Source organism: Haliotis rufescens, unplaced genomic scaffold (genome assembly GCF_023055435.1).
Source record: "Haliotis rufescens isolate VD_foot unplaced genomic scaffold, xgHalRufe1.0.p SCAF_9, whole genome shotgun sequence".
Taxonomy (NCBI): Eukaryota; Metazoa; Mollusca; class Gastropoda; order Lepetellida; family Haliotidae; genus Haliotis; species Haliotis rufescens.
Genome location: NW_025964383.1, coordinates 14736113 through 14880291, shown reverse-complemented (window position 1 = coordinate 14880291; position 144179 = coordinate 14736113). Strand labels below are relative to the sequence as shown.

The 144179-nt window shown below is 41.5% G+C and overlaps 3 protein-coding genes across 7 annotated transcripts; 1 reads left to right on the top strand and 2 right to left on the bottom strand.

The window, feature by feature from the left end:
- Positions 1–6440: 6440 nt before the first annotated feature.
- On the top strand, positions 6441–37442 carry LOC124150231 (oxalate:formate antiporter-like). 2 transcript variants are annotated; one of them, XM_046522185.2, is made up of 11 exons: positions 6441–6736; positions 8272–8461; positions 24322–24448; positions 25104–25243; positions 25948–26062; positions 26922–26998; positions 29575–29704; positions 31260–31382; positions 32714–32923; positions 35889–35988; positions 36595–37442. In XM_046522185.2, exons 1-11 carry the CDS (start codon positions 6649–6651, stop codon positions 36639–36641), a joined length of 1347 nt encoding a protein of 448 aa, XP_046378141.2. In that variant the 5' UTR covers positions 6441–6648; the 3' UTR covers positions 36642–37442. The 2 variants fall into 2 exon arrangements, with proteins under 2 accessions (XP_046378141.2, XP_046378142.2); XM_046522186.2 differs by lacking the exon at positions 31260–31382.
- Positions 37443–78858: 41416 nt separating this feature from the next.
- On the bottom strand, positions 78859–93266 carry LOC124150215. 2 transcript variants are annotated; one of them, XM_048391553.1, is made up of 7 exons: positions 93148–93266; positions 89153–89207; positions 87497–87671; positions 83332–83456; positions 83051–83147; positions 79746–79979; positions 78859–78963 (listed from the first exon to the last, which is right to left on the bottom strand). In XM_048391553.1, exons 2-7 carry the CDS (start codon positions 89190–89192, stop codon positions 78957–78959), a joined length of 678 nt encoding a protein of 225 aa, XP_048247510.1. In that variant the 5' UTR covers positions 89193–89207; positions 93148–93266; the 3' UTR covers positions 78859–78956. The 2 variants fall into 2 exon arrangements, with proteins under 2 accessions (XP_048247510.1, XP_048247511.1); XM_048391554.1 differs by having other exon boundaries at positions 79746–79880; positions 93148–93260.
- A 9331-nt stretch (positions 93267–102597) lies between these two features.
- LOC124150234 (polypeptide N-acetylgalactosaminyltransferase 13-like) lies at positions 102598–135561 on the bottom strand. 3 transcript variants are annotated; one of them, XM_046522190.2, is made up of 12 exons: positions 135520–135561; positions 120249–120770; positions 118476–118620; positions 117787–117953; positions 115823–115987; positions 114125–114335; positions 113176–113293; positions 111894–112082; positions 110315–110437; positions 109429–109521; positions 106088–106207; positions 102598–105353 (listed from the first exon to the last, which is right to left on the bottom strand). In XM_046522190.2, the coding sequence occupies exons 2-12, from the start codon at positions 120697–120699 to the stop codon at positions 105216–105218; spliced, it is 1920 nt and encodes a 639-aa protein (XP_046378146.2). In that variant the 5' UTR covers positions 120700–120770; positions 135520–135561; the 3' UTR covers positions 102598–105215. The 3 variants fall into 3 exon arrangements, with proteins under 3 accessions (XP_046378146.2, XP_046378145.2, XP_046378144.2); XM_046522189.2 differs by lacking the exon at positions 135520–135561 and adding an exon at positions 128680–128810; XM_046522188.2 differs by lacking the exon at positions 135520–135561 and adding an exon at positions 121470–121668.
- Between the last annotated feature and the right edge of the window lie 8618 nt (positions 135562–144179).

Genomic DNA, 144179 nt, shown 5'->3' with positions numbered 1-144179 from the left:
ATCAAATGGTGAATGAACTCGTACATTCTCCTCTTCGTCTCGATGATGACATTCTACTTATTCATTGAGTAGCTATATCAAGAGATCGAGGACTGTTTCATTCTTTCACGATAGGGTGACATTCCGTTTGATGACGCTCATTCTAGTATACATCTGAAGATATCAACCCCGACTACATTCCACATAGCTGGCATTCCTAAAGAATTCAAAAATTGTCTTATTTTCTTGACTTTATACTTGCTGTTTCCCTGTTTCTGCAATGCTTGTTTGAATTTTATTGGACCATAGAATGCACCCGGATTACGAGGGTTAAAATAATAATTTTCTAATGCCTTTTCCGTAGAGGAATGTGTTGTGTCTGTAGCCATGATTCAACTGCGAGAACATGTTAAGATAAACTAACGATATCTAAGAACGATAAGCAATGAGGACAAAACAATCAGAGCGTGATAAACAGCGTATTTTATTCTCATGTAAACACAGCGTATATTATTCATGTAAACACTCGTTCACAGAGAATCAGAAACACTTGACTGTTCAACTATAAAACAAAGCATATTTCAACGTATGACATACTCTTATATCGACACCATCCTCATGTAGCGTATCGATGTGTTATTTTATTGGTGTCGTTATCCGCTCCTTAGGACCTTCGGCTTTCGCCGTTACCGTTCAAGCAATTTCTGCTATCATTACATGAAAGTAATTTTATTCGAGTACATATCGCTACAACTGTTATATTTTATGGCATGCAGGTGTAGTAAACTTCGAGTACTTTCTTCTTTTCATCGTCTTTAAGCCCATTGTTGATAGCCTAAATATGTAATTGTTATTTTAAATTGTTCGTGGAGATCATACAGGCAGTGTTCGTTTATTCGTTGTCCGTTCATTCATGGATCTGATTTGTGCACGGATGAAAGGTTTCAGACGTAACATCATTTTCCATTCGCCCTGAGTAAGCGTTATACCTTTTATTGTTGGTTTCTCATTCAGAAACTGTCTGACGTCAAGCACGGTGCGATTTTCGCTACGACAAACGACAGCTTGTGTTGAATAGGATAAGACAAACTGAGTGTTCGAGCACTGTGAAGAAGCGTTGATAGACTGTAGACTGAGGGTTGGTTCAATAGGTGGGTCGTCAAAAAATAGTTCACTGTCTATTTGCTGTGAAGTTTCATTTTTCTAATTCGAAATAGTAACCGCATTAACGACAGTCAAAATGGTGATTGCTAACATCAGTAAACCAACCAGAGTTCCGACTACAGCGTCCTCCCTGTGAAAGGGTCTGATACATATGCCTCTTCTACGTTCGTCAGCGACTTGATGATTAACCTCAGATCTCATCAATAAATCTCAGGAAAAAAACCAGGATGTAAACGTGAATCTCAACGGAAGACGGCGAATATTGCTTCCACTCTAAGTCAAGAACCAAACTGGACTGATCGTTCACTTTTAAACATAGTTTATTTCAATGTTCGACAGTCGCTGTAGTATGTTTACTTTACAACGAAACGATAAAGTCGATTCTACCTCGGCGATTGAATACCGTACTTAACGACCCATCAGCTGTATAGCGTGTGCGTTCGAGTGAACAATCTGCTTTTTAATTAAACGGGAAATATAAAATAATCCAAAGATGTGAAAGAAAACTATTGCTTCTACCACCAAGCGCGAATCAGTGACTCGTGACTAAATAACGAGAGAGGCTTGTGGGCGTTTAAATATGGTATAATAGATATTGTCGATGCTGGAAAATTGCTGATGCGTCGTAAAACAATATTCATTCATTCATTCTGGTTAATTCATGTGAAAATATCAACCCCGACTACATTCCACATAGCTGGGATTCCTAAAGAATTCTTCAACCATGACATTTTAACAAAGGCCGACTTCTTGACATTCTTAACATGCATGCATAATGACTCCGTTCTCATTGTGACGTCATGCATGTCTATTAGCATAACAATAGGCTCATGAATATTCATAGGGCGCCTTCCGCGGAAGGCGCTGAACCTCCACATTATATACTACTCACGGTTTCTGCTGCGTTCGGGTAGGTTCATGGTGTGGAACCATCTCCTGTGAAGAATGAACCGAGCTCGTCCACGATTTTATAGATACAAATTAGTATTAAAATACAATATACTAGTATTTGAGCGTATAAAATACAAGAACAGAAGTTTTCATAGACGAAACGTGAATGAGACCAAATGCAATACTCCAACTCAGGATAAATCAAAGTTTCAATTTAAGTAACAACACGAAGTCCTTGAGACGAGGTCCATGTTGGAGCTATAAACTACAAGTAGGCAGAAAAATTGGTATATAACTTTATAAGGTAGAGTTAATGGAAAACCAATTTACATATATTATAACTTTGTCATTCCTGGAAGCAGTTCAAATGAAAGTATGTCATCTGAATGAGTAAGTGAGCTGCGGTTAACATTGCTTTGTGAAGTATTTCATAATGATTTTACAGTGTGGAACTTAAAGTGGGAGACCAGATCACAGATGATGCAGGTCATTGACCTTTACCACCCGTGTGAACATATCGAACAATCGTATGGTGCTGACCAGTCAAGGATCATTAGTGAACGCGTTTCAGACAAACCATTGATCAAAAGACATTTCTCAAAAGTATATCTTCACCTGCAGTATTTATCTGCTGCATCGTATGAATTAGTCAATATTTCCACGGTATATTATCTCCTTTCCTTGACGTTTCTTCAGCCATTTCTTGACTTCGTCATCATCATCAATTAATTGAAACGTCATCTTGAATGTTTGAAACAGCTGATTCCGCTGGGGCCAAAAGACCATGACTGTGTCTAGGGTTTTTTCTTTGCCAAGGATATCGACATCAACTCTAGATCTTGTCATCGTATTCGGTAATTCGACTGTGAGCTGGGATGTCGTTCAACATAATAAGCTGCAACAGTTCCTCTTCTGTACGCTCTTTAGACATGACAAAATAGACTAGAATAGATTTAAGCCAATGAATCTACCAACATAATTTAGTTGCTAGTCGGACGAGCTAGTTGTTAGACATAGTTGTAAAATATCTTTTGAGTCAGGTATTTATGTGTCCTCAGATATTGTTAATACACGCAGACAACCCTTTGATTTTTAAAGGGAAGCGTGAGCACAGTGTAGAAAGCACAGTGTAGACAGCACAGTGGCTACTCTTTAGTCCTGTGCTTGCAGAGTAATTTAAATCTGAAACCTGTTACATCGAAATCCTGTGTAAGAAATATATCTCCTCCCAAAAGCGCTGTAATTATCCAACAAAATATACAGCGTACCACTAAATGTTTTCATTTTGACGTATACATGCAGATTAAATTCATATTTAGTTTATGAAATACTAGTACCTATCTTATATAGGTTTACATACTCTGAGCTCAGACCAGAGGATATTCTGTACACATGTAAGAAAGTTATACCAGTTGAATGCTGTATTTCAAAATTAACCGAAACTGTTTGCAATTTCTTTCACAAACGGAAACAGCACCTTCAACCTAATTTTAAACAGCCCACATATTTGCATTTCACAATACAGCCTGCACAGTACCGTGCCTTCGACTAGCCCAATGAGGAACCGAAGTAAAACCTCCTACCTAATGAAATTATGTTTGTTCTTGGAAAATACATACATAAGACTGAACAAAATTAAAGCTGAAGATTTGATGTCTCACTGTTTCATAAGAAAGGGACATGCAATCCCAGTTTGATGATGATCACCTATCACTTCAAACCTGACATTTCATCGTCTCTAGTAAACATGATGTTCAGTAATATATCAACAATTGCATCTTTGACTCATTGGATTAAGAATAATATGACCTGATTTTGTCATCATCAATAGAATTGCATTGATGGAGTTGATGGCTAATTATGTTTCAACATCATCCCCTCCTCGGCCCTCACACGTGTGCCCAATGATGTAACCTTTCTCATGGTGGTGCAACAAATAGTCCAAAACAGAAATGGCGTCATCACCATTTACATACTGCTAGCCAGATTGTTCTTTCTTCAAGTTTGAGAAAAGGTTGAAACCTGACGGTGCAAATCTGGTGAATACAGATGATGTTCAATTTGTTCAAAGTCACGGACATGCATTGCAGCCATGTGACAACAGGCTTGTGCACAGGTCCATTGTCGTAGGTCCCGTTTGAAAAAGCGATCGTAGCTCTACGACTGTCATACGCCTTTTTTACACTCAGCTTAGCGCTGCGATCGCTTTGTGGAATTGGCCCTTGTGAAATAGAACACCTTTAGTTAGTTATAGTCAACCAGTAAAAGTCCTTTGTAACTGGAGGAAACCGGCTGATGGAAAAGACTTCTCATCCTTCTTTGGAGAAGACATAAGATATGTTTCCATACTAGTCCTGAAAACCTTTGTCATGCCAAGTTCACTACTCACAATGGTCTCAACTCTCTCATGAGAAATGCATATTGTATTAACTCTGTAACGTATGGTAGTTGACGATCAACCATATGCACATCAAGTATGTTATCAACATTTCCTAAGTGGTAACAGTTGAAGGTCTTCTTGAGCTCCCCTCCCTACCCTTCTTGAGGAGGCGGAAGGCGATCATCTCGTGAAGTTGGCACCATGTGTGCATGGATGGCTGTTGGAGCCCTTTTAGTTGGAAATACTAGATCTCAGTGCATCAGCTAATTATATGCATTTCCATCATCAGAGAATCCCTAGTCACATTGATGCCTACATAAATATGCTGCCTGTTTGTGAATTTGGTTGAAATGCATCCTGTAAGCATGGAATGTATTTTACTTAATACATGCAAAATGCTACGGATGTACTATACATCCTTCGAAGTTAGGCTCAGAGCTTGTACTTGTTTGCGCATGTCTTGTTTACATTTGGAATGGATAAGTGTTAAATGCTACTTATTGTATAATTACTTACTTAACTGGGAAAATTCCTCAGATGCTTGAGCACTGCCAATGTGTACATAAGTTATTAATAATGAGTTACCTGGATTAACGCCTTGTAGGGTTGAAAGTTGAGGAGATGGGTGGTCCAGTCGTCTAAGGCGCCGCGATTATGTTTCTAGGTTTGTCAGCACCATACCCGTGCTCGTGGGTTTCACCGATGTGGTAAAAGTCTGAGACCTGCATCACTTCGGGCTTTTCTCCCACATTAAGCTGACACGCCGTGATGCAACTAGAATACTGTTAAAAGCGGCGTTAATTCCAACTCACTCACTCACTTACTAATACTAAGGATGATAGACCCGTGAAGATCCGGGGTAGAATAGGTCTTCAGCAACCCATTCCTGGCGTAAAAAGCGACACTGCTTGTCGTAAGCGGCGACTAACGGAATCGGGTGGTCAGGCTCGCTGACTTGGTTGATGCATGTCATCGTATCCCAATTGCGTGGATCGATGTCCATGATATCAATCACTGGATTGTCTGGTTCATGCGAACTCGATTATTTACAGACCGCCGTCATATAGCTAGAATATTGCTGAGTGCGGCGTTAAACAACAAACCAACCAACCAACCGTGTTCGAGCCGTGTATGTCCCCAGCAACCTATGCCAGTCAAGAAAATCCAAATTTTAAATTTGTTATCAGACTCTGTTACTTGGTTGATAGGGTGTCATCGTACGCAGACGAAGTTGCTCACAATTTCAATCACTGGATTGTCTGTTCCAGACTTAATTATTTCCAGGCCACCATCAGATAGTTAGAATATTGCTGAGTGCGACGTTAAACGAGAAAAGAAAAGAAAAATCCAACACAAACGACTGCACGTATCTCATATGCTTTAGACGGACAAGGCCTTCATTATCTTAAATCATCAGTACCACGCTTAATGCGTCATACTATATGCTGATAATGTCAGCACCATAACCTGCATCACTTCGGGCTTTCCTCCCACATTAAGCTGACACGCCGCTATATAACTGGAAGACTGTTAAAAGCGGCGTTAAACCACTGACTCACGCACCCAAAACGTGTGATACACAACGTACCATTATCTGTCTAAGCTAATGTTTCTCAACAACAATTTGATATAACGATAGATGTGCGTTTTGCAATAGAATTATTTTCGAAACCCCTTTCTGCGTTATTGTGTAACTTGGTGATCAAGGGATCTCATCTTCTCAGAAGTCTCTCTTCAACAGAGGCGTTTGGAATAGTGAGTAACTGTTACTTTGGTAAATATATTACTCATACACTGCTGAAAAGGCAAACGGCCCCAGTATTGATTGGGGATTAAAGCGAACACGAGTCTTACATATCAGCACATTAGTCCAACTAAACCGTGCGGGATACATATTGTGAACCGACATATCTACTTGTAATCTTTGTACCATCCCAACGCAGATTCATCATCAGATGCACATACAAGAGTTTTATTTAGGTTATCACCGTTATCAAAATGATTATATATTGTATCATCCCTTTTCACCATGTCATAACTAGATGTCATTCACGAAAAGGCGATCAAGGATATTGTTTGATGTCCATAGAGATTCAATTTCTTTCAACAAATGTGCTTACTTTACTCAATACCCTGTTACAACAAAAATCAAGGGAACTTGCTTGATCACCTTGTGTGACGTGCGTTAGACATCTAGCGGAAAGAGTACTTTATCTGATACACATCTGGGCAAGATGGCGTGCTGGATCGGCTGGCCTGCCACGAGAGTGATCATTGGTGGAGTACTTATTCACTTAACTTTGGGGACATTATACACATTTGGTAAGTCAGTGTTATCTTGTCGTTGATACATTTGCCTTTATATACTTTCAAACATAAAACTGATGCTAGTATAAGCTCGATTCCAGTGATGATGTTGGCAACTAAAGGCTTCCGAATAAATAGGGATGGAACCAATATTAATTATACCATGGTAAACAGTGGTGGCACAAAAACTTTACGAAGACCACTCCCCATGTTAACACAATCTATATTTAAGTATATGACATCATATGCTATATTAAGCAACAGGGGAAAGTCCATAGCATTATATTCTATAGATACAGAATCTTAGGAAGCTATGTAGTGACACTGACGTCATCGTACTGTGAAGTGATTGGTTGACAAAGACAACACGAGAATACAATGTCTGTATATATGTATTTTTTATTCCCATACATTCAGATAGACACACGTCGGAGACCTATTCTATGTCTCCCTTTACAACATAAATGGTTCATTTTATATCATGTGTATCAGATGAATTTATCCATGAAATAAATTTCGTAGGCCAAAGCAACTACTTTAAACAATATTGCTCTTGGAGCTTTTCCCTTTGGTCTTCAGGGGGGCACGGGTGGCCCAGTCGTCCAAGGCCCCGCGATTCGCTGTGCAGAGGTGCGTCCCTTAGGCACGCCACAAAACCTATGATTGTGGGTTCGAATCCCGGTTCGCCCCAATTATGTTACTAGGTTTGTCAGCATCATACCCGTGCTCGTGGGTTTCACCGAAGTGGTAAACGTCTGAGACCTGCATCACTTGGGGCTTTCCTCCCACATCAAGCTGACACGCCGTGATATAACTGGAATACTGTTAAAAGCGGCGTTAAACCAACTTACTCACTCTCTGGTCTTCAAGCTTGTCCCCACTTTCCACATGTTTTGTTCTTTCACATCCACGTTTTGCAGTTTGGAATGGTAAATTGATCCCTGAATATTTTCACCTTTGAAATCTTTAATGCTCTAGAGAGGCAGATCTCCCCGTGGTCTTTCGCGGGAAAAGGTGACAATCTTCCCTGACCACCTGTCATTATATTCTCGGGAAAATACATTGCTAAAATGAGTCAATCTGACTTTTTCTCCCTCTTTGAAACGGAAAGGTTTTCGAGCTGTCTTTACTTATTTCACATTCTTCTTCGGCCAATACACACGCAACCATGTTGTCGTTTCTTTGTCTTTGGGTACTTTGGATGAAGGCAATTCTGTGGTAGGTTTCATAACTATCAGCATATGTAGGTTGTTGTTTCACATACGAATAAGTCTGTTTATAGGTGAAATATCGACTTCTCGTTTCTGCACTTATGCCTTTGTTTCATTGTTGGTCAGGAGATGCTATATCTGGTCAAAAGAGATTGGGCTATTTGAGCTGACCTCTATCAGGAGGAATTGGGATCATTGCCACGTACTGATATTATAACTTGGCCTGGTTCAATGTTGGCAGAGGCCTTCAATTGTTTCGAATATGTTACACAAAACTGATATTTTCAGAATGGATTTACTCCATTGGACTAACCTTTTTGCATATTTGTTCTTCCACAGGCAATATGAACCCATACATCACGTCTTACCTACGGTACAAGCTTCCAGCCTCTGATACCGACTACTCAGACACAGCATGGGTGAACTCGGCTTCCTTCATTGGCATAGGGCTCCCGATCGTACTGGCGGGCGAGATCTATGACAGATTTGGCCCTCGCAAGACTGTGTCTTTTGGTTGTTTGCTAATGAGGTATACTTAGATTTAGCCGAGTAGCATCTCCTTCCATGAACCTATTCACATTGACAGCTTTAAGTTACACGTGCTTCCATTAATAATTTGATGTCTGTGAGTCCATTACCCATGCCAGGATAAGGGTCTTGGTCTATAGTTTACTGTTAATTGAGGGGCGGCCGGGCAGCCTTTTGGTTAAAGCGTTCGCTCGTCACGCCGAAGACCCGGGTTCGATCCCCGACATGGGTACAATGTGTGAAGCCCATTTCTGGTGTCCCCCGCGATATTGGTGGAATATTGCTAAAAGCGGCGTAAACAGAAACTCACTCACTCGCTACTGTTCACTTTGCGTGCGTCCATGACCCGTCCAAGGATTAAGGCCTTGATCTGTATTCCATTGTGCGCTGTGCGTGCGTCTATTAACCGTGCCAGGATTAAGGCCTTGATCTGTATTCTACTGTGCGCTGTGCGTGCGTCTATAAACCGTGTCAGGATTAAGGCCTTGATCTGTATCCTACTGTACGCTGTGCGTGGGTCCATTACCCTTGCAAGGATTAAGGCCTTGATCTGTATTTATTGTGCGTTGTGCGTGTGTCTATTAACCGTGCCAGGACTAAGGCCTTGATCTGTATTCTTCTGTGTGCGCGTCCATTAACCGTGCAAAAATTAAGGCCTTGATCTGTATTCTACTGTGCGCTGTGCGTGCGTCTATTAGCCTTGCCAGGGTTAAAGCCTTGATCTGTATCCTACTGTTCGCTGTGCGTGGGTCCATTACCCTTGCAAGGATTAAGGCCTTGATCTGTATTCTACTGTGCACTGTGCGTGCGTCTATTAATCGTACCAGGATTAAGGCCTTGATCTGTATTCTACTATGCGCTGTGCGTGCGTCTATTAACCGTGCCAGGATTAAGGCCTTGATCTGTATTCTACTGTGTGCGTGTCCATTACCCGTCCAAGGATTAAGGCCTTGATCTGTTTTCTACTGTGCGCTGTGCGTGCGTCTATTAGCCTTGCCAGGATTAAGGCCTTGATCTGTATCCTACTGTTCGCTGTGCGTGGGTCCATTACCCTTGCAAGGATTAAGGCCTTGATCTGTATTCTACTGTGCACTGTGCGTGCGTCTGTTAACCGTGCCAGGATTAAGGCCTTGATCTGTATTCTACTGTACGCTGTGCGTGCGTCTATTAACCGTGCCAGGACAAAGGCCTTGATCTGTATTCTACTGTGTGCGCATCCATTAACCGTGCCAGGATTACGGCCTTGATCTGTATTCTACTGTGCGCTGTGCGTGCGCCTATTAACCGTGCCAGGACTTAGGCCTTGATCTGTATTCTACTGTGCGTGCGTCTATTAACCGTGCCAGGATAAAGGCCTTGATCTGTATTCTACTGTGCGTTTGGCGTGCGTCTATTAACCGTGCCAGGATAAAGGCCTTGATCTGTATTCTACTGTGCGTGCGTCTATTAACAGTGCAAGGACTAAGGCCTCGATCTGTATTCTACTGTTCGCTGTGCGCGCGTCTATTAACCGTGCCAGGATTAAGGTCTTGATCTTTATTCTACTGTGCGCTGTGCGTGCGTCTATTAACCGTGCCAGGATTAAGGCCTTGATCTGTATTTTACTGAACGCTGGGCGTGCGTCTATTAACCGTGCCAGGATTAAGGCCTTGATCTGTATTCTACTGTACGCTGGGCGTGCGTCTATTAACCGTGCCAGGATTAAGGCCTTGATCTGTATTCTACTGTGCACTGTGCGCGCGTCTATTAACCGTGCCAGGATTAAGGTCTTGATCTGTATTCTACTGTGCGCTGTGCGTGCGTCTATTAGCCTTGCCAGGATTAGGCCTTGATTTGTATTCTACTGTGCGCTGTGCGTGCGTCTATTAACCGTGCCAGGATTAAAGCTTCGATCTGTATTCTACTGTTCGCTGTGCGTGCGTCTATTAACCGTGCCAGGATTAAAGCTTCGATCTGTATTCTACTGTTCGCTGTGCGTGGGTCCATTACCCTTTCAAGGACTAAGGCCTTGATCTGTATTCTACTGTGCGCTGTGCGTGCGTCTATTAACCGTGCCAGGATTTAAGCTTCGATCTGTATTCTACTGTTCGCTGTGCGCGCGTCTATGAACCGTGCCAGGATTAAGGCCTCGATCTGTATTCTACTGTTCGCTGTGCGTGGGTCCATTACCCTTGCAAGGACTAAGGCCTTGATCTGTATTCTACTGTGCGCTCTGCGTGCGTCTATTAACCGTGCCAGGATTAAAGCTTCGATCTGTATTCTACTGTTCGCTGTGCGTGCGTCTATTAACCGTGCCAGGATTAAAGCTTTGATCTGTATTCTACTGTTCGCTGTGCGTGGGTCCATTACCCTTGCAAGGACTAAGGCCTTGATCTGTATTCTACTGTGCGCTGTGCGTGCGTCTATTAACCGTGCCAGGATTTAAGCTTCGATCTGTATTCTACTGTTCGCTGTGCGTGCGTCTATGAACCGTGCCAGGATTAAGGCCTCGATCTGTATTCTACTGTGCGCTGTGCGTGGATCCATTACTCTTGCCAAGATTAAGGCCTTGGTCTGTATTCTACTGTACGCTGTGAGTGCGTCTATTAACCGTGCCAGGATTAAGGCCTTGATCTGTATTCTACTGTGCACTGTGCGCGCGTCTATGAACCGTGCCAGGATTAAGGCCTCGATCTGTATTCTACTGTTCGCTGTGCGTGGGTCCATTACCCTTGCAAGGACTAAGGCCTTGATCTGTATTCTACTGTGCGCTCTGCGTGCGTCTATTAACCGTGCCAGGATTAAAGCTTCGATCTGTATTCTACTGTTCGCTGTGCGTGCGTCTATGAACCGTGCCAGGATTAAGGCCTCGATCTGTATTCTACTGTGCGCTGTGCGTGGATCCATTACTCTTGCCAAGATTAAGGCCTTGGTCTGTATTCTACTGTACGCTGTGAGTGCGTCTATTAACCGTGCCAGGATTAAGGCCTTGATCTGTATTCTACTGTGCACTGTGCGCGCGTCTATTAACCGTGCCAGGATTAAGGCCTTGATCTGTATTCTACTGTACGCTGTGCGTGCGTCTATTAACCGTGCCAGGATTAAGGCCTTGATCTGTATTCTACTGTGCGTTTGGCGTGCGTCTATTAACCGTGCCAGGATAAAGGCCTTGATCTGTATTCTACTGTGCGTGCGTCTATTAACAGTGCCAGGACTAAGGCCTCGATCTGTATTCTACTGTTCGCTGTGCGCGCGTCTATTAACCGTGCCAGGATTAAGGTCTTGATCTTTATTCTACTGTGCGCTGTGCGTGTGTCTATTAACCGTGCCAGGATTAAGGCCTTGATCTGTATTCTACTATGCGCTGTGCGTGCGTCTATTAACCGTGCCAGGATTAAGGCCTTGATCTGTATTCTACTGTGTGCGTGTCCATTACCCGTCCAAGGATTAAGGCCTTGATCTGTTTTCTACTGTGCGCTGTGCGTGCGTCTATTAGCCTTGCCAGGATTAAGGCCTTGATCTGTATCCTACTGTTCGCTGTGCGTGGGTCCATTACCCTTGCAAGGATTAAGGCCTTGATCTGTATTCTACTGTGCACTGTGCGTGCGTCTGTTAACCGTGCCAGGATTAAGGCCTTGATCTGTATTCTACTGTACGCTGTGCGTGCGTCTATTAACCGTGCCAGGACAAAGGCCTTGATCTGTATTCTACTGTGTGCGTGTCCATTAACCGTGCCAGGATTAAGGCCTTGATCTGTATTCTACTGTGCGCTGTGCGTGCGCCTATTAACCGTGCCAGGACTAAGGCCTTGATCTGTATTCTACTGTGCATGCGTCTATTAACCGTGCCAGGATTAAGGCCTTGATCTGTATTCTACTGTGCGTTTGGCGTGCGTCTATTAACCGTGCCAGGATTAAGGCCTTGATCTGTATTCTACTGTATGCTGGGCGCGCGTCTATTAACCGTGCCAGGATTAAGGCCTTGATCTGTATTCTACTGTGCGCTGTGCGCGCGTCTATTAACCGTGCCAGGATTTAAGCTTCGATCTGTATTCTACTGTTCGCTGTGCGCGCGTCTATGAACCGTGCCAGGATTAAGGCCTTGATCTGTATTCTACTGTTCGCTGTGCGTGGGTCCATTACCCTTGCAAGGACTAAGGCCTTGATCTGTATTCTACTGTGCGCTCTGCGTGCGTCTATTAACCGTGCCAGGATTAAAGCTTCGATCTGTATTCTACTGTTCGCTGTGCGTGCGTCTATGAACCGTGCCAGGATTAAGGCCTCGATCTGTATTCTACTGTGCGCTGTGCGTGGATCCATTACTCTTGCCAAGATTAAGGCCTTGGTCTGTATTCTACTGTACGCTGTGAGTGCGTCTATTAACCGTGCCAGGATTAAGGCCTTGATCTGTATTCTACTGTGCACTGTGCGCGCGTCTATTAACCGTGCCAGGATTAAGGCCTTGATCTGTATTCTACTGTACGCTGTGCGTGCGTCTATTAACCGTGCCAGGATTAAGGCCTTGATCTGTATTCTACTGTGCGTTTGGCGTGCGTCTATTAACCGTGCCAGGATAAAGGCCTTGATCTGTATTCTACTGTGCGTGCGTCTATTAACAGTGCCAGGACTAAGGCCTCGATCTGTATTCTACTGTTCGCTGTGCGCGCGTCTATTAACCGTGCCAGGATTAAGGTCTTGATCTTTATTCTACTGTGCGCTGTGCGTGTGTCTATTAACCATGCCAGGATTAAGGCCTTGATCTGTATTCTACTGTACGCTGGGCGCGCGTCTATTAACCGTGCCAGGATTAAGGCCTTGATCTGTATTCTACTATGCGCTGTGCGTGCGTCTATTAACCGTGCCAGGATTAAGGCCTTGATCTGTATTCTACTGTGTGCGTGTCCATTACCCGTCCAAGGATTAAGGCCTTGATCTGTTTTCTACTGTGCGCTGTGCGTGCGTCTATTAGCCTTGCCATGATTAAGGCCTTGATCTGTATCTTACTGTTCGCTGTGCGTGGGTCCATTACCCTTGCAAGGATTAAGGCCTTGATCTGTATTTATTGTGCGTTGTGCGTGTGTCTATTAACCGTGCCAGGACTAAGGCCTTGATCTGTATTCTTTTGTGTGCGCGTCCATTAACCGTGCAAAAATTAAGGCCTTGATCTGTATTCTACTGTGCGCTGTGCGTGCGTCTATTTGCCTTGCCAGGGTTAAAGCCTTGATCTGTATCCTACTGTTCGCTGTGCGTGGGTCCATTACCCTTGCAAGGATTAAGGCCTTGATCTGTATTCTACTGTGCACTGTGCGTGCGTCTATTAATCGTACCAGGATTAAGGCCTTGATCTGTATTCTACTATGCGCTGTGCGTGCGTCTATTAACCGTGCCAGGATTAAGGCCTTGATCTGTATTCTACTGTGTGCGTGTCCATTACCCGTCCAAGGATTAAGGCCTTGATCTGTTTTCTACTGTGCGCTGTGCGTGTGTCTATTAGCCTTGCCAGGATTAAGGCCTTGATCTGTACCCTACTGTTCGCTGTGCGTGGGTCCATTACCCTTGCAAGGGTTAAGGCCTTGATCTGTATTCTACTGTGCACTGTGCGTGCGTCTGTTAACCGTGCCAGGATTAAGGCCTTGATCTGTATTCTACTGTACGCTGTGCGTGCGTCTATTAACCGTGCCAGGACAAAGGCCTTGATCTGTATTCTACTGTGTGCGCATCCATTAACCGTGCCAGGATTACGGCCTTGATCTGTATTCTACTGTGCGCTGTGCGTGCGCCTATTAACCGTGCCAGGACTAAGGCCTTGATCTGTATTCTACTGTGCGTGCGTCTATTAACCGTGCCAGGATTAAGGCCTTGATCTGTATTCTACTGTGCGTTTGGCGTGCGTCTATTAACCGTGCCAGGATAAAGGCCTTGATCTGTATTCTACTGTGCGTGCGTCTATTAACAGTGCAAGGACTAAGGCCTCGATCTGTATTCTACTGTTCGCTGTGCGCGCGTCTATTAACCGTGCCAGGATTAAGGTCTTGATCTTTATTCTACTGTGCGCTGTGCGTGCGTCTATTAACCGTGCCAGGATTAAGGCCTTGATCTGTATTTTACTGTACGCTGGGCGTGCGTCTATTAACCGTGCCAGGATTAAGGCCTTGATCTGTATTCTACTGTACGCTGGGCGTGCGTCTATTAACCGTGCCAGGATTAAGGCCTTGATCTGTATTCTACTGTGCACTGTGCGCGCGTCTATTAACCGTGCCAGGATTAAGGTCTTGATCTGTATTCTACTGTGCGCTGTGCGTGCGTCTATTAGCCTTGCCAGGATTAGGCCTTAATTTGTATTCTACTGTGCGCTGTGCGTGCATCTATTAACCGTGCCAGGATTAAAGCTTCGATCTGTATTCTACTGTTCGCTGTGCGTGCGTCTATTAACCGTGCCAGGATTAAAGCTTCGATCTGTATTCTACTGTTCGCTGTGCGTGGGTCCATTACCCTTGCAAGGACTAAGGCCTTGATCTGTATTCTACTGTGCGCTGTGCGTGCGTCTATTAACCGTGCCAGGATTTAAGCTTCGATCTGTATTCTACTGTTCGCTGTGCGCGCGTCTATGAACCGTGCCAGGATTAAGGCCTCGATCTGTATTCTACTGTTCGCTGTGCGTGGGTCCATTACCCTTGCAAGGACTAAGGCCTTGATCTGTATTCTACTGTGCGCTCTGCGTGCGTCTATTAACCGTGCCATGATTAAAGCTTCGATCTGTATTCTACTGTTCGCTGTGCGTGCGTCTATGAACCGTGCCAGGATTAAGGCCTCGATCTGTATTCTACTGTGCGCTGTGCGTGGATCCATTACTCTTGCCAAGATTAAGGCCTTGATCTGTATTCTACTGTACGCTGTGCGTGCGTCTATGAACCGTGCCAGGATTAAGGCCTTGATCTGTATTCTACTGTGCGTTTGGCGTGCGTCTATTAACCGTGCCAGGATAAAGGCCTTGATCTGTATTCTACTGTGCGTGCGTCTATTAACAGTGCCAGGACTAAGGCCTCGATCTGTATTCTACTGTTCGCTGTGCGCGCGTCTATTAACCGTGCCAGGATTAAGGTCTTGATCTTTATTCTACTGTGCGCTGTGCGTGTGTCTATTAACCGTGCCAGGATTAAGGCCTTGATCTGTATTCTACTGTACGCTGGGCGCGTGTCTATTAACCGTGCCAGGATTAAGGCCTTGATCTGTATTCTACTATGCGCTGTGCGTGCGTCTATTAACCGTGCCAGGATTAAGGCCTTGATCTGTATTCTACTGTGTGCGTGTCCATTACCCGTCCAAGGATTAAGGCCTTGATCTGTTTTCTACTGTGCGCTGTGCGTGCGTCTATTAGCCTTGCCAGGATTAAGGCCTTGATCTGTATCCTACTGTTCGCTGTGCGTGGGTCCATTACCCTTGCAAGGATTAAGGCCTTGATCTGTATTCTACTGTGCACTGTGCGTGCGTCTGTTAACCGTGCCAGGATTAAGGCCTTGATCTGTATTCTACTGTACGCTGTGCGTGCGTCTATTAACCGTGCCAGGAGAAAGGCCTTGATCTGTATTCTACTGTGTGCGCATCCATTAACCGTGCCAGGATTAAGGCCTTGATCTGTATTCTACTGTGCGCTGTGCGTGCGCCTATTAACCGTGCCAGGACTAAGGCCTTGATCTGTATTCTACTGTGCGTGCGTCTATTAACCGTGCCAGGATTAAGGCCTTGATCTGTATTCTACTGTGCGTTTGGCGTGCGTCTATTAACCGTGCCAGGATTAAGGCCTTGATCTGTATTCTACTGTACGCTGGGCGCGCGTCTATTAACCGTGCCAGGATTAAGGCCTTGATCTGTATTCTACTGTGCGCTGTGCGCGCGTCTATTAACCGTGCCAGGATTAAGGCCTTGATCTGTATTCTACTGTACGCTGGGCGTGCGTCTATTAACTGTGCCAGGACAAAGGCCTTGATCTGTATTCTACTGTGTGCGCGTCCATTAACCATGCCAGGATTAAGGCCTCGATCTGTATTCTACTGTGCGCTGTGCGTGCGCCTATTAACCGTGCCAGGATTAAGGTCTTGATCTGTATTCTACTGTGCGCTGTGCGTGCGTATATTAGCCTTGCCAGGATTAGGCCTTGATCTATATTCTACTGTGCGCTGTGCGTGCGTCTATTAACCGTGCCAGGATTAAAGCTTCGATCTGTATTCTACTGTGCGCTGTGCGTGGATCCATTACTCTTGCCAAGATTAGGGCCTTGGTCTGTATTCTACTGTACGCTGTGAGTGCGTCCATTAACCGTGCCAGGATTAAGGCCTCGATCTGTATTCTTCTGTACGCTGTGAGTGCATCTATTAACCGTGCCAGGATTAAGGCCTTGGTCTGTATTCTACTGTACGCTGGGCGTGCGTCTATTAACCGTGCCAGGATTAAGGCCTTGATTTCTATTCTACTGTGCGGGCATATTTTAACCGTGCCAGGATTAAGGCCTTGTTCTGTATTCTACTGTCCGCTGTGCTTGCGTCCATTACCCTTGCCATGATTAAGGCCTCGAGGGTAATGTACGCTGTGCGTGCGTCTATTAACTGTGCCAGGATTAAGGCCTTGATCTGTATTCTACTGTGCGCTGTGCGCGCGTCTATTAACCGTGCCAGGATTAAGGCCTTGATCTGTATTCTACTGTGCGCTGTGCGTGCGTCTATTAACCGTGCCAGGATAAAGGCCTTGATCTGTATTCTACTGTGCGTGCGTCTATTAACCGTGCCAGGATTAAGGCCTCGATCTGTATTCAAATGTTCGCTGTGCGCGCGTCTATTAACCGTGCCAGGATTAAGGTCTTGATCTGTATTCTACTGTGCGCTGTGTGTGCGTCTATTAGCCTTGTCAGGATTAAACCTTCGATCTGTATTCTACTGTTCGCTGTGCGTGGGTCCATTACCCTTGCAAGGACTAAGGCCCTGATCTGTATTCTACTGTGCGCTGTGCGTGCGTCTATTAACCGTGCCAGGATTAAAGCTTCGATCTGTATTCTACTGTTCGCTGTGCGTGCGTCTATGAACCGTGCCAGGATTAAGGCCTTGATCTGTATTCTACTGTGCGCTGTGCGTGGATCCATTACTCTTGCCAAGATTGAGGCCTTGGTCTGTATTCTACTGTACGCTGTGAGTGCGTCCATTAACCGTGCCAGGATTAAGGCCTCGATCTGTATTCTACTGTACACTGTGTGTGCGTCTATTAACTGTGCCAGGATTAAGGCCTTGATCTGTATTCTACTGTACGCTGTGTGTGCGTCTATTAACCGTGCCAGGATTAAGGCCTTGGTCTGTATTCTACTGTACGCTGGGCGTGCGTCTATTAACCGTGCCAGGATTAAGGCCTTGATCTGTATTCTACTGTGCGCTGTTCGCGCGTCTATTAACCGTGCCAGGTAAAGGCCTTGATCTGTATTCTACTGTGCGTGCGACTATTAACCGTGCCAGGATTAAGGCCTCGATCTGTATTCTACTGTGCGCTGTGCGTGGATCCATTACTCATGCCAAGATTAAGGCCTTGGTCTGTATTCTACTGTACGCTGTGAGTGCGTCCATTAACCGTGCCAGGATTAAGGCCTTGATCTGTATTTTACTGTACGCTGGGCGTGCGTTTATTAACCGTGCCAGGATTAAGGCCTTGATCTGTATTCTACTGTGCGCTGTGCGCGCGTCTATTAACCGTGCCAGGATAAAGGCCTTGATCTGTATTCTACTGTGCGCTGTGCGTGCGTCTATTAACCGTGCCAGGATTAACCCCTCGATCTGTATTCTACTGTGCGCTGTGCGCGCGTCTATTAACCGTGCCAGGATTAAGGCCACGATCTGTATTCTACTGTGTGCTGTGCGTGCGTCTATTAACCGTGCCAGGATTAAGGCCTTGATCTGTATCCTGCTGTGCGCTGTGCACGCGTCTATTAGCCGTGCCAGGATAAAGGCCTTGATCTGTATTCTACTGTGCGTGCGTCTATTAACCGTGCCAGGATTAAGGCCTCGATCTGTATTCTACTGTTCGCTGTGCGCGCGTCTATTAACCGTGCCAGGATTAAGGCCTCGATCTGTATTCTACTGTGCGCTGTGCGTGCGCCTATTAACCATGCCAGGACTAAGGCCTTGATCTGTATTCTACCGTGCGTGCGTCTATTAACCGTGCCAGGATTAAGGCCTTGATCTGTATTCTACTGTGCGTTTGGCGTGCATCTATTAACCGTGCCAGGATAAAGGCCTTGATCTGTATTCTACTGTGCGTGCGTCTATTAACAGTGCCAGGATTAAGGCCTTGATTTGTATTCTACTGTGCGTTTGGCGTGCGTCTATTAACCGTGCCAGGATAAAGGCCTTGATCTGTATTCTACTGTGCGTGCGTCTATTAACAGTGCCAGGATTAAGGCCTCGATCTGTATTCTACTGTTCGCTGTGCGCGCGTCTATTAACCGTGCCAGGATTAAGGTCTTGATCTTTATTCTACTGTGCGCTGTGCGTGCGTCTATTAACCGTGCCAGGTTTAAGGCCTTGATCTGTATTTTACTGTATGCTGGGCGTGCGTCTATTAACCGTGCCAGGATTAAGGCCTTGATCTGTATTCTACTGTACGCTGGGCGTGCGTCTATTAACCGTGCCAGGATTAAGGCCTTGATCTGTATTCTACTGTGCACTGTGCGCGCGTCTATTAACCGTGCCAGGATTAAGGTCTTGATCTGTATTCTACTGTGCGCTGTGCGTGCGTCTATTAGCCTTGCCAGGATTAGGCCTTGATTTGTATTCTACTGTGCGCTGTGCGTGCGTCTATTAACCGTGCCAGGATTAAAGCTTCGATCTGTATTCTACTGTTCGCTGTGCGTGCGTCTATTAACCGTGCCAGGATTAAAGCTTCGATCTGTATTCTACTGTTCGCTGTGCGTGGGTCCATTACCCTTGCAAGGACTAAGGCCTTGATATGTATTCTACTGTGCGCTGTGCGTGCGTCTATTAACCGTGCCAGGATTTAAGCTTCGATCTGTATTCTACTGTTCGCTGTGCGCGCGTCTATTAACCGTGCCAGGATTAAGGCCTCGATCTGTATTCTACTGTGCGCTGTGCGTGGATCCATTACTCTTGCCAAGATTAAGGCCTTGGTCTGTATTCTACTGTACGCTGTGAGTGCGTCTATTAACCGTGCCAGGATTAAGGCCTTGATCTGTATTCTACTGTGCACTGTGCGCGCGTCTATTAACCGTGCCAGGATTAAGGCCTTGATCTGTATTCTACTGTACGCTGTGCGTGCGTCTATGAACCGTGCCAGGATTAAGGCCTTGATCTGTATTCTACTGTGCGTTTGGCGTGCGTCTATTAACCGTGCCAGGATAAAGGCCTTGATCTGTATTCTACTGTGCGTGCGTCTATTAACAGTGCCAGGACTAAGGCCTCGATCTGTATTCTACTGTTCGCTGTGCGAGCGTCTATTAACCGTGCCAGGATTAAGGTCTTGATCTTTATTCTACTGTGCGCTGTGCGTGTGTCTATTAACCGTGCCAGGATTAAGGCCTTGATCTGTATTCTACTGTACGCTGGGCGTGCGTCTATTAACCGTGCCAGGATTAAGGCCTTGATCTGTATTCTACTGTACGCTGGGCGTGCGTCTATTAACCGTGCCAGGATTAAGGTCTTGATCTGTATTCTACTGTGCTCTGTGCGAGCGTCTATTAACCGTGCCAGGATTAAGGCCTTGATCTGTATTCTACTGTACGCTGGGCGTGCGTCTATTAACTGTGCCAGGACAAAGGCCTTGATCTGTATTCTACTGTGTGCGCGTCCATTAACCATGCCAGGATTAAGGCCTCGATCTGTATTCTACTGTGCGCTGTGCGTGCGCCTATTAACCGTGCCAGGATTAAGGTCTTGATCTGTATTCTACTGTGCGCTGTGCGTGCGTATATTAGCCTTGCCAGGATTAGGCCTTGATCTGTATTCTACTGTGCGCTGTGCGTGCGTCTATTAACCGTGCCAGGATTAAAGCTTCGATCTGTATTCTACTGTGCGCTGTGCGTGGATCCATTACTCTTGCCAAGATTGAGGCCTTGGTCTGTATTCTACTGTACGCTGTGAGTGCGTCCATTAACCGTGCCAGGATTAAGGCCTCGATCTGTATTCTACTGTACGCTGTGAGTGCGTCTATTAACCGTGCCAGGATTAAGGCCTTGGTCTGTATTCTACTGAACGCTGGGCGTGCGTCTATTAACCGTGCCAGGATTAAGGCCTTGATTTCTATTCTACTGTGCGGGCATATTTTAACCGTGCCAGGATTAAGGCCTTGTTCTGTATTCTACTGTCCGCTGTGCTTGCGTCCATTACCCTTGCCATGATTAAGGCCTCGAGGGTAATGTACGCTGTGCGTGCGTCTATTAACTGTGCCAGGATTAAGGCCTTGATCTGTATTCTACTGTGCGCTGTGCACGCGTCTATTAACCGTGCCAGGATTAAGGCCTTGATCTGTATTCTACTGTGCGCTGTGCGTGCGTCTATTAACCGTGCCAGGATAAAGGCCTTGATCTGTATTCTACTGTGCGTGCGTCTATTAACCGTGCCAGGATTAAGGCCTCGATCTGTATTCTACTGTTCGCTGTGTGCGCGTCTATTAACCGTGCCAGGATTAAGGTCTTGATCTGTATTCTACTGTGCGCTGTGTGTGCGTCTATTAGCCTTGTCAGGATTAAAGCTTCGATCTGTATTCTACTGTTCGCTGTGCGTGGGTCCATTACCCTTGCAAGGACTAAGGCCTTGATCTGTATTCTACTGTGCGCTGTGCGTGGGTCTATTAACCGTGCCAGGATTAAAGCTTTGATCTGTATTCTACTGTTCGCTGTGCGTGCGTCTATGAACCGTGCCAGGATTAAGGCCTCGATCTGTATTCTACTGTGCGCTGTGCGTGGATCCATTACTCTTGCCAAGATTGAGGCCTTGGTCTGTATTCTACTGTACGCTGTGAGTGCGTCCATTAACCGTGCCTGGATTAAGGCCTCGATCTGTATTCTACTGTACACTGTGTGTGCGTCTATTAACCGTGCCAGGATTAAGGCCTCGATCTGTATTCTACTGTACGCTGTGTGTGCGTCTATTAACCGTGCAAGGATTAAGGCCTTGGTCTGTATTCTACTGTACGCTGGGCGTGCGTCTATTAACCGTGCCAGGATTAAGGCCTTGATCTGTATTCTACTGTGCGCTGTTCGCGCGTCTATTAACCGTGCCAGGATAAAGGTCTTGATCTGTATTCTACTGTGCGTGCGTCTATTAACCGTGCCAGGATTAAGGCCTCGATCTGTATTCTACTGTGCGCTGTGAGTGGATCCATTACTCTTGCCAAGATTAAGGCCTTGGTCTGTATTCTACTGTACGCTGTGAGTGCGTCCATTAACCGTGCCAGGATTAAGGCCTTGATCTGTATTCTACTGTACGCTGGGCGTGCGTCTATTAACCGTGCCAGGATTAAGGCCTTGATCTGTATTCTACTGTGCGCTGTGCGCGCGTCTATTAACCGTGCCAGGATAAAGGCCTCGATCTGTATTCTACTGTGCGCTGTGCGTGGATCCATTACTCTTGCCAAGATTAAGGCCTTGGTCTGTATTCTACTGTACGCTGTGAGTGCGTCTATTAACCGTGCCAGGATTAAGGCCTCGATCTGTATTCTACTGTGCGCTGTGCGCGCGTCTATTAACCGTGCCAGGATTAAGGCCACGATCTGTATTCTACTGTGCGCTGTGCGCGCGTCTATTAACCGTGCCAGGATAAAGGCCTTGATCTGTATTCTACTGTGCGTGCGTCTATTAACCGTGCCAGGATTAAGGCCTCGATCTGTATTCTACTGTTCGCTGTGCGCGCGTCTATTAACCGTGCCAGGATTAAGGCCTCGATCTGTATTCTACTGTGCGCTGTGCGTGGATCAATTACTCATGCCAAGATTAAGGCCTTGGTCTGTATTCTACTGTACGCTGTGAGTGCGTCCATTAACCGTGCCAGGATTAAGGCCTTGGTCTGTACTCTACTGTACGCTGTGAGTGCGTCTATTAACCGTGCCAGGATTAAGGCCTTGATCTGTATTCTACTGTGCGGGCATATTTTAACCGTGCCAAAATTAAGGCCTTGTTCTGTATTCTACTGTGCGCTGTGCGCGCGTCTATTAACCGTGCCAGGATAAAGGCCTTGATCTGTATTCTACTGTGCGTGCGTCTATTAACCGTGCCAGGATTAAGGCCTTGATCTGTATTCTACTGTGCGCTGTGCGTGCGTCTATGAACCGTGCCAGGATTAAGGCCTCGATCTGTATTCTACTGTGCGCTGTGCGTGGATCCATTACTCTTGCCAAGATGCAGGCCTTGATCTGTATTCTACTGTACGCTGTGAGTGCGTCCATTAACCGTGCCAGGATTAAGGCCTTGGTCTGTACTCTACTGTACGCTGTGTGTGCGTCTATTAACCGTGCCAGGATTAAGGCCTTGATCTGTATTCTACTGTGCGGGCATATTTCAACCGTGCCAAAATTAAGGCCTTGTTCTGTATTCTACTGTCCGCTGTGCTTGCGTCCATTACCCTTGCCATGATTAAGGCCTCGATCTGTATTCTACTGTGCACTGTGCGTGGATCCATTACTCTTGCCAAGATTAAGGCCGTGATATGTATTCCACTGTGCGCGCGTACATTACCCTTGCCAGGATTAAGGCCTTGATCTGTATTCTACTGTGCGGGCATATTTTAACCGTGCCAAAATTAAGGCCTTGTTCTGTATTCTACTGTGCGCTGTGCGCGCGTCTATTAACCGTGCCAGGATAAAGGCCTTGATCTGTATTCTACTGTGCGTGCGTCTATTAACCGTGCCAGGATTAAGGCCTCGATCTTTATTCTACTGTGCGCTGTGCGCGCGTCTATAAACCGTGCCAGGATTAAGGCCTTGATCTGTATTCTACTGTGCGCTGTGCGTGCGTCTATGAACCTTGCCAGGATTAAGGCCTCGATCTGTATTCTACTGTGCGCTGTGCGTGGATCCATTACTCTTGCCAAGATGCAGGCCTTGATCTGTATTCTACTGTACGCTGTGAGTGCGTCCATTAACCGTGCCAGGATTAAGGCCTTGGTCTGTACTCTACTGTACGCTGTGTGTGCGTCTATTAACCGTGCCAGGATTAAGGCCTTGATCTGTATTCTACTGTGCGGGCATATTTTAACCGTGCCAAAATTAAGGCCTTGTTCTGTATTCTACTGTCCGCTGTGCTTGCGTCCATTACCCTTGCCATGATTAAGGCCTCGATCTGTATTCTACTGTGCACTGTGCGTGGATCCATTACTCTTGCCAAGATTAAGGCCGTGATATGTATTCCACTGTGCGCGCGTACATTACCCTTGCCAGGATTAAGGTTTGATCTGTATTCTACTGTGCGTGCGTCTATTAACCTTGCCAGGATTAAGGCCATGATCTGTATTCTACTGTGCGCTGTGCGTGGATCCATTACTCTTGCCAAGATTAAGGCCGTGATATGTATTCCACTGTGCGCGCGTACATTACCCTTGCCAGGATTAAGGTTTGATCTGTATTCTACTGTGCGTGCGTCTATTAACCTTGCCAGGATTAAGGCCATGATCTGTATTCTACTGTGCGTGCGTCTATTAACCGTACCAGGACTAAGGCCCTGATCTGTATTCTGCTGTTCACAATGTATGGTGATTACCTGCCAAGCTTCTTATCCACAGAATATGTTTACCAAATTGCAAGTCACTCCTCTAACGATTCACTGTCAAGCTATCAAGATATTTACTCATAATTTCCATCTATCACGCTTCATTCACTGTATCTGGTGTTTTTGCTTCAGCGGAGGCATCGCACTTACCTACGTCACAATAAAACACTCGGTGGCCTTAGTGGTTTTGACGTATGGGCTGATGTTTGGGCTCGGCGTCGGGATGTCATACGTTGTGCCCATGAGCTGTGCAATGAAGGTAATGATAAAAGTCAATACTCTCATTGATGATCGTTGTATGAAGAGAATCCGATTAAGTTGATATCATTGTAATACTATGATCTCACCGTTGTAGAGTGCATCTGCAGAAGGGGCAAACCATGCAGAAGTTAGTTATTTATCGAGTCATGACCAGAGGATCAAGTGATTGACATCATGAGCTCTGATCTACGCAGTTGGGATACAATGACATGTATCAACCGAGTCACTGAGCCTGACCGTACCTCTTCTGTACTGGAATCCAAGGCGCCATAAAAACCAGAACAGAGATACATAGCTGGATCCAGTAATACAATCAAGGAAGGATTTCCTCGTGTGTTTTACAGGCGACCAATTGACTTGCCTTTGCATGTGTTTGTGGCGGATGCCACCGATAGGGCAGGATAGGCTCACTTTGTCGCGAACACCTGGTATTATCATGATCTGATAGTTGTTCTAAAATATATGTTCATGGTATAGTCGAAATCGAATAATCGACTCGATAATCGATATTTCTTACGCTTATGGAATTTGTTTTGATGCTATCGTATATCGATACTGACAGCTACATGACAATGGTTGTTGGCATTTTAATCTTTTGAATATATATCAATATAGGCCAAAGTGCCGCGAAATTATTTGTGTTTTATTTACAGTGGATTCCCGACAGAAAAGGGCTTGCCTGTGGATTAACCATGGCAGGATTCGGGGGTGGTGCCTTCACCTTTGACTACGTTCAAACATGGTACATCAACCCAGACAACGATCCACCTTTGCATCATGTCGACGACAAGTAGTAAGTAGTTTAAGCAGACACGTTGTGATATCCCTGGAACAGTGTTCATGGGGGTGTTAAACTCAACTGACTCTAAATACATTGGCTGCTTTGTGGTCGTTGTTACTCAAATATGCCCCGTCTTAAGATATGTAAACATGTTCCTCGACAGACAGTAACTCGAAATTCATGTTAAAACAGTGTAAGGCACGAGTCTTGGCTGAATGGCTGATAATGGTTAATCTCGACAGAAAGTAACAGTGAGTGAGTGAGTTGGATATAACGCCGCTTTTAACAGTATTCCAGTTATATCGCGGCGTGTCAGCTTCATGTGGGAGGAAAGCCCGAAGTGATGCAGGTCTCAGACGTTTACCACTTGGGTGAAACCCACGAGCACGGGTATGGTGCTGACAAACCAAGAAACATAATCGGGGCGAACCGAGATTCGAACCCACAATGATAGGTTTCTGGCGTGCCAAAGGGACGCACCTCTGCACAGCGAATCGCGGCGCCTTAGACGACTGGGCCACCCGTGCCCCAAACTGTGAAAGAGAATTTAAATGTGATGTTAGAGAATATTTGAGTCGATTTTATACACCAGCCAACTAATACCCCATGCAACTGATTTCCCCAAAATACCGAGAAACGCGATCTATTTATGCCCAGTGCCGTAGATATCGTAGATAGTGTATTTCAGCGATAGGTTTTGATCTTGTCTATTGCAGCTACTTCCATGAAGAGAAAATTCTGTCTCGAGTCCCTCCCGTGTTCTGTGTTTTGGCTGGTTGCTACGCAGCTCTACAAGTGATTGGGATCCTGTTACTAAGGGACCCGCCCGAGGTTAGAATATAGTTCAGCGGTAACACACGGAGCTTCACCGATGTAGGGAATTGCCACTGGGTCCATCACAATCGGAGGCTCCAATTATATAGGCTATCCTACAGTCCCATGCGTTGTACACACACACACACACACACACACACACACACACACACACACACACACATATATATATATATATATATATATATCTATCTCACATGCGAGGTCGTTGTCACATAGGATATATATATACTGATGTACATTTAAAACGGACCCGTGAAGATTCCGGGGTAGAATAGGTCTTCACCAACACATGCTTGCCGTAAAAGGTGACTATGCTTGTCGTAAGAGGCGACTGACGGGATCGGGTGGACAGGCTCGCTGACTTGGTTGATGCATGTCATAGATCCAAATTACGGATGATGCTCATGAAATAAAAAATCACTGGATTGTCTGGTCCAGACTCGATTATTTACAGACCGCCGTCACATAGCTGGAATATTGCTGAGTGCGGCGTTAAACAACAAACCAACCAACTAACATTCAAAAAGTCAACGCAAGGGAATATTCAGTCTCCAGCAAAGACATTCCATTGTGCGCAAATGGCAAAATACCGATGAAAGAGCCACTAAAAATCAACGAGGTTACATTGCGTTCGCGAATTGGGTACATCCGTCACTCACATAATTTGCGAACAAAACAGGTGTTTCTTTGTTGCAGAACGCCGCCCCCAGCGAAATGCCAGTTTTTACTGAAGTTAACACTTAGAATGGGATCCACACCCGTCGTAACAATGCATGCGACAAACGAATTTGTGTGTTTTAATTAACAACTACATCTCTTCTCTAGAGTTAAAAAATCTTTTGGGGGTTGGCAGATGAGGCTCGTGGACGAGGAAGATGAAGAGGAAGAGTCATCACTCACAGACGGAGGGCAGCTCACGTCCATCACCAGGTACAGTTGCATATGTAGGTCATTCTGCAGAGTTCAACCATCTTGGGTTTTGTTATTTTGTGTTGCGTGTATGCCTCCTCCTTATGGAATGGTCGTGCAGTGCTTCAAAGTATCAACACTGTTGGTTGTTGTTTAACGCCGCACTCGGCAATATTCCAGCTATATGACGGCGGTCTGTAAATAATCGAGTCTGGACCACACAATCCAGTGATTAATACCATGAGCATCGATCCACGCAATTGGGATCGATGACATGCATCAACCAAGGCAGCGAGCCTGACCACCCGATCCCGTTAATCGCCTTTTACGACAAGCATAGTCACCTTTTACGGCAAGTATGGGTTGCTGAAGACCTATTCTACCCCTGAATCTTCAGGGGTCGTATCAACAATGGTATAGCAAGGTTCATCAACATTTTCGTTGTGGCAGTAAATTCAGGGGTATTGGGGTCTTGCTCAATGTCTGGTCAAGATGATCAACAGAATGTCGCCATGCATGTTTTCGAGTGTGACGTTAAACAGCAAACCAGGAAACACACACATATACGATGCAAGGGCCAGGGTCTTGATTTCCCAGACGCTGTCAAGAACAATAACATGGAGAAGTGACACGGAATTGATGATCACATTGTCAGGTCACATTGTTTGACATGCAACTATTTGAGTGACATTTCGCACAAACCTTCATATGTCCTACATGTAGACGTTTTGTTCTTATGACAAAAGATGCCATGACTACGCGAACACAAAATGCATTCGTGTGCCATGCATTTTTTAAACCCAATAAATTTTACAGTCAATAAGTGTAGTGTTACCACAATCGAGCTATTAGCAGTAAATGTGTGAAATCTATTCCCGTACGGAGTTCGACGACGTTAGGCTCGTCTGACAGTATTGCTGAGGGTCATTTACTAGTATTTGTCCTGTGACCCTATCTTTAACAATGATTTAATTGTCTGAATGGTCTCACGTATGTGTACTTTTTTAACATTAAACTGAAAATATACACTTACAAAACATTTATTATTTTAAAATCGGTCCATTGAATATTTTGGTGAAAATGTCTATTTCATATTGATCAGGACATTTCATTCAATAAACGTTTTCTGCAAAAATGTATTGGAAAGTGAATTTTAGACAATCTTCAAAATATGCTACTTTTTTTAAGTGATTTCAAAACCCAAACGAGCATGGGAACCTATTTTCTTAATTTGAATTTTCAAATCGCCATTCTCGAAAATACTTTTGCTGTCAAAATTTCAATTAATTGCCATATTTAATGGAATACATCTATGCCGTTAATCACCTGTTTTTAAAGAATGCAATTATTCAACAGATGATAATTAATCACTTCTTATCAACTAATTGTCTTCTCATGAATAATATAGATAACCTAGGTGTTGTTTTTAATACGAAACAAAATAAAATTACTTTTTCAGGAAAAAATTATATATACTCCTTATACAAATATACTAAACAAAATATTGATCAAATGTATTTCCTTGTGAAATCGAGAAATACTACACTGTATAGTTTCAATTCAATTGTTAAAACCGCTCGTCACACACCATTTTAGATGTAAACACTGATGAGAAACGCCTATGGTTTTGCACTTCGTCACATATGTAGATTGATATAATTTTACAAAATGCGAAAATATAGACTAATGCATTGACACACATGCGATCCAGGAGATATAACAGCGGAACTGTGCGCTTTATTAAAACTGTAACATTGAGCAATGTCTTGCCGGACGAATACAAAGGGAGATCACTCTCAACTTGAGTATGAACTGAGATTACCTGCCCCTGGGCTGTCAATAAGGTCACGGTCATAACTATACTCTGCCAACACCTTCCGTCTTCATCCTTCCAAAATTGTCGAAGAGGTATGTTGTTTGAACTTGTTTTACACTTCGTCAGCACGGACTCGGAAAGAAATATATTGTAAGTTATCGGCTCCATACTTATGTGGATTGCAGTCGCGATTAAGGACATTTCTGACGTTAAATCTTTGATGCGTTCTTCGTGTTTTGTGAAAGTGTAAATGTGAATCACACAGTTTAAAAAAAATGGAACGTAATGTCAGTTTTTGAACGTAAAACAGACTGTGTTTGGCAAAATATCTATGGCAAAGTATGCCGTCATCTTGGATGAAGATAAAATAAACTTACGACAGGTATTGGTGTATCTTAGATTTACGACAAACTTAAGAGTGAGTGAGTGAGTTAGGTTTAACGCTTTTTTAAAAAGTATTTTGTTATATCGCGGCGTGTCAGCTTAATGTGAGAGGAAAGCCCGAAGTGATGCAGGTCTCAGACGTTTACCACATCGGTGAAACCCACGAGCACGGGTATGCTGCTGACAAACCTAGAAACACAAACTTAAGACATCTTAGCGCTACGGTACGAGTAGTTTCGAAAATAGGGTACGATAGCATACGATTACCTTACGATAAGTCGCTATATGGCTGAGATAATGCCGATGCGACGTTAAATTTTAAATCACTCCTTACGATAACTTTACGATATTCGGGCCCTTGGCGCTGATAAATCACGCGATCATGTTCTTATTGCAGCCAGGGCAGAGATGAGCAGGAACAATACGTGTCATGGAAACAGAGCTGGAAGACCAAGGATTTCTGGCTGCTGTGGTTCTCCCTGTTCTTTAACAGTCAGGGTCTTTTGTTCTTTTCAACTTTCTGGAAGGTAAGTAAAGTTGTCGAGAAATAAATTAGTCACAATACATATATAGAGGATATCATATAAGTGTTCATTCCATACAATGTTTACGAGACGAGTGTCGTAAGAACCACAATTTGTCGAATGACGTCAACAATCTTCAGCTATGTCGTGGCTTCTAGTGTGACGTCATTCCGACCTTACGTCACAATAATATTCGAATGACGTCAACAATGCCGCCCGGATGACGGAATCAATACACTGTTGTCTCGTGACGTGAGTGAGTGAGTTTAAGAATTGACCCTTCACTTTGTGTGAGTTCATTGGAGTATGAACCTTCATAGAGTGAGGGCCAAACTGTATGAACGTCGGAGCTTGCGAGGGGCTGAAGTGAAGGTCAATTCTTATAATTTTTTATCACAATTTCTTACCTCAACGGATGTAGGCCAAGATCTAAACCCAATTTTATTTAGTAGATCTACGTGTGACTTCATAATTCCACTGACAGCCAAACAACAACCAGCTATATCGCGGAATAAAATAGTTCCCCAAAATGAGAGGTGACATGAGCGTATGGATGCACAACTTGCTCTTCAGAAACATCTTACGCAACACATGTGTTCAAATAATATCACCATTAGATGAGAAAGGCCTGTAAAGAACTACCTCAGTAAGTCAGTCACATTGACAGCGCGTCGTAATACATTTACATCAAGTACAAGACGTCAAAATGGCCGACACGATAAACGTGACGGGAGGATTTCCGAAGTTGTTAATGAACCTGTGGCGGTTACATGTGTTAGTCATCATTGATCAACCGACCGATTATTGAAAGGTGATGAAAAATGCGTCAAACAGACACCAAGGTAAATTCGTAGATTGCTGGAGACGGTCACTGTCAGCTTAGACACAGATCGAGTCGATACTGACGATAGTTTGGATGTGCATTGTTTTCTTTGTTCATTAGGATGGGCCGTAGCGAGGATATTCGTGAATAATCATGCAGTCAAGCTTTCTTACGTTTCCCAAAGTATACTGAAATACTGAGACCAAGATTAAAGGTTCTAAATCATCAGAAAAAATGCTTATGTTTTTTTTCGTGCTAGGGAATTCCCAGGGGTTTCCCCAGGAATGTGGAAGTAGTCCGTCAGTGTTTACGTCATTTCAAGAACACGGTCTCGTGAAAAACGCATGAACGTCAAATTGTGTCGTTCATACACATATGAACGTCAATTTCGCGGTCATATGACCGACCTCTCGTCCAATGGAAAAGCCGTATATCGCGTAAACGTCAAATTAAAAAATTATTTGTTGTTTAACGCCGCACTCTGCAATATTCCAGCTATATGACGGCTGTCTGTAAATAATCGAGTCTGGACCAGACAATCCAGTGATTGTTACCGTGATCATCGATCCACGCAAATTGAAAATGATCTTCAGACATTACTGTAATAAAGGCCAAAAATACAACCCAAATAACATAAAATATCTTAATATACATGTCTCTAGACATGACATTTGATACCCATATTTTAACTGTTATTATTTTTAGCGCTTTCATATTTTGAAATGATTATTTCAGGCATACGGACAGACTTTCATCAATGATGATCAGTTCTTGACCGTTGTTGGAAGCATTGCTTCCTTATTCAATGCAGGAGGCAGACTCTTCTGGGGATATTTGGGCGACAAATTCTCCTTTAAGGTATACGATACTGACAATGAAACGTCTGAATTGCGAGAAGTCCATTTCCATGCATTGGTGAACAGTGATCAGCCAGAAATTGTAGATCTTATTTTGCAACATATAAGCTTACATGCTAATGTTCTCGTGTTATAGGGGCGGTCGGGTAGCCTAGTGGTTAAAGCGTTCGCTCGTCACGCCGAAGACCCGGTTCGATTCCCGACATGGGTACAATGTGTGAAGCCCATTTCTGGTGTCCCCCGCCGTGATATTGCTGGAATAATGCTAACAGCGGCGTAAAACCATACTCACTCACTCAATCCCGTGTTATAGGTGAACAGGTGACTTTCCCTTGCATGTATTTGTGACAGGTGCCACCGTTGGGGGAAGGTTACACTCACCTTTTGGCGAATACTTGGTATCATCACTATTTGAAAGTGCTTCATTAACACATGCTCATGATACATTCGTCACCACTCGCTTTTTTCCGTAACCTACAAGAAGACTCGTCCCCCTATTGATGAACCGCCTCCGTGGTCTTGTGGTAGAGCGTCCGCCCGGAGAGCGGAAGGTCCAGGGTTCGATCCCGGGCCGCGTCATACAAAAAGACGTTAAAAGATTGTACTGGTTGTTACCCTGTCTGGCGCTCGACATTAAGGGGCTAAAACAAGGACTGGTCTGCTCGGAGTCAGTATACTGTGTCTGAGTGGGGTATTCATGTTAAACTGCGGCATGGTATCTCAGTGAGCTAGCACTATAAATCGGCATCAGTCCGGACTAGTACAAGCAGCCACACACACACATACACGTGCATGCACGTCGCTATATAAGTGCAATAATCTTGGACGCGACGTTAAACCCAATTTCACCTCACCTCACCCTATTGATGAATGTTATATGCGAAAATACGACAAAGCAATCGGAATGCGCGTATGAATTCAAGTACTTCGGTAAAAGAATCCCTCAGGAATATTATATTTTACACATGTCTTGCATCTATATATAAACTTAGATAAAGTTAAGTGTGTTCAACCATACTGTATAAATACCGTAAGTCCCGATGTGTTTAAATAGCATCTGGAATATATATGGAAATATAAGTGAATCATTACGCAACGAGTTGACAATTCTTTTAACTATGCCCGTTTGCGCAACCCAGTCGTAAAAAACGGCCACGAGAGGGGCACGAGTCGCTATTCGGCTTGTCCCGGATTAACACGAGTTGGTCACGAATGGCACATGATATAGTCGGAATCGTACAATCTTTCTTTTGGCAGATATTTAGCAGATGAATGTGGAAAGGGTTTGTCGGGTTTTTTTTAACAATGGTGCATGGTTGATCTTTGTTGTAGGTTGCAATGATGGCTTTGTGTGCAGTATGCACAGTACTGATGGCCACCTATAAATTGACTGAACTGGCAGGAAAATCTTTATTCTTCATCTACGTGTGTCTAACGTTTGGAACTTTCGGTGGAAACTATTCACTGTTTCCATTGGCTACGGCGCAGACATTTGGACAACGCTACTTTATACAGAACTACGGACTGCTGTTCACTTCTCAGGTTTGTACAACAAATTCCGTTGACATAGCATGAGATCATATAGCATATATTACTGGAGCATAGGGGGCGGTCGGGTAGCCTAGTGGTTAAAGCGTTCGCTCGTCACGCTGAAGACCCGGTTCGATTCCCGACATGGGTACAATGTGTGAAGCCCATTTCTGCCGTGATATTGCTGGAATTTTGCTAAAAGCGGCGTAAAATCATACTCACTCACTCACTACTGGAGCATATCCGACCCGAAATGAGATCTGAGTTGGGTTTAACGACACTTTAAACACTCTTCCAGTCACGGCTCGTGTCAGCTCGATGTGGCAAGAAAGTCGTAAGTGATGCAGGTCTCAGACGTTCACCACTTTTGTGAAATCCACGAGCACGGGTATACTTCTGACAAACCAAGAACACAATCGGGGCGAACTGGGATTCAAACCCTCCAACATAGGTGTCTGTCACGCCTCAGGGATGTAATTCTGCATGGCGAATTGCGGTGCCTTAGACGACTGAGCCACCCGTGCCTGCAAGGGATATTGGAGCTTAAACTGATAAAAAGTGACCTGTACCATTTACATTTTGAAATGCACCAGATATGTTCTTTTTTTCGCAGTACTATCAAATTTGACTTTGACTTTGTTTTCCACCTTGGGACAATCTGAATATCACTACCACAGGCGGAGATATGGCCTCAGACAAGTATTCTACAAGAGACAAATACGACTTATTTGGTCTATTCGTGATGTTTCAAGTGCATCGATCCTTTGGTCTCATCTTACGTTTCACACTATATCGTTGTCACTCATGGGTTTGGCATTCGGTCGTTACTGCATCTCGATGATGCCAACAATTACCTTTTAATTTCGTACCAATTGACACCACATTCATGCTCCTAATATATTCTTATAGCTTTTGTATATGTATACTCATATCGGCTATGTATTTCCTTTTTGAGGAGTAAATACTGAAGTCTGTTTAGACTAAATATCCCTCTATGATAACCTCTGCTCGAAATCGTTAGGGGTATTTTAAAAGAATGTACTGGAAACAGTATGATAGGTTAGTATACAAATGCAGTTTTAGAAGACATTGGTATACGGCAGCCGATAACCAATTGATGGTTCTAATGCCATTCATCGTGGCACATCAGACCCAGTTCTGGGTGATGGTCGTCGCCGTTTGACAGTCAAGAACATCCTATTGGGAAGGGCAAGGGGGTATCGTTGGCCATGACTAATTCTGTATCAGGGGCATCTGCAGGGGGTCCAAGAAGATGCCCGTATGGTGAGATCTTGCGTTGTCATCGTGGAACACAAAGACATTTTCATGACGCTGAGCATACGTCCAGTCAGATGATCACGTGACCCAATATATTTCCGCACCCTGTAGTTCTGCCTTCCCAGGTCTTCCCAGGTCTTCCCAGTGGTCCTGTCCGGGCAGTCGACACATCATTGTCACTGTTGTAATGACTGAATAAGAGTTTCATATACACGTGAAACGTCAATGCAAGATAATAACTAGGCTTGATTATTCGCCGAATCAGATTCCCCTTGGCGTAAAGGGCAAACTAGCTATGAAAAGTATATAAATGGACCACTTAAAATCAGTGATGACACCAGATGTTGCCAAAAGGATAGGATATTCACACAATTTGCATAAAAGAGTAAGTGCATTTTCAATTATGTATGCACGCGGAGTCACGTGTAATACATACCCTCATCCTTGTGTGCGTTTGAGTGTATCTGACAGTAGTTTCTAGGTTTCCAACACTGTATTCATAAAAAAACGTTAAGGGTCTGTAAACATGTCATGCATGCCACCATTTGCTGTCTCTATTGTTTTGTGTAATGACATCACTTACACTGTTCCCTACCCTTAGTCAGCAGCGTATGTTTAGCATGTGTCTTCTCATATTTTATTATAGGGTTATAAAAGCAGTTTCCACCACCTCCCCAACCCCCTCCCATAGCTAAACCTTATGGTCATACCTGATATGGTATGAAATGTAAATTTGTCTCACTTTATGCATCATACTCAAATTGGGAATTCCGAGGCCTTACTATCCTCCTCAGCTTGCTTGCATAGTTCCCCCTAAAGTTCAATAATCCACATCCAACTTGTATGCTACTTGTATCCTCATTTATCACATCATTTTGTACCGTTCTGTGTAGTCACTCGCTGTGCTCTGATGCTCAGAAATATAGCCAGCGTTTGTCCCCAATGCTTGGGCATGATCGATGCTCGATCATGTACACACTTGTGCCAAAGATTTGGCCGTCCAGCCTAGTATTTGCAAGTGGCCAAATCGTTTCCAATGCTTGGCATGATTGATGCTCAATCATGGGCACGCTTAGTCATACCTGAGAATTCCCCATATGCCAAACTTATAATTTGGATTTTATCATAATAAATGTTTGAAACTACTTTGTGTTTGGTTGTCATTATAAATGTATATTTAAACCCTTAAAGATCCGTTACATTTTGATTGTTGCTAGTTTTCTGTCCCATTTGTGTCCCATAGCATAGGAACATAGGAACTTGAGTTGATAATGGCTGATGCATCCATTTGACAGATTACAGACTTTGGTACAGCGGCTTCACTGGTGATGTCGGATCCCAGTCATGTTACACAAATGCCTTCTTCAATAAGAACACCCATTCCTTAATGAGATTACCATGTCTGTTCATCCCAATGAATAAGTGTTAGAATATCATAATTTTGTCAGAGCGAGTTATACTTTCAGTCACTTCTTCAACACATACAATTTTGTCTCGAAAAGGAGGAGTCGAACAATATCTTTTCAGAAAATAGTTTTTTAACAACCCCTCCACGTATCCATCTTCCCATGACTCTCAAATGCACTCGAAATCTTATAAGTTTGAACATTTGAAATATAGCGGAAGGGTTTTAAATAGTTTTCAGTAGTTTTGTTCTCTGCATTTTTTTATCAACAGACAGATATGTTGTATTTTGCAGGTCCTCATGTCCGTGATCACTGCATTCACTGCTCCCTACATCCAGAACGTCATTGTGTGGTATGGGTTCTTCCTCCTGTCAACAGGGTCTTCTTTTTTAAGTACGTATATTTTAATATTAAACTTGTATATAAATGACATGTCTCCTTTTGGAACCTCCCAGAAATGTTCCCTGTCGAATGGGTGTTCTCTCTTCAGAACGTATTTTTTAATATAAAACTTGTATATAAACGACACACCTCCTTTTGGAACATCTAAGAAGTGTTCCTTGTCAACTGGGTGTCCTTTCTTCAGTTCGTATGGTTTAATATAAATCTTGTTTAAAAACGACACGCCTCCTTTTGGAACATCCCAGAATATTTCTTGTCAACTGCATATTCTTTCTTTAGTACGTATGGTTTAATATAAATCTTGTATATAAACGACACGCCTCCTTTTGGAACATCCCAGAAATGGTCACATGGAGTATCATACATTTTCTGACAATTAAAAAACTAGATTTGGTTATTTGTGTTTGCATTTTATTGGTGTTGGGTGTTACCTGGAGTAACATTTCATCGGTTATGCACTTTCTTGTTCATTATATTTACTTGTTTGATGTTTTGACATCATGTTTATTTTTTACTACTGTCTGCAAGACGAATGCAGTTGTTATAATAGCAGCAACTACTCAGTTCTTGCCTACTAATGTTTTACTCCCTTTCCAGGTTTCATACTGGTGTTTGTTTTAAAACAAGAGCGACCGTTCATCTGAGAGACGAGATTTACAGCCATGTTCCCTCTGAAACCAATGCTAGTTGAACCAAGTATGCAAATGAACTTACTTTCGAAGAAGCGTCGACCGAAGAGTTACAACAAACCAGAGATATATAACTGAGTGCAGAGATTTCGGGCTCCAAGCCCACCCTATCTATCTGAACGTTGAGATAGATTCCCAAGCTCACCCTTTCTATCTGAACGTTGAGATAGATTCCCAAGCCCACCCTTTCTATCTGAACGTTGTTATAGATTCCCAAGCTCACCCTTTCTATCTGAACGTTGTTATAGATTCCCAAGCACACCCTTTCTATCTGAACGTTGAGATAGATTCCTATTTGCATGGCCTCACCTTTGGTTCATGAGAAACAATGTTTTATTAAGGAAAGTCAACATATATCTTATGTAAGTGCACTTGGCACTGTTTTTGTATAATGACTACTTGCAGTTTCGGAAACACATGCTCTCATTATAAAACTGATAACCCCATGGTTGTAGATCCGACTATAACAAAGCGATTAGTATTTGAATTGTGTAACTTCCGGTTTCAGAACTTACTTCCGTCCTGATTTAAAACCTTGATCTGAAATTCCTACAGATCCATCTCAGATTGAAAAAAAGTTATTGCCATTTTCTTTAGTTTTGTTTATGAAACTTCATGTTTAAGTAAACTGTCTCCGTGGAAGGTCCGGGGCTCGACCCCGGGCTGCGTCAAACCAAAAGACGTTAAAAGATGGTACTTGTTGTTACCCTGTCTGGCGCTCGGCATTAAGGTACTGAAACAAGGACTGGTCGGCTCGGAGTCAGTATACTGTGTCTGAGTGGGGTATTTATGTTACACTGCGGCATGATATCTCATTGTGCTAGCACTATAAATCGGCATCAGTCCGGACTAGTACAAACAGCCAGACACGCACGTGCATGCACGTCGCAATATAAGTGCAATAATCTTGGACGCGACGTTAAACCCCACTTCATGTTTCAGTAACCACTTCCTTATTTATTCAGAACTTTATGACGGAATTGGCATGCTTCTGACTTAGTTCATAACAAAGTGTTGTGTACTTCTGATTTTGATATTGTGTTTTGGGGTTTCGGGAAATAGGGGCTGTCTATATTAGTACTTCAAAGGAGAAAGTTTATGGCTGTATCGAAATTTCGGCTGTCCCGACAAACGCTTTTTAGAAGAAAGTTTTATCACTATCGCTAAATTCATAGCATTTACTTTTCTGACCTTAAGTATATCATTTTATGTTTCGGAAAACATATGAACCTTAAAACAAAAGAACCCATTTCTCAAGCACAGTCAGCAAGATTGTACAAATGTTGCTTGAAATGATAAGGTACAACGCTCAAAGTAATAGTAATTACTTTGTAACAACAACCAGAAAAAGTATGTTTACAACCATGGACTTTCAAAGATATATATAAAGCTACCAATGTACTTGTTCTATTACAAACCAGTTCTTCTGTTGAGGTGGGTGGTGCGGTAGTCTAGTGGTTAAAGTGTTCGCTCGTGACGCCGATAACCTTGGTTCGATTCCCCACATGTGTAACTTTTGTGAAGCCCATTTCTGATATTCAAGCCCACCGTGATATTGCTGAAATATTGCTAAAAGCGGCGAAAAAAAACTAACTCACTCTGTCGATGTAAAGACACGTCGTCTTAATGGGTGTATTTCCCATATCAAACTTCTTCTTTTTTTGTGAAATCCGTTTAAAATCAATTCACTGCCTTTACAGCCACAGAGGAACTGGTGTAAGCTGAACAAAAACCTTTGTAGCGTTATATTTGAATCTTCATTACTGTGGCACTACCATGCGACATTGATCAACATCTAATAACGGACGCTGTTTGGCCAATTGCCTCTGAGATATGTGATGTTTTATGCCGTTTTATGAATTAATAATGTACATGTAGCTCTATGATCATCCACTTAGTAAATGGAATCTGACGCATTATGAATGTAAATATTATTATGATTATGATTACGATGATTATTATTATAATATGATTATTATTTACAGATTAAAATAAAAAATGCAGTCTCATTAAATTCATTACATTATCTACCTTTCATATTTACATTTTGATGCAAAATCACACACTGACGGTTTCGAGTTGGAAGTGACTGGTCCTAAGCAGCAAACAGAAAGCCTTCCGTTTCAATTTTCAGGCCAGACGACTTCATCCACGCAAGGACTCTGCAGGATTGCTTATCTTCTCAACACACTGCACATAAACTCGATGCAGTGGTCGTTCAGATAGCCTCTCCTTGAAAAACTGAGTTTTGGCCGATACGTATAGTGCTGACCTTCCACGAGATTGTCAATAACTCCTCCTCCAAGTAAACTGACTGATCCTCCCTCTTCTACCTTGCCACGTTTCAGATTAAGAATGTTGCATATGTCAAGTCCAAAAGACATGACGATGTCATTAGAAGAGGACTCGACAAGGAGAAAATAACATACTTCTTCTTCTTATTATTATTAATGGATTCAGACAGTCTTCAATACAATATGGCCACCAAACGACGCGACAGTTGACATCAACAAACACGAAAATAATGTTCAGCGTCTAATGATGACCAATCACACTGAGACATGCATTACAAAAAACAATATGCAACATATGATGTTATTGCCAACTTGCTATCAATTCTATGGAAAACCAATGAAGATACGATTTTTAATTGAAACACTATAGGAAACTTTCGACCTGATGTAAAATCCAAGCTGGTCGTAACCTATTGAGATAAGACAGTGTGATCTTGAAAGTGTGGAGACAATGGATGCAAAGGTTGACAGTACTGCACCTCCTATATTCAGAGGAGGCGATTGCAAAAGATGTCTACCCTACAATAATAACATGATAAGTGTCCATGCAAAAAGATCATGGAGAAAGATCATGGAGATGTATTACTTATTATGGCGATCATCGCAGACATATTGCAATATGTTTTCTGGTAACTTTGTAGTTAACTTCATAGACAATGTATGGAAAGTTTGGAAGCGTTTCATTGCATGGTTTAAGATGAGCACGTCTAAAACTCAAATATTGTTTTGCTCCTTCATTGACCAAAATCACCATAACGCACTCAATGTATTATCAATTTAAGATGAGAGCAAACCTAACACGTCAATGAAACAATGGAAACCTTTATATTGTGTATTAGCGTTTTTACCATTCTATTTTGATACTATTCAAATAGCATGTTCGTTTGTTCCTCTTCCGCGTGTCTTTCATGATGACATGTTTCTGCTTTCGTCGCTGTCGGTCAATCAGATGTGTCACACAGATGTAACGGTCCTGCGCTGGAGAAGCGAGCCTTGGCTGTCCAGAACGAGGCTGGTCTTGAACACTGCCTGTCTGCTGATGCCGTACGACCATTCTGGTGATGGGAGACACAGGACATCCAAAGTGCCTCGCTTCTGTAGGTGACGTCCAGTCTGTAGCCTCTCTGGAGATCAGTTAATCGAACCATGTTTCCTGTCCTGTTTCAAAGTCGAGTGTGAAATGCTGGGTGTTTTTTTCATATGGTGGCTTATAAAGGATGGACAAGGTGGAAACTGCACGCATTTTTGGACATGATATGCGCTGCACGTGCCAAAAAAGTTAAACGAAACGACTGCGTTCCTGCGACGTGCTCAAAATGAATGCGTAAATAGTGAACAGTGTTTTTTCAATGCGCCTCTTTACGTTTGTTTACATTTCTTTTCACAAATTACTATTTTGTTCATTTCACAAACAAAAAACTTGACTTTCATTTGCGCGATTGAGTATTTTTTGGATAACCACAGGTCGTCAATGTAGAATGTATACCCGGCGGATGTGTATTTGTCAATACATGTATTATAATGTCAATATATTTTACGGATAATATTTTATTTTCCTTTCTCCAGCGAGTAATCCTAATACCCTGATTCATTATATACATATGAATGAAATACTGGAATTTATCAGTGACGATAGATCAAGTTATCAGTCACTAGTGACAGATATAAAAAAGTTATATCAGTCACTAGTGACTGATATAAACAAGGTGCCGGAACTACTTTCTCCTGAATCAAAACATTAAAGAGTTATCCATTTTAAACAGGAATGTTTAATTATGACAAACAAAAATGTCCACGGAACTTAATACTCGATATGAAATAATATATTTCGCATAACATATATTAACAGGGCTAGTTTTATTCACGAACTATATTCTTTGCGCAAAACCCTTTATACGGCGGTGGTAAAGGGGCGACAGGGAGAACTTAGTAATTTATCAGACACTGTTTTCGAAAAAATATATAAATTGCAAGTAATAAAAATAAAACATGTATATAATAAATAGAAATTTAATGTGTTTTCTCAAATGCCACTTTTATCTCATCTCGTGAAGTGGGGAGAGTCTAATATTTTCACTGTGACTGCGTCACTCGTGAAAATATTAGACTCTCCCCACTTCACTCGATGAGATAAAAGTGGTATTTGAGAAAACACATTAAATATCCTCTATGTAGTTGCTTCAGTGTGAAGAGGGGTAAATTCGAAAAACATTGGCATCAATCCTCGGGTTTTGTTTTGATGCCATGACATACATACACATCCAAGCGATTTACAATTATGGCTTATTATCCTCAAATCTTTTTCTGCAAATTGCAACACTCTGAGTTGCTGTTCATTCATATTACAACAAGGCATGGTTGCTTAATATGAGATGGAGTGCCAAACGAACTTTGGTTGTAGTTAGTGAGTGAGTGAGTGAGTTGGGTTTAACGCCGCTTTTAACAGTATTCCAGTTATATCGCGTCGTGTCAGCTTAATGTAGGCGGAAAGCCCGAAGTGATGCAGGTCTCAGACGTTTACCCCTTCGATGAAACACACGAGCACGAGTATGGTGCTGACAAACCTAGAAACAATCGGGACGAACCGGGATTCGAACCAAAAATCATAGGTTTCTGGCGTGCCCAAGGGACGCAACTATGCACAGCGCATCGCTGCGCCTTAGACGAGTGGGCCACCCGTGCCCCCATTTGGGTTGAAAGCGAGCCTACTACACCGGCAGCCAATCGATTTTCTTTGTTTCGTTTTTCTGTTGTTTAACGCCGTACATATTTATTATGGTGGCGAAGCGTTGTAAAAAGGTTGATGAACTGAAACATTCAACACATCGTACATTATATACTACTCAAAGTTTGCTAAGGATCATCACTTTAGAAGGTAATACGTTAAGGTAAATTGCCGAAGGCAATATTGCGTAAAGACATATTTAATGAACAAACCAAGTCCGTTGGCATATGTCACACAATGCCAATAAACAACATGTGACCAATTATCAGTCAGATCACCCGTTCACATAAAAGCATGTGATCAAAACGTAATCGTAAAAATAAATCACGGTTTCAAACAATTTCATTATACAAAACACACCTCTCAACGTGATGCAAGCACAGCCTGGCACCAATACGTGTCTGGGTGGTTGTCAAGGGAAGATTGATTCACCCTTTAGTTTGTTCATTGCCGAGCTCCAGTAGAGTTGCCGGGGCGGGGCGTCGTGAGAGGGTGTTCTGCCAGTCAGTTCCACATTTGTGGGATAGAGCGTGTGAGTGAGTGAGTGAGTGAGTTGGGTTTAAAGCCGTTTAACAGTATTCCAGTTATATCACGACGTGTCAGCTTAATATGGGAGGTAAGCCCGAAGTGATGCAGGTCTCAGACGTTTACCACTTCGTGAAACCCACGACCACGGGTATGGTGTTAACAAACCTTGCAACATAATCGGAGTGAACCCGGACTCGAATAAACAATCATAGGTTTCTGATGTGCCCCAGGGACGCAACTCTGCACTGCGAGTCCCTGCGCCCTAGACGACTAGGCCACCCGTGCCTCCTGTACAATAGAGTTTAGGTCTGGTGACCGGGCTGGCTACTCCAGGCGGACAATGGACTCCTGCCCCAAGAAGGCATCAACGACCCTGATACGGAAAGGTTGTGCGTTATCGTCGTCTCACATACACACTCAGAGTGTCATACCTGCAGCGCACACCTGTCATCGTGCCCAGCTGACATGGATATATCTACTGATCCCGTCCTATATCATGATTGAGCCCCACCATAGCGTCGTGTACGGCTTAGCTTGAATCCTGAAATATTTCTACTGTTCGGAGACGATTACGCACTGGCAAATTAGAAACGTTAGCACCACTGACGTTCCACAGGTCATTTCTGGGCGCGGTGGCAGTCACGAAGTGATGACGTCTTGCTGCAATCGGGAGAAACCTGCCTTCCCGCTGTGTGGTGCCACGCTCGACCACCTGCATGTCACTGGTTAGCTGACTCAAACGATATATGGTATCAATTCCTAACAGGGGTGAATAGTTATTGTTATTGAACTGTGCTTTGGTATGTGCGATTGAGTACGGGTGAAGCTGTCATCAATGGACGCTATGCTTCGGCGAGAGGCATTTTAGTCAATGTAGAAGTGTCCTTGAAATGCCTGGTTGATGTTCAGCATTGAATAGTCGCTGTGGGCATTTCCTTCCATCAGTTAGCGTTGTCATAATGATGGAACATGGTGCGCCTGTGTGATTTTATCCTTCCCAAGGGCTGATATTTTGTCAAGACGAACGTGGGGATGAAACCTTGGAGGGATAAACAGAAGAAATCACGAACTTGATTACTAATGATAAAGATAATAAGAAGACAGCCAAACCAATCAACGGATCAACTATCCGCTTCAAAATATAACAATTGCAAACAGGTCTTCGGCAGATTTTGTGATTGGCTGGTACTTTCGCCTCTTCAGAGCCTCTTCATGTACATTTGTACCGGGCGACTTGTATTCATTTTTCTTATAATAAATTATTCCAAAGCACATGTAGTACATGTAATAGCAAAGGCTAGTATGGTAATCCCTTTGTAAAAACGTAAAATGAGGTTATCGTATTGAAACAATTGAAACCTGTGTGCTGCAGAAGAAAACGTATCACTCAATGACGAGCTGGATGTTGGGTGCTGTGACGACAATGATCACTGACATGACTGACTGCAAAACACATTCGTCCACTCATCCACATGTTCACTAAATGTTTCTAACTGCATTAAAGTGGCATTTGCAACTTTGCCACCATCCTTGGACCAGTCTGTAAAAATGGACCTGTGAGAATTATATTGAGTTTGCAATTGGTTGTACACTTGTTGATAAACCAAAGGATTTGTTTCGGATTTTTTTAGTTGGGTTAGACTGAGGCCTACCGCTGGCTTCACCATCTGCCAGGGAGGAGACGACAGAAGACGGTAAGGTGATAGTATACTGAACCGCAAAAGAAACGTCACCCCAAGTAACTTTGCATGAAAAGTTGTCATTTAAATATCTGGGTAATTTTTGTCAAAGTTTCTAAAATTTAACGTTACCTTGTCCGGAAAAATGAAATTTGATGATATAAAAAAAAGAGGATGACAATAAAACCGATCAGCGACACCAAGCCCTTGGACGATTGCAAGCTGGACAAACCGCCCGGCAAGTAGCCAATGCATTTCAAGTCCACGTAAGGACCATATACAGGATCCCGTAACGGTATCAGACCACCAACACTACAGATGACCGACCACGTAGTGGAAGACCAAGGGTCACTACCCGACGTCAGGATCGTCAGATTGTGCGACAGCATCTTCACGATCGCTTTGTTACTGCTGCGGAAACTGCTCGACAGACCATGGGGACACACCAGCGAAACATTAGTGCGGACACTGTGCGTCGACGATTGACGTGCAGACACCTCCACTGTCACAGGCCACACCGAGGACCCATTCTGACACCAGGTCATCGCCGGGACCGTCTTCAGTGGGCAGCACAGCACCAACATTGGCGCCACCAGCAGTGGAGAAGTGTCCTCTTCTAAGACGAGAGCCGTTACTATATCTCAACCGCAGATGGCAGAGAGAGAGTCTGGCGACGACGTGGGGAACGTTATTCGGATGCTTGTGTTGTTGACAGAGACTCGCTGGGTGGTCCGAGCAACATGGTGTTGGGTGGAATTGGTCTTGCACAGAGGGTCGGCCCTGTGGTCTTCTAGAACATCGGTCTAGAGAGAGGCAATGGTGTCACAGCAGCTCGGTACATTGCTCAAGTCTTGAGACCACACGCCATACCTCATTTGGCACGTCGCCGCAACAACGAGTTTCAGCATGAAAACGCCAATGCCCACACTGCGAGAGCAACAAGAGACTCCTCCAGCAGAATGGCATCAGAACCATGCAGTGGCCTGTCCTCAGCCCCGATTTCAGTCCCATCGAGATTCAAAGACGGCTGAATGACGTCCGACCAAGCCCGACAACTGCAGCTGAACTGCGTCAGGCGTTCCTCAGTGTGGGCTTGAGTGCCAATGGCTTTCATCAACCGCCTCATCGACGTTGCACGGCAGTCATCAATGCACATGGCGTACACACAAGATACTGACTTGTGATGCCATTTTCTAAGCGACTAGTGTTGTGTTTCACTTTAAGAACATTTGACACTTTAATTTCAATCTTGATGATCCGTTTTGCCAAGTTTCATCTTTTTAATGTCTCAAAGTATGTTTACACTGTTTAAAAATAAGGTTTCTCATATATCTATCCATGGTGACGTTTCTTTTGCGGTTCAGTATATATTTAGATCAATTTTAACTGCGGTGATGTGTGGTTGAATTCTGATTCCAAGTGGTGGAATCAGGTTTGATAGATTTCGAAACAGGTTTTCATACTGAGGGTGGAAAACACAATTGTATGTTGGATTGGATTTATTTGAGTGCAATGGAGTGATGTATTGCAGTGAAGGTTTAATGCGGAGCGTATTAACGATCTGTACAAGTGAAGGAGGGTGGTCTGATCCCCTCCCCACTCGGAATTTGAAACGACAATTGACACTGCTTTTAGCAGGGGTTTATGATTATATAAAGTTTGTGTCACAATATTAAACGATTAGTGGGACATGAAACTTTCTCCCCAGTCAGTCGATACTGAAACATGTATATGTCCTAAAATGCCAAACGAAAACCCATTTCCAGCAAAATTCTTTATTTGTACACACGTATATTAACATGGGCGAAACGAGTAAACAGACATGGTAATTGAATAATCTCAATTTGGTAAATAAAACAATCAAAGTAAAATTCGTGAACAGCGTTACCCGATGAGATGAGAATTATGTATTCATTAAGTTTTCTTTGCACTGAATCAAGGTGATATCAAGGTTTGACAGAAAGACATTAACAGAACAAGCATGAGCCAAGGCTGTTTTAGGATAATGTCATCCCAACATTTCTAGTTGGAATAAAAGACGGCCACACCGACTATAACTGACACAAAATAATGCCACACGTGCATGTCAGTCAACACAAATTACATAGATTGAACTAATATGCAATCACCATGTCAATCAATTATTTTATGAATACTACGAGTGAGTGAGTGAGTGAGTATGGTTTTACGCCGCTTTTAGCAATATTCCAGCAATATCACGGCGGGGGACACCAGAAATGGGCTTCACACATTGTACCCATGTCGGGAATCGAACCCGGGTCTTCGGCGTGACGAGCGAACGCTTTAACCACTGGGCTACCCGACCGCCCCCACTACGAGTGAAGTGGAAGGAAAGGGTTTATATGAATGGTGTAACTCTTTAGTGGATTATTTCTTAAAGGTATCCTTGAATCAGTGGGATGGAGTCGAGTTGTGGATCTCATCACTTGATGCTACTCGAACGGTAGCTTCTGTTTTAAGGCAATTATCAGGAGGAAACGTAGAAAGGAAGTAACACGATAACAGACACGTGCATGATTCGACTATTTGGTAGGTCGGTTTGTTGTTTAACGCCGCACTCAGCAATATTCCAGCTATATGGCGGTGCTCTGTAAATAATCGAATCTGGACCAGACAATCCAGTGATTGACATCAAGATCATAGATCTTTGCAATTTGGATACGATGACAGGCATCAACCAAGTCAGCGAGTCTGACAACCCGATCCCGTCACCTCTTACGACAAGCATTGTCGCCTCTTTCAGCAAGCATGGTCTCGACCATTTGGAAAGACATTCGTCCATCCAAAGCAGCCAGGAATTCTGATAAGATCGCCAACACAAATGAAACCATGACGCTGATGCAGGTAGGAGTGAGTGAGTGAGTGCGTTTGGTTTTACGCCGCATTTAGCAATATTCCAGCAATATCACGCCGGGGGACACCAGAAATGGTCTTCACACATGGTACCCATGTCGGGAATCGAACCCGGGTCCTCGGCATAACGAGCGAACGCTTTAACCACTAGGCTACCTGACCACCCCAATGCAAGTAAGAAGATAGAGATGTTTAGCAATATCCCAGCAATATCACGGCGGGAACACCAGAAATGGGCTTTAGACATTTTACTAATGTTGGGAAACGAATCGGATCTTCGGCGTGACGAGCAAACGCTTAACCACTAGGCTACCCCACATCCCAACATAACAAAACTATTCGAATGAATTATTTCGTAGTGGTTGATCGCCAATTTTCAGAAACGTGTCTTACATTGCCGTTGTTTTACATTGCCAGGTCATCGATCACTATATTATTTATACAAAGCTTTTTTCGGGAATAATCGAAAGAAATACCATAGTGTTACATATTGATCAGCCATGCTGTAGTGAGCACTATCATATCAACATGACCCAGTATGCATTGCTCAGATAATTTAAGATAACTTACACTGCACACACGCAGCGAGTTTGCGTGCACTTATAGTGCATATCAGATAAGTTATTTATGTTCACTAAGGCACAACATTGTAGCTAACCTGGTACAAATATAAACGTGTACAGTTATGAAAGGCAGCGTTTGTTCGAAGTTTCAAGGATGTATTATCAAGAGCACATCGTAATAAAATGTTGTGGAGGCCATCTTGTTTCCTACCAAAACTTGAACGTATGAAAAATTGGGAATGGTATGCGGAAAGTAAAAAATAAAGCGGAACAAAAATAATCTGAAGGACTTATCTCCTTCATAACAAGTTATTTACTATAACCGATGTACAGCAGGTGCCTTGACAATTTTTTTCATAGAGCATGTTAAGGAAGAAAGTATAGTCTTGTGCATTCTTCATAAGTATGTTAATCTTCAATCACGTGTTTCCCCTGTTTAAGGGGGCACGGGTGGCCCAGTCGTCTAAGTCGCCGCGATTCGCTGTGCAGAGCTGCGAAACTTGGGCACGCCGGAAACCTATGATTGTGGGTTCGAATCCCGGTTCGTCCCGATTATCTTTCTAGGTTTGTCAGCACCATACCCGTCCTCGTGGGTTTCACCGACGTGGTAAACGTCCAAGACCTGCATCTCTTCGGGCTTTCCTCCCACATTAAGCTGACACGCCGTGATATAACTGGAATACTGTTATAAGCGGCGTCAAAAACCTAACTCACTCACTCACTCACTCACTCACCTGTTTTTTAAACATGTGATGAATTGCACCGGTAAGCTGTAAAGCTTAAAGTCACTAAAGAATTTAAATGAGTTAATTCGTGTTGAGAGTTCACGTCCTTCCATTGGAATACAAATATGTAGTGATCTTTTCAGCCACGAAGTATGGAAACGATAATTACATATTTTTGTTGTGATCTGGTTAATTTCTGAAGTATGCCCTTTTGAAAGAAATATTGGGCGTTTTATCCACGGACCTGCAGCTCGTCAAAATAGTGAGATGTGTCCATTGTTCACATTCCAACTTGTGTCTTCCTTGACCCAAAGTCTTGGTCACGAAAGTAAAATAGTCTCCGAAATGGCAATCCGCTGTCTACACAACCATGTTCATGCGAAGAGGTTTGAGACCTTATACACATTGAAAGTATATATATATCGACGACAAACAAACAAAATTCCCAGTCCCGATGGCAAGATCAAAAGGCTAGTGCCGACGTGACCAACATTTCAGGAACTGTGAGTATTTACAGTGGGGTTATGATACAATTTGTCGACAATTTACTCATTGTTCCTAATCGTGGATTATTGAAACATCAATTCATTTTAGACATGTTGGCTTCAATGTAGTAAAATCTTAGTAAAATGATTTCTTTAGTTTTCTACAGATGGTCAAATGAAAAATAATGGAATTTCCTCACTTATGTCATATAGCTTACAAAGTCAATGTGTTATTTCAGTTAAAACTATTTTTCTCTATTCAATAGGTGGATTATGGTTACAAGTTCTAAACTTCAGGAAAACAAGTTGAACTTTACTGAAAATGAGGGAAGTGTTCATTTCCGGAGCAGAGCTCCAACATTGTTGAGTATTTCTGGATGAAACTTGGTATAGAGATCAATATAACGGTGAAATGGTGCCTTTGATTGGGGATTTTGAATGTTTTTGATGACTTTTGTTCGTATTTTATAAACCATCAAAACGAGGATTCTTTATATATGATTTTGGAACCATGTTTTTGTTTTAGGACACGTCTTGTCGGGTGGGGCTACGATTAATCATTTCCCAATTCTTGTTCTGTCATATTTAAGGCAAAATCTTGTTCCGAACTTTTGGTATATTTTTTAGATATTTATTTGTTGGGTACCGTATTTATTAATATACAATATAATTATATGTTTCACCCACCCCAACTCCAGGAGATTTTCAAGGAAATATGATATTAAGGGCATAGATTTGTTTGTGATGTATTCTTAAACTTGGAATATTGTTTTATTGCTTGCAAAAGACTATAGTATTCCAGAAATTTAATCGTACAATCTTACAGTCCAGAAAGTTCTCATGTTTCAACTCATGAGGCTAATACTTAACCGTATATTCCCTATTCTTATGTTCATATAAAAGATATCTCCCCCCTTTGATAAAAAATCATTTTGGTCCATTAAGCTTCCCCATTTATCAAGTACATCTTCCCATATATTGGTCCAAGCATTGATAACCTTTCACGAAATGTAAGGTTGGCAATTTTACAGAATATCAATTGGTGTTGGCGTTATATTATTAATGAAATGCATGAGTCGGAAGTCGAGAGTGTGGGTGTTGAGGTACCACCATTTAATCCAAGATATCAGTACTAGTAGTGATTATATTTTTAGTATCAGGCACTCTACAACCTCCCTCTTCATAAGGCTTCACTGTAACATTTCTACTGTTTTTTTATCTGTTTTATTTTCCATATACAACGAAAGCACAGTGTTTCTAGTTCTTTTATAAGATATTTATACATGTTATTTACCAAAATTACCCAATTACGATACGGTTGTATCATCGATATCACGTGCTCGATCATCGACCTTGAAGTACACACACATATGTATTTATCATACAATGAGTAGGGTTGTCCAATACAGATGCCTGTTTCCGGATAGGGGAAGGTCGGGGGTTCGATCCCCGGCCGAGTCACACCAACAGACCTTAAAAGATGGTACTTGTTGTTACCCTGTCGGGCGCTCGGCATTAAGGGGCAAAAACAAGGACTGGTCGGCTCGGAGTCAGTATACTGTGTCTGATAGAGGTTTTCCTGTTAAACTGCGGCATGGTATCTCATTGGGAAAGCACTATGAAATTAGTCCGGCATTAGTCCGGACAACAACAAGCAGCCAGACACACGCACACACACACACACACACACACACACACACACACACACACACACACACACACACACACACACACACACACACACACACACACCACACACCCATCCACACACACACACACACACACAAACACACACACAAACACACACACACACACATTGAATACATGTGGACATTGCTTCTAAATGCAGTGGGTTTGGGTTACCTTTAGAGCCCAGATGGCAGTGACATAGATTTAAATGCCCCAAGCCTTTATCTTCACTATTGATACATGTACATTTAATAACTATTATATCATTTAATATTTTAAACGTACAGGATGCATGTGCGTTGAACAGGTTCACATGTTGTAGTGATATAATTTTACTTTTTAAAGCTGTCAGCGTTCGATTACGTACTACATTGTCCACAATCCTTCTGTCATGTCATTATTTGACATTATTCGAGAAAACGTCTCTGTATGTACGTGACACGAAATCCTTTTCGAGGATCATTCCATATTATTAGAGATATAAAAAATTACATATTCAAGAACGTACATTTTAATCGACGGTTTGTTTGTTTGTTTTTTAAATATTCCAGCTATATGACGGTAGTCTGTAAATCGAGTCTGGACCTGACAATCCAGTGATTGACATCATCAGCATCGATCAACATCGAGGGAACGAAGGCATGCAGCGAGTTAATCACCGATCCCGTTCTTCGCCTCCTACGACAAGTATAGTCGACTCTTTAGACAAGCATGGGTTGATGAAGACCAATTCTAACCCGGATCTTCACGGATTCATCAATGTTTGGAGCACAGCCTGCAACGCGTGGATGAAGGATTGATTTATCTGATATACATCTGGAGAAGTTGGCGCGCTGGATCGGATGGCCTGTCACCAAATAGATCATTGGTAGATGACATTGTTAACATTATACACATTTGATATGTCAGTGGTATTTGTGGTCAGTATGTTTGCCTTGAGTACCTTAATAGACCGAAACTCACGTCATAATCTTGATGTCAGCATTAGCTAGAACTGATGCAACGTGTTGAAAAAATCTGAAAAGTGTGTTTCCCATTCGTCACAACTCGCCCCTTTCCGTAACCTGCAACAAGACTCGTCCCCCTAGCGATGAATGTTATGTGCGAAAACACGACAAACAAAACAAATCAAACACGACAAACAAATCAGAATGCGCACATGATTTCAAGGTCGTCAGAAAATAAGTTTTGATTTTACATATGCCTGGCATCTAAAAATATACCCAAGACACAGTTAAATGTGTTCAATCATACTTTTAATTCCGCATGTCCCAATGTGCTTTAAATTGCATCTGAAATATATATAACATAATGGGAAATATATGTGAACCATTACGCAACGAGTTGACAATTGTTTTAGGTATGCCCGTTTGCGCTAAGACGGAACCCGGTCGCCAAAATCGCCACGAGAGGGACACGAGTCGCTACGGCTTGTCCCGGAGTAACACGAGTTGGTCACGAATGATGTGTTTCCCAGTAATCTAAGGAGAATTATCTATTGGTGTCATGGCGTAAGGAAGTATCACACAGTAGTCATACGTAGTCCTGGTATTTACTGGTGGTCCTGGGGTAGCCTAATGGATAGAGCCTTGTGGGTAAATGATAAAATACACACATAAGCAGTATTTAACAAGATGGGAAAATAATTTCGTAAAAAATTGTGCAGTACGTAGATACATTAATATACTAATATATTAAATATATATATCAGAACATGATAATATATCAGTTATGGCCTGATGAGAGTCATTCGTGGTATGAGTTGAAACCGCTAGCCAATTAAAACTGTGTTCACTTTTGCTCTATTTATGCATCTTTTGCTATCGTCCCCTCCTCCGAACCCACGTCTCTTATTCTTAATTTCATAACGGGTGGCCCAGTCGTCTCAGGCGCCGCAATTCGCTGTGCAGAGTTGCGTCCCTTGGGCACGCCAGAAACCTATGGTTATGGATTCGAAACCCGGTTCGCCCCGATTATGTTTCTAGGTTTGTCAGCACCATACCCGTGCTCGTGGGTTTCACCGAAGTGGTAAACGTCTAAGACCTGCATCACTTCGGGCTTTCCTCCCACATTAAGCTGACACGCCGTGATATAACTGGAATACTGTTTAAAGCGGCGTTAAACCCAACTCACTCACTCACTATCCCACATATGCATAACACCAACAAGGCGCGTCAATTGCACCTACCTCAGTTCCATGCATGTCATACATTGTCGTTTGGGAGCGGTAATTATTGTTTCCCGATTTTACTACGCATGTAAGGGTGAACCCATTGTTGTAAATGTCTGTAAATGGCCTGGCATAGGGAATCGGACCTGGGCACTTGGTCACAAAGTTTCTAAGCCTAGATGTGAGGTTGTAGGATCTAAGGATAAGATCTTCACGACCAATCCACAGAAGCAAATCACCTGTAACCAAGAGCTGACTCAGTTCGCTGTCAACTTCATACACTGGGATGGGATTAACACGCTGAGATCCACTGTACGCAGCATAGGAAACTTTCGACTGGTCATGGTCATAAGATGAAACCCACACAATGCTCTTGGTGGCTGGGTCACCCGCGACCAAGTTTAAATTCCTTGGACAGTGACAGTGGTTTAACGTTGCTACCACAATAGGATCGTTTCCTGCAATATGCATTGCCTTCATTTCAAACACATCGTTTACTTTCTCTATATAGTACACAAAGTTACGGTGTCGGTCATAGAACATTCCACACAATGTCCCAGAGGCTAAATCCCGTTGGTGAGTTCCGTCAGTACAGAATAATTGTATTAATTTGATATCAGTCTCTGAATCTTCCTCATAGTCGTCGTCACCCATTTCATATCTGTAGGTGACAATGACACAATTCTCAGCATCAAAAGCCAGGAGAGTAAACATCGAAGAGGTAGGAAAATCGCCCAGTGTGACAAAATATTTTTGTACATTGTCATACACACTGATTGTATTCTTTGAAGATTTTACAAAAAACCTATCATCATTTTCTGTCCCAGTTTTGGGTAAATGACACCGACAACCACTGTTCCAAGTTGGCCTACTCGTCACGGTCTCGTCATAGGACGTCCACTCTCTGACGGAACAAGTCGTGATCTGAGAGCCCAAGTTTCCCGTGCATCCCACGTGATAGTCGATGGAAGAGTGCCTATGCTTATAATACCTCAGAGTGTTCTTTTGCGGGATCGTCTTCAGAACTGTGTCTTCTTTGAATTTACTTACTGCAACGTGAAAGGGTGCTTTCATTATTGATTTAATACGTCTACGTGATTTGTAGAAGCTATATAGAACCAATTGCAAATATTGAAAAGGAAAATGTTGGGTGAAATATTTTTGTATAACAATAACATCTATTTTGCAACCGTCAAGCGAGTGCGAACAGGTTCAATTTTGAAGTGACAAACAATTGAGTGAGTGAGTTTGGTTTTACGCCGCTTTTAGCAATACTCCAGCAATATCACGGCGGGGGACACCAGAAATGGGTTTCACACATTGTACCAACGTCGGGAATCGAACCCGGGTCTTTGGCGTGACGAGCGAACGCTTTAAGCACGAGGCTACCACCACCACGCCCCTCCCCTCCCCTCCCCTCCCCCACCCCCGGAATAACGTCAATTCGACTAGTCGGCTTGTAATATGTTTTTGCAGGACGATGATTGTGCTTCAGATAGCTTTATTTTCTAAAATGTAACGATGAACAAAATTTCTCGTGGAGATTTCATTAGTTACAGAATGCCATGATGTAGTTGGGATATTCTACCATTGCTTTGTATAGTGCTAGCTCAGTGAGATACCATGCCGCAGTTTAACATGACTCCGAGCCGACCAGTCCTTGTTTTAGCCCCTTAATGCCGAGCGCCAGACAGGGTAACAACAAGTTCCATCTTTTAACGTCTTTTGGTATGACGCGGCTGGGGATCGAACCTCGGACCTTCCGCTCCCCGGCCCGGGCGGACGCTCTACCACTAGACCACAGAGGCGGTCTTTGACATATGAATGATAATAATAACATGAATAGGAATATTGCTGAGTGCAGTCTTGATCAACACACAAACGAAAAACATATAAAAATATAATTAAATGACAATATTAATGATAATAATATCTGTGGTTCGGTGACAATATTACCCAGTTCAATCTGTGACATCATGTAATGGAGCATGCTGTTGGACAAGAACTTGTTCTCGGGGGTCACAGGCAAAGGTGTCGTCTTTTTTCTGAAACCTGAGTAAAGGCCGTTTATGCATACAAGAACATAACATTGCATAATTGTTGTATTATTTGTTTGTTTACTGCCGCACTATTCCATCCATATGACGGCAGTCTGTAATAATCGAGTCTGAACCACACAAGCCAGTGATTGTTATCATGAGCATCGTTCAGCATTGAGATACGATGACAGGCAATCAACAAAGTCATCAAGCTTGACGACCCGATTCATTTATTCGCCTCGCCTTACAAGCATCGGATGACAGGGACCTATATTCTTAACCGCAATCTCCATGGGTTTGTGTCTCAGGTAACTGTACTTTATGCGTTAGTCATACTTACTCTGACTTTCTGTATTATATCAGATCACCATGATTTACAAGGTATTTCTGAAATTTTGCTACAAAAAGGGTACATCAATATTCCTCAATCGTTTCAAAGTTAATCAAATACTATATATAATATGAGCGCTTTAGCCACTATAATATAATATATATTTTGAGGTTAGATAAATCTTTATATTTACATATGTTAACTTGCATGTTATACATTGGCTTGTGTATTTGGTCCATTCTGTCTTTCAGATCGATTGAACATCAGAACTTAATGAACAAATTCGAGTCACAAGGATTTGTAGCCCACCTAATTGTCTTCTCAAATATACAGTAAACTACGTTTATAACGAACACGCTTATAACGAACTGACGGATATGACGAACTATTTTTTTGTCCCAGCCACTGCTGTATCTATGCTGTACATATGCTTATAACGAACTACGGTCATAACGAACTAAAATTAGAGGCCCGTTTGAGTTCGTTATAACCGTAGTTTACTGTAGCTTAAAATCAGAAAAAAAACATCATCACACAACATCCTCACATGGTTTGCACTGATAAACGCATTATTGGCTATAAGGAGGGCAAACTGATCCCCATTGCAAAATTGCCAGGCATAGGTGTAAATAAATGCAAAAATTGAAGCTGCAATACACAGCAATGTATCAGATGTGGTAAAGAGTGAGTGAGTGAGTTGGGTTTAACGCCGTCTTTAACAGTATTCCAGTTATATCGCGGCGTGTCAGCTTAATGTGGGAGGAAAGCCCCAAGTGATGCAGGTCTTAGACGTTTACCACTTCGGTGAAACCCACGAGCACGGGTATGGTGCTGACAAACCTAGAAACATAATCGGGGCGAACCGGGATTCAAACCCACAATCATAGGTTTCTGGCGCGGCCAAGGGACACAACTCTGCACAGCGAATCGCGGCGCCCCAGGCGACTGAGCCACCCGTGCCCCCTGGCAATGAGACAAACCAGAAACCTAAACCATCTTTAGCATTGTACCTTCATACACGCCTATATTTTTATTTTCAATGCGTTTTCTCTGAAATCTTCTCTGAAATTTTGGGCTCACGAAAGTGGTATTGTGTGTGTGTATGATCCCAGGAGTCGAGTCTCCATACTTTTATAGACTTTAGATCTTGTTTTAAACATTGTTGCCGTGACACCTGCATGTATCATGGTGTGCAGAAACTATACTCTGTGATTAACGTTTGGTAATTTTAATGTGCATTGTCACATTTTCTACCGTTGGCATGATGTAATGCTGTAGTTGCCCATTGTGTCGTTGTCGTTACGGAAATCATGTTGTTTGGCCCTCTGAATAGCCAGCTATGCATGTACCATCCATAATATGTCCTTGACTAAAGACTTCTGTCACTCTTTTGCTTATCCTTCGTCGCCAATATGCTTCCTTTCAGATCTCACTGAATGTTCAGAAACAATTTGGTTTTGTGGCTCCTTTAAATAATTACCTTTAATTTGTCAGATACAGCCTTCATAAGAGTTAAACTTATTACATTAAATAGCGACGTCCTCATTTATGTGGAATGTTACATAACAGATATAAACAAAAACTAACCATGAGATAGAACAGGTGATTTTGTTGTTAGGACATGACACAATCGTGTGAAGTTTATTCTGTTGTCTAATGCAGAAATATAGTTGAAAAAATCATTCGAATTTTCTTGTACGTTTGGGGTGTCATTTGGGGTGTCGCGAACAGGTGGGTTCCACTCTTGAAAAAAACAGTGCATCTCGGGAAGCTAATTAGTCCTTCAAACTTACCGAATACCATGACAACCAGCAATAATTAATCATCATTCAGTGAGATGTGGTTCAAGGCTGTTCATCACCTGCATGGACATACTATCGGTGTTATGGTCGCATCTGACACATCAAGCGTTGACCGACGTAATGCAGTCAAAACGTAAATCAAACTTGCTTCAAAGATCAAGCGTATCAACATTGATATGGACGTTCTCCGCCCAGAGACCTAAACGTTTAACTTAAGGAAGTTACATCGATCTTGGTCAAACCCTCATGCTTGTGACATTTGTGAATCGATGTACAGTAAACTACGGTTATAACGAACACGGTTATAACGAACTGACGGATATAACGAACTTATTTTTTTGGTGCCGACTATTTGCTGTAGTTATGCTGTATATATGCTTATAACGAACTACGGTTATAACGAACTAAAATCCCTTTGAGTTCGTTACAACCTTACTTTACTGTATTCTGATATTGGACACATCTGACGTCAACAAACTTCAAATAATTTCCATTGTTTGCCATTCCCGCAGCATTAGGCCGAATCAGTATAAACAGCCGCACTCACGCACACACGCATGCACGATCACACGCACAGAGGGTTCTTAGTTTAAACTGGATGAAGATGACCTACCATGTTTATCACAGCGTTGTCCATGCCAGTTGTATAGACAAGGAATATCGTTATCAACGTCAGTTTCTGATAGAGGACTGACGTGGTAGATTGCCATCAAAGATGAGCGGTTCAGCCATACCTGGAATGAAAAGCAAGTTGGGTGAATACTTGCAGAGAAGAGACATCTTAATCATCATATGGAAAAGACTCACACTTAATCACTGCCATAGTCTCTTTGGAAAGTGGTACCATTACCATATCTCTTATTAGCTCAGGGTTGTTAATTTGTTTGAGGTTTGAGGTTTAACATGGCGATGTGTAAATAATTATCAGAGCGATACAATCCATTGGTGTGAGGTGAAATGGGGTTTAACGTCGCGTCCAAGATTATTGCACTAATATAGCGACGTGCATGTATGTGTGTGTGTGGCTGCTTGCACTAGTCCGGACTGATGCCGATTTATAGTGAGATACCATGCCGCAGTTTAATATGAATACCCCACTCAGACACAGTATACTGACTCCGAGCCGACCAGTCCTTGTTTTACCCCCTTAATGCCGAGGGTAACAGGGTAACAACAAGTACCATCTTTTAACGTCTTTTGGTATGACGCGGCTTGGGATCGAACACCGGACCTTCCGCTCTCCGGGCGGACGCTCTACCACTAGAACACGGAGGCGGTCGTTAGAGAGTGAACTGGGATGTTCAACTTGAAAGCGTTATTGTAGAAATATCATGCCGACGAATATATGGAAAAAAATGTGTCATCTGTTTGATCGAACAGTGCATATGTATTCTTACAGATTTTACACAAGCAAGGGCTCCCATTCTGTTAATTACCAAACAACGTCTTTTGGTATGAAGCGGCGTGGGATCGAACACCGGACCTTCCGCTCTCCGGGCGGACGCTCTACCACTAGACCACGGAGGCGGTCACAAACCGTTGGGACATACAATGATCCTAATTGTTGGCTTGTGAAGTCCCGAGCCGTTGCAGTGTTTTGACTCACAATCAAACAAGGGACTGTTCCCGATCACTCGATCCCATTTCGTTTTTATCACAACCTGGAGATAAACTCTTGAACGTTCCTGGGCCACGCGCTATATACAACGCCATACCATTTCAGCGCAGTTATGGCGGTGAACGTGCAACTCTAATATTTTGAAACATAGTACACTGAATAACCATGGATGTACTTCATATTCTTTTGTGAGTGCCCCCGTCTCGATGACAAATGGCATACATGTGGAAATAACCTACGACGACGTTTAGGATGCCCTTTACATATTCAGAAAGGCCATATATAATATAATAGCTGCACTTCCATTTTCGTGACTATGAAGTCAGGATTTCGGAAATTAAAACAGTTTGTGGTGACATACTTACAATTCTCACAGCAAAACAAGTTCTCTTCTGAACTTCTCCCTCTTCTGTCTGACAACATCTCTTCACTGCACAATACTCCTGGAGGCTACATCGATGAGCACACATCAGCAAGTCATGTCCTAGTTCCATGTTGGTACAGATGTGACAAGCAAGCAACAAGAGCGTACAAACCAGAGGCAGACGAAATAACAACATTATTCCTGCTATCTCGACCCAACACTGATAGGTAAATGCGGAAGAATATACAAATGATTCGAAACCTTTTATCAGAAAAAAACCATATCTTAAACATATAATATTTAGGTTCATCGAGGTTTATCAAACCAAATATATTATGCTAGGGTATGAAAGTAAATGGCACACATCTTGAATTGACCTTTAAAATCAGTGCACAACTTTGGTCACGTGACACTACCCTATTGGTTCCAAGCTTCACATAGAAGCAGAAGTATTCAAGCTATTTCATGATTATATATCAAGATAAGAGCAACAAAACCTATAGCCACAGATCCGAGAGCGACAAGATACACAGAATTCCGTATTTGACGAAAGGAGAATAATTATAGGGAGATCGTGCGTCATGCACATGCAGTGAATCACTCATGAATTTGTTCCAAATACAAATATTTCTCGTCTAGTTCTTTATGTGGAAACAAGTTCCGACCCACTATTTGGTGGAGTACAATTTCCCGCAATCCCAACCCGCACCTCCCAAATCTGTCTGTTGTGAAGTCAAAATGAATTTATTTTTCGTCGCGAATCAGATATCAGCCAATGAAATTCAAAGATTCTTAACTGTAGCATAACCATTACAGACAAGGATAAGCTGAACTTGTACTGTTACACTCGCATATACACAAACTATATCTATCAGAATAACAGGTGAGGTGAGGTGAAATTGGGTTTAACGTCGCGTCCAAGATTATTGCACTTATATAGCGACGTGCATGTACGTGTATGTGTTTGTGTGGCTGCTTGTACTAGTCCGGACTGATGCCGATTTATAGTGCTAGCACACTGAGATACAATGCCGCAGTTTAACATGAATACCCCACTCAGACACAGTATACTGACTCCGAGCCGACCAGTCCTTGGTTTAGCCCTTTAATGCCGAGCGCCAGACAGGGTAACAACAAGTACAATCTTTTAACGTCTTTTGGTATGACTTGCCTGGGGATTATCAGAATAACAAGACATATTGGTACTGAATCTAAATTCAACATATTTTAATAAATTTAATAATTATTCAGTTTCATAAGGTTCAAATACAAATAATCTCCTAAGCTTTAATGTTTGCGGGTTGAGAAAGCGACCATTTTACCCAGAATTTGTTGAACTGCTTCAGAGACAACATATTTTTGGTTTACAAGAAACTAAAACAGGTTTTTCAGATGATTTAGAGATACAAGGTTATTCTTAATTTATTCAGCATAGAGAAAATGCTAGAAGGTCAGACGGAATCGCCATTGGTGTCAAAAATATCTCTTCTAAGTACGTATCAGTACTTGACAAACACAATCCTTTGGGTTAATATATTGAATGTTCAGACAATGATATCTTTCTTGTGATTGTATATATTCGTCCGGAAGGTTCAAAGTATCATTCTTCTGGCGCTTTTTTATGAATGAGAAAAAGATATTCTGGATCTTCTAAGTAAATAGAATATTATTTTATTTGAATATTTTAACGCAAAATCAAGTTTCTTTAAATGATTGTATTAGTTTCAATGAAAATCTTCTCAGAGAGCTTGATATGGATCTGGTTAAATTGTCTATTGAATTAACACAGTAATATGTTTTGATGAAAGTTTTCCTAAATTAAGAAAATCTCAGGATTTAGGTAAAATTACGATCATGGAAATAAGTTTCTTGATATGGGTAAAAATTTGAATTTATTTATTTGCAATCGAAAAATAGGTGAAGACGGTCTGGAAGGCAGGGTAACATGTTGTGACAAAGTACAGTTGATTATATTTTGTGTAGTCAGTCTTGCTTATCTTTATTTACAAACTTGAAAGTTTAAGACTTTAACCCATTGTACTCAGATGTTCATTGTCTTATAGAATGTCACCTGAAATCTTCCACAATGAATCACGAAACACCAGTTAACGATAATAAACATTCGGATCAACTTACAAATGCCCCAAAACGTTATAATATTGACAAAAAATGATGATTTCATCCATAATAATGTTTGAACCGAAATTGATAAAATAACGAAAAGGGCTGAGTCAGCGCTAAAAGGTCGCGGTGACCCGGATAAGAATGTGATCGACAGTCTTGTCAATGACACCGCGCACGTGCTTTGCGAGGCAGCACGCAATGAAATCTACCCGGCGTGTGAAGGCTACTGGCTTTAAATCGATTAATAGACAACATAAACCGTTGTTTGGTTACGAATGCCGAGAAGCGCGCAAACAGTATCAGAAGTCAAGGAAAGTATTTTTAAAGAAAAGAAACCCCAAAATGAATTTAGCTTTAGACAACATGCAAAATCATATAAGAACATAATCAACAAATTCAGAAATAAACAGAAAATTACATCAAGTCAGTTGTTACGTGATCGTTCTAAACATTCCCCAACAGAATATTGGAGTCTGTTAAACCCAAAATCTGACGACGATACTGAAACGCAACCCAATGCAGATGTATTTTATGAATACTTTTCTTGAATACTGATGTAGATACACAAAATGACTTTGAAAATGAAAATAATGATCATTTTAACAACTATGACTCTTATATGTTGAATAATGAAATAAAATTGCAAGAAATTAAATATTGCATTAAAAAACTAAAAAGGAATAAAGCTACAGCGCTTGATTTTGTTGAAAACAACTATCTGATCGATACTATAGATTCTTGGGTCCTTTTTATGTTTTGATCTTTAACAATTTTCTCAATACAGGCCACACACATACCAGAGGCGTGGTCGACCGGCATGAAAAAAGGACCCAAACTCGTACCGTCCAATTACTAATTTCAGCTTTCAGCTGTTTCCGGAAACTAGTTACTAGTATACTTAATGAAAGACTTACTAAATTTATTGAAAACCATAGAATTCTAAGTGAAGCACAAGCCGGATTCCGTAAGGACCACTCAACCATGGATAATGTATTCTTTTTACACATCCTGATCAATATACTTAAACAATCAAACAAAAAGCTGTTCTGCGCTTTTATCGACTTCTCAAATCTTTTGACAAAGTCTGGAGAGTCAGCCTATGGGATACATTACACAAACAAGTAGCAAGTGGAAATGATTTGAATGTTTTTAAAAATAAGTACCGAATTATTAAATCAAGTGTTTGCTAAAAAACAACCCGTCTGATTATTTTGTGACCACTTCCGGAGTACGATAAGGTGAAAACTTATCACCACTTCTATTTTCGCTTTATCTAAACGACTTGGAAAATTACCTATCCGCGGATAACTGTAACGGTGTAAAGCTTGACATACCAGAAGAACATTTTGATAAAATGTATCCTGTACATTTACGACACAGCATGTTTGCTGACAACGCACCTGAACTTCAAAAGTCCCTTGATTCATTTGAAAAATATTGCAAAAAAATGAAATTAGAGGTAAAAACCTGCACAACTAAAATATTGATATTGGGATCAGGTGCCAAAGGTCCCAAGAATTTGAAGTTTCATTTTAACTTGGAATCTTATCTTGGTATTTTATTCCATCGAAACCGTCGATTTGAACTTCCTTAAACTTACCTTCAATCTTAGAAACTCAACACCAGATTATATGTTGTATGGTGAATTTGGGAGATTTCCAATAAGTATAATCATATATAAGAGAATGATTTCATTTTGGCACAAACAATCGACCTGTTATAAAATTTTCAACTCTAATATTGAAAAGCATAAATTCTATAAATAATACTAATTACAATAGAAACAATTGGATGGAGTTCATTAAGAGCTTATTAAACAGGTGTGGTCTTTCTGTAGTTTTTAATCAACCGGATTCTATAAGTCACGGCTGGTCAGTCTCCAAAATTGATAACATTTTAAAAGATCAATTTATTCAAAAATGGAAGACCGATTTAACTACAAGCTCTAAAGCTTGCTGTTATAGAATTTACAAAACTAATTTCACATTTGAACAATATCTTTTCTTATCATCAGAAATCCTTACTCCAATTTTAAAATTCATAACCTCAAATATCAATTTGCCGTTTGAGACTGGCCGCTGGGAGGGCATCCCACGCGAATATCGCACATGTAAGCTTTGCACCTCCCCAGCCATAGCCGACGAGTTCAACTACCTCTTTAGATATGAAATTTTTGATCAGCTAAGAAAAACATTAATTGATAATAGATATCTGAACTGGTCAAACATTATTTCCGTTAAGCATTTGCTGTCAAATATGAGAACTTACAATCTTAAAGAACTATCTAAATTTGTAAAAATAATTTGAACTGAAGCTCAAGGTTTGAATATCCGTATCTTTGAACAATCTCCGTAAAGTTATCAATATAACAATATCATTTTTATCATTTCTATATTCTACCGATAAGGATTACTTTAGCAAGTTTCATTATGTTTTTTATTTAAATCCCAACAACAATGATGCTTATCGACACGGATATAATGTGGTGATAATGTCTTCATGTATTATTCGGTGCAATATTATTTTTAAGATTCCGTACATCCGGATTCCAGAAACAATCTAAAGTTGAAATAGGGAAAAAAGCTTTTGAAAAATTAATAATTTTTCGTCTATACTGGCTGTATTACGCTTATCAGCTTATTAACATTACTATTAAATATTCAAAGTACATCAATTAAGATAATATCAAACATAACTACAGAACACATTAAAGATGAAATTGGATAAGATAATCTTTTGTTGTCCTGAATGAGAGTTGTTTTTCTCAGCAGCAAAAAACTAGATGAATAGAAAACCCTGGCATTCACACGATGATGGGGCAAGATGTGCATGTTGTGCATCTTCAATAACAACATGATACGATCTGGGGACAATTTTGATCATATTATTCTATTAACAAATCTATTAACAGAGGACAATTAAACAATTTGAACAATCATTTCCACAGAATCAACTTGATAGATTAAATGACCTTAATGCAGTCACTCCTAATGAGTACTGACCCGTGAAGATCCGGGGTATAATAGGTCTTCAGCAACCAACGCTTGCCGTAAAAGGTGACTTTGCTTGTCGTAAGAGGCGACTAACGGGATCGGGTTGTCAGACTCGCTGACTTGGTTGATGCAATTACGTGGATCGATGTTCATGATGCCAATCACTTGATTGTCTGGTCCAGACTCGATTATTTACAGACCGCCGCCATATAGCTGGAATATTGCTGAGTGCGGCGTCTATACCCGGCAAAGGCAATCTTGATAAACCATGGATAGAGCATTACAATAAAAATGTACATGACAAAATTATGTCACCATTGTTGTATTACCGATTGCCTGAAAAAGGTAATTAAAACATCTAATACGGCGCCAGCGCCGGATGGTATTCGAAACCGGTTTGGGAAACTGTTCCCATGTGTCCAAACACCATTACTTGACCGTTTAAATTCTCTTCGTTCGTCACCACTCGCACCTTTCCGTAACCTGCAAGAAGACTCGTGAATGTTATGTGCGAAAACATGACAAACCAATCAAAATGCGCGTATGAATTCAAGTTCTTCGTCAAAGAATCCCTCAGGAATATTTTTGTTTATTTTACATATGTCTTGTATCTAAAAATATACCTAGGACACGGTTAAATGTGTTCAATCATACTGTATAATTCCGCACGTCACGACGTGCTTTAAATTGCATCTGAAATATATGGGGAAATACATGTAAACAATGAAGCAACGAGTTGACAATTGATTTAGGTATGCCCGTTTGCGCTAATACGGAACCCGGTCGCAAAAAATGGACATGAGTCGCTATTCGGCTTGTCCCGGAATAACACGAGTTGGTCACGAATGAATTCTCTTGTGGATAAAGGGATATTTCAGGGTGATTCTTTAAGTCCTTTGCTTTTCTGTTTGTCACTAAAATCTAAGATTTTTGCTCAGCAAAAAGGAAGCTTATAATCCTGGACCTCCAAGCCAACCACCCCCAACACCCCTGACTCACCTCCTTTTCATGGATGACCAATGGAGAATCTACACTAAAACATTCTCATTGTCGAGTCCTTTTCTAATGATTCTAATTATCGATTCCTTTTCTTATGATATTGGCATGTCCTTTGGGCTTGACAAATGCATCATTCTTCATACCAAACGTGGCAAGGTGGAAGGGGAGGATCAGTCAGGTTAGTCGGTGGAGGAGTTATTGACCATATCGTGGAAGATCAGGCCTGTACATTCTTAGGGATGCGGATTAGGGACAAACTCGAGTGAGTGAGTGAATTGTTTTAACGTCATATCGGCAATACATCAGCCATATCGTGACGAGTATTTACACATCAATAATACATATATTTTAACAAAACAAAAAACCTGTCATTGATGGACAATACAATAACTAAAATATCACAGATTCGATTTGAAGATATTTGAGAACATTTAAAAGCAGAAGTATTGTCAACAACACAATATGAAAAAAAGGCTTGATATCGTCAGTTACTGTAACTAAAGGGAGATGATTAATATTCATGGGTATATCTGCCAAGGCCAATACGAATTTGTCGCACAATGACCTCTTCATACAGATGTGTGGAGTGCTTTATATAATTATATATATATATATATATATATATATATATATGTTTCCAATATCCTGTGCAATCCACACAAAAGATAAAACACATGTAAATAATAAATTTCTTACTTCAGATACCCAGTTTTGCTTACCTCTATCATCCAACTGCTTTAACAATTTATAACATTGAAGAGGATATCTACATTCTTCCATTCTTAGAACTTTATCCAGTATTTAACTACTCTTACTTGGCTATGCACAAACATATTGCAGCGTCCAGGTTCACCAAGAATTGTTTTATTTGAGGTATATTTACCAATACCCCAAAAACGTTTGAAGTATGAGGTATGTACTTTTTCGATGGCAGCATAATATTTTGTTCCCCATATTTCCGAACCATATGATAATATTGGTGCAATTTTACAATAAAAAATATTGCATGCTGTTGAAAATGATATATACATATTTTGTTTAAACAATTTATACACAGGCATACATGCTTTTGAAGCTTGAATAGATAGTTGTTTACATGCTACTGACCACATTAATTTAGAAGAATACATGATACCCATATATTTATAGTAAGTTTCAACCTTGACCGAAGCATTTCCATAAGTCCACTTTTCCCTTTTGTCAACAATACCACTGTTTCTTAAGACCATTATGCTTGTTTTATTTAAATTTACCTCCAGTCCCCATTTCAAACAAAATGATTGGAATACATTTAATTGTTTTTGTAAACCGCTTACTGCAAATGAAAACATTACAATGTCATCAGCAAACAATAGCATCATAATATCAACAATATCTTCATGGACAAATATACCATAGCTACATTGTTTATGAATTTCAATAACAAGTCCATTGATAAAAAAATGAACAAAACAGGACTCAAAATACACCCCTGTCTCACACCTCGGGAAGTTAAAAACAATCTGTTTTACCATTGTCAGTCATTATACATGCGTTTATTGATGAATACATACTTTGCAGAACATTAAACATTTTCCCATGATAACCCTTGATTACAAGTAGATACAGTAACTTTCGCCTATCCACAAAATCGAAGGCTTTCTTAAAATCAACGAAAGCACAGTATAAACGTCCCTTCGGTTTGCATATATATTTCGAGCACAATGACTTAATATGTACACATTATCTATGGTAGAATAGTTAGAGCGAAAGCCAGCTTGAGATTCCGATATGTACTCATTAATTTCAATCCATGTTCTCAGCCTTTTTTTCTAACACAAAAGTGAATAACTTGCCAGAAACATTTAAAAGAGAACTACCTCTCTAATTATTTGGGTCCGCCTTTTTTCCAGATTTGTATAAATGGATAATCATACCTAAGTTCCACGAAGAAGGGAAAATACCTGTATCTAATACTTTGTTAAATAGTAATTTCAAAAAGGAAATAAGAAACGTTCTCGCACACTTAAAAAACTCTGAAGGTAATCCGTCCTCTCCAGGTGCTTTGCCGAGTTTTAGATTGGAAATGGCTTCTTCTAGAATAACTAAAATATATACTACAATTTTCACAAGAATGGTTATCAAGGAATTGGGAAACCGAATGATCAAACTCAGAACAATCTTCTATAGTTGCGGGGTTCAGTAAGTTTTTAAAATAGGATGCCATAACGTCAGGTGATATTGTATTACCAGAGTTCTTATTTTGTAGGGAACGTTTAAGAGTTTCCCAGAATCTCTTGCAGTCATCCTTTGCAGCTGCATTTATCTCATCACTCATTTTCATATTATAGATTTTCTTCTTTCTTTCACAGCACATTTTAAAATGTTTACAGATACTTGGGTTGACGGATAAATTAGGAATTGTTTCATCACCAATTTCTGAAAACAACTGAATGGGGTCAATAACATTCTGAAAAGATTCAGGTTGTAATTTGTCTCTGCGTAATGATTGAAATAAAAGCCAATCTGCCTTCAAAAAATTCCATCGAGGTGAAGGTGGGTCATCAGTGGCATTAATGGGTTTCAGCATTCGAGGGAAATGACCACTTCCACAAATGTCATCGTGGATTGACCATGTAAAACTATTTAACAAATCTGAATCTGTCAGAGACAGATCTAATGATGATTATGTACCATTAGCACGACATGTCTGAGTCATCATTAAATATGCATAGGTCATTATCGGAAATAAAATCCTCGTTTACTCTACCCTTTTGATTAATTATTGAACTTCCCCCAAAAGGATTATGTCCAATTTAAATCACCCATCATGATAAAAGGGCTTTGGGAGCTGGTCATATAGTTTTTGAAGATCATTCCGATAAAGACCCGAAGAAGGAGGAAGGTACAGGGAACAAAGTGTGAAGGCAATATGCAATGTATGATGAACTGCCTTTGTGTTAAGGGGAACAGGACTGTGCACAACACCCCTCAGTAGCCCTATCGAGAAGGATTGATATGAGCTATCCTGCCTTATATCAAGATTATCTGTATTTTGAGGGTACGTACGTTTCTTGTAAACAGATTGCTGATGGATTTAAATTCGTTGTTAATAGCTGCAGTTAATTACAATTGTCCTCTGCAATTCCACTGGATCAGATTTGAATGGCTCATGGTGGTTCTAAAGAAGATCGCTTATTGTTGTGATGTGAAGATGGAGTTACATCTCCAGAGGCCCAAAGAAGTTATGAACATCTGCAGATGTTTCAGTAAGAGTGGGGAGCTGAGCATTTTTCCTGTTTCGTTGTGTCTTTTGTTTCTTGAACTTTTCAGCTGATGGTTTGACAGTCGTGGGTATTTCAGGAATTGGTGTAGATGGGGCAATCTGAGATGCTGAAGAAATGCCACATGGTTGAATGGTTTGTCTGACGGTCAGATGTTGTACATAGGCATAAGGAGTTCAGAGAGTACCCATGTCCAGTCTCACATTCTATAGAGCTAGTGGTAGAAGGGCGAGTGAAACAGAAGGCTTTCTGTTCGCTGCTCAGGACCAGTCACTTCCCACTCGAAACCATCAATGTGTGATTTTGCATCAAAATATAAATGTGAAATGTAGATTAATAAATGAATTTAATGAGCCCGGCTTTGGCACAAACACAGTATCTTAAGCGACATGATGGAGTGGCTCGATAATGTTATTTCTGTCTTTGCCATGCTTGTGACATTGACACAGAGGTCCCTCCATGGTATGACCCAGAATAGCATCGTCATGGGCGTCATGGAAAATGATAAATACAATATTCTTGGGAATACAGCTTAAGACCTATCCAGGTCAACAAACCTGATCTTGTCCTTTTTGATAAATCCAATGAAATCTTTTATATCTTTGAATTTCTTGTCCCTTTTGACACTAATGTGATTGACAGGATTGAGGAAAAACATGGCAAATATGCGGACCTCGCTTTCGAAATGTCATGCTTGCATACCAAATACCAAGTTGTCCGACTCCCCATTGTTCTCGTAGGTTTGGTACCTCCCAATCTGTTGTCTGATATTGGGAGAGTGCCCCGGTTTGCCGCAAGAAATACAGCCCTTCTAACAATCTTGGTAATGCAGAAGACTGCTGTGCTGGGGTTTCTTCACATTCTCGTAAAAAGATCTCGGTGGGTTCGTCTAGGCAGGGAGAAGTCCCGTTCACTGCCTGGGCTGCATGTAAGTGAGTGAGTAAGTATGGTTTTACGCCGCTTTTAGCAATATTCCAGCAATATCACGGCGGGGGACACCAGAAATGGGCTTCACACATTGTACCAATGTCGGGAATCGAACCCGGGTCTTCTGCGTGACGAGCTAACGCTTTAACCACTAGGCTACCGGTCCGGCTGCATGTAGAAGGGGCAAGAGCTGATGATGAGCCTAACCAGCCTGTCTGTGCCAGGATCATCTAAACCCTCTTTGCTGCATTTTTTAATTTTTAATCTGAACGTAATATTAATAACAACGGTATTCATCTTAAACCAATGGTGCTGTACATTGTGATATTGAAATAAATGACCAAAATTACAAAGTGTGTGCCTCGAAATGCCATCTTTCTGAGGCCTTGTAAGTTTACACAGATGCTATGCGTGGATCCAAGTGATAGTTGTCCTTGACGAATTCTCAAAAATGCCAGGAAAACGTTCCATTCACGACCCTTAAAAATGATCTCAAACTTAAATATAAATCTAACAATGATTAACTCAGCTTAATGCCTTGTGAATGATTGATATTAGTTTATGCCTTGCGATTGACCTCATAGCAAAGTCTTTTCTTGTTTGAGCCTTGCCTCTAAGGACCCCCAGAATCAAATGACAAAATCACCCCCGAATAATTAACAATCACCCTGAGTTATAAACAATCACCCCGAGTTATAAACAATCACCCCGAGTTATAAACAATCACCCCGAGTTATGAACAGTCACTCCAAGTTACAATCACCCGAGTTATAAACAATCACCCCGAGTTATAAACAATCACCCCGAGTTATAACAATTATCCCGAGTTTTAAACAATCACCCCGAGTTATGAACAATCACTCCAAGTTACAATCACCCCGAGTTATAAACAATCACCCCGAGTTATAACAATCACCCCGAGTTATAAACAATCACCCCGAGTTATAACAATCACCCCGAGTTATACACAATCACCCCGAGTTATAACAATCACCCCGAGATTTAAACAATCACCCCGAGTTATGAACAATCACTCCAAGTTACAAACAATCACCCCGAGTTATAAACAATCACCTCGAGGTATTAGCAATCACATCGCGTTATAACAATCACTCCGTGTTATAACCAATCTCCCTCGAGTTGCAATCAAGCACCCCGAGCAACAAACAATCACCCCGAATTATGAACAATCACCCCGATTTACGAACAATCACCCCGAGTTATAAACAATCATCCCGAGTTATGAACAATCACCCCGAGTTATAAACAATCACCCCGAGTTACAAGCAATCACCCCGAGGTATAAACAAAGACCCTGAGTTATAACCAATCATCCCCGTGTTATAAACAAAAAACCCGAGTTATAAACAAAAACCCCTAGTTATAACCAATCACCCTCGAGTTATAAACAATTACCCGCAAGTTATAACCAATCACCCCCGAGTTATAAACAATTACCCCCGAGTTATAAACAATCACCCCCGAGTTATAAACAATGACCCCGAGTTATCAACAATGACCCCCGAGTTATAAACAATCACCCCAAGTTATATACAATCACCCCGAATTATATACAATCACCCCCGAGTTATAACCAATCACACCCGAGTTATAAACAAAGACCCCGAGTTATTACCAATCACCCCCGAGTTATAACCAATCACCCCCGAGTTATAAACAATCACCCCGAGTTATAAACAATCACCCCAAGTTATATACAATCACCCCGAATTATATACAATCACCCCCGAGTTATAACCAATCACACCCGAGTTATAAACAAAGACCCCGAGTTATTACCAATCACCCCCGAGTTATAATCGAAAGGTCAACGTTGACACAATGTTTTTTCAATGTATCAACCAACCTCTGATCAACTAAACAGTGTAACAATGTCATGCGCCTGCTGGGGTGTAAGAAAATAATAAAATATAATTATTTAACATTCCTTGCTAAGCGCATTAAAGCAATGACCAAGAATAAAAATGTCCTGAATGTCTGAGGGGAATTGTCTCGATTAGCTACTATAAAGGAGTAGTCTCCCTTGCACCGTCCACAAGGACCACAATAACACCCCCCACACTGTGGTAGTGTTGACTGAACCAACTACAACACGCACCACTTGTCACGTGACTTGTCAAGACACAGTACGTGGCCGGTGTGGTGTACTTAAACCTGCCGGAGTAGCCTCCCGTGCATTATGCATGGCCAGCACTAGGTTACACACAACCAAATGGTTTCCCATTTCCCATAGAGACGTGATATTTAAAAAAAGATAAATAGGCATTCACCAGCCATGCACACATTTTAGCTAAGTCAGTCAGCTCCTTTTCCGCCGATTACAGGAAGTTGAGCACACCAACCGCAGTCCCGCACTAAATGTCACCCACTTGAAAATATCCGTGTTCACACTCAGGACAAGTCATCTTGTTACAAAATTCAGCACCAAATATTGAAAAATATGGTCAGTTTTAATAACTGGATGGAGGTACATTTTGAAGATATTAACATCTTACATAATATCATCCAATCACAGCCTGCGGGTATCATTTGATCTGCTCTCTACGAACACGGCACAGTCACAACTGGTTCTGATTTAGTGTAGCAGAACCATTTGTGTGACAGAGTGATTAAGTGAGTAGGGTTTAACGCCTCTTTTAACAGTATTCCAGTTATGTCACTGCGTGTCAGCTTAATGTGTGAGGAAAGCCCGAAGTGATGCAGGTCTTAGACGTTTACCACTTCGGTAAAACCCATGAGCACGGTTAGGTGCTGACAAACCTAGAAACATAATCGGGGCGAACCGGGATTCGAACCCACAATCATAGGATTCTCGCGTGCCCAAGGGACGAAGCTCTGCACAGCGAATCGCGGCGCCTCAGACGACTGGGCAACCCGTGCCCCCTAGTGTGAGAGACATGTGTTGTGTCTATGCAGTGTTAGCGTTCGGTGTAGTGTACATTGAGTGGCGGAGTGCTCACTTGTGCTTTGCATGTCATGCAGAGTCGCCTTTTACGGCAAGTATGGACAGAATTGGTCTTCAGCAACCCATACGTGCCGTTAAAGGCGACTATGCGACACTGATAGAGACAGTGAGCGTGACACAGATGAAGAGGAAAGCTCTGGCAGTGAGGGCGACAGTGAGGAAGACAGCGGTCAACCAGTGAGTCCAGTCTAATCTATTGCTTCCCAACTGCAGTACATACACTCCACAGCCCCGTGAGTGAGTGAGTGAGTGAGTATGGTTTTACGCCGCTTTTAGCAATATTCCAGCAATATCACGGCGGGGGACACCAGAAATGGGCTTCACACATTGTACCCATATCGGGAATCGTGTCTTCGGCGTGACGAGCTAACGGTTTAACCACTAGGCTACCCGACCGCCCCACAGACCCGTGAAGATCCGGGGTAGAATAGGTCTTCAGCAGCCCATGCTTGCCATAAAAGGCAATTATGCTTGTCGTAAAAAAGGCGACTAACGGGATCGGGTGGTCAGGCTCGCTGACTTGGTTGATACATGTCATCGATCCCAATTGTGTGGATCGATGCTCATGATGTCAATCAATGGATTGTCTGGTCCAGACTCGAATATTTTACAGACCGCCGTCATATAGCTGGAATATTGCTGAGTGCGGCGTTAAACAACAAACAAACAAAAATGAAACAAACAAACATGCATTAGTGAAAACATCCATGCGGTGACTTTTGTTCTTCCACCCTGCTATTGTACACGAATGTATGAATGAATGGGCGTCACAGGGTCATTGTGTATCTGAACTTGTATGGGTCAACATGACTGATGTTGTGATGTCTGCATGTGTGTGACCTGCAAGACCCAGACGTCAGAATATTGTGATGATATATGAATGTGTGTTACTTGATGATTCATGCAGGTGTGTTACTTGATGATTCATGCAGGTGTGTTACTTGATGATTCATGCAGGTGTGTTACTTGATGATTCATGCAGGTGTGTTACTTGATGATTCACGCAGGTGTGTTACTTGATGATTCACGCAGGTGTGTTACTTGATGATTCATGCAGGTGTGTGACGCGACTAATGCGTGTGTGTAGCATGGTAATTCATGCATGTGTGTGACGTGGTGATTCATGCATGTGTGTAACGCAGTGATTTATGCATGTATGTTACGTGGTGATTCATGTATGTGTGTAACGCGGTGATTTATGCATGTATGTTACGTGATGATTCATGCATGTGTGTAACGCAGTGATTTATGCATGTATGTTATGTGGTGATTCATGCATGTGTGTAACGCAGTGATTTATGCATGTGTGTTACGTGGTGATTCATGCATGTGTGTAACGCAGTGATTTATGCATGTATGTTACGTGGTGATTCATGCATGTGTGTAACGCAGTGATTTATGCATGTATGTTACGTGGTGATTCATCCATGTGTGTAACGCAGAGATTTATGTATGTGTGTTACGTGATGATTCATGCATGTGTGTAACGCAGTGATTTATGCATGTATGTTACGTGGTGATTCATGCATGTACGTAACGCAGTGATTTATGCATGTGTGTTACGTGATGATTCATGCATGTGTGTAACGCAGTGAGTTATGCATGTATGTAACGTGGTGATTCATGCATGTGTGTAACGCAGTGATTTATGCATGTGTGTTACGTGCTGATTCATCCATGTGTGTGACGTGGTGATTCATGCATGTGTATGACATGGTGATTCATGCATGTGTGTGACGTGGTGATTCGTGCATGTTTGTGACGTGTTGATTCACCCATGTGTGTAACGTGATTCATCCATGTGTGTAACGTGATTCATCCATGTGTGTGACGTTGTGATTCATGCATGTGTATGACGTGGTGATTCGTGCATGTGTGTGACGTGGTGATTCACCCATGTGTGTAACGTGATTCACCCATGTGTGTAACGTGATTCATCCATATGTGTGACGTGGTGATTCATGCATGTGTATAACGTGGTGATTCATGCATGTGTGTGACGTGGTAATTCATGCATGTGTGTGACGTGGTGATTCGTGCATGTGTATGACGTTGTGATTCGTGCATGTGTGTGACGTGGTGATTCAACCATGTGTGTGACGTGGTGATTCATGCATGTTACATGGTGATTCATGCGTGAAGTGATTTTAGTGTTTGTGTTGACCTTGAAGAATTTAATATTTTTTAATTTTTTTTTTATTATTCCATTCCAAGTATATTGTTACAAGTGTAGGTATTAACATGTACATATATGACAGAATTAACACAAGTTATAGTTTTCATAGGTGAGGACAGGCAGGTTGTGTAGGATATATCGCCTTCTCAAACTGAGAGGGAAATTATAAATATTTGTTTACAAGAAATATATGATTACTAATTAACAGGTAGTATGTTTCAACTGCTTCGTTAGATTATGAGTTGTAAGTTTTGCTATTTCTGAGCATACTGGTTAAATTGATTATTTTTTTTAGCGATAAAACTTACCAAACAAATTGTGTCTTTTAGTAGTGAAAGAAATTGCTCGAAAGATAAATCTTGTTGTTTTATGTTTGATATGTAGATGAATCTTTTTGCCAATATAATAATATGATTTGTTACATGGTTTTGAGTGGAAACACCAAAAAAGATATTAACTTTCGAAAGGATAAAATTTGTTTGCAGGTTGTTATTTAGGAAGTTTTCAACTTTAAGCCAAAATTGTTGAACAGATTGGCAATCGAAATATACATGAGACATATCTTCAGAAGCAGTTTTACAGAAAGTACAAATATCTTCATCGAAAGTTTCATCTTGAATAATTCTTTCTTAGTGTAAATTATTCTGTTTATAAATCGATATTGAAAATCTAAAAGTTTACAATCGCGCGTGCATTTTCTATACCATAGAAGTAAATTTTTCCAAACCAAACCTTGAGGAAATACCATATTCCAGTGTTCTAATGATTTCGGTACGGTATCCTTCCTAATCAGTTCATGATAAAAAGTCCTTGATTTTTTAACGTTATTAAAGAAGTGTTTACATATATTGTTCAGCTGAACTACATTAACATCAAGGGTTTTGTCTCTGATTTGAAATCTCCAACTCTTTGGAATATTGTTCAGTAATTTTTGAAAGTCTAGAAAAGTTCCCTGGATCTTATATTTTTGTTTGAAATTTTCAAAACTAAGAAAACCGTTGTTGTCGCAAAGTCTCTAACACTCTTAACACCTCGATTAAACCAGTTTTTTTATAATATAAGATAATTTAAAAAAATGGTTCAGCCAGAGTGGTTGATTCAGAATGTGGTCTAAATCATATTCATACAAACTCATTTTTTGGTAAAATATCGTCGAAGCAGACAATACATCTCTCCAAAAAGGGTTGTCATGTTTAGATAAACATTCTACTGCATTAGAACCAAGTTTGAAAAGATTTTTAGAGGGAAGATTGTTGTAGAATCTTCATACTTTTTTATATACTTTTGTAATGAAGATAGTTTGAGAGCATTGATAAAACATTCAATATCTATCATCCTTAGACCTCCATCTTCATAATTTCTGCTAATAGTTGATCTCTTAATTTTGTCGTTTTTGTTATTCCAAAGGAATCTAAAAATTAATGTGTTTAGGTCGGTAATAAAAGCTTTAGGTGGATTGGGTAGAGCAGAGAAGATGTGTACCAGAGTTGATATAGCAAGAGTTTTGATAACCGTAATTTTTCCAATAAGAGTTAAGGTTCTTCTACGCCAATTAGCTAGTAGTCTATTAATATGTTCTATTCTTTTTCTAGTATTGATGACCCAAAGGTTGTTCAATGATGTATTTAAAGTTATCCCTAAAATTTCAAAATCTCCCTTATGCCGGTCAAGTTTAAAGTCTTGTGCTAAAACTAGATTACTTTCAGACAATGATCCTATCCAAATTGCTTTTGTTTTTTCTACATTTATTTTAAGTCCTGACATTTGATAGAATTTGTTGAGGGTATCCATTGAAGTATTAAGGCTTTTTTCAGATCCATCTAGAAATAATTGGGCATCGTCCGCATACTGACCTAGTTTACTTTCCTTATCGTTAATTGTTATACCTTTTATATCTGGATTTGTTCTTATCATAATACCTAGAATTTCTACAGCGATAATAAATAAATAAATAGGGTGAAATTGGATCTCCTTGTCTACATCCCCTCTCAAGCCTAAAGAATGATGATAGATGTCCCTTTTGAATAACAGATGCAGTGGTATTAGAAGTCAAAATACCTACCCATTTAATGATATTCGGTCCAAAACCAAATTTTGTCATTACTTGTATTATAAAAGGTTTAGAAATTGTATCAAAAGCCTTTTCAAAATCTATTAGTAGGAGTAGGCCAGGTTTGTTAAGTCTTTTAGTTTCAAAGATGATATCATAGAGCTTCCTAGTGTTTTCACTTATACATCTACCTGGAATAAATCCTGTTTGGTTATGGTGTATGATTGTATTTAAGTTTTTTTTAATTCTATTAGCAATACATGAGCTGATAATTTTATATAAAGCGTTTAGTAATGAGATTGGGCGCCAGTTTTTTAACAATTTTCTGTCTTTGTTTGGTTTAGGAAGGCAGGTGATAACTCCCCTGTTCATTGTACATGATAATGAGTTGTCATCAAAGGTTTCCAGTATGAATGATTTTGAGTGATTTTAGTGTTTATGTTGACATTGAAGAATTTAATATTGTTACAGACATAGACGTGGCGTGTGTCGTTCACGTCGTCGTGTTTACATTGCAGATTTAAGGTGAGACTGTTTGTTGTGTTTGAGGAGAAATCCAACTTTTAAAAAAACATTTGAGATAGTTTGTTAGTGTTTCTTTCTGGAACTTTGCATGATCAGGAAAACGAATTGTCATTTAAGTGTTAATATAGATGACGGATGATTTGTAAAAAACACTGCACCTCGTAATATCTTTCGGTGTTAATTGTACGTCATAAGTTTATTATTAATCGTGGAGAGACACAACTTACCGACCTTATACCAAAACATTTTTTTCGCATCGCCACTTGTACCAGCTATTGCTATGCACGTAGTGTTAGACCTGATTTTCCTCTTCCGGAAGATATATAGTCTCACGCAGAAAGTCATTAAAACATGAAGACTAAAAACATGAACTAGGCATCGGGCATCAAATTCTTGCACGTGATTCGTATATTGACCATACAAATACTACAATAATAAGTTTGGTCCACAATAGGATATCCTTTTACAAATCCAGTCGAATAACGTATCTTGCAAAATACATGAACATTAGACAATCTTTCGATAGTAAAGATCAACGAAGTATCGTCTCTCTTCAATCATGAAACATATTTTACATCAGATTTTGATATTCTATACAATCATATTCAAACGAATGAACACAAGAGGATAAAACGCTGCAAAGAAACAGAAAGAGTTTAAAAACCAATTGATTGGACGAAGGTGTTATTAGTTAAGTCATGGAAATATTTCCACCCGGATAAAACGTTCGAATACAAATGTAGTGAAGATCGTCCACGCATGACATTAGGTATTACTGACAAACATTGCATGACCCACGTCATATATAAAAAGGAGCATGCAATAAACGTTTGTTTGATCGTTGTTTAACGCCTCAGTCGGCAATATGCCAGTGATTTTATGGCGGACTGTAAAAACTGGACCAGACAGCACAGAGATTGACCACATGAGCATCCATGTACGCATTTGGGATACGATGTCATGCGTCCATCAAGTCAGCAAGCCTGACCACCCGTTAGTCCCATCTCATTTGCTGGTCAGTTCCAGTCATCTTCACAATGTGGAGCGGTAATAAACTTTCCTTGTACGCTGAATACTGTATGCGTAATCTGTGTAGATGAAAAAACTTAGAAATACTGCATTTATTATCTTATATTTGACGAAAATAAACACGTGGTTTTCTTTAGGACCATTAGAAAACACTTATAGTTGGATGAATGAAAGACTCAGTGACATTCCGCGTGTGTCCGACATATACCTCAGTCAAAGCGTCTGCCCTACTGTTAACCAGATATATAATTATTACTCGATATGACTATGCTTGAATGTCTGATTGTGTGTATTTGTCATTAATAACGTCACACTCGGACAATCACACGATGTTGGTGGATCGTCTTTCATTTAATGTATAATTTATTATATATTATTGACACTGAACACAGACGAAAAGCGACAGGTTGGTAGTATAACAATCTTTTACCATGCCCAATCAAAGACAATAACTGCAGTGAAATTCCGCCAATTAATTGAAAAAAGGCTAAATAATAGCATCTGTTAAAGACGTCATTTTACCGCCTACGTCACATGATTTTGAAATTTGTATCAGCACAGATGAGCTGAATGTCAATGATTGAGTCGATGTTCGGATTAAATCCTTAGCTAGTTTCTAGATGGTACAGAAGAAAATGTTGAATTCGTCAAAGCCGAGTTTAACGTTGACAAAACGACTGAAGATGTAGCGAACGATCACGGCAATTTGATAGTGCGCCATTTAAGTGAGAGCTTGTTTTCAAAGGAAAAAAATCTGGACCAGACAGCACAGTGATTGACCACATGAGCATCGATGTACGCATTTGGGATACAATGACATGCGTCCATCAAGTCAGCAAGCCTGCCCACCCCTTAGTCCCATCTTACAGCCTCAGACCTGTCAAGGCCAACACACCTAAACTTGTCCTTTTTGATAAATCCAACATATATCATTGCATTTTCGGTCCCTTTTGACACTAATGTGATTGACAAGATTCAGGACAAACATGGCGAATATGCAGACCTCGCTTTCGAAATGTCACGCTTGTATCCCAAGTACCAAGTTGTCCGAATCCCCATTGTTCTCATTGTTCTCGGTTTGGTACCTCCCAATCTGTTGTCTGACATTGGGAGAGTACCCAGGTTTTCTTCTAGGAATACAGCCCTTCTGACAATCTGGGTAATGCAGAAGGCTGCAGTGTTGAGGAGTCTTCACAATAACAATAACATGTGCGACAATTTCATTTTTCATTTATTTGAAAAACAACAGCCGTGATAAGTATTCCGAATTCGGATCTCTTCACATTTACGCAACTGCATTCGCATATTTGGCTCACTCGCTGAAACAAAAGATGAACAGAAACTATACAAAGACAGACACACACACATACACACACATATACTGACACACACAGACACATACACACACAGACACACACATCGCTGGTTATTATCACAATATCTAAACTACTTGTGAAAGAGGTACCAATATGCAATAAATAAAGCGACAAACTCTTTCCATATCCAATAGAAACATCTGCATAAAGCAGTGTCGATAGTAGTTGAGGACAGCGCTCCAGAACCGCTCCTGGCTTCTGATTGGTCGAACGTATTGGAAACGGATGCGTAGCCATCTTTGAGGTGCGCACGCCACAGGAAACGGATGTGCCGCCATCTTGGATGCGCACGCATGACCCATCATGCACTGCGCAGGTCCCGTGACCGGAAGTGACGTCACAGACCAATCAGAAGCCAGGAGCGGTTCTGGAGCGCTGTCCTAAACTACTGTCGATTGTACAATTCCGTCTGTATCATGAGCATGTGTTTATGAATCACTATCAAATAGCAATGATAACAGGTATTCACGAAAAGGTATCCTGCCCTACCGGTCACCCGTCACAAACACATGCAAAGGCAAGTCATTTGTTCATCTGAAAAAAAACACTGGAACATATGGTACAAGTCAAAATAGGGAATTGCATCGGACATAATTTTTGTCGTTGGTGCGTCAAGCTTGATGCATTAAAACATTTGAATACACTTGTAATTATGACACTGTCCTTTTCATTGAAAACTATGACAGTATATAAACAGATCGCATCTGAACACACAATTGACTTACATATAATAATGACAGTTGTCCATGAAGGAGTTGTATTCTAGTCTAGACATATTCCCCATCAGAGCTGGTGTGTCTCTTGACATTAAACACTGTACTGTATTACCCAGGTTGTTCCGGATGCAAACAGGCTCTTCACTGAAATCAAACATATTCCCCATCAGAGCTGGTGTGTCTCTAGACATTAAACACTGTACTGTATTACCCAGGTTGTTCCGGATGCAAACAGGCTCTTCACTGAAATCAAACATATTCCCCATCAGAACTGGTGTTTCTCTAGACATTAAACACTGTACTGTATTACCCAGGTTGTTCCGGATGCAAACAGGCTCTTCACTGAAATCAAACATATTTCCCATCAGAGCTGGTGTGTCTCTAGACATTAAACACTGTACTGTATTACCCAGGTTGTTCCGGATGCAAACAGGCTTTTCACTGAAATCAAACGTAGGTGAAGGTTACGTCTTTGTGTGGCACTGAAGTCGCGATGACAGAACCTATCTTTGTACATCAATATGAGCATACTGATCCATTACAATAACCCAAGACAATATAGAGCACCCAAAATCTACGAGGGTGCAGCCGGGACCACTCGACTTTCCATTGTCCACACTATCTCTTTCTTTTATAGAATGAAATGTTGGATTAAACGGGGACACCCATTTCTGTATTTCAATGTCGCATGAATAATAAACAATATGCATCACCATAAAATACGTCCATCGATTCAGATGCAAGCTAGAATGACAAAAAAACCTGCGAGCAAAGCAAAAAATCAAAACAAAGGAAACTGTAATTTGTTCAATGTTTCATAAATTTCATCTTTTTATTGTTATATTAGGTCTTAATCGCAATGTTACAAATAATGTTTTTAATGCGTACCAATAATACATAGAATATCCCACCCTAGTGTCTTTTGATATCACATATATCAACACTTTTATCAACGAGTGTTGGTAGATTTGATATCAAAAGACACTCGGTTGAGATATTCATTTTCATCCAACATCGTTCTTCCAACTTTTTCAGTTTTGTAGATGATAATAAGCAGTGTTTTAAGTGTGAAAAGTGCGTCCTACCTTTAGAATACAGTACCACAAACATTTCAAACACGTGACAATACTCTATGACGTAGTTTGTAGTATTTTGTTGCCAGTCACACCGGCGAAACAATGCCCTGTGAATTCAGGGGTCATCGAGTGTGCATTAGCTCCTTGCAGTGATCTATCATCTCTACACGCAAAGTCATTGAATACGCCCAGCGGTGTTGAGAGTTTTGAATATTTGTTTACTAAATATAGCCTGCGGCAGCGCATCTATAACAAGCGATAGTTTACGAAAGCACTTTTATTTTTTTCATATTTTTTATTTCGTTTTTCTCATAATTCAAGTGTCTAAAATGGTTATAAATGGGAACTAATATACATATATAATTTTTCGGTTCATTAATTTTCATTAGTATGCACAAGAATGCAGTTTATTAGGGATATTATATTGGCGCTGGACACATCCAAATATCGCCAGTGTAAGGGTAGGTTACCCCGAACTATCATTAGCCCTTGGATCCCCTTTACGATCAATCACCCCTTTACGATCATTAGGGTTAGGTAACTGTTTAGTGGCTAATATAGATTCTATAGCGGCTCCTAATATTCTTTACACAAAAAAGTCGAGTAAAAAGGATGAAGTGGTTTGTGTCGACTATTTTGGCTACTGGAAACTGTCCTGGAACATTCACAAAAGCCACTTTCACCGGCTACATTTTTTCAGTACTGATTCAAAAGCGAACACACCGTTGTTTCGTCACTAGCCATACTCATGCCTCCCTCGTTCCTTACTATTATCCACATCATGCGTACTCCCGAGTTCGACGTCTGACGTCTGACGCCTGGAGCCGTTTTCAGTTCGCGCCATATCGGCTCATTCCTCACCACTCGGTATCCTGTAGATTACAGAATGGGACGAGTGTGCCAAATGGCATGGGGATCATTCGTAAGTATCCGTAGACCAAAGTCACGAGACACCATGCCTACCCGTAACCTTCGTAAGTGTCCGTCACCTATTCGACCCTTTTCGTTCAGTTCCGTAACATCGTAGGCATGACCAGGTAAATTTGCACTAAGTATCACAGTGTGGACGCAGCTCAGTCGGTTAGCTGTCGGGCTAACAATCCGAAGGTCGCGAGTTCGCGTCCGACGGATTCTCACAAAAACTGGCTGCTTGTCTTTGAGACATGTGACCTACGGCAGAGATCGTCCTCACGAGAAGTTGTGGTGCCGTATTCTAAAGGAGCTCCAAAAGTAGTGCTAACGGCTTCAGTAGCAGAGCCATTATAGTGATGTCATTCGATTGTGAGATCATGGTAACCAATGACGTCACAATTGTCTGCAAAGCATTGTGATGCAATTTCATTGCAGCGACATCTACAATGTAGATTTATTACTTGCCCGTGAAGAGATCATCCGTTTATTAAAGATACAGCTGTATCACACATTGTGTAATACGAAAACGCGTGCTTATGTACTCTCGGAACACGTTTCACGAACAAATATTGAAAGCTCTCAACATCCCTTGGCTTATTCAACGACATTTATTGTGGAGTTGATATATCACTGAGAGGAGCTTATGCACACTCGATGACCCCAGCAACCTTGTTACTAGGCTGACGTCACATGGCATTGTTTCGCCGATGTATCTTGCAACAAAATTCCACAAATTACGTCATCGGGTATTGTGACGTTATTGTAAACTTTGAGGTGCAAGGCCCGTTCCACAAGGCGATCGTATTGTAGCGCAACGAGAGTCGTTAGTCTGTTAAAGTATGTGAGTTGCGATAGTCTTAGTCCTACGATAATTTTGTGAATTCTAAAGGTGGACCGTTGTATGGTATTAAATTCATACGTTTCAACTTTTGACGTGTTTGAAGTATTATTCTGGACTATGCCGTGGATCGTGTAGGTGTCAGCCTATTCACACTCTATTCATAATTCTAAAAACGTTATAAATGGCAAGTAATAAATAAAATACTAAACTCGCTCCCGTGTAAAACCAATTTTATAAAACTCGTGAATAATTGTTGTATCTGACTCGCATTCGGTCGCCAGATACCACAACTATTCACTCGTTTCATAAAATTGGTATTACACAGGAGCTCGTTTAGTATTCTATATATCGCTTGATCTCACCTAAGCGATATCTCCTGTGGGAGCCAGTTTGGGATGATAAATAATTTCATACAGAATGAGGCTGCTGGTTACCTGATATGGAAGTAAAGTTAAAGATATAGGTGAAGAACCTCAATATCCTACCGGCATTTGGCCTCATAATCTCTGGAATTTATATGGCACCGACGTCTGGTCTCAGACACAACGCCACTCCTCAAGCAGCCCTCTGCTTGTATGAACTCTTCAAAAACAAAGAAACATTTGCAGTCATGTTGTTAGAAATTTAGCCCTCGTGACATCAGATAGGGGTTTGAACCATCACGTTTATTGAAATTGCTCTCTAACCTTGTATGTTGTTAGAGATACAGCCCTGTTGACATTTTATAAATATCGAAATAATCCGTTTGCTAAAGTTGCTGTCTAACCTTGGCTCTTGTTGCAAATGTAGTTGTAGACATTTGTGTAAATCGGGACGTTGATGTCAAGGTTGCTGGTGCACATATGCCCCGCTTCACGCATGCGCTGAGCGTTTGCTGCCAGTCTACTGGACCTGATCATGCAGATATAAAACATAAAGATATATATCACATCATATTCATCTCAATTGTATTTCGTGTGTTAGGGTAGCACTCATCACTCCTGGTTCGCCTCCATACAAGGTGTAAAAGACTCACCGAAGGAGGGGATACAATTCCTGGCAATATGAGTGAGTGAGTGAGTTGGGTTTAACGCAGCTTTTAACAGTATTTTAGTTTTATCGCGGCGTGTCAGCTTAATGTGGGAGGAAAGCCCAAAGTGATGCAGGTCTCGGACGTTTACCACTTCGGTGAAACCCACGAGCACGGGTATGGTGCTGACAAACCTAGAAACATAATCGGGGCGAACCGGGATTCGAACCCACAATCATAGGTTTCTGGCGTGCGCAAGGGACGCAACTCTGCACAGCGAATCGAGGCGCCTTAGACGACTGGGCCACCCGTGCCCCCTCTGGCAATATGAATGACGATATATTACAAATCCTTGGGTAATGGTTTCCTCGTGTGGGTGTACACCATAGCGATAATTTCTGACAAATGTAGCATGTTTGTGGAAGCAAATGTGTCTTCGGATTAACACGATGGAGAAATAGGTCATGTCACTACATCAGTATTGTTGTTTGTTTGTTGATTAACAGCGCACTCAGCAATATTCCAGCTATATGACGGCGGTCTGTAAATAATCGAGTCTGGACCAGACAATCCAGTGACTGACATCATGAACATCGATCCACACAATTGGGATACGATGACATGCATCAACCAAGTCAGCGAGCCTGACCACTCGATCTCGTTAGTCGCCTCTTACGACAAGCATAGTCGCCTTTTAAGGCAAGCATGGGTTGCTGAAGACCTATTCTACCCCGGATCTTCACGGGTCGCCACATCAGTGTAATCATGTTCAACTGTTTGGTTGTTCTGAAGATAACAGGCATTGTGTTAGTGTAAAGATGTTCCCAGAAAAGAACAGTCAATGCCTCCTTGTACAGGTGATGGATAAACATTTATGAGATGGCACTGGATCATGGCTCCAACACTAGTCAGTCTGTCCCTTGTACGCCTTCAGTGTATGTGCGTAAGATCCTATATTTTACTCACGAGCAGTCGATGGTTAGTGTAAAGCAGTCATACCAATAACAACCAACGCATTGGCGGATAAACATTTATGAGCAGATGCTGGATCAATGATGTCAACTCGAATCAATGTGGACCTTGTACGCCATCATTGTGTTTAAGATCCTATATTTTACTCACGAACAGTCGATACCAATAACAACCAACGCATTGGCGGATAAACATTTATGAGTAGATGCTGGATCAATGATGTCATCTCGAATCAATGTGGACCTTGTACGCCATCAGTGTGTTTAAGATCCTATATTTTACTCACGAGCAGTCGATGGTTAGTGTAAAGCAGTCATACCAATAACAACCAACGCATTGGCGGATAAACATTTATGAGCAGATGCTGGATCAATGATGTCAACTCGAATCAATGTGGACCTTGTACGCTTTCAGTGTGTTTAAGATCCTATATTTTACTCACGAACAGTCGATACCAATAACAACCAACGCATTGGCGGATAAACATTTATGAGTAGATGCTGGATCAATGATGTCATCTCGAATCAATGTGGACCTTGTACGCCATCAGTGTGTTTAAGATCCTATATTTTACTCACGAGCAGTCGATGGTTAGTGTAAAGCAGTCATACCAATAACAACCAACGCATTGGCGGATAAACATTTATGAGTAGATGCTGGATCAATGATGTCAACTCGAATCAATTTGGACCTTGTACGCTTTCAGTGTGTTTAAGATCCTATATTTTACTCACGAACAGTCGATACCAATAACAACCAACGCATTGGCGGATAAACATTTATGAGTAGATGCTGGATCAATGATGTCATCTCGAATCAATGTGGACCTTGTACGCCATCATTGTGTTTAAGATCCTATATTTTACTCACGAACAGTCGATACCAATAACAACCAACGCATTGGCGGATAAACATGTATGAGTAGATGCTGGATCAATGATGTCAACTTGAATCAATGTGGACCTTGTACGCCATCAGTGTGTTTAAGATCCTATATTTTACTCACGAACAGTCGATACCAATAACAACCAACGCATTGGCGGATAAACATTTATGAGTAGATGCTGGATCAATGATGTCATCTCGAATCAATGTGGACCTTGTACGCCATCAGTGTGTTTAAGATCCTATATTTTACTCACGAACAGTCGATACCAATAACAACCAATTCATTGGCGGATAAACATTTATGAGTAGATGCTGGATCAATGATGTCATCTCGAATCAATGTGGACCTTGTACGCCATCAGTGTGTTTAAGATCCTATATTTTACTCACGAGCAGTCGATGGTTAGTGTAAAGCAGTCATACCAATAACAACCAACGCATTGGCGGATAAACATTTATGAGCAGATGCTGGATCAATGATGTCAACTCGAATCAATGTGGACCATGTACGCTTTCAGTGTGTTTAAGATCCTATATTTTACTCACGAACAGTCGATACCAATAACAACCAACGCATTGGCGGATAAACATTTATGAGTAGATGCTGGATCAATGATGTCATCTCGAATCAATGTGGACCTTGTACGCCATCAGTGTGTTTAAGATCCTATATTTTACTCACGAGCAGTCGATGGTTAGTGTAAAGCAGTCATACCAATAACAACCAACGCATTGGCGGATAAACATTTATGAGTAGATGCTGGATCAATGATGTCAACTCGAATCAATTTGGACCTTGTACGCTTTCAGTGTGTTTAAGATCCTATATTTTACTCACGAACAGTCGATACCAATAACAACCAACGCATTGGCGGATAAACATTTATGAGTAGATGCTGGATCAATGATGTCATCTCGAATCAATGTGGACCTTGTACGCCATCATTGTGTTTAAGATCCTATATTTTACTCACGAACAGTCGATACCAATAACAACCAACGCATTGGCGGATAAACATGTATGAGTAGATGCTGGATCAATGATGTCAACTTGAATCAATGTGGACCTTGTACGCCATCAGTGTGTTTAAGATCCTATATTTTACTCACGAACAGTCGATACCAATAACAACCAACGCATTGGCGGATAAACATGTATGAGTAGATGCTGGATCAATGATGTCAACTTGAATCAATGTGGACCTTGTACGCCATCAGTGTGTTTAAGATCCTATATTTTACTCACGAACAGTCGATACCAATAACAACCAACGCATTGGCGGATAAACATTTATGAGTAGATGCTGGATCAATGATGTCATCTCGAATCAATGTGGAACTTGTACGCTTTCAGTGTGTTTAAGATCCTATATTTTACTCACGAACAGTCGATACCAATAACAACCAATGCATTGGCGGATAAACATTTCTGAGTAGATGCTGGATCAATGATGTCAACTCGAATCAATGTGGACCTTGTACGCCATCATTGTGTTTAAGATCCTATATTTTACTCACGAACAGTCGATACCAATAACAACCAATTCATTGGCGGATAAACATTTATGAGTAGATGCTGGATCAATGATGTCATCTCGAATCAATGTGGACCTTGTACGCCATCATTGTGTTTAAGATCCTATATTTTACTCACGAACAGTCGATACCAATAACAACCAATGCATTGGCGGATAAACATTTATGAGTAGATGCTGGATCAATGATGTCATATCGAATAAATGTGGACCTTGTACGCTTTCAGTGTGTTTAAGATCCTATATTTTACTCACGAACAGTCGATACCAATAACAACCAACGCATTGGCGGATAAACATTTATGAGTAGATGCTGGATCAATGATGTCAACTTGAATCAATGTGGACCTTGTACGCCATCAGTGTGTTTAAGATCCTATATTTTACTCACGAACAGTCGATACCAATAACAACCAATGCATTGGCGGATAAACATTTATGAGTAGATGCTGGATCAATGATGTCAACTCGAATCAATGTGGACCTTGTACGCCATCAGTGTGTTTAAGATCCTATATTTTACTCACGAGCAGTCGATGGTCAAGGCGCCCCTACTGACCAAACTGCTGAGTCCCCGTCCATCTAGCATGTCCCTGATCATCGTCATATTGTTCTTACACCACCGCTCAAGCTCATCACATCTATCCCAGTCCAGAGGAGGAACCCAGTCTCTCTTCTGCAGGTGTCGAGCCACTGCTGCGCCTGTGTAGCAAAAACATATTCTGCAATTCTTACTCTGTGAAATCAGTCAGACAAACATCAGTTATCTATGCATCAAATAGTCATTTATCTGCCGTGTTTTCAGCCAAAACCGTTATTACAAATTATCAAAAACTATAGATCCCTTGATCAATATTTCAGTTCAATTCCCTGAAAACCAAACGTTACGCCGATTGTAGAAGTTCATAGCTTTAGTTTACACGTGAAATACATGTTCCGTGGCATGTGAATGCCTAACCATGCACTTTGTTGCGTTTATCTTACCATAAGCATAAATAAAGTAGTCCCACCAGCAATCTCATTAAAATCAGATCTTAGTTTTCGCTACCGCTAAACAACGATCTGAGGACTTCCCATTACGGGTCACGTCAGAACGACCGTTCGCGAATTTTGACCGACCAATGAAATGACTGACAAGAAATCGACATTAGCCAATCAGAAGGCAGCTTTCTCGAGCTTTACGACACTAGTTTTAAACTGGCGACTAAGCTTCGAAACATATTTTGACGTATTCTCGATTAAAAAAATTAAAACTGATAAGAAGAACATTCTGAAATGGCTTTACAAGGCCTAGATTATATGGATATAATCATAAAACCGGTAACTGTCGTTCGGAATACCCCGTGTTAAATATTTCGTGGTTGCATGATTAGAGAACAAGCTATCATACAGTTCCCCCTTAATATGCATGTTTTAAAACTCCTCTTATCCTGAACCATATACCACACACTCAACTTGAAATTTAATGTGTGCATCCCATTGAAAGTAATTTGTATCACTTGTTAATGCGTGAGACATGAAATGTGCTATCACCTATTAATTGGATGTAAAGGGTCATATGTTTGTTTGTTTGTTTATTTGTTGTTTAACGCCGAACTCAGCAATATTCCAGCTGTATAACGGCGGTTTGTAAATAATCGAGTCTGAACCCGATAATCCAGTGATTGACATCATGAGCATCGATCCACGCAATTGGGATACGATGACATGCATCAACCAAGCCAGCGAGCCTGTCTACCCGATCCCGTTAGTCGGCTTTTACGTCAAGCATACTCGGCTTTTACGGCAGGCATTGAAGACTGAAGACTGAAGACCTATTCCACACGGATATTCGCGGGTTTAGGGTCATATGTATAACGCCAATACAAACTGTGGGAATTGTCGACTAGCTGCATCACATCAATGTCTTCTTGCTTTAACGTTGGCTGTGATGCCATATGGGAGTAGTTCCTTAGCATGCTATCATGCTATACAGCTCCTGGTGATGTGCGTTTTAATAGTGCGCCGCCAACTAATGAAGTGATTGTCACCCAACGCCACAGAAGAGAATCGGGTTGTTAAGCCAGGTGACTTGTCGGATTGAATGATATCGTTCCCGAAGGCGTGGATAGCTGCTTATACGTGGATCGGCGTCAATGCTTGTTCACGCACACACACTCTTACTATCTGTTTTAATTACTCGCCTGTGAGAACTAGAAACACAGCCACGTGTGAGATCTTCATTTTCCCCGGTTGTATCTTAAAACATTAAACAGAAATAGTTAAGACTCCTGTAAATTTACAATATAGAAAACAAAACAACGCTTCAACTCACACGGAACACGGTAATGTCACATTCTGGATTCTAATACAATTATGTAATGCGCCTTCGTCTGTGGTGTACTGTAAATTAAAATGAAGGCACAAAGCAATGTAATTCATTAAAGGGCAAGTTCACACTAAAATGAACCTATTTTGTTGTACTTGTTCAACATCAAAAGCACTTACCTGGTAGTTTCGTCGCCAAAACAATACAAATATCACAAGCAACCAAATTATATTTTGTATTAAATCGATGCAAACTTTTTCAATGAAATGCGCTTATTCGTTTATTTGTGATGCGCATTTTGACACTTGCTGAGTTTGTGTCGTGTTCCGTGAGCGATACCTACTGGTTGACGAACGATCCTTATATGGAAACGGTCGAAAGGGACAGAACTCTCATTAAGAGTTTTAAACAACGCCGTAGTAACAAAAGTTGAAGTAACGCAGGTAAGTTTGCCCGAAAGTAGTTCAGCAGATAAAATCCACCCACAGTGGTATCTAAGAAATGTGTTTAAAGTAATATCTGTTATAGTTTCACGAGATAATCATAAGAATCCGCGAGTACGACACATGTGCCCCTCGTTCACATCACTTCCTGGGGGCTATGGTGGCCCAGTCGTCTGAGGCGCCGCGATTCGCCGTGCAGAGTTGCATCCCTTGGGCACGCTAGCAACCTATAATTGTGGGTTCGAATCCCGGTTCGCCCCGATTATGTTTCTAGGTTTGTCAGCACCATACCCGTGCTCGTGGGTTTCACCTAAGTGATAAACGTCTGAGACCTGCATCACTTGGGGCTTTCCTCCCGCATCAAGCTGATACGCCGTGATATTACTGGAATAATGTTAAAAGCAGCGTTAAACCAAACTCACTCACTCACTCACTGTTCACTTCCTGGTTTCTTCTTTGATAGGCATTTAGAAATTGGAGTACTAAGTAAGGGCAAGAATTTATGGATGAACAACTTCTTTATTACAATTAAGAGCTACACCGAAACGTCGCTCTTAATTGTAATAAAGAAGTTGTTCATCCATAACTTCCTATCCTTACTTACTTCCTGGTTGTATGAAGTTTGCTGCTGATTCGTGGAATTGTGGTGAAGAAAATTGTGTGTTAAGTACTTACTTACTTACTTACTGTGGAGATTTAACGTGCGCTTTCCGACTGATGCGTATTTTGCACACGGGCCCGGCCAGGCCATTTAATGTGTTTCCGAAAGGGGCGAAAATGGTCTGTGCATCCTAAGAGGGGGCTTTAGGGGTTGCTTATATAGAATTTGGGAATTTTGAGATTTGGAATAGATGCCGATGGGGTTGGGGAGGAGAACTAAGGGAGCTGGGTATGGTGGATGTTTGTTTGTTTATGTGATTTTGATTTGGTAGGTTATTGTGTTTTTAGATGCGTTTTATTAGTTCCGTTTTGATTAAGAATACGCCTAAGGCCTTGAAGTTTTCTAGTTTATTTTGTGGGTTTAGTATTGCTTCTAGAGTGAGAGCCTTGTTTAGATTGAGGGTGGTTTGTAATGCGGTTCGATGTGTTAGGTAGTGTGTGCAGTGGATGAGTGCGTGTTCTGGGGTTTCTAGTTGTTTGCAGTGTGTGCAGTTACCTGTAGTGTGTTTTTAAAAAAAATTTAGGTGGTTATTTAGGTTGGTGTGTCCTGTTTGGAGTTTAGTGATTACTCTGTCGATTTTGTTTGATGGATGGAGAATTTTTGGTTTGGTTAGTGGTTTGCTGAGCACTTTTTTGATTTAGCTATTTGAGTTTAGATATAGGTTATGCCATTTTTTGTGATTTTTTGCTTGTTTACACTTTTAATTTTTGATTTTGAGATGGGTAAGTTTAAGCTTATTTCTGGGATTTTGAGGGATAGTTTAGCTGCTTTATCGGCGTTTTCATTACCGTATATTCCTACGTGGGCGGGTATCCACAAGAAGGTTATTTGTTTGCCTGCCTTAGTTAGGTCGTTGGAGCTTTTAAGTATTTGATTTATTAATTTAGGTCGGTTTTTGGTATTTTTGTTTTGGAGGGCTTGCAGTCCATTTAGGGAGTCGGTAAGTATTAGGATTTTTTTTGTGGTTTTTGGATTCTTGATTATGAAGGGCTGAGGCCATGCCCGTTAGTTCTACCGTGAATATTGATTGGTTGTTTGGGAGTCGGAAGGATTGTGTGGTTTTAGTTGGTTGTGTGGTATGGACTCCGAAACCTGTGTGTTTGGAGGTCGGATCTGAGGATCCGTCCGTGTAAATGTGACACCAATTTGGCCAATTTTCGTGTATGTATGCTAGTGTGGTAGTTTTAGCTATGTTTGGGTCGGTTTGTTTATTTATTTGGCTAGCTAGTGTTGTGTCTATTTTGGGTATTTTAAGTTTAGGGGTGAAGATATTTGATTGTTTGCAGTTTTGTTTAAGATTTTTAATTTGGTGTTCATTTAGGTAGTTAGTTATTCTTTGGGATATTGGGGTAAGTAAGGGGTGTTTACGAGCTAGAGCTTGGTTTTTCGGGCTGATGTTTTGGTTTATTAAGTTTTGGATGAGAGGGTTTGATTGGGTCGCGGCACAGAAATTTAAGCTTAGCTGTTAAGTGGTTAAGTGGTCAATGGTTCCGTTATTATTTAAACTCATTGATATTCGGGATGGGGGTGATTTTATCGTAAGAAAAAAATTGGGGCAAAATTTTTTTGAAAACAAAATATCTTCAGACTGTTGAAGAAAATAAAAGAAGTTGTCTGCCACATGAAGATTCATTGTGAATTTATTTGCTATAAACATATTCAGGCTCATAGTTTTAATGGGGTGGTCGGGTAGCCTCGTGGTTAAAGCGTTCGCTCGCCACGCCGAAGACCCGGGTTCGATTCCCGACATGGGTACAATGTGTGAAGCCCATTTCTGGTGTCCCCCGCCGTGGTATAGCTGGAATATTGTTAAAAGCGGCGTAAAACCATATTCACTGACACACTCACTCACTCTTAGTTTTAATGAGAAAATGTTTTGCAGCTGACAAATATCCAGTCTCCATACAAATCACAGCAAGCCACAACTACCCCCCCCCCCCCCCACCCCCCCACACACGCACGCGCACCCCCACCCCACCCCACCCCCCACCGCCCCCCATTTCTTGATGGGTCAAGGACACTCCATCGCAATGAGACGGTGTATCAGTTGCCATGTTGCCTTACCATAAACTGGTATTTGAAATGTTTTGCGTTGGGACTAGACAGGGTACCAGTTTAAATTGTCACCAATGACGTCGTAATCTAAGGGGGGTAACTGTCGCTCGGAAAACGAAGGCCTAATGACGACATAACATTCCCATACTTACTGTGAGCAGTCTACTTTCAAAGTGGGAAAATGAGCGTATATTTGCAAACGTTGATAATAATCTATTCTAAAATTGTGTTTTATTTCATATAAGAAAAAAATGATTTTATGTGTACAACTCCCCTTTTGTTAATCAACGCTTATATGAGTGAGTGAGTTGTGTTTAACATCGTATTCCAGTTATTTCACGGCGTGTCAGCTTCATGTGGGAGGAAAGCCCGATTCGATGCAGGCCTTAGACGTTTACCACTTCGGTGAAAAAACCCACGAGCACGGGTATGGTGCTGACAAAATTGGGCGAACCGGTACACGAACCCACAATCATAGGTTTCTGACGACTGGGTCACCCGTGCCCCCAACACTAATATGAACAGACAAATACGTGAACCTATGACAGTCTGATCTCCATGACACAATGGTTTGACAAGATATAGTAATATTCATCTTAAACGTACAATATTACATCATTCTCATTACATCAAAATTAGTGTCAAACGGTAATTGTACAACGAAAGTAAAATGAAATACCTTGTTGCAATCCAAATAACGTGACTACCTACCTTACTGACGACAAGCAATGTATGTCCGCCGCCAAGCTTGATGTACAGCTACGCCTCCCTGTGCTGTCGTGTGTCAGGAACGCTGACAGAGATAGTGATGGATATCTCCTTACACAAGAACATTACACTTCTCGGTCATAGTGAACTCAGTGATACCAGGTTCCTATTATCCTTCGCATAATTCCCCATGGTCCCAAGTAAGGTGGGATAAGTCTGTCCATAGCCCGCCTGACCGCCTCCGTGGTCTAGTGGTAGAGCGTCCGCCTGGAGAGCGGAAGGTCCGGGGTTCGATCCCAAGCCGCGTCATACAAAAAGATTGTACTTGTTGTTACCCTGTCTGGCGCTCGGCATTAAGGGGCTAAAACAAGGACTGTCGGCTCGGAGTCTGTATACTGGGTCTGAGTGGGGTATTCATGTTAAACTGCGGCATGGTAGGTATCTCAGTGTGCTAGCACTATAAATCGGCATCAGTCCGGACTAGTACAAGTGGCCACACACACACATACACGTGCATGCACGTCGCTATATCAGTGCAATAATCTTTGACACGACGTCAAACCCAATTCCACCTCTCCTCACCATAGCCCGCCTATTAATAGTATTAAGTGTACAAAAAAGTCATATAGATAATACAAGTTAACCTTTTTACTGAAAATGGTCAGGTTTTACTCTTCTTTCTGTGATGCAATTCTGTCATGTCACTGTCCTTCTTCTTTATGATGTATATCGGCTCGACTATTTCAAACAAAAACAAAAAATGTATTCAAATTCTTCTATCAAAACTTTCTTCAGCTTTGCTTCGAAGGGCAATGTTCATTTAGGAGTGTATGAGTGAGTTGGGTTTAACGCAGCTTTTAACAGTATTTTAGTTATATAGCGGCGTGTCAGCTTAATGTGGGTGGAAAGCCCCAAGTGATGCAGGTCTCAGACGTTTACCACTTCGGTGAAACCCACGAGCACGGGTATGGTGCTGACAAAGCTAGAAACATAATCGGGGCAAACCAGGATTAGAACCCACAATCATAGGTTTCTAGCGTGCCCAACTCTGCACGCTGAATCGCGACACCTTAGACGACTGGGCCACCCGTGTCCCCTGTTCATTTAGGAAAGATGTGAAACCATGATTGTATGTGAAACGAGTGAGCTGGTAGTTGTGACACACGTGCCACAAGAAGCCAGTTCCATTGTGATCTCTGAGTTCTCGTTGTACTTTGATACATGCTTCTGATTTTGTGTTTGATGAAAAAGTGCCTCGCCTTGCTGGTTGGTACAGATGTAGTTGTAGACGTTGATGTAAATGTCGACGTCGATGTTAAGGTTGCTACTGCACGTAGACCTTGCTTCATACTGAAATCTACGGATTCTCGCCAGAGTCCAGGATCTGTACATATATTTGTACGCACTTTAACTTTTTTATTTTTTTAAGTTACACAATATTTATCACAGCTCTGAAGAACGTCTTAAAGCTCTGTTACAAAAACATTACTCATAGAATATATGATATTTTAACAACATACATATTCCAACAATGTGGTTGTTTTGCAACGTTTTTCTTTGCAATGCACCCGAAACAACAATTGCCATTCATACAAGGTGCTGACCTTTTTTCAATTTGGAACATCTTGTCTTCAGTGATGTCCCTGGCCCGTGAAGATCCGGGGTAGAATAGGTCTTCAGCAACCCATGCTTGCCGTAAAAGTGACCTAAGGGTCCTAAGGGGCGACTAACGGGATCAGGTGGTCAGTCTCGCTGACTTGGTTGAGGCATGTCATCGTATCCCAATTGAGTGGATCAATGCTCATGTTGTCAATCACTGGATTGTCTGGTCCCGACTCGATTTATTTGGCCAAATCTCGCGTTCTCGCAATCTCGCATTCTCGGGGTTTTGGGCAGATTTAGCTCGTTTCCAAAGGTCGAGATCGCGAGAATGCGAGATCGCGAGAGTGTCCCTTACAGTATTCCATAGGTATCCATGTTATACTGCGGCATGGTATCTAAGTTAGTCTTGCACCATGTCTGTGGGATATATTTATTTTGTGAAAAAAAAACCAAACAATCTAGATATGTATATAAAAGCAAGTCTAGCCAGATGTAGCTGTTCTACATATCAGCATCGGGGAAAATTATTTGTTTAATTTGAGAGACGGGAAGGGTATTTTGTAATATAAGATTTTATAGACTGAATATTATTTGTTTAATTTTAGAGTCGAGAAGGGTATTTTGTAATATAAGATTTTATAGACTGAATATTATTTGTTTAATTTTAGAGTCGAGAAGGGTATTTTGTAATATAAGATTTTATAGACTGAATATTATTTGTTTAATTTTAGAGTCGAGAAGGGTATTTTGAATATAAGATTTCATAGACTAAATATTATTTGTTTAATTTTAGAGTCGCGAAGGGTATTTTGTGATATAAGATATCATAGACTAAATATTATTTGTTTAATTTTAGAGTCATAAGGAGCGAGCCTGACCACCCGATCCCGTTAGTCGCCTCTTACGACAAGCATGGTCGCCTTTTGCGGCAAGCATGGGTTGCTGAAGACCTATTCTACCCCGGATCTTCACTGGTGGGTAACAAACAATCAAACATGATATTGTTGTTAGCTTATCTGAGTGCATGCGCAATTGGGATACGAAGACATGCGCTTGGTTGATGCATGTCTTCGTAATGCCTTCGTATCCCGCCCGGGGGAGGGGGGGGGGGGGGGGGGGGGGGAGGGGGGTCAGCTGGCAGTGTAGCACTGTACTCAACCAACCCACACAACAACACACGACCCCTGTGAATAACAGTCAGTTTATTAGACAGCCACAGAGTGGTGTGTTACAGTCTGTCGTATGTATTTATACCTGTTCTGGCAGCTACATGTAATCCTATTTCTGATAAAACTGACGATTAAGTTGTTACTATGAACACTTTCTCGACCTAACTTTATACGTTTGACCGAGGCATTGATGATAAAGATGTTTATGAGTGATATTCAGCATGAAGATAAATAGCTTACCAGTTGTTATTGGTACGTGATAGAGCGAGAAGGATCGCGGCTTGTGGAGTCGTTGTTGATAAGAGCGTCCCCTCGCATTCTGTTCAGGAGACAAATGTCAGATTAGACTGGCGCTCGTATTTCACTGTTCCACGGACACAAACCTCAACGCAGCTTACCAGCCCACATACGTCATCATATGTGCTGTATATTTAAACTACGTCTTGTTACACCAGAATGCAGTTTAACACTTGTCTGCAATCACGCACACATCACATCCAGCTTGTACAGTAAACACGAAGATAGGGTAATCAGTTCCAAACAAAATTCCGATCGAATACTTAAAAATAAAATAAAAAATAAAATCTCAAAACTAAAACTCATTCTAAATACACAGTAAAATCGAACCGTTATCGGTAATTTTCTTCATGGCGTCAAACGAATTTGTTTGCACGGAAAAATCAGCTAAATCATTGTTTATATTGATGCTATATTAGTATCGCTTACGAAATGTCACTTTTTTCAAATGGTGCCGTATGAAACGTAGTGTATAATCCAGGGTCTCTTATATTTCCGGGGTACAATTCCGAGGGGGGAGCCTTGTGATATCCATTCAGATCTTCACGAGGCAAGGGAGTTAACTGACTATCAAAGTCCAGTTTCCACCCTTGCCGAACAAGGCTGGTATTATGGAGTTACATTTTGGCTGGCCTAAAGAGTATATGCATAGTCCAATCAAAATCGCGCAACAAAATCGAAATCCGGTTCGTAAACTGTCGTGCAGATTTCGGTCGATTGCAGGATTTGCAAAACATGTGCACCGCCAACTCGTTGTCAACAGATATTTTACAAATCTTTTCATTTTTTAATCAAGGTGCTCACGTGATTGGATGCACTTCGCGATGTAAGACCCGTCTTATCACAACATAGATCTTGAGTTTTGATCAGATATCGTCTCGCCGCCATTTTGTTTAAAGCAATGCAAGTGTTACGGGAGGTGGAATCTGATTGGTCCATAGAAGGGACATAACTCGTAATATCCACTAGTGACGCTACGATCGAGCTCAGGGATTCCAGCCTTGTTCGGCAGAAACCTATGATTGTGGGTTCGAATCCAGGTTCGCCCCGATTATGTTTCTAGGTTTGTCAGCACCATTTCCGTGCTCGTGGGTTTCACCGAAGTGGTAAACGTCTGAGAACTGCATCCCTTGGGGCTTTCCTCCCACATTAAGCTGAAACGCCGTGATATAACTGGAATACTGTTAAAAAAAGCGGCGTTAAACCCAACTCACTCACTCACTTGTCCAATCACAACGACAATCATAACATCAAATTTGGTCAGCTTCGAGTTTAACAAAGAAGAAGTGATTGTCTGATCTGGTTTGAATATCCACGTGTTACGGTACCCAGTGATAGAAGTGATAAACGTAACCAAGGTGAGGTGGCGTGAAATTAGATCTAACGTCGCGTCCAAGATTATTGCACGTCATTAGTGACGTGGATGCACGTAACGTGTGGCTGCGTGTACTAGTCCGGACTGATGCCGATTTATAGTGCTAGTTCACTGAGATACCATACCGCAGTTTAACATGAATACCCCACTCAGACACAGTATACTGACTCTGAGCCGAACACAGTCCTTGTTTTAGCCCCTTTATGCCGAGCGCCAGACAGGGTAGCAACATGTACCATCTTTTAACGTCTTTTGGTATGGGATCGAACCCCGGACCTTCCGCTTTCAAGGCGGACGCTCTACCACAAGACCATGGAGGCGGTCTCGTCATCAAGACACGAATGTGTCAAGGAATCACGTGTCGTGTACTAGTATATGATGGTTGATAGATACGCCCCTGAGTGACTGAAAGGGTGTTGATGTGAGACAGTGCTAGGGTGGGGAGACAGTGCTAGGGTGGGGAGACAGTGCTAGGGTGGGGAGACGGTGCTAGGGTGGGGAGACAGTGCTAGGGTGGGGAGACAATACTGGGGCGGGGGACAGTGTTAGGATGGGGAGACAGTGCTAGGATGGGGAGACAGTGCTAGGGTGGGGAGACGGTGCTAGGGTGGGGAGACGGTGCTAGGGTGGGAGACAGTGCTAGGATGGGGAGACAGTGCTAGGGTGGGGAGACAGTGCTAGGGTGGGGAGACAGTGCTAGGGTGGGGAGACGGTGCTAGGGTTGGGAGACAATACTAGGGCGGGGGACAGTGTTAGGTTGGGGAGACGGTGCTAGGGTGTGGAGACAGTGCTAGGGTGGGGAGACGGTGCTAGGTCGGGGAGACGGTGCTGGGGTGGGAGACGGTGCTAGGGTGGGAGACGGTGCTAGGGTGGAGAGACAGTGCTAGGGTGGGGAGACAGTGCTAGGGTGGGGAGACGGTGCTAGGGTGGGGAGACAGTGCTAGGGTGGGGAGACGGTGCTGAGTGGGAGACGGTGCTAGGGTGGGGAGACGGTGCTAGGGTGGGGAGACGGTGCTAGGGTGGGGAGACGGTGCTGGGGTGGGAGACAGTGCTAGGGTGGGGAGACGGTGCTAGGGTGGGGAGACGGTGCTAGGGTGGGGAGACAGTGCTAGGGTGGGGAGACGGTGCTAGGGTGGGAGACGGTGCTAGGGTGGGGAGACAGTGCTAGGGTGGGGAGACAGTGCTAGGGTGGGGAGACGTGCTAGGCATGGGAGACGGTGCTAGGGTGGGGAGACAGTGCTAGGGTTTGGGAGACGGTGCTAGGATGGGGAGACGGTGCTAGGGTGGGGAGACAGTGCTAGGGTGGGGAGACGGTGCTAGGGTGGGGAGTCAGTGCTAGGGTGGGGAGACGGTGCTAGGGTGGGAGACGGTGCTAGGGTGGGAGACGGTGCTAGGGTGGGGTGACAGTGCTAGGGTGGGGAGACAGTGCTAGGGTGGGGAGACGGTGCTAGGGTTGGAGACAGTGCTAGGGTGGGGAGACGGTGCTAGGGTGGAGAGACGGTGCTAGGGTGGGGAGACAGTGCTAGGGTGGGGAGACAGTGCTAGGGTGGGGAGACAGTGCTAGGGTGGAGAGACGGTTCTAGGGTGGGGAGACAGTGCTAGGGTGGGGAGACAGTGCTAGGGTGGGGAGACGGTGCTAGGGTGGAGAGACGGTGCTAGGGTGGGGAGACAGTGCTAGGGTGGGGAGACGGTGCTAGGGTGGGGAGACAGTGCTAGGGTGGGAGACGGTTCTAGGATGGGGAGACGGTGCTAGGGTGGAGAGACGGTGCTAGGGTGGGAGACGGTGCTAGAGTGGGGGAGACGGTGCTAGGGTGGGGAGTCAGTGCTAGGGCGGGGGACGGTGCTAGGGTTGGAGACACTGCGAGGGTGGGGAGACGGTGCTAGGGTGGGGAGACGGTGCTAGATTGAGGAGACGGTGCTAGGGTGGGGAGACGGTGCTAGGGTGGGGAGACGGTGCACATATTACCAGTTCGCAGTTCTACAATAGCAATGTTTAAAATTCGCAAATTATTCGACCAGAAAGCAAGACCGTTTACCACATGAAGTTGCCAATGTGGTGAGGTGAGGTGAGGTGAGGTGAAATGGGGTTTTACGTCGCGTCCGAGATTATTGCACTTATATAGCGACGTGCATGTACATGTGTGTGTTTGTGTACTAGTCCGGACTGATGCCGACTTATAGTGCTAGCTCACTGAGATACCATGCCGCAGTTTAACATGAATACCCAACTCAGACACAGTATACTGACTCCGAGCCGACCAATCCTTGTTTTAGCCCCTTAATGCCGAGCGCCAGACAGGGTAACAACAAGTACCATCTTTTAACGTCTTTTGGTATGACGCGGCCGGGGATCGAACCTCGGACCTTCCGCTCTCCGGGCGGACGCTCTTACCACTAGACCACGGAGGCGGTCTTTGCCAATCTGGAATGATAATACATGTTTATAATATTTCCCAACATACAACACTGGAACCCCAATTTATTATTAAAGATAATTCTTCCTGACTCCGGCACTGATTTACCCTTCCTTTAGATTAGTTAAGAAGAAAATATTGTCAGACCAGAATGCCGAAGGCAGATGTATGGAATGCTGACTGTGGTAATTGTTGACAAAGCTTATATAATATATTAAACCAAAGCTCTTGGGACATGTAATTCTCAATAATACATGGTATGGAAAGTAACCTCCTGCAAATGACAATTTATATTCTGGCATACAATTTGATGCTTTTATCTGCGAAATTGACCGAGTAATTACCACTGATGGGTTTTGCAATGTGGCAAGCTTGGTTTACAATAACATTTTTGATGGCTACGAAATATGACACCATTTTAGCTTCATACAAAGTGTTTATCAAATATCGAATCAGTACAATAAATCAATGTCAAAAAAATAAATAAAGCCAAATTCGGGAGACATATGTTGCGGCTCACAAAAGACTACCTAGAAAACAAATTGCAGGTTTAATTGCAGGCTCCCTGCTGTTACATAAAGTTCTTTTGTCCTCCTGCTATTCGGGAAGCCCTTCAGGAAATACAGCCTCAAGATTAATTACCAATATAGATCTGGGACTGAAGCAACTTTAATCAATTCTATGGTATAACAACACTGTACTATTAATAAATTAAAATATCGTACGTTTGTACCGTTTTTGCCGTATAAAGAGCTCTGACCAACATCAAGACCATTCTGTAAGTAATCGTCGTAAGCACACCCTACTACAGAACGGGGGCACGCTTTGCAGAGTTGCGTCCCTTAGGCACGCTAGGAACCTATGATTGTGGGTTCGAATCCCGGTTCGCCCCAATTATGTTTCTAGGTTTGTCAGCACCATACCCGTGCTCGTGGGTTTTACCGAAGTGGTAAACGTCTGAGACCTGCATCGCTTGGGGCTTTCCTCCCACATTAAGCTGACACGCCGCGATTTAACTTGAATACTGTTAAAAGCGGCGTTAAACCCAACTCACTCACTCACTCCTACACAAACACTGAATAAAATCACAAACTGACTGATAGGCAGAATCAATACGATTGGCACACATAATGGTCCTTACAGGACAACGCCAGTTCTCACCGTACACCTCCTGCAACACAAAATCCATCGAATGCCATGGCCAGCAATGAGCCCAGATCTTTCCACAATTGAACACGTCTGGTACATGACAGGCCGCCGACCACGTTGGCTAATATAAACTTAATTAATATCTCTTACATTATTGGAAAAACAGGTTATTTCAAAGTATCATCTTCTTGTTTTGGAGGACCGCCTCCGTGGTCTAGTGGTAGAGCGTCCGCCCGGAGAGCGGAAGGTCCGGGGTTCGATCCCCGGCCGCGTCATACCAAAATACGTTAAAAGATGGTACTTGTTGTTACCCTGTCTGGCGCTCGACACATTAAGGGGCTAAAACAAGGACTGGTCGGCTCTGAGTCAGTATACTGTGTCTGAGTTGGGTATTCATGTTAAACTGCGGCATGGTATCTCAGTGGGCTAGCACTATAAATCGGCATCAGTCCGGACTAGTACAAGCAGCCACACACACACGTACATGCACGTCGCTATATAAGTGCAATAATCTTGGACGCGACGTTAAACCCAATTTCACCTCACCTCACCTTGTTTTGGAGGGTTTACGTTTCATCAGCGTTTGACCTAGGATTGTTCACTCCCACTCGATTTCTCGAAACAGTTAAACTGGATGCGTATTTTAATAATGGGCTCCCTTTGTCAGTTTCCTGACGTCAACAGTGTTTTTTTGGAAGCCTTGATATCCCTGTTTGATACGTTGTCAAAGCAAAACACAAAAGAAGTAGGAATACAATACATTTGAATGATGTTGTAGTAGAAAGAAAACATTGCTCATACATCCAATCTGTCACCACTGGGGTACTGTTGCACGGCATCTGTAACAGCATCGAACTGTAACAGCATCGAACTGTAACAGCATCGAACTGTAACAGCAGGGGCAGTAACAGGAGGGATGTACTTGGCTCTAAATAATTTTTGACACACCTAATTCTCCCTTCCTATTGGCAGTCCATTTTTCAATAAAGGTTGCATCTTGACTTAGATTATGCATGAAGGCAAACTGAAGAAAACATATCAATATCTGTATCTCACCTCCAAAAAAAACCAGAAACGGGATGCTGATGGGCACAAATGATGGGCTCAGTTGTAACAGAAGAGCGAGCGAGCGAGTTGGGTTTAGCGCCGCTTTTAACAGTATTCCAGTTATATCGCGGCGTGTCAGCTTAATGTGGGAGGAAAGCCCCAAGTGATGCAGGTCTCATACGTTTACCTCTTCGGTGAAACCCACGAGCACGGGTAGGGTGCTGACAAACCTAGAAACATAATCGGGGCGAACCGGGATTCGAACCCACAATCATAGGTTTCTGGCGTGCCCAAGGGACGCAACTCTGCACAGCGAATTGCGGCGCCTTAGACGACTGGGCCACCCGTGCCCCCCTGTAACAGAAGAGACAAACAGAACAAATGTGAATAAAATGTCATTTATTACCACTAACTGGACATTCAATTCTATTGTTTCTGCAATTGTATATCTATTGGGGAGAAATAACAAAAGGATGTTTCTTTTCTTTTCATGTGTAATCTATTGTACAAGGTTTAAGACCCAAATGAGATTACTATTTCTTCTTAAAGAAAACATCCTGAGATCACCCGTTCCCGTTGACATATGACGGAAAAGATTGATGTTATGGTATCCAGTTGAACAAAGGTTTTGTTTGTCAATGCATAGCACAAATGCACAGGAATCCTGATGTGTTCTGAGAATAAATCATTAACGGATATTCAGGTTGAATAAGTAAGGCAAGTCAGAGAATGATATATTTTGTTAAATATAAAGTAATGGCAGAAACAGGAGAATAATGTTTTGAGAAATTATTTATTACAGGTGACCAGTTATTGTCAATGAAATCAATACTAGCATCTAATTCACTGGTAGTTTCCAGATATATAAAATGCCAGTACAGGGATATATCTAGACAGGTTCATAGGCTGAATTTCGAGGTCTTAATAAAAAGAATCCCAATTTCAAATTTAAATATTGTCATTTAATGATAGTTATTACTATTGTAATTGCTTTGCATAGATAACTGCTTACAGAAACAGGCTGTAATGTTTAATTGTGCATGTTTGGAATAAATTATATGTTTATTTCCCAATTGTCTTTTTGAAACCCTATGTTAGTCCCTGTTCTACGTGTTTTAGAAGATGTCTGCAAAAATAATGTCTGTCTTTAAAAAGTCATGACACACGTTTTGTGTGGTGTAAATATGTTGATTTAATCAATTACATTTATAACTCACAACATTTTAACCCATTTAATTGAACATATCTAACCAAAGAGTTTTGTTTCACATTTCATATTTTGTTCACAATAGAGGGATTTATGATGATCTTGTAAAGTTTAAGAGTGGTTTTAAATATGCTTTATAGCCGTCATGTTCATGCAGAAGTCTCGGTCTATAGGACATCGTGTCCATCCTGATCCTGGACCTCGGGCCTTTTTGAAGTAGAACCGTTTTGACATTAACAAGTGACCTGTACAAACGTGCCACACCAAAGCCGATTCGAATTTTGTTCCCACGGTATCTATGTCGACTGATCGACCAGATATATATCCAAAACTAGAATAATTAGGAAAAGAACCTACTGTGTTTTGAAATTTGATGTAGTCCCACTGTAGAGTAGATATCACTTATTTTTATTTGGAACCGAGGGTTTTGCGTATCATATGGAGGTGGCACCGTAATGATATGGACCAGGGATTGTAGTCAGGAAAGAAGAACCTTGCTGTGTTGAAAGATAATCCCATATCCCTACGTTAACGCTATGATGTATGGCGCCCAGTTGTACATCCCTTCCAACATCAGAACAACTAGGTCTTGTTTCAACATCACTACGCAAGACCACATAAGGCACGTACTGTCCGTCACTTTCGCAGGTCAACAACGTTAACGTTATGCATCGGTCGGCTCGCTCTTGATTGTCAGATTAGAACAAGACCAAACCCTCCTGCAAACAGATGTGCCAGTCGGAGAAGTTTGGCGCCAAATACTGAGGGACGTTATCCAAATCTAACTAACTCTCCAAGACGTCGTGTGCAGGGTGTGTTGAGGCCAATGGTGGGCACTACTGCCCGTGGCCATATCAATCCCATCCTTGCAGACTGACCTTTATCTCAGCCATATCTATGTCTGCAACTGACAATATAACGCATTTTCTTCGGTGTCTTCGTGGGTGCCAGTTTATTATATCTCTCAATAAGTGTTGTCTATTTGCTTATTTCATGATTTCAATCAAATAGTAACTACTCTACCCTAAAGACGGAATATATACTTGTCTTTATTGCAGTAATATGCAAACTGTACAGATATAGGCATATAGCTGCGAAACAAGCGATAGTATTATAACTGATTACGTTCATTGTGTGGTGACATGAAGGTAACTGAAGTCTCTAGGTACCACCAGCAAATGTTCTAGCGTCCATTTCCTGCGCAACTACTGGAGAGTATGAACGATCAAAACAATGTATCGGATTTCAAATGACTGTCACGTGATCGAGATCAGACCAATCAGAGTAATATGCAATGGTAACATCAATTCTTCGCGGAACGGATAGCTGGAACCATACACGTAACATGAGAAGGTCAAGTTCATGGGAGAGACGTCCAATGTTTCCTGGATAACGACTATTCCAATGCGTGGCAGATGTCTGGCTTAATTTATTTTTCATGCCTACACATGTTATGTTAAACCTGCACCTCCAGTCACCTGTATTTACCATGACAAACACCTGGAGACCTCCTTGGATGGCAATAAGGTCTTCATCAGCAGACTTCAATGTGACATCATTTGATAAACATAGTTCTCATATCACATATGGCAGTTCACCATGAGACACTATCCACAGTTTTCCATGATGCACTTTCAACAGTTTACCTTGAGACACTATCCACAGTTTACCATGAGACACTATCCACAGTTTACCATGAGACACTATCAACAGTTTACCATGAGACACCATCCACAGTTTACCATGAGACACTATCCAGAGTTTACCGTGATACACTATCCACAGCGTCCAAGGTGACACGAACCATCGCCTTAATGCTTTGATTGTTTATCCTTCAATGGCACTATCCATTTTTGCCATGACGTTCCCGAACATCTGTCGAGCGTCAGTTTGAGATTCACGGTCACTTGTAAACACATGTTAGAGGGGCTGTGCAGCAGGGTTTGATTCTGAAACAAAAGTGTCCACATTATTAATACTTAATAATTTCCATGTCACATTCGAATTGTACATGACACAAAAGGACCGACCATTTGATATTCTAGAGGGGGCACGGGTGTGCCAGTCGTCTTAGGCGCCGCGATTCGCTGTGCAGAGTTGCGTCCCTTGGGCACGCCAGAAACCTATGATTGTGGGTTCGAATCCCGGTTCGCTCCGATTACGTTTCTAGGATTGTCAGCACCATACCCGTGCTCGTGGGTTTCACCGAAGTGGTAAACGTCTGAGACCTGCATCACTTGGGGCTTTCCTCACACATTAAGCTGACACGCCGTGATATAACTGGAATGCTGTTCAAGGCGGCGTTAAACACAACTCACTCACTCACTGATATTCTAACAGCCGTTGGATGTTTTTTTTATTTTAAAAGAATTGACTAAACGGGCATTACATATACGTGAATAAAGAAGGTCAGGGAGAAATAAATCATGGATGTTTTACAAAGAAATCGTAATAGGACAGTTGTCGGTCTTCCATTTTTTGTGGATGCCTCGGTGGCTGAGTTGATTTGACCGTTGACTACGGCTTCTGGAGATTATTGTGAGTGATGGTTCGAATGCCGAATTGACCTCAACTCCACAAAGTACTAGAAAGTGTGTGTTACTAAAAATATGTTGTCCCAAATATACCATTCGTTACAGGCTCCAAACATATAAACAGTTCAATTGTTTTTCATTAAACAAACCTTCTTGTCGTAAGACCACGACTGTTCTGGGCACCCTTCCTTCAACACGAGAGTACCATCCACATGGCACATGTTCTGCATAGCTGACCCCATAGTCCCATCCTCCCTCACCTGCCACCACTGTAACAGTCACGAGCCATACTCGATTTCATTTTCACACTTTCACACAGAGCTGCATCACTTAAGATGTGGCTATCTTGACAGTCCTTATGCTTTTTTTCACTCTTTTAAACAGAGTTGCATCACTTAAGATACGCTTATCTAGACAGCCCTAATGTGTTTTAACACTTTTGTACACAGAGTCACATCACTTAAGATATGCTTATCTAGACAGCCCTAATGTGTTTTAACACTTTTGTACACAGAGTTACATCACTAAAGATATGCTTATCTAGACAGCCCTAATGTGTATTTAACACTCTTTTACTCAGAGGTGAATTACTTACGATGTGGCTATCTTGACAGCCTCAATGACTTTTTAAACACTCTTTTATACAGAGCTTCATCACTTACGATGTGCTTGTCTTGACAACTCTAATGTGTTCCCTTTACATTCATTTACAAAGCGCTGCCTCACTTAAGATGTGCGTATCTGGATAGCCCTAATTTGTGCACTTTGCACTCTTTTACACACAGCTGCATCTCTTAAGATGTGCTTATCATGACAGCCCTAATGTGTTTTTAAAACACTTTTACACACAGCTGCATCACTTGAGATGTGCTTATCATGACAGCCCTAATGTGTTTTTAAAACACTTTTACACACAGCTGCATCACTTAAGATGTGGTTATTTTGACAGCCCTAATGTGGTTTTAATACTCTTTTACACACAGCTGCATCACTTAAGATGTGCTTATCATGACAGCCCTAATGTGTTTTTAAGACACTTTTACACACAGCTGCATCACTTAAGATGTGCTTATCATGACAGCCCTAATGTGTTTTTTAAAACACTTTTTTCACACAGCTGCATCACTTAAGATGTGCTTATCATGACAGCCCTAATGTGTTTTTAAAACACTTTTACACACAGCTGCATCACTTAAGATGTGCTTATCATGGCAGCCCTAATGTGTTTTTAAAACATTTTTACACACAGCTGCGTCACTTAAGATGTGCTTATCATGACAGCCCTAATGTGTTTTTAAAACACTTTTACACACAGCTGCATCACTTAAGATGTGCTTATCATGACAGCCCTAATGTGTTTTTTAAAACACTTTTTTCACACAGCTGCATCACTTAAGATGTGCTTATCATGACAGCCCTAATGTGTTTTTAAAACACTTTTACACACAGCTGCATCACTTAAGATGTGCTTATCATGGCAGCCCTAATGTGTTTTTAAAACATTTTTACACACAGCTGCATCACTTAAGATGTGCTTATCATGACAGCCCTAATGTGTTTTTAAAACACTTTTACACACAACTGCATCACTTAAGATGTGCTTATCATGGCAGCCCTAATGTGTTTTTAAAACACTTTTACACACAGCTGCGTCACTTAAGATGTGCTTATCATGACAGCCCTAATGTGTTTTTTAAAACACTTTTACACACGGCTGCATCACTTAAGATGTGCTTATCATGACAGCCCTAATGTGTTTTTAAAACACTTTTACACACAGCTGCATCACTTAAGATGTGCTTATCATGGCAGCCCTAATGTGTTTTTAAAACACTTTTACACACAGCTGCGTCACTTAAGATGTGCTTATCATGACAGCCCTAATGTGTTTTTAAAACACTTTTACACACAGCTGCATCACTTAAGATGTGCTTATCATGACAGCCCTAATAATTTTTTTAAAACACTTTTACACACGGCTGCATCACTTAAGATGTGCTTATCATGACAGCCCTAATGTGTTTTTAAAACACTTTTACACACAGCTGCATCACTTAAGATGTGCTTATCATGGCAGCCCTAATGTGTTTTTAAAACACTTTTACACACAGCTGCATCACTTAAGATGTGGTTATTTTGACAGCCCTAATGTGGTTTTAATACTCTTTTACACACAGCTGCGTCAGTTAAGATGTGCTTATCTTGACAGACCTAATGTGTTTTTGTAACTGTCTCTTATACAGAGCTGCATCACTTAAGATGTGGTTATTTTGACAGCCCTAATGTGCTTTTCGTCCCTCTTTATACAGTGTTGCATCACCTAAGATGTGCTTATCATTTAAGGTGTGGCTATCTTGACAGCTCTACTGGTTTTAACACTCTTCTACACAGAGATGTATCATTTAAGGTGTGGCTATCTTGACAGCTCTAATGTGTTTTAACACTCTTCTACACAGAGCTGCATCACTTGATGTGGCTATCTAGTAGCCCGAATGTGTTCCCTTTACACTCTTTTTAAACAGAGATGCATCACTTAAGATGTGCTTTTCTAGATAACCCTTATGTGTTTTAACACTCTTTTGAAACAGAGATGCATCACTTAAGATGTGCTTATAATTATCTAGATAACCCTAATGTGTTTTAACACTCTTTTTAAACAGAGATGCATCACTTAAGATGTGCTTATAATTATCTAGATAACCCTAATGTGTTTTAACACTCTTTTGAAACAGAGATGCATCACTTAAGATGTGCTTATAATTATCTAGATAACCCTAATGTGTTTTAACACTCTTTTACACAGAGACGCAACACTTAAGATGTGCTTATCTTGACAGCTCTAATGTGATTTGTTTCACTCTTTTATACAGGGCTGCATCACTTACGATGTGCACATCGTGATAGACATAATGTGTAAAATGACTAAAGTTACTCCCGAGGATACCTGAATTCGCCAAGGGAATTGCGTCCCCTACTTATGCCAGGATACGCTCATCGTTCGAATATCTAGTATGCTCGACTACCCAGCTCGGTATGAAAGCAGTTATTTTATAACCACAGGTAGAGAAAAACCTGACTAACGATCTCGCATCTAATTTTGAAGGGTATAAACACAACGTGAATTCTTTATGTTTTATGAAACTTTATAAGATGTGAGTTGCACTTTTGTAATATGGGAAATTGTGTCTTTTTTTACTTTTTCCTGCTTCAAATAAGTCAGCCTGGTTGAAAATGTGAAAACTAAAAACGAATTAGGAAAAACTAAAACTAAAGGTTTGGTTCACATGACCAAGGATTTACATGAGTTTTGGCTTGGTGTAAACCAACATGTCACAGGAATTCATAGTCTGATATTTACGTATACATCAGAAATGTTATGATTTGAAAGCTAAACGTTAATATCATGTTTCCGTTTTGACAGATGTGAATAATGAGTTGCCAGATTAGTTCCAGATGGACATCATATCAGGAAAAAATCTTATCTACAAACCTGGTTTTGACCCTGGCCGTGGCAGCCAAAGACGCCCGGTTTCATTGTTGTGCCCATGCTGTCCAGGCAAATAGGTTTCGCCACGTTACGTATCTACAACAGAAATATAGTGACTTGAGTGAGTGAGTGAGTGAGTGAGTGAGTGAGTGAGGGAGGGAGGGAGGGTCTACGACGGGTGATGTAATGTTTCTGGTTTCAGGTATAACAAATCACTCAAACCAGTGCTTCATTTCAGCATTTCAGTTGATACCAAATAACATTTATAATAGTACATATTTTAAAAAATATATTTGCAAAAACTGGTTGTTTTTTACCGCTAAGTTTCGACTTGCACTTGTAAAGCAATGAAAATGTAACTGTGTGTAAGCGGAGTGGTAGAGGTAGTTGATAGGTTAAGACACCAGTTGGTCGCGCCCAAGAACCGGGTTCGGCGAAATGCTATAATAGTTCTAAGATTGGCATCAATCAATACTCACTCGCTCACTCACTCACTGAGGATATAATTCAAATCATTACGTATTATTGTACTGGGTGAAGGTGAGGTGAAATGGGGTTTAACGTTCCCATCCATGATTATCATGACAATAACCGATTTTATAGGGCTAGCCCGCTGATCATGATATACCATGCCGCAGCTTAACATGGATACCCCCCTCAGACACAGTACACTGACTCAGAGCCCGAGCGCCCGACAGGGTAACAACAAGTAACGTCTTTTGGTATGACGGGGCCGGGGATCGAACCTCCGACCTTCCGCTCTCTGGACAGATATTCTGTCCACTAAATAAAGAGTTTACAGTTAAAACTGTATGTAGTTTTTATGAATGAAATCTATGTCATGGACATTAAGGTACGATATCTATGTCATGGACACTAGGGTACGAACTTCTCCAGCTGCTATGGATTTCACAGGCTCCGGAAACGGGAATACATTCTTCATATACCACCGGAAGTCGTGACAACGTAAACTCTCCCTCAATCGCTTTCTGTCCGATATGTCTCCAAAATCCTGTTGCGAGAAAGAAATATAAATGAACAATATATATTCATCGGAGATAATGCATGATCCGTTGCATCCTGTTTACGCGATGGGAGAAACATATTCTTACCAGTTATCTTTAAGAGGAATTTGTCATTTTAACCCCCAGAAAGATCACCCCTAAATCTTCACTTTCCCCAAAATCAATTCGATGACTACTTAATCAATTTATCAATGTACCTGGCATCGCCCATGATGGCACCTAGTTCTATATACAGGCCACGTAACAGGCGAAGTTAAGCTTCGTCGGTCGCGGGGAGTAGATGGATGTGTGAACGTGTTTGGAAAGCTTGAGTCTTGAATAACAAGGGCTTCGGTCCTGACACTGAAACATTTTACTGACACATTTTACATCTGGTGTCTCTTCATACAAGAGGCGTTGTTCGAAATACGCCTCTGTTCATCTAGCAGTCAGTGGGTACCCGGTAGGATGAGATGGTAATGAGAATGTTTTCCTTCTAGCATCTCAAAAGTCAGCTTTGGTTGTAAGTTCGAATTCACACTGATCAGTTGCCTGGGGCTTTGAGCATGTTAGGAGATGTTGATTTGGTTAAACAGTATTACTAGTATGACTTAATCAATATGAATTGCCGGTTTAAAGGAGACTTAGTTGGTTGGTTGGTTTGTTGTTTAACGCCGCACTCAGCAATATTCCAGCTACATGACGGCGGTATGTAAATAATCGAGTCTGGACCAGACAATCCAGTGATTGATATCATGAGCACCTGAATGAATAAATGTGCAGCAGTGGCGGCCTGCGAATAGCTAGTTTGGACCTGATAACCCAGTGGCTGAAAAATAAGCAACGATCCACGCAAATCAGTGAGCTTGGCCATGGTCGAAGTTAGTCAACTGTGACGACAAAGCAATAGGGTGCTAGGGATGGTGCCAAAATACATTCCTTTCAAACATATGCCGCTGGTTTTCCCAGGAGAGGGAAGGTACTTGTCAATGAATTATACATACAATTCAGCAATACATGCATGCCGATTTCATGTTTGTGGAAAGGATCCGACGTATAGTAACAATAAAGTATATACGCGTTGCAGCTTGTGGGGAGGAGGCGACTTAAAGTTACAATAAAGCAATATAAGAATGTCAATATCAAAGGAACATCTTGAGGAGGCGACTTAAAGTGACAATAAAGAATAAACGCATGTTCATTTCAAAGGAACATCTTGAAGAGGCGACTTAAAGTGATAATAAAAAATACACGCATGTTCATTTCAAAGGAACATCTTGAGGAGGCGACTTAAAGTGACAATAAAGAATAAACGCATGTTCATTTCAAAGGAACATCTTGAGGAGGCGACTTAAAGTGACAATTAAGAATAAACGCATGTTCATTTCAAAGGAACATCTTGAAGAGGCGACTTAAAGTGATAATAAAAAATACACGCATGTTCATTTCAAAGGAACATCTTACTGCTCGTGGAAAGGAGGCATCGTATACGAATTCCTTGTAGTCGTCCATCCACACCTCTGCAACTCTCATGCAGTTTCTGTTGACAACGTTGTTGCCCGTATGGCGCCATTTGATGGGGTTCTGGTGACGGAAGATATGTCCGACTTGGGAACATGGAATGAGTTCGATAGTTCCATTACACATCCAGACCTGATCACAGAGAGAACGAGCATAATATTACACAAGTTAAATGTTTCTTTCTCAACATTTCATATTTTATGTTTGACAACGTTTCAGTGAGCGAGTATCTCAGCGGTTGAACGCATTTCTGAATATTATTTTCACCGAGAATTACCTCTGTGTGAGAGAAAGCCAAAGTGACACATTAGATAGACATTTATCACTTGGAGTGAGTTAGTGAGTTGGGTTTAACGCCGTTTTTAACAGTATTCCAGTCAGTCGCGGCGTGTCAGCTTAATGTGGGAGAAAAGCCCCAAGTGATGCAGGTCTCAGACGTTTACCACTTCGGTGAAACCCACGAGCACGGGTATGGTTAAGGTGTGGCTGTCTTGACGGCTCTAATGTATTTTGAACACTCTTCTACGGGTATGGTGCTGACAAACCTAGAAACATAATCGGGGCGAACCGGGATCGAACCCATAATCATAGGTTTCTGGCGTGCCCAAGGGACGCAACTATGCACAGCGAATCGCGGCACCTAAGACGCCTGGGCCACCCGTGCCCCCTATCACTTGGAGGAAACGCATATGCAGGGTACACATGCGACGTTTTAGTCTCATGCATACAGGGTACACATGTGAAGTGTGTGGCTAATATCAACTCATTTATGTTTATGTTTTCAAGATACAAAATGCAAACGCAGGAACAAAAGGGGCCTCCATGATCATCTGTTTACATCTATGTTCTAAGAAGCGTGCTTGCCAAGATGCATGTGCGGCGCCAGTGTGAAATTTGACCAACCTACAGGATGATCATATATAGCCCGGAGATGGGTCATAACCACTCTTGAATGATGGGTCAGAAAATCGCTTACATCTTGAGGATTCAGACGAAAGACGTTGCTCAGCTGAAACATTGCAAGTGTTCTCGCAGGTCTTAGAGCGGATTTGCACATCACGTGAACCAAACTCACTCCTAGAGCGTTTTGCGACATATCACGTAAACCAAACTCACTGTTAGAGCGTTTTGCGACATATCACGTGTCCTTTATGTCCCACAAAATAATCCTGTACAACAGAAAAGTACAAGTGACGACAGACAATTTGTTGAGCTACTTGGTCACCTTGAACGATAATTCCATGTTTTCACCTCCCCAGTACAAGAGCTCAGGGTCATAAGTGCCAAGTGTCGTAAAGTAGTTCCTGTCAATGGCAAACAGGCCTCCTGGCATTGTTGCTGACCTAACGAATAAAAGATAAAGTACAACAAATATGAAAGCAACTGAAAAAACCCTTGTTAATCCGGACATAAGCAGCGAAATATTCCTGCTCAACGGATTCCTGTACAAATGAATCATGATCATGAGTATGTAAAAATGTGTATCGGATGTATATAGACGTCTTCCCTAACATATACTCCCACAAAGTTTCCGGACGAACGAAGTCAAGACTGGCATGATTTTATTGTAAGCGATAGAAACATTTCCATGATTATAGGAGCTATCTACTAAAGGCACAGTCCTTTGTACGTTTCCAACTGTACTATGAACATTCGTTTCACAATCACTATCAAATAATGATGACACCAGGTGTTCGCGAAAAGGTGGGCGTATCGTGCTCCCCGGTGCAACTCATCACAAACACATGTGAAGGCAAGTCAAGTGTTCACCTGTACAATTACTGGACCATTAGGTACAAGTCAAAATAAAAAATTGCATTGAACATCAGTTTCTTGACTGATGCATCAAATTTGGTCCATAACTTGACTTGCACCACATGTTCTGGTGGTGTTTCTTTTTCAGGTGATCACTTGACTTGTCTTTGCATGTGTTTGTGACGGGTGCTACCGTTTGAGCAGGAAACGCTCACTTTTTCTTAAACACCTGGTATCATCACAATTTGATCGTGATCCATTAACAAATGCTCATGATATAGTTGTTTGAAACTGTACTGGTGTCTCACCTCTGATCATAGGAACAGTCTTGTTGCTCTTAAATATTTCAGAATAAAATACAATAAATTTTATACCAATTCCGACAGATCTATGAAATATGTAACAACTGTATTTACTACCTTAGGGGATCAGCGGTGGACTTGCGCAGTTTCTCCACTTTCTCTGGGTTGAAGATCCAGGTGTATATAAGATTCTGCCAATTGAATATCCCTACTTGGTTGTCCATGGAGGCGAAACTGCCAAAGTGGTCCTTATCAATGTAGGGAATATGCGGGAAAGGAACGTTCGTCGGGTTCTCGGCAATACGATCCAACAGAGGTTCCAGCCAGCCTGCAACAAGCAAGACATGTACAGAAGAAGGTTTGCTAAGGGTTATCTATGTGGGTGTGGTTATGGATGTGGTTATGGGTGTGGTTTTGAGAATGTTCGTTGGCGTGGGTTTTGAACATAATCTTAACACAAGATTGGGAAAAACGTAACACGTATAAGGTTGTATTGGGATAAGCTTGAATTGCGGGACAGGTTAGGTGGATACAAATATTGTCTTTATTTCCTCTAAAGTTGAAGATGCAGGTACAACATCACAATCGTTAATAATAAACATATCTATCGAGCTCATGGATAAGATCATATTTGTGAACAAACCATATCGTATAAAAGATTGGAGATGTGGAGTCATTAGCCGTTGCGAACTGAAGACGTGGTGAAATATTTGCTTGAACGTAGAGTTGTTCTGTTGTTCTGAAAAGTTTGCCAGGGGATAGAGGAGCACATTTACCAAAATAAGATGATGAACAGACATAACACCAACACAAACTTCAATAACGTTTTGGGAGGTATGATTAGAAATACCTTGTTTTAAACCCAAATGCCGTTTCCACTAGTCAGTATTTTTTAAGAGATGGTTGCTCCAAACACTGCATCTATTTGTACTACATGGTAAAATAACTCTCTCCCATATCAATGCATGGGTGAGTTGGGTTTAACGGCGCTTTGAACAGTATTCCAGTTATACTGCGGCGTGTCAGCTCCATGTGGGTGGAAACCTAGTAACCTAATCTGGGACTTTGACCAGGATTCGAACCCATGATTTTAAGTTTCGAACCAACGAATATAGGTTTCGAACCAATAATTATAGGTTTCGAACCCACAATTACAGTTTCGAACCCACAATTACAGTTTCGAACCCACGACTATAGTTTCCAAACCCACAATCATAGGTTTCGAACCCACTATTATAGGTTTCGAACACACATTTACAGGTTTCGATCCCACGATTATAAGTTTCGAACCAACGATTATAGGTTTCGAACCCATAATTATAGGTTTCGAACGCACAAATACAGTTTCGAACCCACAATCATAGGTTTCGAACCCACAATCATAGGTTTCGAACCCACTATTATAGGTTTCGAATACACATTTATAGGTTTCGAACCAACGATTATAGGTTTCGATCCCATAATTATAGGTTTGAACCCACAACTACAGTTTCGAACCCACAACTACAGTTTCGAACCCACGATTTTAGTTTTCAAACCCACAATTATAGGTTTCGAACCCACTATTATAGGTTTCTAACACACGATAATAGGTTTCGAACCCTCATTTATAGGTTTAAAACCAACCATTATAGTTTTCCAACCCACATTTATATAGGTTTCGGACCCACAATATTAGGTTTCGAACACACAATTATAGATTTTGAAACAACGCGTATAGGGTTCTGGCGTGGCAGCTCTGCACAGCGAATTGCAGTGCCTTCAGCGATACGGCCACCATGTCCATGAAGCTGAAATATGGCTCAGTGTATGTACCTGGGAAACACTCCACATGCGAGTCCAGGAAGACAAGGACTGGACCCTGGGCGACCTCATACCCCATCAGTCGAGCTCGAGTCAAACCCTCTCGTTTTGTTGTCCTCAGAATCTTCACCAGGGGATAATCCGACATATACCTGTCCAGGGGTCCTTTCAAATGATCTGAAGGAGACATGACACCATAACTGTTCAGGTATTTATATGTTTGTATTTCTTATGGACTGGATATGCTCACCCTTTTCGCGAACACCTAGTGTCATTACTTATTTTCAGTGGTCCATTCATATAATTTCCAGTTCTATTTTGACCTTTTCGCCAACAAGAAACTGTTTCGGCAGAAAATCTAGGCTGGTTGTTCTCTTGGATTGACACTTCAAATTTTCCTGAACTGGATCGATGTTTCTGCTGATGGACTGAAGTCACCGAGTTTCATCACAAGCTTAGCAGCATTTATCTATGCTGAGTCAACTACAAACAAAAATGTTTGGGCCTTGACTTTAAAACTGCAAAACGAATATATTTCTTAAACGTTTTGCTTTACTTATTAGCAGCAAAATATCTGCATTTGTACACAGCAGATGTAATTCAAAAATAACATATGGTTTTTATTAGTTTCAACAAAATTAGTAATGGTACAATACCATCGTGTCACTGGATTGTCCGGTTTGTGTACAGGCAGACGTCTCATGGCAGGAGTGAGTGAGTATGGTTTAACGCCGCTTTTAGCAATATTCCAGCAATATCACGACGGGGGACACCAGAAATGGGCTTCACACATTGTACCCATGTCGGGATTCGAACCCGGGTCTTCGGCGTGAGGAGCGAACGCTTTAACCACTAGGCTACCCGACCGCCCCTCGTGGCAGGAGTACTACTGTACGGCGTCAGGCAATAAGTACTTACCTTTTATGCAAATTGTATGAATGGCGGGTGCTACCGGTAGGGCAGGACATGCTCACCCTTTTCGCAAACACCTAGTGTCATTACTGATTTTCAGTGGTTAATTCATATAATGTACACGGCTATTTTGCCCTTTACGCCAAAAGAAAACTGTTTCGGCAGAAAATCTAGGCTGGTTATTCTATTGCTTTGACAATTTATATTATGGAGTTAGATTGACCAACATTAAGATGAAGGCTGGGAGGATGGTGACTAACAGCTGTTGATTTGTGCTGGGCGTTTGGGTTACAATTTGTATTAATAAACTTTTCCCATGCGTGTAAAATCACCGACATGCCAGTTCTAACGTAAGTTATATTGTCATGCTACTGTCTGTGTACATTACCACGAGTTGTGCGGCTTACGAATGAGAGTATTCGACCTTTCCCTTTGACGACGTTATTCGACAAGACAGTATGATTGGTATATCTCCCCCTTGATATTCCAAGTATAAACTTTCCAGCCCTCAAAGCATGCTGCACAAAATAGCGATCGCGATCGGATTGTCTGGTGGCCATCATACCTCGATGAAAAAAATCTACTTTACTTCATGTTTGGCCCGTCCATAGTCGATGATTTGCAGTCTGGCAGCTTGCTGCACAAAATAGCGATCACGATCGGACTGTCTGGTGGCCATCATACCTCGATGAAAAAAATCTACTTTACTTCCTGTTTGGCCCGTCCATAGTCGATGATTTGCAATCTGACGTGATATTGTTGGAATATTGATGACTGTAGCGTTCAACAACATACACTTAATTCCCTTTGAATAGTATGTTCGCAATATATCCTGTTTAAGGTATTCGATGTAAACGTGGTGATTCTGCAAGTACTGCTCTTTGAAAACTGCAATGTCTGACGCAAGTGTCTAGCTGATGACGTCATTGTGGTATAAATGACCTTCTGCTTCTGCAGAGTGGTAACATCCGTCAAGTATCGATATACAGAGGTAGGGTTTAACGTGTCGATAAGGCTATGTCTCCGTAAGGTGCATGTCATTATACACATGACATTATGCTCACCAGATGAAGAGAAGTCATCGACCAGGATTATCTCCTGCAGCAGATGAGATGGCGATCTGTCCAGGATACTATGTACTGTCCGAAGTAAGACCGACCATGCCTCGTCTTTGAAGCAAATTATGACGCTTGCCATTGGCAGGTCAGTGCGGAATATTTTATCCTTGCATCTACAAATACACAGACAACTAATGCAGATACACGTGTATCAATCCCATTATAACATGTTGTTATAACATGTATGCAATATTTGTGATAGATATACAGCTCAGTAAAACATATGATGAAATAACTTTTTCTCCTTTCAGAATAACGTATTCGACGTAATAAGCGCATCGCTCTAATAAGCGCCCACGGCGATATTTACTAATGTATTGGCTAGTGAACCATCCCAATAAGCACCCCTTCCGATTGATCAATGTACATCAGATTTATTTGCTCGTGTATAATACGCACTCGTGTGTTATATGCAGCCTTAATTATGTGCAATAGACCGCAATATTTACGATCTTTCAACTCTGTATGTTTTCACCAAAATTATATTCTAATAAGAGCCCCCTATTTCTAAGCCATGTGCGCTTATGACGTCAAATACGGTACATGTTTTACGCGTACAAAATATGATATTGTAGATAAACCGAAGTAAAGACATCACACCTACCAGGATATTACATCGCACATTGGATACGTACTCTTGTGACCTCGTGTCCAACAGGCGCCTGTGCACGGATATTCTGTCACTGACGTAGACGTTGAAGTAATGTAGACGGAACATTTTGTCCATTACTTTCTTCTCTGTGGCGTTAAGTTCAGGAATGTAAGACACGCCATATTCTCCTGCAGGACGGAATGTTTCAGAGTATAGCAGCCTTAGTTTCAGGGATGTACCAAACGCAGAAACCACAAAGTAATTTCGCATAACCTTTTATCATCTCTAAAAATTGAAGCATCCAAGGAAATATATGTCTCCCCACCCACCCCCTACCCCCCCACCCCATCACAAAAATGTCCAAACTAGTCTTCTTACAGTCGCGGCCAATGACAAAGTCGATTGTGACGTTGATAAGTGACGTCATGTAATTAACACATCACATCTTGTTCACGGCGACTAAAATGAGGTGTAATGGGTTTAACGTCCCGTCCAAGATTATTATACTTATATAGCGACATGCATGCACGTGAGTATGTGGCTGCTTGTACTAGTCCGGACTAATGCCGATTTATAGTGCTAGCTCACTGAGGTACCCCACACAGACGCAGTATGCTGAATCCGAGCCGACCAGTTCTTGTTTTAGCTCCTTAATGCCGAGCGCCAGACAGGGTAACAACAAGGACCATCTTTTAACGTCTTTTGGTGTGACGCGGCCGGGGATCGAAGCCCCGACCTTCCGCTTTCCGGGCGGACGCTATACCACTAGACCACGGAGGATGTCCTACGGCGAATAAAGCATGACACCACTATACTAGTTTCTGAGCGTTTAGGTCTCATCAAATTGTTAATTCTTGCTAACATATCCATACTGACAACATATCGAGACTTATAACATATCCATTCTAATAACGTATTCATTCTAATATTATATCCATACTAAAAACATATCCATTCTAATATTATATCCATGCAAATAACATATCCATTCTAATATCATATCCATACTAATAACATATCCATTCTAATATCACATCCATAACCATAACATATCCATACTAATAATATATCCATTCTAATATCATATACATACTAATATCATATCCATTCTAATATATCCATACTAATATCATATCCATATTCTTATCATATCCATACTAATAACATATCTATACTAATAACATATCCATATTAATATCATATCCGTACTAATTACATATCCATCCTAATATATCCATACTAATATCATATCCATACTCTTTCCATATCCATAATTATAATATATCCATTCTAATATCATATACATACTAATAACATATCCATTCTAATATATCCATGATAATATCATATCCATACTCTTATGATACCCATACCAACATATCTATGCTTATAACATATCCATACTAATATCATATCCGCACTGATGACATATCCATTCTGATATCATATCCATACTAATGTCATATTAATTCTCTTATCATATCCATGCTAATATCATATCCATACTATTATCATATCCATACTAATAACATATCTATACTAATTACATATCCATTCTATTGTCATATCCATAATAATAACATATCCATACTAATATCATATCAATTCTCTCATCACATCCATGCTGATATCATATCCATACCCTTATCATATCCATACTAATAACATATCGATACTAATTACATATCCATTCTATTGTCATATCCATAATAATAACATATCCGTACTAATATCATATCAATTCTCTTATCATATCCATGCTAATATCATATCCATTCTCTTATCATAACCATACTAGTAACATATCCATACTCACCCGGGCCATTCTCGGGACTGTATTTCACAAACGATGGATATGGTAAGTCCGCAACTTCCATATTTACTTCCTTGTTTTTTGACACCTGAACGACTCCCGGAACGCGTTTCACGTCACTTGGGGGCTCACCCTTTATCTTGTCACCTTTTTCAAATTCCTTCAATTTGTTCAGTAGGTGAATGTGGTCGAGTTGTTGCCGAATCTTATCTTTCGTGTCATTCAAATTTCCGGCACTTTCTGGTTGATTCATCTCGGCTACGTTTAAATCTTTCCATCGCACGTTTTCTCGAGGGAATTGATCACCTTTCCTTTTCGTTAAGCCCTTATCATCACTCTCACTGACTGAGCTGTGATACAACCCTTGATCAACGACTCCTGAAATTAGCGAATACGTTGTGATGCCTAAGGCTATTAAGAAAAAGCGACCGATTAATCGGAAGTATTTTCTCATGTTTAGTTGTTCTCTTCTTGTCTTTTTAAACCAGGGACCTGGGTATATATTCAGTCTACACGGAATCTAACCTGAAAAGACAAAAAGAAAGATATCATCTTGGCCTCGTATATTTAGTTCTCGTCATCCATTTTCATTTGCGAGTGATGTGGCGATTGCAAAAATGCACTTTTCAATAAATATTTCTTAAGAATTTGGAGTGGGGGTTGGGGTGTGTGTGTGTGTGGGGGGGGGGGGGGGGGGGGGGGGTGGGGGGGTGGTGGTGTGGTGTGGTGTGTGTGTTCGTGTGTGTGTGGGGTGTGTGTGGGTGTTGGTGTGGGTGTGTGGGGGGGTTGTTACCATTTGGAAACAAATCAAACGACCATCAGCGTGCTTTCTGATGATGAAAAAGGAACTGAAAATAGCATGTTTCAATTTTAAGACAATAACCAGAAAGGGGTAAACGAATGTTGATTAGTGACATTCTGAGGGGCAATATCTCAGGATGAAGTATAGAGAAACTGTCAGTTGGTAAATGATAGAATAGTGTAGACACTGGTATACATATAATATTTTTTTTACGTTAAGGTATTGAATTATGAATAAAACACAAACAGCTTCCAAATATTTCTACGTTTGATGTTTCTGAAACTTAACCTTTCAAACACAAACGACGAACGGAACTTACACCTGTATCCATTTTGATATACTTAATGTTTGATAATGAATGATTATTTGATAACGAAATCATGATAAAGACTTTCCCCATGATATATTATACCTTTTCATACCTGATATTCGTTCGCATCCTTTTCCATACACTATGTCGCTGTCGCAATAACTTATGTAGTTTCAATGCAAACTTCAATGTTATGCTTTCAGGTCTTCGGTTTGTCATAAAACATCAGTAACGGTGGTTTGTGAAGTCAATTAAATCCTGCACATCTGGCATCAGCCCAGTTGTAGTGTTACGTGTGTACGTGTTGAACATACCAGAATATCGGCGGGGGCATTCGATAATTCAGCTTGACAAGGAAAGGTGTCGCCACGTACACTAGGAGGATCGTTGGTGTTGTTTTACTAACACATGAATTCTACTTGTAGCAACATTTGGGGCGTGATCAATGTGCTGAGGCACGTTTATGTGGAAGTAGTCCGTCAGCGTTCACGTCATTTCAAGAATAGTCTCGTGAAAAACGTAGGAACGTCAAAATGTGTCGTTCATACGCTTATGAACATCAGTTTTGCAGTCATGAGTATTAAATCAAATTTCCAAGTTGGACAAGTTGAATAACCAGAATCCAAGCCAACGTGTAAGGCAGTGGGACACCATGTCACTTACATATATTTATGCTTAGCAAAAACAAACACGTCAATCATTTAGTCCAGCCTGGATGCGCATCACAGGTGCGAATCCCTGATTCGAGCTGGTTATGATCTTTGAGTGGTGAAGCCCCAGACTGCAATAATGTTCAAAGCGGCGACCTGTATATGTCACAGAGTGACTTAACATCACTCTGGACAACGCAATGTTAAAGAATTGTAGCTTCTGAACAACTTCCCTTTTGTACAGTGTTGAGTACATATCGTTTAGAAAATCTGGACTATTTAACTTGATGTAATCCACGCGTAACAGCGGCCAGTTGTACCATTGTCTAACACGGCATTTCACATTATGACATTTATAGCCTTAATCCATTTTCCTCTGGGCCGTGTCTGTAGTCACATCCATAAGCCCCATGGCCAGGGCAACGCCATTGTCTCTTTGTCTGTCTATAGTTGTCCAATAGTGTATATATATGTTTACATCTTTATTGTTAGTTAGTCTGGTATTCCGACAGCACCTGTATGTACAGCCGCGAGTAGGATACGCCTGCTTGCTGGACTTCACTTGTAGTTGTTGAGTTGGAATCTCCGCTCGACATATTTCTATTAGTAATTGTATTTGTTTGTTTCATTGCCGACTAAAGAAGTTTGGACTCAACGTACTCTTCATCTTCAATCTGAGCTAATTTCACCGTTAACATACGTGTTTACATATATATAGCGCGTGCATATATGATGTAATGTTGTATTTACTCTGTGTCACTATATGTGAGTTTTGGGAATAAAATTCGGTTCTATTCTGTTAAACCTTACGAATAATTCGTTCTCACTTTTACATGCTCATGATATGGTCGGAATCGTACAATCGACTCTTCTTTGGGTGGAGATTTCTTGTGAATATGGAACGGGTTTTGTCGCTTTTATGTATTTACGCTTACATTGTTTTTTTGCTCAAATAAAAATATGAAGTTACAACTTTACAGTTATATTAATATTTTCTATCTGTTTGGTGCAGATTTGGGAGCGTACTGACTGATTTCTTTCAATGTGTATGTTCAGAGGCTTGGGATATCATTTGGAAGAACAGAAAAAAAATAATATAAGCCATATAAATATTCCCATAGTCATACGAAATATCTGCTAAAAGCAGTCCTTTGTACGATTCCAACTATTTCATGAGCATGTGTTTATTGGTGAGTGAGTTGGGTTTATCGCCGCTTTGAACAGTATTCCAGTTATATCACGGCGTGTCAGCTTAATTTTGGAGGAAAGCCCGAAGTGATGCAGGTCTCAGACGTTTACCACTTCGGTGAAACCCACGAGCACGGGTATGGTGCTGACAAACCTAGAAACATAATCAGGGCGAATCGGGATTCGAACCCACAATCATAGCTTTCTGGCGTGCCCAAGGGACGCAACTCTGCAAAGCGAATCGCGGCGCCTTAGACGACTGGGACACCCGTGCCCCCTGCATCTGTTTTTGAATCAAAAGTGATCGTACCCTGCCCTAAAGTCAAAATAGCGAATTGCATCTGACACCATTTATCATCTTTTCTCCTTAACTGCAATATTTTTTAGTTACTGAAGGGGAACACATTGTTTTATTCATTTGTAAGATTAGATGTTGTTAGATGTCTTGTGATATTGCAGTAATATTGCTTAAAGTGGCGTAAAATTCATACTCACTTGCGCATTATGTATACAATAAAAGCGGGAAACTCCTTTCTTCATTAACGGTACTATCTGTATGAATACTGGTTTTCGAATTAATAAAATGCCGGGTAAATGAAAGTGTGCATTAAATATTGGATTTGATAAACAGAAATTACAAACGTTGACTGAAAACTGTCGCCGAAACACTGCAGCCCTATGGTCCAAAGGACGACAATGATTTCCTATCAAATACATCACAATCGAAAAACCAGTTCGTGTTTGTATTATTTGTAATAAAAAAAACCTGGTTTCGCTCTGCAGTTTGAAAGACAACATCCCAGTTTCTATATGTTAGTGTGCTTACATGTCGTAAAAGGACATAAACGTGTGCATGCACGTATTTCCTTCAATACAGTGCAGTAACGTCACGAAAGAGATTATTAAGCAAATATGTCACAGTCGTGAAACAATGCACGTAAAATGGGAATTATCGCGCTTTAACCTTTAACTACATTTCGGCGCTTGTTTGGCTTCAAGCCTGTCGTCAGTTCGATACACAACATTTCCAGCTGCGCAGTGAACACAAATTCAAATCAGCAGACATCCTTAACCATTAAATAACCTCTTGTGGATGCTGGTTGACCAAGCGAGGAATCAACGTTACCATCAAGTGAAAACAAACGTAGCCTAGATCACAGACAGTGATATATTGGCTTTGGAAATGTATCACATTCAGAACATACACCAATGTCTATTTTACACCGTAATCAAACTAATAAGTAAAAAATTAATACAAAGTGTATTGCCATTAAATGCTTGACTCTCATGTTCGTTATGGATAATGTTCCAAACTCAGTGTCATGGCAGTTCGTTCACAATAGATCGAGACACATTCATATCCTTTGGTAATGACAGGTTTGTTCTTAAGCGTACGCATCCTGTGTTTTCATTTGACTTGTAAACACGGTAGACACAATTTTATGGATAACAACTTCTTTAACACTGTAAAAAGCGACGTTTCGGTATAGATCCTTATACCGTTGTCAAGCAAGACTGTTGATGGTGTAGACTGCCACGTCTCCATGTAGACGACGGATCAATTGTTTGATGGGCATTGCTTAGAAGTTGACGGCTGACAAGGTAGACACAAGCGACGTTTCGGTATAGATCCTTATACCGTTGTCAAGCAAGACTGTTGATGGTGTTGATTGCCACGTCACCATGTAGACGACGGATAAATTGTTTGATGGGCATTACTTAGAAGTTGACGGATGATCACAAGGTAGACACAATGCCTTGCTTGACAACGGTATAAGGATCTATACCGAAACGTCGCTTTTTACGGTATTAAAGAAGTTGTTATCCACAAAATTGTGTGTACCTTGTCATCCGTCAACTTCTAAGTAATGCCTAGCCAACAGTTTGACTTGTAAACAAACTGAATTTCACTGGAATTGGTGACACTGATGATGGGGTACCAGGAACCACGTGTATAATTAAACCTCATGCATAGTGACTTTTTTCTCAGACTTTTGAGGTTTTGGTAGATTCAATGTCCGAAATCCGCTTCAAGTCCTCCTATCGGTATTTGTATTCGTTTTTTATCATCGTATCATCGCATCGTTCTGTTAAAAGAGTATCAATTGTGCGTGCTTATACACCATCGTCATGCATTCGTATCATCGCATCGTTCTATTAATAGAGAGTATTTGGGGGCGTGCTTATACGATTAGTCATGCAATCGTACCATCGCATCGTTCTATTAATAGAGCGTCATGGGTGCGTGCTCGTCCAGCATCGTCTTGTAATCGTACCATCGCACCGTTCTATTAATAGAGTGTCATGGGCGCGTGCTTATAAACTCTCGACATGCAATCGTGTCAGCGCAACGTTCTATTGATAGAGTGTCAGGGAACGTGCTAACGCACCATCGTCATGCAATCGTTCGACCTCAACGTTCTAATAATAGAGCGTATTCGTGGGCGTGCTCATACACCACCGTCATGCAATCGTACCATCGCATCGTTCTATCCAAGTACTTGTGTTTGCTTAAATGCGGTTTACCCTGCTTAAACTTGCTAGTGCAATATGCTAATTAATTGACTGTATTATTCACCTGGATATCAGTACAAAACACGCTTTAACAATCTACCCATTAGAGGCAATGTAACCTGTTGATCCGTGACTGCTATAGACATTGTAACACCATTATTCTATTTCATTTGTCAAGGAGGGAGTACTTCCTGTTGAACACCTGTTATACAGGAGTACACCTGTTATATCGCTTTTCTATAAATCCAGTTCTGAACATATACGATATTGATCGAACGTTTGAACTTCAATAAATATATGTTTGAGTTTAGTTATTTGAACTTAAGATTAGTTTACTTTGAGAATGAAAGCATTGGAAAATCTGACTTGAAAATAAATCTATATGAAATAACAATAATGCATCACGCTCAGTTGTTTTTTTCGAACGACGGTTGCACATGCTGCGGATAAGGTTACATGAAAGGGTTTTGTTTGCAATATATATATATATATATATATATTAATTGCATTATTTCAACGCTATTTTGGGCACGGGGGTCCCTCCCAGTCGTCTAAGGCTCCGCGATTCTCTGTGCAGAGCTGCGAAAATTGGGCACGCAAGAAACCTATGATTGTGGGCTCGAATCCCGGTTCGCCCCGATTATGTTTCAAGGTTTGTCAGCACCATACCCGGGATCGTGGGTTTCACCGAAGTGGTAAACGTCTGAGACCTGCATCACTTCGGGCTTCCCTCCCACATTAAGCTGACACGCCGCGATATAACTGGAATACTGTTAAAAGCGGCGTTAAACCCGACTCACTCACTCATTCAACGTTATATCAGTTGTCTACTGAAGGTGTATACGTAGCGAGGGAGACGCGGTGCAATTAATCCAGAGTATATACTGTATATCGCGTTGGCCGTCCAGAGGGATGGAGTCATTTTATAGTGGGAAACAAGCACACTAGTACTGTATCGATTTTCTAATCATCGATACTACTCTTCGTATGTTTCTTATTCACTGTTATAGGGTTATTGAGGTCAGTCATCGATAGGCCATGCACATTTCTGAGCGACTGAATGGTTGATTCGTCCATTTATTTCCAACTCTTTGAATGCATTATTTACCCCTCGAATAATAATTAGTTCACATATGGAATATTGTAATGGGACATTCTCGCGATGTCGACCTTTGGAAGCGAGCTAAATATGCCCCAAACCCGAGAATGCTAGATTGCGAGACTGCGAGAACGCGAGATTTGGCCACTACTACTATAACTACTACTCCTTCTACTACCCCTTCTACAACTACAACTACTACTACAACTACTATTACTATAACACAACTACTACTACAACTACTACTACAACTTCTACAACTACAACTACTACTATAACTACTATTACTACAACACAACTACTACTACAACTACTACTCCTTCTACTACTACAACTACTACTACAACTACTACTACAACTTCTACAACTACAACTACAACTACTACTACTACTATAACTAATATTACTACAACACAACTACTACTACAACTACTACTACAAATACTATCACAACTACTACTACAACTACTACAACACAACTACTACTTCAACTTCAACTACTACTACAAATACTATCACAACTACTACTACAGCTACTATTACAACTACTACTACTACAACTACTACTACTAGTACTACAACTTCTACAACTACAACTACTACTATAACTAATATTACTACAACACAACTACTACTACAACTACAACTACAACTACAACTATTACTACAACTACTACTACAACTACTACTCCTTCTACTACTACTACTTCTACTACTACTACTACAACTACTACTCCTTCTACTACTACAACTTCTTCTACAACTACTACTATAACTAATATTAATACAACACAACTACTACTACAACTACAACTACAATTACAACTACTACTACAACTACTACTTCTACTACTACTACTACAACTACTACTCCTTCTACTACTACAACTTCTTCTACAACTACTACAACACAACTACTACTGCAACTACAACTACTACTACAAATACTATTACAACTACTGCTACTACAGCTACTATTACAACTACTACTACTACAACTACTACTACTACTACTATAACTACTACTCCTTCTACTACTACAACTACCACTACAACTACTACTACAACTACTACTACAACTACTGCTACTACTACTACTACTACTACAACTACTACTCCTTCTACTACTACAACTTCTTCTACAACTACTACAACACAACTACTACTGCAACTACAACTACTACTACAAATACTATTAAAACTACTGCTACTACAGCTACTATTACAACTACTACTACTACAACAACTACTACAACTACTTCAACTACTACTCCTTCTACTACTACTACTATAACTACAACAACAACGACTACTACTACTACTACTACTACTACTACTACTACTACAAAATCACATCTTTAAAGGAGACGTATGTCACACATGTATTTAATGTATAGTTTGCATATACAAGTGCGTGTACAAGTACACTTTTAAAAAAAAAACCGCATAGGTAGCATGTGTGAGTGAGTGAGTTGGGTTTAACACAGCTTTTAACAGTCTTACAGTTATATCGCGGCGTGTCAGCTTAATGTGGGAGGAAAGCTCGAAGTGATGCAGGTCACAGACGTTTACCACTTCGGTGAAACCCACGATCACGGGTATGGTGCTGACAAACCTAGAAACATAATCGGGGCGAACCGGGATTCGAACCCACAATCATGTGTTTCTGGCGTGCCCAATTTTCGCAGCTCTGCAGAGCGAATCGCGGCGCCTTAGACGACTTCGCCACCAGTGCCCCCCTTATCTAAATAAAACAATTATGAACTCACTAAGTACACATCAATAGAACATAAGAACATAAATAATTCTAAAGTAGTTTCCCATTCAATCGATGAGGATAAAACCATAAAATGTTTTTTTTAAATACTTACTTAAGTGACGATGACAGAAGCCAGAGAGGATTTAAGTAACATCCTGCATGAATACTTGGAATATTACAACAGGACGAGAGGTTATGAACCACACTATACAAAACTAGACGTGTGGGTGACTATACGCCATACACCCTCGCCACGCTTCTAACTGGCACATACCTCACTATTAACCGACATGACGCGTACACCTGACCACACGTGTCACACAGTAGTGTGAATGATACAGTGAAGCGGTACAACACAAGCTTCATTTATTGATGCAATAAGTAGAAAATTATCATGCAGCTATTTCTCTAAAGGAATATTGAAACTATTATACCAGGAGGTAAATCAGTCAATACAGGTCGAGTGTTTATTACCTCTTTAGTTTGCCCACATGATATTCTCATTCAAATATTGGCGATAAAAGGGCTTTAATGCCACCGGAGGGCAGGATATACTCGTCGTTTCGCGAACACCTGCTGTCAAGACTATTTGAAGTGATTCATAAACACATGGACTGCCTCCGTGGTCTAGTGGTAGAGCGTCCGCCCGGAGAGCGGAAGATCCGGGGTTCGATCCCCGGCCGCGTCATAACAAAAGACGTTAAAAGATGGTACTTGTTGTTACCCTGTTTGGCGCTCTGCATTAAGGGGCTAAAACAAGGACTGGTCGGCTCGGAGTCAGTAGACTGTGTCTGAGTGGGGTTTTCATGTTAAACTGCGGCATGGTATCTCAGTGTGCTAGCACTATAAATCGGCATCAGTCCGGACTAATACACGCAGCCACACACACACACGTGCATGCACGTCGCTATATAAGTGCAGTAATCTTTGACGCGACGTTAAATCACGAGAACGCGAGATCCCGACATTGGTCAAGTGTTGCAATCTCGCGTTCTCGCGTTTTTTTAAATGGTTACATATGATGGTTTGAGTGGAACAGCGCTAGCCAATCAGAATTCGCGTAGGAATTGTGATACTTTAAAAACATTTTCCCGCAATTAATTATTTACTGCAATTAGTCACAGCAAACACGAAAACGTCGTTTTTCCCGTGTACGGCAATGGATGAAAACACGACCTTTTTTTACGCTTTCTAACCGCTTTCGTTTTACCGTCTAGAATCAGTCGTTATTTGGCATCGGAATTTACTGCGAGAGAATGATTTCATCAAACTTCTCCCTTTGCTTGACTGACATTGTCATTGGCCAACTCTCGCGTTTTAGAGTTTGGCGCTGTATACGTGGTTCCTATTGGAAGCAATGATTTATACCAGTAGAGTTCTACGTAGATTGTTTTCAAGTTGCACAAATTTGCCCTTCCACGCTCACATGACGTCGCGGATTGTTTCCAGTACGTAATCGATCCACGACAACGCAACTGTCGCATCCAGTCAATAATATTAGAAAAGAGAATGTTGAAGAAACAGCCACACGTACTTCCCGTTTCGTGGTCAAATATAACCAACGAATACGTAAACAAAAATCTGCAAACTGCAACCGAACAACTTGCTGGCTGTCTTGACTTATCTTTGTAGGTGGTGACCGTTGGTAGATATTGCCAGAGACCATATACCGATAATTAGTCTCTGATATTCCTTGCAATTATAGAGGCAGGGAGGCTAATTGTATGATAAATAGTCAGATGGCAGTGTAACAGAATACTACATATTATCCCGCACAGTTCTGTTTCAACGTAAATTTTCAAGTCAGGAAAAAGGCGTAATGTCAAATTCAATTATTGAATATTTTCCTTACACATAAGATACTGGGGTACCACATTTGCATTAACTTAAGCTTAAACCATTAGAAAACGTTCAGACTTAGAAAAGGTCAAAGAATAAGAAATGCATAGACTTTGAAATAGATATTTGAAATGTCATACACTCTAGTCAAGATCCAAATGAATGATTATTGTATTGTATCAGCCACACTTCTAAAGACAACACGTGAGACTGAGCTGAAAACGAAACATAGCATTGCATAGTGAGAGCGCAGACCCCATCCATTGACCCCACCACCCTCACACTAACACAAATAAGCAAGGCTTCGACCTGACACGCGGATCCTGGGTAGAATGGGCCTTCATCAACCCATGCTTGCCGTGAAAGTAGAAAAGTAATCTTGTACTTTATGTATATAAAACTGTAGAAAAGTAAATTTGTACTTTATTTATGTGTAGTATATACACATGATGACATTAACATGTTATAATAAACATTCTTTATTTGCACTGGTAGCAGCACTGATTAATTAATTGAATTGATTGTCTCTGAATAGTCTTTGTGTACTCCAACCCTGCATTGAAGCCTGCAGCAAAGTCGGTGAAGAACACGTTTCCTTCAAACAAACACGGTCAGGCATATTTTGATAAATGAAACATTTTCGTGTGCATAAATCGAATCCCAAATGTCTACTTCGTTTGCAGAAACCGTTTAAGATAACAATACTCTCTGTCAATGCGTTCAACATGTACATACATTTCATACATAATATATTGACATGGTCCCAGCTGGCAAACAAGAGTTCTAAGAGCTTACTGTTTCGGCATAACTTCATCTATTCATCTGAGGCAACAACATATTTTTGCAAACAATTGCGTCATCACTGATTTTCAGTGATCCTTTAATATATCTTACCGCCATTGTAAACGTTACGCCCAAAGGAGTTTGTTTCTTGGAAAATCGAACGTGTTTATTCTTTAGCATTGATGTTTCACATTTCTATGGTTGTTTACGACATGGGTATTGGTTGATAACAACATCTGGTGTCACATGACACGAAATAATATGTGTATGCCTGAAGTAAATAATATTTTATTCAGGAATCAATAGCTAGAATTAGTTACCCGAACAGACTAAATGTTTATATTTTCCCTTTACTATAACTCGTGTTTCAACACACAAAAATGTTAAACAAACACAGGTTTGTGTTTACCGTTATGCTTGCCCATGTAGCCGTCGTATACATGTAAAATATATAAATGTTGTGTACAGTCATGGGTGGAATTGAAAACAATATTGAAATAAGGAACGTGTTCATGAGGCGAGACATTTCAAAACAGTTTACAATTATAAGGTGTTGAAGATCTTCTTTGGTCATGTCAATCCACGGAAACATGATGGTACTTTTAACACGAGAGTTGGGGAATCAGAATGATATGTGACTGTCTGTCGTCCGTATTTATACCTATTCTAGCAACTACAGATAATCTCATTGACTGATTAAACTGACGATATAGTTGTTATTGCGTACTTTAGTGACGTTCTCGTGCTTTTGAGTCAATTTCTTATACAGTCATATGCAACTATTTTCAAAAACGCGAGAACGTGAGATTGCGACACTTGACCAATGTCGCGATCTCGCGTTCTCGTGCTTTTGTGTCAATTGCCTATACAGTATGCAACTATTTTCAAAAACGCAGAACATGAGATTGCGACACTTGACCAATGTCGCGACCCCGCGTTCTCGTGCTTTTGTGTCAATTGCCTTTACAGTTATATGCAACTATTTTCAAAAAACGCCAGAACGCGAGATTGCGACACTTGACCAATGTCGCGACCCCGCGTTCTCGTGCTTTTGTGTCAATTGCCTTTACAGTTATATGCAACTATTTTCAAAAACGCGAGAACGCGAGATTGCGACACTTGACCAATGTCGGGATCTCGCATTCTCGTGTTTTCGTGTCAATTGCCTAAGTACACAATTCATTGTAAATATTTTGAAAAACACGAGAACGCGAGAACGCGACACTTGACCAATGTCGCTATCTCGCGATCACGCGTTCTCGTGCTTTCATGCATTTGTGTCAATTGCCTGTACAGTTAGTGTATGTGCAACTATTTTCAAAAACGCGAGAACGCGAGATTGCGACACTTGAGCAATGTCGCGATCTCGCGATCTCGCGTTCTCGTGCTTTCGTGTCAATTGCATACGCAATTCGCTGTGTAGAGTTGCGTTTCTTGGACGTGCCAGAAACCTATGATTGTGGGTTTCGTCCCATTTCAAGCTGACAGGCCAGGGTATAACTGAAATATAAATACTGTTCAAAGCGGTGTTAAGCCAAACTCACTCACTTATTCAGAGCCATGCCGGTCCCTGGATATTGGGGGTACTTTTCCAGTATAAGCATGCCTATCATGTGGGTGTCAAGGCCACAGTGAATTATAAGTTAGAGTTTGATTGAATTTTCAAATACATGGGAGACGGAACGCATTTTATTTTTAACATTTTATTGTTTTCTTATCGAACTATTTAGGGCATCTGTGTACAATTGCTGTCGAAGGGTGCGATTCACATGTATCATGCGTGTTCAGTAGGGCTTCGTGTACGGAGTAGGAACACACATATTAGCGATATTTTTTATATCTAGGAACTTTGAGGCAATAGAATAATGTAAGGTGGGATGTTTTGTAGTTAGGTGGGAGACGATGATTATCTATTAATTAATTTTGCAGCGTAAAGTAGCGACTATGGTGTCGTGTAAAACATCGGACAATCTCATTTTAGCCGAATGCTACAAATTGGTCTTGAGAATTTTGTTTTGATGAATATACTAGCCGTGTATAATATTGCCTCACTGGCCTGTGATTTTTCCTGTAATTGACAGAGCAGACGCGAATAGCTGCAATACTGCTGATGTGGCTTTAAGCAATATTTACTCTCTCACTGACAGTGATATATATTGTTTCCAGCTTCCTCACACTTTAATGTTTTCACTATCACTGGACATTCATGTACACAATTTCTGTTGTCTAATTATAATGAGCACGTTGGGGGCCAAATTTAAAGTACATAGCAAACTGTTCCAAAGGGAAAGGTCTCTAGGCTACATAGAACCATGTGTTTGTAAATTACATGATAGCATTTTCAATCTCAAGTCATAAGTTTGCTAAATGCTACTTGTAGAATGAAGAGCATGAAAGAAGCATGACCACCGGACTGCTAACGTGCGCATGCGCCTTGACCTTATGATATAACGCATTCGCACGAGACAGCGTCTAAAAAACGAAAACACGAGAACGCGAGATCGCGAGAAAATTAAATGTCGTATTCTAGCGTTCTCGCGATTTCGTGTTTTTGTGGCCTAATTTGACAAGTCGAGATTACGAGATTTTGCATCACGTCCAAATGTGGCATTCTCCGGTTGTGGACTTTTGACAAAAGTGCTATGTATCAAAATCACGAGAATGCGAGATCGCGAGAACGCGATATTTGGTCCAAATCTCGCGTTCTCGTGATCTCGCATTCTCGTGTTTTTGGCGTTTCCAAAGGTCGAGATCGCGAGAATGTCACTTACAGTATTTTATTCTTTTCTACTCAAATTACATGAATATTTCAGTGGAGGGCTTGGCTAAAGCGTATGTTTTCATGTGTGACGCAGGCAGTTCGACTTATCAGGTTATAAGCTTACATAAGTATAGCATGGGAAAAAGAAAAGTATTCTATAAATTATACATATTTTCCTACTGTCTAAAATGCATAGTGAGATCTTGAGATTTAGTGTTAATTATTTCGAATGGATATTCCCAGAGTGAGTGAGTGAGTTGGGTTTAACGCCGCTTTTAACAGTATTCAAGTTATATCGCTGCGTGTCAGCTTAATGTGGGAGGAAAGCCAAAAGTGATGCAGGTCTCGTGAAACCCACGAGCACGGGTATGGTGCTGACAAACCTAGAAACATAATCGGGTCGAACCGGGATTCGAACCCACAATCATAGGTTTCTGGCGTGCCCAATTTTCGCAACTCTGCACAGCGAATCGCGGCGCCTTGGACGACTGGGCCACCCGTGCCCCCGGATATTCCCAGAGGAATAGAGTATTTCATCATCAAGAACAAAAGGATATATCTTTATCTTTAATTACCTGTTGTGGTTCGTTGTTCTGTATCGTTTTTGTGTGTCTGTTTGTTGTATAATACCGCAATATTCAATGAATTATCTAGATGACGGCGGTCTGTAAATAATCGAATCTGGACCAGAGAAGCCAGTAACTGGCATCATGAGCATCGATCTATGCAATTGGGATAAGGTCACATTCGTGAGCCAAGTAGGTTTTTATCGCATCGCTCCTTCACACCGTGCCTTCACTTTGTCCTTTCATATCGTGGCCTCACATCGTGCCTTCCACCCGTGAAGATCCGGGGTAGAATAGGTCTTCAGCAACCCATGCTTACCGTAAAAGGCGATTATGCTTGTCGTAAGAGGCGACTAACGGGATCGGGTGGTCAGGCAGGCTGACTTGGTTGAAGCCTGTTATCGATCCCAATTGTGAGGATCGATGCTCATGATTTTAATCACTGGATTGTCTAGTCCAGACTCTATTATTGACAGACCGCCGTCATATAGCAGGCATATTGCTGAGTGCGGCGTAAAACAACCAACCAACAAACCACACCGTGCCTTCCCATCGCGTTCTAACACCATGTCTTCACATCGCGCCTTTACATCGCGCTCCACGTCGTGCCTTCACACCGTGCCTTCACTAAACGCCTTCACATTGTTCCTTCATATTGTGGCCTCACTCTGTGCCTTCACGTCGCGTCTTCACACCATGTCTTCACATCGCGCCTCCACGTCCTGCGTTCACATCGCGTCTTAGCATAGCGCTTTCACACCATGTCTTCACATCGCGCCTTCACATCACTCCTTCACATCTCAGTCCTGACGCCTTCATTTAAGTCACGCGATGATTCGAAGGTACAAAAACGACACAGATAAGCCAACATATTTCACAATTACGTGTTTTGAAGCAGTGAACGAAAGCTTATCCTGTGACTAACAAAAAGTTCCATGTCGCTAACCCGATCACAATCCCCGTAAAATACATAGTAGGTGACATACAACGTGTAATAACCTACCTCTTGGAGCAACGGCAGCTGTACAGTCGAGGCGGCCTGAATGTAAAGAGTACGCATATAGGTGCTACCTATTCAAATATATCACTATGGAGATATAGACCGATGCACGTGAAACACGGATGTAAGACTTCTACGAATCAGAATATATATGATTTCCATGAAAAAAGGAATAGAGTCGAAATATATGTATATACATAATTATATATAATTATATATAATTATATATATATATATATATATATATATATATATATATATATATATATATATATATATAAACAGATCTATATATTGTTAATTGTTTATGTCTATATCTGAGAAATACAGTTTGTTAAAAGCGGCGCCGTGAATAAAAAAACCCTCCAAGAGCGCTAGCTTGCGAGATGTTATGACTAATTGTGCGCACTCTCGCGTTACAAGACAAAATACTTTTTAAACATATTGTAACACACCACAATATATAGGGTTAAACCAGCCACATTTTATTATTCGTACAGTGTTTGATTATCAAAAAAAAGCATGCAGTGAAACACAGGATTTACATTAATTTTATGTTTTATTCAGTTTTGTGACTTGACTCGAAACATTCAACCCGTGCATTGTGAGGTAAAGCTTTCACGTGTAAACCTGTCGAAGTTCGGTGTGGATAGTGTTGTGACTTGATGTGTTTTCACTGTTTTCTGTCGTAAACGTTACAAGGTATGTGTCCGCCTTTGATGTAAGCAGACTTCTGCGACCTCAAGCAATGAAATAGAGTGCTCATGTAACCGACGTCAATCGACGGCTTGAGGCGTGAAATGGCGTCACCGTGGGACAAACATGGAGAAGAAGGAGCCTCAGCGGTGGTTTTAATTGACTGCACTGGGTTGCTAAATGCCATCCGCTCACCAACAGGTGTAGATGGGGTCAGGAAACGCGTCAAGGACTAAGATAAATTGCCTCATTTCTTTACCAAAGAAGGGTATTGGAATATTTGACAAGTTTAAACAAACTATTTCACCGATCGACAGAGCTAAAAAGGATACACTCAAAATTTACATTTCACAAAATGGTACGCAAAACAGATATTGTGTGAATAACTTATTTAGTTCGACAAGACAATGCCAACTTATACATGTATGCACGAAACCAATTACTGAGAGGAAGTTTTGTCATGGTGGAACTAGTTTTGGTTTCCATGGCAGTGTAGGTTTCCAAGGAAGTGTAGGTTTCCAAGGTAGCGTATTTTTCCAAGGTAGTGTAGGTTTCCAAGGTAGTGTAGGTTTCCAATGCGGAGTAGGTTTTCAAGGCAGCATAGTTTTCAAGGCGTTTAGGTTTCCAAGGCAGCATAGGTTTCCGAAGGAGTGTAGGCGTTTAAGGTAGTGTAGGTTTCCAAGGTAATGTAGGTTTCCACAGCAGTCTAGGTTTCCAAGGCGGAGTAGGTTTTCAAGGCAGCATAGTTTTCAAGGCGTTTAGGTTTCCAAGGCAGCGTAGGTTTCCGAAGGAGTGTAGGCGTTTAAGGTAGTGTAGGTTTCCAAGGTAGTTTAGGTTTCCAAAGTAGTGTAGGTTTTTAAGGTTGTGTAGGTTTTCAAGGTAGTTTAGGTTTCCAAGGTAGTTTAGGTTTCCAAAGTAGTGCAGGTTTTTAAGGTTGTGTAGGTTTTTAAGGTAGTGTAGGTGTTGAAGGTAGTGTAGGTTTTTAAGGTTGTGTAGGTTTTTATGGTAGTGTAGGTTTCCAAGGTAGTTTAGGTTTCCAAAGTATTGCAGGTTTTGAGGGTGGTGCAGGTTTTTAAAGTGGTGCAGGTTTTTAAGGTAGTGTAGGTGTTTAAGGTAGTGTAGGTGTTTAAGGTGGTGTAGGTGTTTAAGGTAGTGTAGGTGTTTAAGGTAGTGTAGGTGTTTAAGGTGGTGTAGGTTTCCACAGTAGTGTAGGTTTTCAAGGTAGTGTAGGTGTTTAAGGTAGTGTAGGTGTTTAAGGTGGTGTAGGTGTTTAAGGTAGTGTAGGTGTTTAAGGTAGTGTAGGTGTTTAAGGTGGTGTAGGTGTTTAAGGTAGTGTAGGTTTTTAAGGTAGTGTAGGTGTTTAAGGTAGTGTAGGTGTTTAAGGTGGTGTAGGTGTTTAAGGTAGTGTAGGTGTTTAAGGTAGTGTAGGTTTTCAAGGTAGTGTAGGTTTTCAAGGAAGTGTAGGTTTTTAAGGTATTGTAGGTGTTTAAGGTAGTGTAGGTTTTTAAGGTAGTGTAGGTGTTTAAGGTAGTGTAGGTTTTTAAGGTAGTGTAGGTGTTTAAAGTGGTGTAGGTTATTAAGGTATTGTAGGTGTTTAAGGTAGTGTAGGTGTTCAAGGTAGTGTAGGTTTTTAAGGTAGTGTAGGTGTTTAAGGTAGTGTAGGTTTCCACAGTAGTGTAGGTTATTAAGGTATTGTATAGTTGTTTAAGGTAGTGTGGGTGTTTAAGGTGGTGTAGGTGTTTAAGGTGGTGTAGGTGTTTAAGGTAGTGTAGGTGTTTAAGGTAGTGTAGGTTATTAAGGTATTGTGGGTTTTCAAGGTTGTGTAGGTGTTTAAGGTAGTTTAGGTTTTCAAAGTAGTGTACGTGTTGAAGGTAGTGTAGGTTTCCAAGGTAGTTTATGTGTTTAAGGTAGTGTAGGTGTTTAATGTGGTGTAGGTTTTTAAGGTAGTGAACGTGTTTAAGGTAGTGTAGGTTTTCAAGGTATTGTAGGTGTTAAAGGTAGTGTAGGTTTTCAAGGTAGTGTAGGTTTTCAAGGTAGTGAACGTGTTTAAGGTAGTGTAGGTTTTCAAGGTAGTGTAGGTGTTTAAGGTAATGTAGGTTTTAAAGTAGTGTAGGTTTCCAAGGTAGTGTAGGTTTCCAAGGTTGTCTGTATATGCAATATATAGTGATTTCGGCCCTGTTTGTTATAGTTTTAGTTTATAATAGAGTGAAAGCTTACACATGATATGTAGTGTAGTACCCAGGTCGGAAACCTACCTGCGACTCTCGTATCTTGTCCAAAAGGGGAATGCGGAAAGTAACACGAAATATGGAAATTCCCTTGTGGTTGTCTAGAATATTTTTATCCCCCTTCTTATGTAGAACACACACACACACACACACATATATATGAAGAAATTACACGGAAAATCGCATAATCAAGAACAAGAAAGTTCTATAGGTCGTGGGATTTCATCAGATTAACTTTGGGTTGTCACGGCACACGGCACACGGCACTAGGTTTGTTGCGTGTCAAGAAGATAAACTTGGTCAAATAATATACGTCACATTGCATTGTCAAAACAAATGTAGTAGGCATATTAAATAGTCTTAGAGGTTTTGATAGTATTACCTCTGATGTTTACTTTTTAATATTTGATACAAAAATAAGGTTCTGTTGTATGGATATGTGGGGCCTGGACATATGGATGTTCTTGAAACGGTACATGTATATGCATGTAAATACACTCTTAAAAAAAAGAAATGCACAGGTAGATTTTAGTAAATTTATTGTACCTATAAAGTCGATATATTTAATTTAATATCATAGATACAAATATGAATTTTTGGAGCTTGATAGTCAAGGCATTGAAAAATGTTCATCGTCATGTCGCATAAGACCACAAGGCTGCGCTGAACTCAGTTGCTCGTGTGACCGCCCCGGGCAGCAATCCCGGCTCTGCATCTCCTCGGCACTGACTGGATAAGTATAGGAATTCTGTCCTGCGGAATTCGGCGCCATTTTTCTTGTAAGGCATTGGCCAGTTGTGGAGTGTCTGCGGCGGTTCTGACGTTGACGTACACGTCGATCGAGTTCATCCCAGAGTTGTTCCATTGGATTGAGATCTGGAGATCTCGACGGCCAGGGCAAATCGTTGATGTTGGCATAAGGAGGTAGTCTACCGTGACACAAGCTGTGTGCGGTGGAGCGTTGTCCTGTTTAAACAGCTCCCTCTGGCGGTCAATGATTTGAAGAAGGTGAGGTTGAAGAATTTGATTCATGTAGCCATTTGCTGTCAAATGTCCCTGTACCACAACCAAGTCAAATTTCGTGGTGTAGGATATGGCCCGCACACCATGACACTACCGCAAATTGTCGAATTCACGTGCATAATGTGGGGCAAAACGCTCATTTCATCGTCGATAAACGTGTTGTCTTCCATCTCGCCGGTGAAGAAGATATCATGATTCATCCCTAAACCACACTCGTCTCCAGTTTCTCAAATTTGAAGGCTGTAAGGTATGCCACCAACGCAAGCGTCGCTGTCGATGGATCTGTTGCAAACCTGGGACGATAACTGGTCTTCTGGATCGGATTCCAGCCTCTTGAAGATGGTTCCTGACAATCTGGTCCGATATCCTCCTCAAACCAGGCATGCGTCCGACAGTCCCCGTTGCAGTGGCATTGCGATGACGTAGGTGGAACAGTCGAATGTAGGGATCCTGTGGTTACTCTTGGTAGGCTGGTTCTCGGGCGGTCTGCAGTGGAAATGAACTGTGTGTATCAGTCCCAAAGGCGTCGTGGTGCTACGGTGGACGTTGGAGTGGCGTGGAACAGAAGACTGCGATTCCCCTCTTTAGATACATCCTGTGGCGATGTTCCGATCGGCAGCGAGTCTCTGCGTTTTCGAACTTGAACAATGTTGACAAATTATTGGCTTATGCTTACCTTTTTATAGCCACTATCACGAGTTACGAATGCCATAACATGCACGTGCATTTTGCTTTACTGTTTTCCTCCATGGCATTTTTGAACAAGTGTGAAAATAATGCCGTTTAAGACATTGCAAATGGACAATGGCTGCGTTTTGACGTACGTTTGTCGAATATCAGGCTACCAACCTGACTATTTGGGAGACCTGACACTTTTTAGTGACTGTAAACATCCTTTCAGGATTGTAAGAGTATTTAACACTAATATATTTAAGAAATAGACGCCAAGTGCAGGGAGAATAAACCACGAGGGGCGCAGCATTCTGTACAGCCTATTCAAGGATGATGATGAAATATACAGGCTTTACAAATAGGGACCCTTATTTAATAATGATAACTCCCTCAATAGAATCCGACCTCGGCAATGTCGGACAAGTCCATTTCATGAACAAGTGGGTGTTTCTCGCATATTCTCACAATCCTCACGTCGATTACCTTACCTGTACCTTTTCTCCCAATGACGATGTCATAATCTCTCCCGCTTTTGGATGCCATCGCGTTTGGCTGCGTTTCTCAGTCGATCTAAAGGGAACTAATTGCAACTCATCAGAGATTTGTTTGCGCTACGTTGCATTATCTCTCGGCCATGGCCTTGTTGTACATAAAAGCTAAATACTACACAAAATTTAAAATTACTATAATAGTAGAACTCTGTCTCGATATCGATGTAGGTCACAGTATTTATTCAGGATAAGTTAGGTGAGGTGAAATGGGGTTTTAACGTTGCGTCCAAGAATATTGCACTCATATAGCGACGTGCATGTACGTGTATGTGTGTGTGTGTGTGTGTGTGGCTGCTTGTACTAGTCCGGACTGATGCCGATTTATAGTGCTAGGACACTGAGATACCATGCTGCAGTTTAACATGAATACCCCACTCAGACACAGTGTACTGACTCCGAGCCGACCAATCCTTGTTTTAGCCCCTTAATGCCGAGCGTCAGACAGGGTAACAACAAGTACCATCTTTGAACGTCTTTTGGTATGACGCGGCCGGGGATCGGACCCCGGACCTTCCGCTCTCCGGGCGGACGCTCTACCACTAGACCACGGAGGCGGTCTCAGGATAAGTTAAAATAAGATAATGCTTTGCTTTATTACACATAAAACGTTTTCTTTACCTCAGAGTGATACAGATACACGAACAAGTTAATTGTAAATAAGAGTGAGTGATTATGGTTTTACGCCGCTTTTAGCAATATTCCAGCAATATCACGACGGGGGACACAAGAAATGGCTTCACGCATCGTACCCATTGCACCCTGGCGTATTTGGCGAACGCGTTAACCACTGGGCCACCTCACCGCCCTTGTAAATAAGAACAATAACATGTTATACAGACGTGGTGACAGATACAATTAAGTTAAGCAGAACAAATAACACACAAGGGGGAAACTGATGATGACCAGTTTCCCCAGCGATTATTTAAAAGAGAGATTCTAACAGGAACACAAGACATTTTTAATCTTTTGGATTTAACTTTTTTGAACAAGTATGCACATCCGGATGGTAAAAGCGTATAACCAATATACTACGAGAGTCTATTACTTGTTGTCCTAGGTCTGCCATGTGATGTGCCATGTCTTTGCGCAGACAACAAACACAAATTTGTCAGCTCCAACCTGACCATATATGGAGCCTGTATGTCCGCCTGTTTTTTTCGTCTCAGCCTTTGAAATTGATAGATAGGACTAAAGTGCAAATAAGACATACCAACGCGCTGGATTCGAAGTTTTGAATACGATATTTGTATCAACGAGACTTGCACTCAAAGGACTAATTGCCACACTGCTAATAATGTTTTGTGTTTTGTTGTTACACAACAAACAAATAAACAAACAAACAAACACGATATGCACGAATTCCTGGAAGCATGGTGACAGTTTGAGAAATGTGCCTCGTTTGGTCAACTATATTCTGACGTGTGCCCACCCACATCATGCCTAACGAATGTATATGTCGAATGATCAATGCTGTAGCTTTCTTCATGGTTAAATGTGTTTAATCAAGTTGAGCGTTTGGTCCCAAGAAAACTATAATTTATGCGTCTGCGTATGAGTCTGAGTGACAGGGCGACACGGGTGGCCCAGTCGTCTAAGGCGCCGCGATTCGCTCTGCAGAGTTGCGTCCATTGGGCACGCCAGAAACCTATGATTGTGGGTTCGAATCCCGGTTCGCCCCGATTATGTTTCTAGGTTTGTCAGCACCATACCCGTGCTCGTGGGTTTCACCGAAGTGGTAAACGTCCGAGACCTGCATCACTTCGGGCTTTCGTCCCACATTAAGCTGACACGCCGTGATATAACTGGAATACTGTTAAAAGCGGCGTTAAAACCAACTCACTCACTCACTGAGTGACAATAGTTTAACTGACATACCACGTGTGCACGTGCTCTCCGATCTCACATACTTCATGAAAGGCGCAGTGCTGTAATTGGAGCTTGAATTCTTTGGAAATGACCATTGGAAATGAATCACTTACTTTTATTGGCAGACATTGGTGTATTTTTGTTGAGTTTCACCTCAAACAAAATATCTACTGCATCTTTTCGCATAGTATATTATAACATATAGAGTGAGTGAGTGAGTGAGTGAGTTGGGTTTAACGCCGCTTTTAACAGTATTGCAGTTGTATCGCGGCGTGTCAGCTTAATGTGGGAGGAAAGAAGTGCAGGTCTTAGACGTTTACCACTTTGGTGAAACCCACGAGCACGGGTATGGTGCTGATAAAACTAGAAACATAATCGGGGCGAACCGGGATTTGAACCCACAATCATAGGTATCTGGCGTGCTTAAGGGACTCCATACCATAGAATCGGTATAATTTCTGTATCAATTATTTAAAAGTAAACATCAAACGTGATATTGTGATAAAATTCTAAGACTTTTTAATAGGCCCACTGAATTTGTTTCGGCAAAACAATTTTTTCGCGTATTATACTTGACCAAGTTTATGTTCTTGACAAATATACGCCTGCGTATTTATAAAATAAAAAACAACTTCTCCGGGTTTTCTTTTATAATGCCATTATATTCTTATTTTTATAAGTTACAACCGTTTTCATAAACAGCAACCTCTTTTGTCCATATTTACTGCATTGAGTACAGCGTTGAGTACAGCGTTGAGTACAGCGTTGAGTACAGTGATTTATGCTGTACTGAACTGATGGGAGAACCCACAGAGATGACGGTGGCAGCGATATGCGGCAAGGATGGAATAATGTGTTATGGAGTTGCAATTGAGCTACGGTTAGCTTTAGGCTGCCTTCGTGCTTGCTAATTCAGTATATGGGTTTATGAGTGAGTTTATTACTTCCCGCGCTCTTATTATGAGAGATGTTCGGCATGATCCTTCGTATCAGCTTTCCGTTATATCTGAACAAGACTGCCATGTCGCCATAACGCTATGTCGCCGTACTGAGTTACACTATCGCAATGTCTTGTCATGTTATCGCCATGCCGTGTCGTATTAACGCAATGTCGTGTCGTTCTATCGCCATGTCGTTGCGTTTTATCGCTATTTCGTTTTTGGCTGTATCGACATATCGCTATATCATGTCGCGATATCGCAATATCGTTTCGTGCTATCGCTTTGTCCCCATATCGCGTTGATATCTCAGGACGATATAGCGATGGCCCTTGTCAGGCACCATACTATTGCTATGTCGTTGCATGTTATCGTTATTTCGTTTGTTGCTGTATCGCAATATCACTATGTCGTGTCGCGATATTGCAACGTCGTGTCGTACCATCACTTTGTGGAGATATCGCGTGGATATCTCAGGGCGATATAGCGGTGACGCTATAGCGATGACGCTATAGCGATGACCCTAATCAACCACCATAATATCGCTATACCGTGTCGCGATATTGCAATATCGTATCGTACCATCTCGTTGTCGCGATATCGCTTTGCTATCTTAAGGCGATATGGAATGGCCCTAATCAGCCACCGTAAGATTCGTTTGGGTTGCTACAAATGCAGACCTTATAATT

What these genes read in the sequence shown, in the direction of transcription:
- LOC124150231 (XM_046522185.2), top strand. Translation starts at nt 6,649, where the DNA reads ATGGCGTGCTGGATCGGCTGGCCTGCCACGAGAGTGATCATTGGTGGA. An exon ending in TACTAAGGGACCCGCCCGAG is followed by an intron (nt 26,063 to 26,921) that starts GTTAGAATATAG and finishes GGGGGTTGGCAG; the next exon opens with ATGAGGCTCGTGGACGAGGA. An exon ending in GACTGCTGTTCACTTCTCAG is followed by an intron (nt 32,924 to 35,888) that starts GTTTGTACAACA and finishes TGTATTTTGCAG; the next exon opens with GTCCTCATGTCCGTGATCAC.
- LOC124150215 (XM_048391553.1), bottom strand. Translation starts at nt 89,192, where the DNA reads ATGAAGATCTCACACGTGGCTGTGTTTCTAGTTCTCACAG. An exon ending in TGTGTTTCTAGTTCTCACAG is followed by an intron (nt 87,672 to 89,152) that starts GCGAGTAATTAA and finishes TTTGCTACACAG; the next exon opens with GCGCAGCAGTGGCTCGACAC. An exon ending in GATTATGAGGCCAAATGCCG is followed by an intron (nt 79,980 to 83,050) that starts GTAGGATATTGA and finishes GTTTGATTTCAG; the next exon opens with TGAAGAGCCTGTTTGCATCC.
- LOC124150234 (XM_046522190.2), bottom strand. Translation starts at nt 120,699, where the DNA reads ATGAGAAAATACTTCCGATTAATCGGTCGCTTTTTCTTAATAGCCTTA. An exon ending in AATCCATAGCAGCTGGAGAA is followed by an intron (nt 109,522 to 110,314) that starts GTTCGTACCCTA and finishes TTTCTGTTGTAG; the next exon opens with ATACGTAACGTGGCGAAACC. An exon ending in CGTGGTCTTACGACAAGAAG is followed by an intron (nt 105,354 to 106,087) that starts GTTTGTTTAATG and finishes CTTTTGTTTCAG; the next exon opens with AATCAAACCCTGCTGCACAG.